Source organism: Phaenicophaeus curvirostris, chromosome 1 (genome assembly GCF_032191515.1).
Source record: "Phaenicophaeus curvirostris isolate KB17595 chromosome 1, BPBGC_Pcur_1.0, whole genome shotgun sequence".
NCBI lineage: Eukaryota > Metazoa > Chordata > Aves > Cuculiformes > Cuculidae > Phaenicophaeus > Phaenicophaeus curvirostris.
Genome location: NC_091392.1, coordinates 38836296 through 38980474, shown reverse-complemented (window position 1 = coordinate 38980474; position 144179 = coordinate 38836296). Strand labels below are relative to the sequence as shown.

Sequence of the window (144179 nt, the reverse complement as noted above, 5' to 3'; positions counted from 1 at the left end):
GTAGGACCCTCCTGGAGGTGGTCCGGTCATATTAATTGACGAGGACACAAACCAACATGGTTTAAATGGGGAAAAAGTGGTAACACAGCAGTTTCCTACTGGTGAGGCATGTTTCGCTGCTCTGAATACGCCTTATGTTTAGGGGAGCCAGCTACACTGCATGTGTTCTAGTTCCATGAAAGGCCCAATAGGATGTTTCCATGTTCGAGTTCAAGGGCCATTACAAGCAAAAGCACTGGAGAACACGCCACTGTGACACTTTAGAGTAGAACAGAGTTTATTTTATCAATGTGTGAGAGCATTAGCTTAGTCTCTTGAAGTCTTCTGCTTGCTAGGAATTGTAGCAGGCCGGGAATATGGGAGTACCTTGGGGTCTGAGCCCCGGGGCATCAATGAGGCAGAATTTGTGCCTCAGTGAGGTACAAGGGATTAACAGTTCTCCCAAGCAAACACCTGGCTGTAGAAGCATTTTAAAACACAGCTACACAGGATTAAGCCCCATTTACAATCTTTATACGTTATAAATTATCATGACACTATGCTATACTGTGTATTACAAATACATCTCAGGAAAGATTTGTTACAATATATCAGTAAGGAAGATATATAAAAAAAAAATGTTCAGCCAGCATGGTTATACTAACATTAAACATGTGAAAGTGTAAACTCAGTACAGGAATTTTAAGAATCGGGCTAATTTAATGTTAAGCGATACTGTTAATACTTATCCTTGGCTTACCAGGTACTGGTGGAAATGGGACAAGACAATGACCTTTACCATGTATCATAATCCTCCCTTTTTTGCTCATGGGACTTGGTACAAATTATTTCTTTTTACATTATTTTTCTTCTGTACAGGTGATTTCTCAGATGACTCAGTTAATTAGTTCAGTGCTCTCAACTTGTAAAACCTTAACAATCTCTTAACAATCTGCGCTTGCAGCCCAGAAAGCCAAATGTATTCTGGGCTTCATTAAAAGAAAGGTGACCAGCACGTCGAGGGAGGTGGTTCTTCCCCTCTACTCTGCTCTGGTGAGACCTCAGTTGGAATACCGAATCCAGCTCTGGAGCCCTGAGCACAGGAAGGATGCGGATGTGTTGTAGCGAGTCCAGAGGAGGACCACAGATCGTCAGAGATGGAGCATCTCCAGTAGGAGGACAGGCTGAGCGAGCTGGGGTTGTTCAGCCTGGAGAAGAGAAGGCTCCAAGGAGACTTTATAGTGACCTTCCAGTACCTGAATCAGGCCTGCAAGAAAGCTAGGGTGGGACTCATTATCAGGGAGTGCAGGGATAAGACAAGGCGTTTTAAGCTGAAAGAGGTGAGTTTTAGATTCAATATTAGGAAGGCATTTTTCTCTGTGAGGAAGGTGAGACACTGGAACAGTGTCCAGAGAAAACATTGAGGCCACGTCCCTGGAGGTTTTCAAGGCCAGGTTGGATGAGGTTTCCAACCCAAACTATTCTATGATTCTATGATTCTATGATTCTATGATTCTATGATTCTAAGTCAAACTGCTTGGGTGAGAACAAGCTGCTTCCACATAGCTGCGTCAGTGTGATAAGGTGACAATCATAGAATCATAGAACAGTTCGGGCTGGAAGGGACCTTAGAGATCATCCCGTTCCAACCCCCCTGCCATGGGCAGGGACACCTCCCACCAGACTAGGCTGCTCGATGCCCCATCCAACCTGGCCTTGAACACCTCCAGGTGTGGGGCATCCACAGCTTCCCTGGGCAACCTGTGCCAGTGCCTCACCACTCTCATGGTGAAGAAATTCTTCATACACAGAGTCTCATAAGCATCGCAGAGGAAGCATTAAAAAATTGGAGACTGAGGGCCAACAGTAGAGCCTTTCTCTGCTTTTGTCAGCATGCGTCTTCTTAGGGAAATAAAACAGAAAATCTTGCTAGAACAAAACAGCCTCTTTCTTGCAGAAAAAGCTGCTGTGGAATGTGTCATAGCATTTAATCACAGGATCACAGCATGGTTCGGGTTGGAAGTGACCTTCAAGAACATCTAGTTCCAACCCCCCTGCAACGTCCCACGAGGTCAGGTTGGTTAAGCGCAGGAGACCAAAAAAGGCCTTTTCAAAGTGAAGGGCAGGGGTCTAGGGACACTTTCACACCTACAATGTCACCTGCCCGCCGCTCCGCGTGCCAGCGGGGACTACAAATCAGCCACCCGACGTGACCGGGGCGCGGGACAGAGGATGACAGCGACGGCGCTGCCACTCAGCCAGGGCCAGGCTGCGGGGGGACAGCTGTGTGGAGGCCTGTCCGCGCCTTCGGACGGACACACGGACAGCCGAATACAGACCCCTCTACGCCCCCATGCCGCGCGTGCGCACCGCTTCCCCTCCTTCCCCTCCCCTCAGTCCTCCAGCCTTCCCGGCGTGCCCCGCGCTCGCCATAGAGCGCAGATCCGCTTGCCCGCCTCTCGCTTCCTCCTTCGCTCGTTCTCTCTCTCTCTCTCTGGTTCCGGCAGGGAAAAGCCGTCTCCTTTCTCTCGCCGAAGTCCTCCAGCCTTCCCGGCGTGCTCCGCGCTCGCCGTAGAGCGCAGGGCTGGCGCTCGGTCTCGCTGGTCCGCCCAGTGCGTGGGAGCGGGCGCGCGCGGCGACATGGCGGCCGTGGGGCGGGCGGGCGGCGGCGCCGCCGAGGAGGAGAAGCAGCAGCAGCACCTGAACGGGGAGCTGCTGCCGGACAACGAGGACAGGGACGGCGAGGGGGGCGACGCGGCCGGGCCCGGCGGCGAGGATGGAGCCAAGAAGAAGCGCAAGAAGAAGAAGAAGGGCAAAGCGGGGCCCCCGGGTAGGGGCCGTGACGGGGCCTGCGCTGACGGTCCCGGGAGAGGGGGGGTGGGAGCGGCCGGCACGAGTCCAGGCCAGGCCCGCCGGGCCTGGTAAGCGGCTGTGGGCGCGGGGTCCTGTCGTGCCGGGGAGGGTGGGCTGGTGAGCAGCTGTCCCGGGCCGTGCGGGCCGAAGGGGAGCGTCCCTGGGGAGGAGGAGAAGGGGACCGATGGGGACCCCCCTGCTAGATGAAGAGGAAAAGGAGGGGGCCGATGGAGACACACCCCCCTAGGTAAGGAGGGGGCCGATGGGGGCTCCCTCTAGGTGAAGAAGAAGAGGAGGGGGCCGAGAGGAAGTCCCCGTGGGTGAGGAGGAGGGGGCTCCTCCTGTGGGTGAGGAGGAGGGGGCTCCTCCTGTGGGTGAGGAGGAGGGGGCCGAGAGGGAGCCCTCCCTTGAGTGAGGAGGAGGACGGGGAGCCCCCCCGAGTGAGGAGGAGAGGGCCGGGGAGAGCCCCCTAGGTGAGGAGGAGGAGGATCCTCCCCTGAGTGAGAAGGAAAAGGGGGCCGAGAGGGAGCCCCCCCTTGGGTGAGGAGGAGGACAGGGAGCTCCCTCCCCGGGGTGAGAGGGAGCGGAGTTGGCTGTGCGGGCTGAGGGGGAGCCCCTGGATGAGGAGGCGGCTGAGGGGGAGCCACAGGCCCGGGAGGCTGCTGGTCGGTGCGGGGAGGACGGATTCTGCTGCCGTTCAGCACCAGAGGAACTGGGGCGGGGGAAGCCTTCCTCTGCTCCGGTGCGCGCTGGAGCAGCCACCCCTTCCCTCCACCCCTCCTATGCCCTGAGGAGGGGAAATGCGTGAAGTTGCTGCTGTAACAGTCATTCCAAATGATGGAGGCTCCTGTACCCCTCCCAAGTTTTGTGAGAGAGCTGGAGCAAGTCTGGGCAAATAGTGCAAAGGATCTGTGGTTTGGGTTTGTTTTAGCTGGCTGGCAGCTAGTGAGGATTGTGCCGTGCGTTTGTAATTATCTACTTCACGCCCATGTTATCTCAGAAGAGCAGGCTGCTGTTATGGCAAAAAAAATTAGTTACCCTGTCAGGAAAAAAAAAAAAGTAATCAGAAGTGTCTGGATAGTGCAGCCTTTACATGCAAGTTTCAATAACAGTATCTGTCACTGTAGCGCTCTACAATCTTAGACCTTGGGTCTGCTTTAAAAAAAAACCCCAAAGCGTCATGTGCTGTAGTATCTGTAGGATAAGTACAGCGTAATATTATAAACTTTTGGGGGCTGTTGTTTACTAATGTGGAGCTATCCTTTTACATTAAGTTCTACTTTAATTTTACAAACAGGACAAGAAACAGATAAAGAAATGGAAGCTACCCTTGGTGATGTAGCAAAACAATTGGATAAGCAAGCACTGGAGGAGAAAGAAAAAGACGATGATGATGAAGGCAAGTGTAACTTATCTTTTCTTTTGATGTTTCTAGTTTCACTTTCTTCCGAGACTCAGATTTTAACAAGACTTTTACAAATGTCTTTTGGGTTTGCGGGGTGGTTTTTGCTTGGGAGAAGTGAGATGCAACTAAATGTACTTCTCACTTTTTTGACAACAGTTGAGCTGTTATGTGTTTGTTTGTATTAAAAAACAGGGATAACAGCTTTGTTAAAGCTTCTCGTTTTCAAGGATCTTATTACTGAAGGGAAATCTTTAGTTTAAGACAAGCTAAGCAATAAATCATTCTCACTTCCACTACTGTGGTCAATATAAACTGATATTTCAAATTATGTCTCTTATTTCTGGCTTAGAACAAAAAAATGCAGACAAAATTTTTAAAAAAACGCTTTCAGTAATAGAAGGTCTTAGAGTCTTTACTAGTGACTTGAAGCCTGTTCATCTCTAATCCTATTTTTTCGTTAAAACTGAGCTGGAGTGAGATTAATAAACAAGCAAGACATACATACACCTTGTGTGTTTCTTTTGCTGTGCAGCTGATGTTCTAAGCAAGTGCCTTGGAATCGTCTGGCATTGAAATCTAGGCTAGATGCATCTTTTTGTAGGAATGTCAGATAAAGATGCTGTGTTTCAGTTGTTTTGATTGGTGGTTCTCAATAGACACGCACATTTAAAAAAAAAAAAAGTTACTACTTTTGTCCTTCTTGGGAATTAGCATTTAAAGTTGCCTCAGCACTCTAAAATGTTTCTTATTGCTGTAGTTAGATATCTTCTTAGTTGACTATTGCTGGAATTCGTTATTCCAGTAGTTAATAAAGTAGATACAGAAGTTGAAATGAAACTTAAAAAATGAAACGTGTTGGGATATATAAAATTATGAAAAACTTATCTTTGAACGTTACTAAATTATAAGTAGCATCCGGTTCTATGTAATTACTTTCTGTAGAAGCATATTCTGATGGTTTATTTGTTTTATGGTGTATTTCAGGTTATGGAGTGGAAAGATAATTATACAATACGTGCTTTGCCATCATTGCAACTAAAGTGAAAAGTATTGAGGTAGATAGTGAAAACTTTATACAACCAGAAGAATTATTTGAAAATTATTAGAGTAGTCATAGTTCTGTCTCAGGAGGAGTAACATTGTTACAGATCAAATCTGATTAGCGGCAGATCAAGTGCTGTGTTGTTTTATGCTTTTTACAGTATTGGCAATTAGTATTTCAGTATTAGCAAAGTATTAAAAAACTATGAAGTGGCCTTATCACTGAAATAATTATCTTCCTTTTCCCCACGTATTAGGACTCAAATGTGTTTTTTAGAAAAACAAAAATATTTTGCAAGAAAAACAAACTGCTGTAAGTTTTTCAAAGATAGCTGTGTATCTTGCCTGTCATGGTTCTCCCCACTTGTCATCTTTATTGTGTGCTTTCAGAGGTGTTGCTTAACATATGGTGCTGCATTAGATTAAAATTGATAAAATACCTACTACCATTTTTTTTTGATTTCTCCTTGATAAATCCAAAAAAGAGTCACCTCAGAAGTGAGGACTGTGTACCTTTTGAAAACTGGGAGAGGTTAGGAAGTGCCCTTCCGATTTCCATTGCACTGTTAAAACATGCTGATAGAAAACATTTTTGCATGACATTAGGTGGAGTTATTAAACAGATTTACCAAAATGGGCTTCGGTTTAGCATAGGCCTTAAATTGCTTTTCTGGTGAAGATTTTTTTCATTACCAGCTAAATAACTTGAAGACAAACAGGTTATTGGTCAGATGCAGTAGTTGTGTTTCTGGCAGCACGTTTAGTCTGCAGCAGTCTTGAAGGACGTGAAAGCACAAGCCAGGTTAGTTTGGCTTGCAGTTGGCAGATTAACATGCAGCGATGTATGAAAAAGGCACAATAAGCAGATAGCTGCAGTGACAATATTTATAAAATGCTGTACTTGTTTTTGCAGTTTAGGCCTAACATTTAAAAAATAATCACTTAGTGAATGAGCTGGAATCATGTCTAATCAATTTCTTTATGAATAGTTTGAGCACAGCTCAAGGTCAAGGGAAATGTGACAAAGCTACCACATTTTAAAGGAATTTATATGTGCTGTTAGGGATTTTTGGCTGTCTATGAGATATGGATTGATGGAGAATCTGGTAGGCTGGATTATGCAGTTGGAACCAAATATTTGTACTTGCAACCTTTTTACAAAAATTTTAAATAGATACTTAATGCCAGAAGCTGGGGAGGAGCAGGGGGTGACACATTACTGAGACTTGCTCCAGCTGCAGGATTAGAGCAGTCACTATAGCATGAAAATGTGGATGACACTGACTGTCATGACAGGCTTGAAATGTAGAGACTGGAACAACTGGTCAGTGGTTTTGTTTGGCTTTAAATAAATGAGTAAATACAAGTTTCTGTATAAATGCATTCAAAATGGGAGTGCTTTGACTTCATTCTAAAAGTTGTTCAGTTTTACTTCTTGCTTTAGATAAAAATAAGTGTTATATGTTAATGATGAGTACTTATCCATTTTGAAATGAACTTGTGGCTAGGTCCGGAAGGTTTACTTAAATGGTATCACATTAGATAAATATTCCCTTTTGTGTGAAGTAACTAAGCATTAGAAGTAGCCAAATGTGGAGTCCATGCACAGGATTATTGTTAATTCCCAAATGTGACTGTAACATGGTGTGGCTGATTCTTGGTGCTTATATGCTGTGCTCTCTGAAAACCTCCCACTGGTATGTCCCACACGGGCTGGTTTTGCTCAGCACTGGTTGTGACTTTTCCCGTTATTTCCAGATTAAACTTATCCTGGCTGATGTGCTGTCATCTTTACTTGTTAGAGCTTTTATCTTTCTGATACATCAGGTTTCTTCAGCTGAAGCATCAGAAGATGGGTTTCAAACAGTAGTTTCAAACTTTTTGTTGGTCGTTGTCTAATACAGTTTTATCTCATGCCCTGCCCCAGCCTAGGCATCTTTTTGGGTGAATAGAGAATAGAGGAATTTGAAGTAGGACTTTTATGGCTTTTTCCCTGAGCTGCATTCTTATTCTGTCTGGCGATATGTTTAAATCATAGACTTTAGAAAGCATCACTGGGTGTATGGACTGATGGTTTGGGGACAGCTCCGTTAAATTCCATTAAGAAGTTTCCAGATAGTCCAGATGGCTTTGTGTCTCACTGAAAATTCTTTGGTTCTTTAAGGTTATTTAATGTTCACCTGATGCCCGCTTTCTTTCTTGTAGATGGAGAGGGTGAAGGAGATGGAGCAACAGGGAAAAAGAAGAAGAAGAAGAAAAAGAAGAAAGGATGTAGGTATCTAACACAAAAATAAAGATAGACTGCATGAATATTTGGTTAAGCACATGCAAGTGCTGTTCTTGGCAGTTGAAATAATATTTGGGTTTGTAGGCTAAGTCTGGCTGAGTTTTCTTCTTTCTGGTATCCCTGAATGCCACTTTGAGCGCTGGCCAAATAAAGTCATATGAGGGCATTGTGATAGGATGCTTTCTTGGTAGAAGCCCAAATTCTAGTAAAAGAATCTCAAATAATTTGTGCTGTTTAACTTTTATGGCTAAAATAAAACAGTATTTCTAGTGTGCCATGTGTAAAGCTTTCTAAAATTATACTCAACAGCTAAGGTGCAGACAGATCCACCTTCTATTCCCATATGTGATCTATTTCCCAACAACGTATTCCCGAAGGGAGAAGAATGTGAATACCCACCAACACAAGATGGGTGAGTATTTTAAGCTTAAAAAATAAATGCTGTCCTCTGGATGTGCTGAACTGCAAATCTGTTAATGTGCAACTGAATGGACAAATGAGTTGTAATGTGCTTTTGTCTTTTTTCTTTTTTTTTTTGTTTTGTTTTTAATTGAATCACCTAAGAACTTAATGAGTAGAAGTTTTCAGGCCAGAAATATTCCTCCTTCCCTACCCTTTTAATTAAGGTATGAGTGGAATTGCCATGTGGCAAGGGACTTTGAGACCCAGGGACCAACAGGATTTCAACAGGCAACTTGTAAGAAAAATAGTCTGAACTGGAACTGAGCGAAGGTTTAAAATTCAGGCAGATGAGACCCTTATACAGCAGTTTGGGAGGCATCTAGATGTTGACTTCTTGTTTTTGTTGGTTTTGGGGTTTTTTTTGGTAGAGACGTGTCGATCTCAGAGTACGAGACAGTGAGGCAGTTTGATTTAAAAGCCTAAGTGGTATATAGTCTGCACTTTGCTTCTTTTTGTTCATATGAATATATAGTTGTTATAACCTAAACTGCTCTTTATAATTCATAATGAGGTGGGAATAATGTGCAATTTTACAAAACAAGTGGTTCTAGTGGTTTACTGGAACAAGAGATCTGCATCTTTGTTTTCCTTATGCTTTCTTAGGCACTGAGATATACCAGCTTGACTGAGTTCCCTGATTTTTCTTGCATGAAGTGCAGTGGAAGGTCGTGTTTCACTCATATGAGGGTGGGGTGGAATTGGCTTGAGCTGCATGAAAATTTGAATGAAAAGACTGTGTATTACTGAAAAGTTCGCAGAAAACTTTGAATAGAAACTTTGAAAAAATAAGTGAATCAAAAGGGGGTGACGGGTAGATAAAAATTGGTATTTCTGAAAGCACTGTTTAGTTTTCAATGACTTTTTTGTCAGAATCAAATTCCTTTGAAATATTTATTGCTTAGTCAATGCCTGTTTCTCATAGAGTGTAAGCAACATAGTTGAAGTCCAACATATCCTATAAATTGTGTTCAGATATTCACAGATAATATGGTTTCATTTTTATGAGATTAGAATCTAGTTTCTAGGAAGACTTCTTTTTAATGATTGATTTGATCACGGGGTGTGCTCATATTTATTTGGAAATGACTGCCTTGTTTGTATGCTCCGTATTAGCATGCTAGAGAAGGACGTTCACACTGGTCTTAATGGGCTGATCCAGGAGCCAGTCTTTCATGCTGTAGAGTTAAGTGCTTATCTGTATATGCATGTGCCACATCCAGAAGTGATTTAAGCAGTCCAGGAAATTAGATGATAAAGATCATAAACATGTTCATAATTAACTACAAAGGACACAATATTTTACTGCTACACATCCAGCTATTGAAGATTAAATATTTAACTCTGGAGTTGCTGCTATTCATTTGAAAGGGTAAAAAACCCAATACAAAACAACAAAAAACACCTTTTCTAACAGAATTTAATTGGGGCCATCTTTTCTCTACCAAGAGTGTTCTGTGATGGAAGAATAATATGTTCTTCTTAGTAAACTGAAATGTTTTTTATATAATTTGCTTTAGCAAATACATGCTTAGTTTTGTGCCTAATTTAGATATGTAACTCTTATCGTGTTACATTAGCATTTCCTGACATAGGCAGCTGCTTGGATTAGTAGCTGACGTGAACTGTAGTGTATTTTTTATTCTGTGTAGTAGTTTAGTTTTATATATTGGTGAAGAATTTTCATGATACTTCTTATTCATGCTGAAGTCAGTAGGGTTTTGTCATTGATATTTTATTTTTTTTTAAAGAGTTGCACTCCTAATCATAACTCATGATGTCACATGCTTTGTAAAGTTACCTTTCATCAGGCTATAATTGTGTATTTTCTGTGGGAAGTTGAGTGAGAAGTGGGTATGATTCAGTTTTTGGAGAGATAAAAATAGCAGAGAATCAATTCTTAAATAAATATGCCTTTGTATCTTAGGTATTTAGTTCTGTTTGAAGGCTTGCATTTTTTGTTGAAGACGCCTGAATATGAAATAGTGCAACAGGAAGGTTGGAAAAGCTATAAGCAATATATCAGGATACACTGATTTTGTTAAAGTAGGGTTAAGGAGTTGCTGTCCCTGCTTACTTGTTTTTGCCTGTGTGCTGTTATCTGAGTTAAAATAATCTGGGGGAATATTTTCTTGAGTTCTTGTCTTCGATCACTACAGTCTGTACAGCACAATCATTTAAATATTTATACTAGTGAAAGCTGGGGGCTGTGAACTGGTGTGAAAAGATGGAAACAAATGGCTTGGAGAAAGAGGGTAGCTTCTGAAGCTGACTTGTGGAGTAGCCAGCACATTAGGAAACTGTCCTCAAAAAGCTTGCTGGCCCAGGTACTTGTCCAAGGACTTTGTTACTTTGTTTGATGTGAGACCTTTATCTGATCAAATGATTTTTTTCATATGTCCTGAAGTGCTTAGGCCCAAGCAGAATTTCTTGTCACCTCTTTTCCTGAGCGCCCACGTGGCAGTGGTGCAGCTATGGCAGCAAAATTCTTTAGGTCTGAGACAGTATTTTTAACTGTAGAGGCTATTATGTTCCCAGTTGTCTTGCATGGAGTGACTGTATGCTGAAATACAGTAGGTTAGAGTGAGGATGGCTTCCTGCCAGGTTGCTGAAGTTTGCACTTAAGTGTCTGACTAATGGCAGAGCAGCTGCCCAGACTCTGTCAGCAGCTCTTGCTACCATGGGGTGTTCCCTGCTGGAATCCAGAGCAGTCTGAAAGGATCCTCGAGTCCCTTTCCCCACTGTTTGTCTGCAGTGCACCTTTTCCATTTTCTTGTGCTGTGACTACTGTGCTGCGAGTAGTCCAATTTCTAAATGCAATCAGGAAGCTCGTGTTGCTTTTCTGGGAGAAGGGGGAGTTTGGGTTAGCTTAGGTGGAATTTACGAGTGTTAAGGCAAATTCTAAGAGTAGTATGTGTGATTTTTTCTGTTGGAGCAAGAAAACTGCTCAGAAAGGTAATCATGGGATTTCTCCTTTGCTCTGTTATTGTTTTATCTGAAAAGAAGCAGGAAGTTAAATGGGAATAAGCAAAAGGGTTTAAATATTTGGATCCTCTGGTTATTCTGAGAAAGATTTTCTAGAATAGCTTGTTATCGTTTCAACTCTGCTTTAGGATTGCAAGCCTAACACTGTATAAATAGTTCAAAATGCAGTGACGTTGCAGGGCATAGTCTCTTGGCTCACTCTTACCTGATTTTTGCCTATGAAGGAAACTCTTAGATTGGAGCCAACAGGTAAGTAGCTACACCTTTGGATTTCAAAAAGTAATCCTGTTTGGTTTTTTGTTTTAAATCAGCTCACTTTATATAAAGGTAGAACATTAACTTCTAAATTTGGAAACTTTGGTGTAGTTCAGCATCTGTGATCCATCGTGTCCGTCATCCATTTTCTTTCATGACCCGCCTACAAGGGCGTCCAGCTATGTATTGGGTTTAAGAGTATTTGTCCTGCAGAGCATGTACGGAATTCTTTGAGTTATCACTAGGGTTTTCTGCATCATTACAGGGCTCCAGCTTCACCATTTGAAGATTGTCTCTACTTAGTAGTCAGAAGAGTAGTCTTTAACTTAAATTCTGACAGTGGCTAGTTTGCTTAAATAGTTTGTTTGGAAGCTTAGTTGTATGTTTTCTCGCATAATAAATAAATACATTCAAAACTTACTTTGTATTTAGTCTTGTATTGAAAATCATGCTTGTATTTGTTCTGTGAACCTACCAAAGAGCCAAATTAGTAGAACGAATATTAATTCATCCAGCAAATTTAGGAAGTTCTTTCTGGCACGTATCACAGTAACTATGCACTGTGCTAGGTGTTATTACCTAAGTGTTCTGGAGATGAGCAAAAGTAATTCTGGAACTGCAAGCTCTTTAACTTTTAAAGGAGCTGATTGTGTTGATAAGAGTTTCCAGGCCAGGTAGCTGCAGTATGGTGCTGAGATTCTCCCTGCTATAAGAGCAGTCTCGCGCTCTCCAAATGAGTAAGATTGTGCAATAAAATAAACTTTTGGTATGAGCAGAGCATGTTGCAGTGATTTGCCCTGCTAAACTCTGGAGTTGCAGGCACTGCAACTATGCCTGTTCTATCTTTTCAGTATTATGCATCCTTCAAGCACACTGCTTGTGAGGAAGTGATACGGTTCATGGTCTAACTGAGTTTAATTTCTGTGTATATGATACCTGTATGTGTTTTTTTTTTCTGCAGTGTTACTGCCTTTCATGGGTGCCAGTCTGCAGTGCTGGTAGATTTTTATAGGCTGCCTTTATTCTGAAAATTTTATAAATCAGCATCTTTTCTCTTGCACAGGGAGATGTAGACCTGACTGGTTAATAAACACTTCACAGGCTTTAGACAGAGGTTGTAATGACTACTGTGATTATAATAACTTTTCATAGAATCATAGAATAACCAGGTTGGAAGAGACCCACCGGATCATCGAGTCCAACCATTCCTATCAAGCACTAAACCATGTCATGTTTTATTTATTTTGAAGGCGAACTGCTGCTTGGAGAACAACTAGTGAAGAAAAGAAAGCGCTAGACCAAGCCAGTGAGGAAATCTGGAATGATTTTCGGGAGGCTGCAGAGGCACATAGACAAGTGAGAAAATACGTTATGAGCTGGATAAAACCTGGAATGACAATGATAGAAATCTGGTGAGGATACAGACCTTCTCAAAGACTTCTGCTGTAGTTTTTTCTTCTTTCTTCAGAGGGGGAGGAATTTATTCTCAATTTTGTGTGCTGAATTCACTGTGTCATGATTGTTGGGGAGATTTCTGTTTGAAGTATGCAACCAGTATCACAGTTCCTTTAAGTTTCCTCTTAAAACATATTCTTAGCTTGTGCAGCTTTTCAGGGCCTGGGTTCATATACTGAATTTCAAGCAAAGCTTTCAGTTATGCGCACTTATTTTGAGCATATGCTTGGTTTGAATGTTCAGTCCCCTGGCTACTCTTGCAGATAAGTTCTGCATCAGTGCTCAGAGAAGCAGCAATAGCGGCAGTAAATATTGTGGCTTTTGCCAGAATTGTCAGTGAAATTGCTACATGGATGAGGGATGCAGGTGCAGCCTGTCGCAGGGAGTAGGCGAAGAGGCGTAAAAATGCCATTACTGTGTGCTCAGTCCAAGGGAGGAAGATTATTGTCAGTATTTAGTCTTCATTGGCTGATGTTTCTGGAGAAACATGATGTTTCTTTGTGTTATTCACTGTTGATAAGAAATAACTGAGGACATGGATTAAAGTTTAAAGAAATAATTAGGTGGACTGATTGTGTTGACTGTCCAACTACTCCTTTTTCTGTCCTTCAGTTTATCTACAGTGAATCACTGCTGTCCACGTATTGCACTGATCTGGGACAGTTTAGCTTCCAAAACTGGGTGCTTTTAGCCTGGTATTACTGAGAACTGTGCTGACAAGAGTAGGCTAGCAAGAAAGCTAATCAGAGCTGATCCCCAAGGTAACTGTGCAAGGATGATGGAAAAATGTAATATACCATCAGGGAAAGTGGAAGAAAGACAGCTGCCTCAATAATCACTAGCCTGGCTGAAACAAATCTGTCATATTGAATTACACAGTTTGACTGTTACGGTTATAAGCAAGAATTTTCCTAAAACATTACTTTTTCTTCCTAAAGTACCTCAGGCTGTGGAGACTTGCCTATTAAAATAAGCTTTCTTCTTTTTCCAGATTGCTTTGAATCCAGCTTTCTTAAATAAAACCAGACTATGGCGCATTGATGTGAGCTGCAGTTGACAGCATTCACTGCCACTGTAGGAGTGTGCACTGGTGGTGGATGTGTAGCTTTCTGGTAGCTAACAGCTTGAGAGTAGACAGAAACCGAGAACAGATGCTAGTCTCATAAGGCTTTATTTTATTACAGTTATCACTTAAGTTGTCTCTCTATAATTAGATATTTTTTTGATAAATGAGAGGACTGTGCTGTTGCCTTTTTTCTTTTAAATGCCAGTAATTGTAAAGAATGCTTTTAATTTGCCTAAGCTTTAATTGTGTAACCTCTGCTGCTCATGAAGAATGGGTTATATATAGCTTGTAAAGGATGGATACTTTAAATTTGTCAATTTTGCTCAAGAAAGGGTAGGTGGTAGGTGGTCTCCTCCCACCTAACATTCAAGTAATTCAAGATTTCACATTAAAGCATCTGTTTGCACATTGTTCTGAGGTTTTGTTCTTGTGTTGATTTTATTTGGAGTAATCATAAGAAATGTTAATGACAATTGCTACGTTGTTCTTTTCTTCTCTGCCTTTTAGTGAAAAACTAGAAGACTGTTCACGTAAGCTGATAAAGGAAAATGGTTTAAATGCAGGCCTTGCATTTCCTACTGGGTGCTCTCTGAATAACTGTGCTGCCCACTACACTCCCAATGCTGGCGATCCAACAGTCCTGCAGTACGATGATATTTGCAAAATAGATTTCGGGACGCATATTAGTGGTTAGTTTTCATTCTTGGATTAAATATTTGAAAACATTCTTCAGTGCAAAGACTGAAGCTAATTTACTTCTGCTGATTTCAGGTCGTATTATTGACTGTGCTTTTACAGTCACATTCAATCCAAAATATGACAGACTATTAGAAGCTGTAAAGGATGCCACAAATACTGGAATAAAGGTATGATTGTTATATATGTCACCAAGTCTTTTACTGTAAACTTTCCCTTATTTTCCATTTAAATTTGCGCTTTATTTTCAGTGTGCTGGAATAGATGTACGCCTCTGTGATGTGGGGGAGGCCATACAAGAAGTTATGGAGTCTTATGAGGTTGAAATTGATGGTAAAACATACCAAGGCAAGTTCTTTTCTTTACATAAGGATAGTTGTTCTTAGAGTGTGTGTATATAGACAAATGTACAAGCATTTATTTTTTTATCATACTGAGAAGACCACTGTACTAGAAGTACAGTATGATTCTTGCATAAATATGTATTTCTGGCTGGCTTGACATTCCTCTGGAGGAATGTTCTTGGCTTATCCTTGCAAGTACTGTATTTTTAACAGATAAGATGAAGACTAAACGACTGTTTCAAAATGTACAAAGGATTTAATACCTGCTGTTTCGCTTTATTAATAAACTTCTGTTACTGTTGGAGTTGCTAGTCTTCGATAACGATGCTTTGATACAGCATACGAAACTAACTCATGTCTTGGCTCAAATTTGTCCAAGATCTGTGTATAGTTTTGTATTCAGTTCCTCTGCTATACAGTGAGTTGCTATTGTACGTTCAATAGGGGCTAACAAACCAAATTGCCTTAAAGGGTTTAACATTTGCTAGGAAAATGCCTGTAATATTAATGTTTTCTTCAAAAGTGAAACCAATTCGCAATTTGAATGGGCACTCGATCGGGCCATATAGGATACATGCGGGAAAAACAGTGCCCATTGTGAAAGGAGGAGAAGCCACAAGAATGGAGGTAAGTGGAGTTCTTAAATCTTTCTATTAAGTTTCCCCAGCTGTCACTGCGAGAGTATATTTCCTGATGTGTAGTGTTTGTGATCCTGGTGGATAATAGCAACAGAGGAAAATCTTTGCTACACTTTGTAGTGTTCCTGTAAGGCAGCAATCACTTGTTTCATCTCAGTAGTTTCTCTTTTTAGCCCTGGAGTGTTCGTGTATCTAGAACTTCCTCAAACTGAAGACTTGGAACCTTACTATTTCGAGAAACAAACCACCAAACACCAAAAAACCCTCTTCTGAGTGCCTTTAGTGATGCTTACAGAAACTCTTGCGTATATTATGCATTATTTAAATGCAGTGAATCCAGTGAAATGCGTGAATTCTGCACTTGGGAGCAGGGAAAAGGACTGAAATTCAGATTTTGGGGTGAACCTGAGAGACCAGAGTTTTCCTGAAAGTTGTTTGGGCTTTTGCCAATCATTCAGACTTTCCTTGTTTGTTCAGTCTGTAATTAAAAAGACCAAATAACAATCTTCTCTTGCTCAGGTAATTCTTGAGAAATATTTTTGTAGCGTTGTAGCCTTGGATGTTTTTTTGCAAATACAGTGCAATTTTTCTTTGCAGATGAAAAATAATTAAGCATGCTTGTAGTTAAAGTGAGAGGCTAGATGAAAGATATTTGAATAGTGTTTTGGAACAGGGAAAGAGAAATTGCTGTATGTGATGTGGCAAACTATACTAATTGGAAAGGTGGTTTTAAAATACATAACCTCAGATTTAGCCTCTGTTTTGATGTAAGCTTGTGTGCTAACAAGATATGAAAGCTTATTTAGAAGATTAATAATGAGATAAAAAGCTTTTCATTTCATTGTAAGCCAGATCACTGATCAGCAGAGTACATAAGACTCCTTAGAGCTGAATAGGGGCAGGTGTGATATGGACAGGATTGTTTTTTCAAGGTAGATTCACTCTCATCACCCAAAACTTGTGCCGTAATTGTTGATCACCTTGTTAATGATATGAGCAAAAAAAGGAGGTTTTAGCTGTCATCTTGTCTACAGAAGTGTCCAAAGGAGTTAAACAGTATTGGAAGAGGAAAGGGGAAAAGCTTCTGTGTCCTTATTTTAGCTTAGTGAGTAGTTAGGTCTGTTAATCATCTATCATCAGTGTCTTATTAGTATAAAACTTAAGTTCTTTAAGAAAAATCTTACTTTAAAAATTCAGAGTTTTGAGATGGTTTTGATTGAATATCCAGACACTGGGGAGAAGTCATTATTTAACTTCTTCACCTTCTGTAGGTTACTTAGGACACAATCCTACATTGTTAAAGAAAGTGAGTTTTGCCAATGAAGAATGTGGAGCAGAGCCAAGCTCTTACTGTATTGTGCTAATTATAGTATGAAACTGCAATTCAATGAGTTTTTTTGTGACAGAGAGAAATGCCTCTGACCTTCCTTATTCTGAAGAACTGAGTGTAAAGTGTTGGGGTTTTTTTTGTTGTTGTATTTTGTGTTGGTTTTTGTGGTTTTATATTTTGCGGTTTATTTTAAATTAAATCAGTCTAATATTCAGGGGTGCCTTTCAGCGTTTGACTTGAAATTGAAGCCAGTGTCACTGTTTTTCATATGACTTCTTATTTTGGGGTTTTGACTTTTAAAGTAGCTTAATGAACTGAAAAACAGAGCTCCTGCTGTCTGTTAATGCTTGATGCCCTATCTTGTAAAGTCCCTTTCAGAGTCCTACTGTTAAGGGTATTGGCAGAAATGAGTTTACGTCATGGCATTTCAGTATGTTCTCGGCTAGAATTTTGATGATGCCCTTGCAGACATGTCACCTTCATTTCTTAAGGAAATCAGTCTTGTGGGGTGGAATGAGCAGGTTAAGGGTTTATACTAGCAGCTGTTATCAGAAAATTCTTGCAGAAATCAGGCAGAAAGTTCTTCAGTGCAGTAAATCTCTGTAACCAGCATCTATCTGCAATGTCTATACATTTCCTCACACTTGTATCTGAAGAACAAAGGAGAGGGATACTTGCAGTTAGCAAACGTTTTGCAGCAGAATGTAGTTTCTTAGCTATGCTAGATGTATGCTTTTATGATGTTTTAACTGCAGTGGAGAAATTGTGATGAGAAACATGCAGATATTTATGGCTTGAAACAAATAAAATGGTACTAACATAAATAGGTTATGATTTGGAGATGCCTGTAACTTCACTGTGTGGAATCTCCCTATCAAATACTTCTCTACTTGCATTTGGTGATTGAAATGATTCACATTTGTATTCACATGTATTCAGAATTTGTTATACTGAGGTTGTTACATCAGTATGGTCCAATGTGACTTATGTTCATATTGTGACATGTTCTCTTTCTGTTTCTCTCCTTAGGAAGGTGAAGTATACGCTATAGAAACCTTTGGTAGCACAGGAAAAGGTGTTGTTCATGATGATATGGAGTGTTCTCATTACATGAAGAACTTTGATGTTGGGCATGTGCCAATAAGGTTGGATTTTGTTGGTGTTTTGTGCTACAGCTGCCACCCTTTCAGGATTCAAATTTGATACAATGCGGGTTCTTCATGAATTACTATGGCTGTCAGAGGACTCAAAGGGTGGTGTTAGAAATGTTCTTGTTACGGAATGTGCTCCGATTGTAAATCTGGAACAATATGAAATTATACCAAAGAATCTGGAAATGGAGAAAATACACAATTATGTACCTTATTAATTTGTAATAACAATATCTACTGTGTTTATTAATCTATATATTAAATGTATAGATTTTTTTTTTTTAAATCAGCATCTGTGTGGTTGCGTGCCACTTTATTTGTCTTAGCACTCTTCCTGGAATATATCGAGCTATTCATGTCATCTATTTTTTGGGTTTAAAATTCTTGTTTCAGCATATTGATATGAATTGAAATAGCTTGCTAATTTTCAGTTTTCACTGAGACTGCGTTTTGGCACTTCTAGGAGTGCAGTGTATTTTCTGAAGTGGAGATTGTTATGCTTGGAAACATTCATGATTTTACAGATATTTCTGGTTTGTTTCCCTAGAACAATCTAATAATATGAAGAAGGCAGGGCAAGGGTGAATTAGCCTAAAGGTTGGAAAGGAACTGCTTATGTTTGGAAATAAGTTTGTTTCTTAGCAGATCTATAAATCTCTAAATTTTGTGCTTACATGTTGTAAAAAGTATGAATAAAAACTTAACTAGTGTTTGACTTCAGAAGTAAAACTTCACTGTTTTAAACCACCAAGCTTATGCCTAAATTAGTTCAGATTATTAACCACTTTGGATCAGGAAGAATTCTGTTTGTCTTTATAAGATGAATCATCCTTTAAGAGAATGATTCCTGTCACTGTTTTGCTTGGATGCAGTTAGATGCAGCTATTTTGACAATCTAACTCTCCCTATTTGAAATGGATGGCCAGCATGTTTGGCAGCATTCAGATTTCTTCGGAAGGATATCTTTTTGAGGAGGAAAATGCACTTTGTTTTGCAAATAGAACACCCAGCTGATCTAGAAAGATATCCCAAGAGCAGGCAGTCTTAAAATACCTTGAAATTTAACCCTTTCTTAATTATTTATTTCTGTAGCGAAGGGTTGCTATTGATAACTCTTCTCAAACACGTTCTTCTTTTTATTTTTTTTCATCAGGCTTCCAAGAGCAAAACACTTGCTAAATGTTATCAACGAAAACTTTGGTACTCTTGCCTTCTGCCGCAGATGGCTGGATCGCCTGGGAGAGAGTAAATACCTAATGGCGTTGAAGAACCTCTGCGACTTGGGGATAGTGGATCCATATCCTCCCTTGTGCGACATCAAAGGCTCATACACGGCACAGTTTGAGCACACTATACTGTTGCGCCCCACGTGCAAGGAAGTTGTCAGCAGAGGAGACGACTACTAAACTCAGAGCCACCTCAGCACCTTGATACTTTAGGCTTTGTCGGAACATACTCTACCAGAATTAATTTGCAACATATTGTCTGTTTTAACAGTGGACGATGTAATAACTTTCCGTATTAGGAAAGGAAGGAATTTAATCAAAGGCAAGTCTTCTAATGTTAACTAACCAAGGGAAAAGCTTCCAGGCCTTTAGAAATATTTCAAAAGTTACTTATTTTTTCCGTTCAGGGACATACGTGCTATAAAGCTCAATTTTTAGTTTGGAATGAGTTATACATTCTGTTTTGAACATTTATGATAAAAGATGCTTTTCAGATATTTATATTACCATATTCCTACTTGAATGCTTTGAATGACTACACCCGATTTCTGCGCCCAAGTCCTCTGATATTGCCTTTTAAACTTCCTGGAATCCATTTTGTAAAAAAAAAAAATAAAGACAGATTTTCAGATCTAAAAATCTATATACTTTTTAGAAGTCTGGTTATGATTCTGGTCAGGAGTCTGCTGGGAAACCGCTCTATTAAATATTTTACAAACATGATTTGCCATTTCTTGTCTTGAAACTGGACCTGCCTTACCCTTAGTATAAAACTTTGCCCTTTAGTGCTTATTTGAGTAGTCCTGTTAGTGCCGGGATACAGGGCAAGAAGTCATCAAGTCTTTGGAGGACTGGGACAGAATGTGACTTCCGTAGAGATGCATGGTGTGATTTTGTTTTTGAGAGTGCCAGTCTTTGGCTTAGATAGACTTCAGCTCTGTTTGGAACCTGTCAGATACCTTTGTCTCTTACTGTTATCAGCAACATGCAACTTCAGAAGTTAACTGTGAATATTATTACATATCCCTGCATATTTTTTGCCATTGCCATGCCCTTTTGCATGGAGTAAAATTTTCCTTTGCGTGCTGCCCTGGTTCCTTTAAGTACATTGGACAAGTTGTGGGGACAATGAAAATATTACTTTATTTTGGAGTGTTGCAGGGTTTTCCACACAGGCAAACAAGTCTGGAGTATTTGAAGTTTCCTTGACATGAGAGGTCAGGATCTGTCTTCACACTGCCACAAATCTGACTGGTGAGTCTCATTTGTAAATGTGAATTAAATCTTGTGGCTCCTCAGGCCTAGATGCCGTATGTCTTGCACGGCTGAGTATTTACCTTATGGCTCAGGTAATAAAATTGTACATAGTTACTAGTAACAAATGACAGGTTCTTTAGTAGGTCAATAACAGTGCCTTAAACTGCTTAGGAAACAGACGCTTCACCTGCTCCTTTACAGTGACAGCATGTGTTTATTTATAGAGGAGTTCATATTAATTTAGAAATACTAGCTCTTTCCCCCTCTTTGTTTAGGTAAAAGCTGCATTTTGCCCTTCAAAGCTCCAGTTTGTGAGCTGCAGTTTAGAGGGGAGCAGTGTCGCTTCCTGCCTGCAATTTAAAAATAGACATAGCTGGGCTTTTCCCTGTTTGTGGATATTACTTAAACTTAGTGCTGCTTGTAGAAATGGATTAAATAGGATACCGAAATGTCTATTCCTGTTGTTGCTGTTCAGGAGTCTTGGCATCCCAGCAATGAATTTTAAGTCACTTACGCAGCTGTGTGGGTGTGTGTCTCAGCTTCCAAAAAAGCCGTAGCTGGTATATGCGCTTGTACATTGCAAAGTAAAAACTGGCTGAAAGGATCTGCGACAAACAAGGTAGAATTAATTGTTCCCAGCTCGCTTACTCTATTTTTCTAATAAGCTTGGTTACTACAAATGCTGCTAGAAGCAACTATGACAAATCCGCTTTAGTTTTCAGCCTCTTTTGCACTAATTCCAGACTCTTCTGTCTCGGAAGGCAGCCTGCTAGTATCTCAGTGATATTTGATACTGGTTTTGATAACACTTAGTATTACAGTACAGTCACTTGTTTTCCTCACTTTCTTTTCTTCTGCTTGAACATAATGGGAAGATCCAGACTGGCAGAGCTACTTTGGACTCTGACCTATTCCTTTAACTTTTTAACCTACTACCTGTTTGCTAGAGGAAATAGCTCAGAAAAATACTTGCAGAACACAATGATTATTTGTTGCTATTAAATTTAACTGGGTTTGTCTGGAGACCTGGTTCCTGTGCTGCTCACCATCCTGCATTTACAGCTGTCGGTATGGAATCAAGCCCTGCTTCTACCTCCACCTTGCAGTTAAAAAGATAAATTCCCCTCCTGCCGTCATGCTCTTTAGGCTGCCTTTTCCTGTTGCTGGAACTGTGGTTATAATAGTCCTGGCCCTGCTCTCTGGTAACTGGACTTGCTTCTCACTTGACAAAATCAAAAGTTTATTGAAGACTTTTGAGAAGGATTCTGAAGTCTGTCTTCCTCCAATGATTTCAGGCTTGAAGAACGTGCTCCTCTTGGATGTGGGATTCGGGGTGGTTTGTGTGGTGTCCCACCCTCTACCCCATTTTTTGATCACTTGCTTGAATAACTCTTCAACCTAAGCATGCCTCATACTATTTTTCTGATTGAAATAGCCAAGTCACTTGGCTGGCAGCACCCTGGTGCAGTGCAAGCACTGCCAGTTTGTGGGAGTCTTTCCCAGGCTGTTTCCCCCTTTACCTTCATGAAAGGAGCAGGGATGAGGCAGAACCTTCTGGGTTCAGTTTTCAGAAGTAGAGTGAACCTAACCTGCCTTTGTCAGGTTTAGAAGTATCTGAGATGAAGAGCTCCGTTGCATTAGAGTTGAGGAGAAAGCCTAAGAAAGCGACTCCTTGCAGCAAACATTGAGCGCTGGAGCTGCCTTGGCTCTTTCCATAGGGCAGCACATCCCTTGCTGGGGCTGGGGGGGACGAGGCAACGCAGGAGGCTCCTGTCTGAGCACATTTTGTAGCACAAAACTGGAGAAACCGATGGATACAAACCCTGCCAGCAGTGGAGTGGAAGTCCTGCATGGAAGGGTGGGTCTGGTTGTCTTTGTTTCTCAGAGTTTCTGCAGTGTGGGTCCTTTGTAAAGACTATATTTTAAGTGCCAAGGGCTTTCCATCTAAAGACCAGATTCCACCACTTTTACCTGAATCAAAGAGGTTCAGTCACTGGTCTCCTTTAAAGCTATTTCTGCTTGTGTGTTGATGGTAGATTTCCTTGGAGTTCTGCACTTTACAGTTTGGCTTTAAAATACCATCTTAACAGAGCAGGATTTTTTCTGTTTGTGGCAGATTTTATTCAGAAAGGGAATAAACTTGGTGCTGAGCAGGAACTGCAAGGAACATCCCTAGCGACATCCTCTTCTTGACTCCAGCTTGTGAAAGAATGAGGCAGGTCTAACACTTTGTGGAAGCTGCTGTGTAGCAACCTGGCTTGCAAGGGAGCCGGTTATTTTAAAGGTGAGTATAACTAACTTTTCAAAGGGGAGGATGAAACAGGGCATGTATGGAGGGAGAGAAAACTGCTGCTGCATCTTCCAACTTCATTGTGACGTCACCTTCTGTGTATCAAAATACCCATATTACATAAAAGTAATAAAGTACATCTTACAGGGTAAGATGGTATCATGGAAACTTAATGTGCTCTGTAAACATGACTGGAATTTGTTAACTGGCTTTTTACAGGTGGTGTTTGGAGGTAGAGGAACTTTGCCAAACCCTACTTATTTCAAATATTTTTCTTAGAGGAAGGGAGTTAGGCTTTTTATAGTTCACCGTTTGCCAGGATTTTGCGCTTGCAGCTGTTGGTTCCCAGCATTCCACAGTACATCCATTGCCTGTCTGTAAACAAAGGCAGGCAGTAAATATTCTTAAGCCATTCACAAAATAACGCTTCTGCCAAACCGTTTTATGAAGGTGTGTTTAGAAATAAAGATGATGTAACTTGAGAAAAGCACAGAATGGTATTTTATATTCACTTTTTTTCTAGAGAGCAGGTTTTTCTACAAGAAATCAAGAGGCACTTCTGGTTTTATAATTTGAAATGGTTGAGTAATTGTAAAGTAAAAGAAAAAATAGACAACAGTGCTGTGACTCTTTCAAGGTTTTTCTGGCAAAAACTGATCTGTGTTTTTGCCACGAGAGCCACCCAACTTCTATAACAAAGGTTAAAAGTCATACAGCTTCTTTGCTTTGCTTTTCTACTCTCCTTTCTTTGGTAAAGCTACAGTACTTTAAAAAAGTCTCAAGAAGCCTGCATAGACTAGTCAGCAGTTAATAAAGCAAGCCTCTTGCCTCCTTCTTTTTGAGTTCCATCTCCTTCCCCAGTTTTTGAAATCAGCATTTTTTCTCAGGCCAATTGGAGAGCACTACACAGAAGCCTTATTTGCCGCTAGATAAAAGTGAAGACGCATAATCCCAGTGCTGTCTGGGTGCACCTATCCCTCACCACCTGGAACTGGAAAATGGTTTTGGTTTTCAGTATGAGAAGGGGTTAATTTAACCTGTGTGCTGTTTCAGTGTAAACTGCTCATCTGCAGACGATACTAAGCGTGGAGAAGTCACTGGTAGACCAGGTGGGGGCAGTGCCACCCCGGGGGAGCTGGACAGGCTGGGGACGAGAGGAGTAAAGATGGAGCGAGGCTCTTCTCAGCGGTGCCCAGTGATGGGACAAAAGGAAACGGGCACAAACGGCAACACAGGAGGTTCCATTGAGACAGAAGAACAAACTGGTTTTACTGCGAGGAGGGTCTGGCACCCGCACGGGCTGCCTGGAGAGGTTGTGGTGTCTGTTAAAAACTCAACTGCACACGGCAACCTGCTCTGGTTGACCTTGTTTCCAGCAGAGTTGGACTCTTCCTTCCATGATCGACAATTTTGTGCACTCTCCTCAAATGTACTTGGTAGGTGAGTGGCTAAGGAACAGTACCGCTTCCCTCAAGCATCTGGGGGAAAAATCCCAGCCTCTCTCCTGAAGAATTGAAGAAGTCAGCAAGTGATGTCAAAAATGCATCTAAAACTGTAATTACTGGAAACGTTTTCTCTCTTCAGTGATAGTTGGTGTGCGTGTTCACTGTGTGGTTGGCTGCCAAGTTAGCATTACCACCTGTCTGAGGGGATCCCCAACCTTTCGTTAACAGTAATTGCTGCACATTTGCTTTACTGAGTTCCTACAAGCAGTGATTGCTTGTGCAGTAAGAGGGGATTGAGCAAGGGCAGAGCATGGAGCTCCAAGTAGTCAGATAGCTATCCCCAGCCCAGGTACCTGCTCTTAACAAGGTAGCAACGGAGCTTAACCTTCAGCCTGAGCCTGTTTGGCTGTAGATTAAAGTGAAGGTGGAGAGTAGAGGAGTGAGGGTCACAGCTCCTTGAAATACTTTCACTTGATTAGTCTTTCCAGCAAGGAACTTTGCTACCAGACCGGCTCCTTCCTGATAAAGGAGGAAGCTCTGAAGCCATCAGGTGGGTTTGCCTGGGCCTCATGTCTTGTAACAGACCACTCCACCTGGCCGTACTCCTGTTGTTGATAAAGCTGCGGGATCCTCAGCTCTACAGCTCTGCACAACTGTGAGAGTTGTGGAACCCTCACCCCGGGAAGAGTCGCTACTAAAATGAGTGGGTGGCCTTTGACTGAATAGCTCCCTGGTTTCTTAGTCGCTACAGCATGATGTAAGCATTATTTCTGCTGGCTTTGTCACTGGTTCTCAACCTTGCCACTTCCTCAGCTCCAGCTCCAGCTGTTTCAAACTAGAGTGCAGCACGGCAGAATACAGGCACGTGGGGTCATGCCGTGCTTACACCTTGTGCTTGATAAAGGGTGCAGAGCCACCTCCATCAACCAGTGTTCTTGTCTGAGCTAAAGCAGGCTATTTCCTAACTTTTCAGCTGAGCCTCATCTAAGCAACTTCATTTTATAATTAACTACATCTTTTCAGACAATATCCATCTCTAAAAAGTCTCTAAAATGCCTAAAATTTATGACGATCACCAAAGTAACAGGGCATGGTATGCAGTAAGTAATGAGAACCAAAGCAGAAGCTGTTGAGAAGAGCCCCACACTTAGCTCATCCTTACGCTGACAGCAGTAAACATTGTCCTTAATTCTGGTTATATTGGGACTAGAACTGTTTGAATGAGTCCTTTCTCCTTCTCTTCTGTTGTTCCACCCAAGAGTGCACCAATGGGAAGAAAGCAGAATTTGCTTTTGTGAAGCTGATGATGTCTTTGAGAGACCTGGAGACTTTTCAGGTGAGAGAAAATACAAGGCAAGAGCCGTGAGCACAGCCTTGGCAATCCTTCTAGAAAAGATGGCAGGATAAAATCCTTCCTAAGGAACTTCAGTATGTGCTTTATACTGATGATTGAGGCTAATGAACTCCCCCACCTCATTGCTCTCTCGGGACCCTACGTATCTGCTTGAGATGTTCTTGGGAGAAGAAAAAGGTACTGGAATTCTGAAAGGCAATTAGTACAACTCCTTCCCCTGCCCTTCTATTCCCCCAAACTATCTAGAGGTAGAAAGAAGTGTCTAAATTACATTAATTCCCTCACCAGAAAGGACAGCAGAGAAAGTGTTTGCAAGACTGCACAGCCATAACAAGTAGATGTGTCAGATTTTCTCACTTCAGCAGGTGGCCCTTGGCTTAAAAAAAAGACCAAACTGCTTTTGCACACGTCATTAGGACGAGCACAAGGCAAAGGAAGTTCAAGATCTGAGGCCATTACATGCTTGCTGTAATATGGCATCCTTCAGAAACACAGAAGTGTGACCAGCAGGTCTAGAGAGGTGGTTCTGCAGCTCTACTCTGCTCTGACGAGACCCCACCTCGAGTGCTGTGTTCAGTTCTGGGGTCCTCGGCACAAGAAGGACATGGAGCTGTTGGAGCACAGAGGAGGCCACAAAGATGATCAGAGGGCTGGAGCACCTCCCTTGAGAGGACAGGCTGAGAGAACTGGGCTTGTTCAGCCTGGAGGAGAAAAGGCTGCAGGGAGACATCATAGTGGCCTTCCAGTATTTGAAGGGGGCCAACAGGAAAGCTGGGAAGGGGCTCTTTATCGTGGTGTTCAGTGACAGGACAATGGGTTATGGCTTTAAGCTGAAAGAGGGGACATTTACATTAGATATTAGGAAGAAATTTTTTACTGTGAGGACGGTGAGGCACTGGCACAGTTTGCCCGGAGAAGCTGTAGATGGTCCATCCGCGGAAGTGTTCAAGGCCAGGATCGTTGGGGCCAGGAACAGCTGGTCTGGTGGGAGGTGTCCCTGCTCATGGCAGGGGTGTTGGAACTGGATCTTTAAGGTTCCTACTGACCCAAACCACTCCATGGCTAGTGAAAGGTAAAGTCATGAATAAAGCCAGCTGTTAAATCAGTGGCAGATAGCCAAAGCAGTCTTATAGTTCTTGCTTTAACTCATGTTAGACAAAGTTCAAAGATAACTTAAAGAAGAAATTGTAACAATCATGTAGGAACCAATTCCAGTACACACATGGTTTTCTGTCCACATCAAGGCATTTTATTGAGGTATAAACTTTGCAGAAGATGAGGTAACAATTTGCATAGGACTTATGCAAAATAACTTCACAATAAAAATTTACTTGGCATTAACTCCTGTATATGGAGAACGACTGATAATTCCTGCTTGTTAGATTCTCCTCAATGCACAGTTCTGTTAATGCTAGGGGTAGGACTGTGGAGAAGGTACAGCAGTTGTAGTTAATGAAACCAGTCAGACTGAAAATGCTTTCATACTAATTTTACAGCTTCATCGTGGTGGTCTGTGTTGGAGGTTACCAAGACAGACGCTTGCTACAATTTAATGTCCAAGGCAAGAAAGGGGGTGCTAATGTTCTCACAGCAATGTCAGTGTTGTGTTGTGATTTTAAGAAAGCTTTTTTATTTTACTGGAATAATAAGTCCCTGGTTTCAAAGTCTGTACTTTGAATTTGGCACTTGAGTTTCAAGTCATCAGACTTGTTAAGGCTTGGCAAAGATACATTCTTGTGTTACTGAATGCTTCTGTTACATGCGTACATGAAAATATGGTACATGCTCTGCTTCCTCCTTTTCAGATTTTAAGAGATTCTATCAACATATCTTTAGCGTGGCTCCCTTGAAGCTTGCAAAATTATCATTTCAGTCATGAAGAATACACAGAAAGTTACCCACAGAAAGTTCAGTTACTATTTTGACGTGAAAAACATTCATTCCTGGTGAATGTTAATATTTTAAGACCTAGTGGCAGTTCCTGCAGACAGTAAGAATCACGATATCATTAGAACTATCCTACAAGATGTATACAAGCATGTATAGAAAATTAACCAGAGAAACATCCGTTGCCCATTGAAATTGATTTTTCTAAGCCAATTCAAAAAGATCATCAAAATACAAAAACAGCTTAAAAAAAGCCACCTGAGGTAAGAGTTTAAATGCAAATAGAAATCTTTTTTTCTTAAAAAAATAGCTGTATTGAAATTCTAGGTACTTACTGTCAATAAAAACCTTTACTAACAATTGTAAAGAGCACTTTAACTAATACAAAAGTATATAAACATTGTACACAGATTCAAAGTAAAAAAATTACAATACCGTACTTCAATTTCATTTAAAAATATATAGCTACAACATTTCAATCTTTTACCATACACACAGTTAACTGGCTTTGGATCAGCTGCTACTGTTGTCCATGGAACAGTCAGCTAATTCTGTGTGCTGCTGACTTGCAGCTGTGCTGGGACATGGTATTTTACCACGTCCATTTGCCTGAGTAAGTCGCTGACTGTAAAACAAAATGTAAGCTTGAGCCTTGCATACTTCTTCCATAGTGCACATGTTGAGTTTTGAATCATTGCAGTGTACCCAAAATCCTGCAGTGAAGAAACACATTAAAAAAAATCATCAGGACACTGATCTGAGGCAACTGCACTGGATTTCATAATTACTTGGTGAGTCTCTTTTAACAAGTTGTGTAGAAACAGTAATCTGTTTCAGTTGAGCTAGTATATTTGCCTCTACATTTTAAAATCCCAGCTTAGCTTCCTCAGATTTGAGAGTTTATAGCCAGAACACATTTAACAAGCCAATACAAGAACTGAGCAGTTTTGGTGTACAGAACTGCAATTCTCATTCCAGGCAGTGCAGCTACAAATGACTCCCTCTGGCCTCTGAGAAAAGCCAGGAACCTTACACCAGTTTAGTACTAGGAACCCCCTGCTCTCCCGCACTCCCTGTTTCACAGCTAGTTCCTACCTCCTTCCGAGTTGTAGCAGTAGGCAGTGTAGTGCCCTGAGCCGAATCCTTTCCCGTGATGCATCACCACAGCAGACAAGTCGTAGATAAAGCACTCGGGTAAGAGGGACTTGAGGGATTCTCTGCAGCAGTAAGGCTCCATGTTCAGCATTTGATCAAAATTAACATGTACACCAATCTTCTCACGATGATTGCGTCCTGACCAGCTGAAAAGTCAAGTCAAATGAAAACTTGCATTTTTTTCAAAGAAAGAATATGGCATTCTGCGTTATGGTTTAACATACCGCTCATGCACAGATTAAATGCTAATTTGCACACCTTTTCTCCTAGCCTTTCTCCTCCACTTTTCCTGCATTTCAAGACTTTTTAAAATGTGTCTGCAGTACCTACAATTCTCATCTTCTGAAATATCCAACTTAAGATCTGTGTAATGGTAAGTGGCAAGTACTTCCCACATATTATCTCTTACAGGTATTTCTCATGTTTTCTATCTCATTTTCAGTTTCCTTTGTATTCGGGACAGACTGTACTAATGCATGGATCAAGAGTTCAAGGAGATGCAGTCTCTACTCCCTCACTCTCAGGCCAATGCATTAATGTATTTGCTAAGATGAAGGGTATGTGAGACTTCCACTGAATGCAATCTTGGTTTGTACGTTAGTGAATATGCGCATTTACTTTATCTGGAGATAACACGAGATTAAATTTACCAACAGAGTTCACAGCAAGGTTAGTAGGTTTTGACTGAAAAGGATTAAATATTTTTGGTATTAAAGTAGCAAGGAGATGGAATCCAAAAGGTCAATTCTCTACTTAGAGTATATCTTATTGATGTTTACATTAAATAAGAAAAAGAAGTTTCCAATAACTATTTCTCATTGTACTGAAATTAAACTGATGCTGAAAAACACTGATCCCAAACAATGAAAAAGCAGGACTGAATTGTTCAGTTTGCAACACTGTTTGTTTTGGTACTACTTACCTAAACCGTTTAAGGTGTAATCTGAGAACCTGAGGTAGTCGACACACCATAAGCTGCTTCTGAGCTTCTGTGAGTATAACTGGTTTAGAAGAAAACTTCCTTCGTTTTGCTGAGGCCAAACACACAGTTACACAATACAAATCTCGATAACAGCCTGTATTTCAGTCTAAGATTTATCCACCAAACTTGTGTGGACCTACATAGCTACTGTCTGTGCCTCCTTACAAAGGATACACTCCGAGAGCCATTTTGCAAGAATCATTTTATTATGCAAGTGCAAAATACTTGCGGTCATCTATGTTAATTACCTTAATTTAAAAAGCTGATCTGTTCTTCAGCTGGGAGTATCAGAATCCCCATTAGTGTGTGATAAGACTTTATCTACAAGAAGCATCACACTTTAAAACATCCTTTGAACAATTCCATCATGTAGATGGTGAGTAATAGCTGTCAAGTGACCACACCAGGACTTTGTTTGCAACATGCTTTTAAGACTTTTAGCATTTTCCTTCCACACTTTCACAGTCAGTTTACTTTACATCGTACACAGAGAATGTATGCGTGAGTACATACTGCCTTTACTCACTGTTGCACTGATCGCATGCATATATCTTTCCTTCCAAAGCTTCCGTTTCTGTAAACTTGGCCAGCATTTCTGTTAGGAGACATGGATACTGAGGCGACACCTCCTTGCCGTTGCAGTGGTACCTCTCAGGAAACTCCAGGGACAGGTCCCAGAAAGGTTCTATGGTATTTGATTTATTGTCGCAGGCAAGACATGTAACCTGTAAAACAATTTTTCACCAGTTGCTTACACTCAAAACCTTACTTTGCTAAAAGTGTTCCATAACATAGCTCTTAAAAAAAAAAAAAAATGACAGATGCAGAGATAACTGATGCAGCCAAAGGCAAGACATAGTTAACTAACAAAACTATACATCCTGTTTCTTTTCTCTGAAGCAGCATGTCCAATACCGTTACCACAATAAGTAAGTGTTCTTATGTTCTACTGAGAAACAAAAGCAGTGTCAAAATGGTCTGTTATGGGACTGTCCAAGAAAAAGCAGCTGGTGGAGTCTCGGGAGGTTTTTCTCCAAAAAGAAACACTCCAAAAAGGAAAATGTATGTGAAAGAGAGAAATCATAGTTTAAGGTAATGTAAAAAAAAAAACCAAAAAACAATAACAAGAACAAAGAAACCAACCAAAACCAAACTCCTGGGGATTTTAAAGTCATATCCTTCTTACTTTTTAAGTCTTCCAGGGAAGCCTGGATTAGGAAGCACACTTCTTCAAAGAAAAATTAACAGGTAAAATTAATTTATTTCTTCTTTCAGTAAGTGGATCCATCGTCACACTAGGGAAAGGACAAGCAGTAAAGACAATGTAAATAAAATGTTGAGAAGTGAGCCAACCTGGAAAATGCAGATAATACAGCTGAGAACAATTAATTTATGATAACATTCAGTATTGAGGAGAGTAAGTTAAAAGCAGTAGCTCTTCTGCACTGGAATGGCAACACATTAGGTGTTGATTTGCAACGTCTTCTAAAAGCTTGTTCAAGTAGAAGGGACCTCATGTGGATGAATTAAATCTATTAGCAGCTGAGCCTATGCAGCAGTGAAACTCCATTCAGACTGTAACAAGTATATTTTACAAAGGCTATAAAGAAATATTAGTAAGTATCAAGTGTGTGTGTGTGAGACTGAAGATATGTTCACCTTGGTATGTTCAATACAACAAAGTACAATACAATCTTGAAGAGTAGCTACTGTTAGTGAATTTATTGGCTTAGAAGTTGCAACTGACCGCTAACTCAAGCAGGTCTCACCTCACTGCTCTAGAAAAGACACAATCTGAAAATAAGTTGAATTTTAATAGGCTCAGATAGATAGATAGCTCTGACAGAACTCCCATAAGTATCCAACACACTCCCACTCCCTTCCTCAACAATTACATTTTCCCACCAAAAAGATAAGTAATGCAAAGTTTTCATAAAGGACTGTCAAGATAATGTAATTAATCAGCTCAGAGTAACAGTCAGGTGATGACAAGACACCACTATTCACGTTTCACAGTAAATGGAATACGAAATACCTCCTTAAGTTTGCACCACAAGGGTAAAAAATTGCCAAATCTCTTTTTAAGCATGCTTCCCATTTAGAAAAATATCACAAGTTGTTTGGAACAACTAATATAAAGACGTAGGAATAAAAGAATGAAAATCTACGAGGGATCCAAGTACTGTTATTTCACAGGCACGCCTTTGTGTTGCTGTTCTACAGAAATTCAGTGTAGATGGCTTCAGAGAAGTTGGTAAGCCTACACAAGTGTAAAGATACATTTGTTTTATTCAAGCGCTCCTTTCTTTTCCTCTGAAAGTTTGCTGTTAGATAATTATTCACCTGCTTTGCCTGGTATTTCATGATCATTTATATAAGGACAGACCTATTATCTTATGGTACCTTCCTCCTACGTATCTGTGAGTAATTATTTAATGCATTCATTACCTACAACAGCTTATACACAATCCACGCGTTAGCTACCTCGTGCCCATGTCTATTGGTGTTACAGCATACATGTTACAGCAGTGGAGTGTGGAAAGCTGCTTTAAGTTCCAAGGAGAAGACAACGCCACTGCCTTGTTCTTAGAAAATAAAACTTCAAACTTACATGGCAGAAAAGAAGAGAATCTTCTGTTTTAATTTACACTGACAGGAGTTTCTTCTGTAAGTGCTAACATCTGGCAACGTTTCAAAGCCACAAACTTTTAGTAATTCAGAGCTGGAATCTAGACTTGGAGACAAAATGATATGTTTGGCCACAGTTCAAGCTCACTCCAGAACAAACACAGAATGACTAATAGGTTTCTGCTGTACAAATAGGTGATTTTGTTGGGCCAAAAGTTTATTTAATTGACGAATTACTTAAGAATTTGTGGCACATGAATACACACTGAAGATTAATGGGCGCAGGATGAAGTATGTAAATTAACTCAGTACAGACAATATTAACAAGTTCTGAGATTTTTAATTCAGTGTGTAATGGTAACAATCTACTTATTTAAGATCCTCTTCCCAACTAGTTAATAAGTACTATTCCAAAATAGAAAATAATCGATCCAGATTCTAATTTTTGCCTCTCAAAAACCTAAAAGATAAACTAATGCTGTAGTGCTGCTTATGAACTCATCACATAACTGTGAAGCTGATTTGTGTTATCAAAACCCCATACTGGCATAAAGCTGTACTCATTTCCCCAAATGCAGGACACTCCTCACCATGAGGCTGCAGGAGAGTTAAACTCTTGAAGAGTTATCTGGCATTTGCATACTTTCCTACAGGTGAGTAACATGATTTATTTGGATAAGCATACACCCAACCCTATCGGCCACTGTACACTAACTGCGCCTGTACACACTCTCACTCAGTGGTAAATCACGGCAGGAACAAAGGTTGGAAGTATTTTTCTTAGCCAGGCCTGAGCTTACAGATTTGATTACTCAACAAGTAGGAGGATCCCTGCCCTTCTGTGGAATCCATCTGCACCGGCCTGTCCATGAGCACAGGTTTGACAACACTCACATCATATCTTCCTGCCCTAAACAGGACTCCTTTATCTCAGATTCCCCAAGCATTCACGCAGTACAACCCAGATTCTCTTTTCTCAAGAAAAGCAGTGAAATCATATAAACTGCTCAGAAGTTGGTTGAACACAATGTGAAGTTCTTAATTAAAAAAAAAAAACAAAACAAAACAAAGCAAAACAAAGAACCCTCAAACATTAGTTCAAAGGAGCGACAAAAACTTCGTGCACCTACCCAGTGTAACTTTTTTGGTATGAATATATGCGACAGTAACAGGGAAGTGAGTCTGCTCTAGTAATCTGGTTACTGATATATATCTGTGTATAACTATATTTTACAAATTCAGAGTTTGATTTCACCTCCCCATTATTTTCCACAATTGCTATTTTAGGAAGTCTTAATGCTATAATTTATAACAAAGCTACACAAGAAGTTTACATTAAAGCAAAGAAAGTAAATTACTGGGTTTTAGCTAGTCTGAAAACTCTGCCTTATGTTCTGCCCTGGCCACCTTCTTGTGCCTTGGAACATGGGCAATATACAGAATTGTTTGGTTAAAGCTCAGTATTCAATCATGGGCCAAAGGTGACTGAAAAGAGCTGGATCAAATCACTTGATTCAAGCTAAGCATGGAGGCCTCTCAGACAAGCATCATTGTGCCCACAATAATTTGATGGACAGCACTGCCCCAGATGGCATTCCGCCTAAATGCAGCCAAAGAAAACAGTTAACATACTGCTGCAGAAGCAGCCAGCTCCATCATCAACTGTTGTGCCTGTTTCCTGCAACAGCATGGAAGAAAGACAACTGTTACCAACTCTACTCTAATTCTTCCTTGGTACTTAACAACAGTTATTTGGCCAGTCTCGTTTTTGTGCTTTCACTACTAAAGTTTCCACCATACAAGACACATATAGAAAGAGTAGCAATTGAAATTTTCCACAGCAAACTAATCAAAAGTAGAAAGGGATCTCTCGGATGCTGCTATAATATGGAATTCCACATGACAGTCCACACTGTATTTCTTCAGTTATAAAAATAACTTAGCTTTGCAGTGACGAGTATACACCATCATCAAAATAATCTGTAGCTATGCGACAGAGTAAAACAAGCATAACAGCAAGCTGTGGTCTGCGTTTCAATGGCCTCCTATAGATTAACTTAAAATGTCACCTTCATCTGTTTGGAAGGTAACTCAACAACCATTCTGTGATTCAGGCAACACATAAAAGCCCACAGACCAACACCAGAAGACAGAAATCAGCATACAGGTCTAAGTGCAAATCTTCCTATGACCTACCTGGAGTTCTCATAGTTTTTAATAAAGTCTGTTCAGTGTGAGCTTTAATATGCAGTACTGCACGACAGTCACGCTCAGCATTCTCCCTCAATCCTGAACTAACAGCATGCTATCCAAAACTGAAGGGCTTCAGATGACTTAAAGATTGCACATTGCTGCTTCCATCGGCCAAACTGTCCTGAAATGCACGGATTGAGCAAATAAATGGAGCAAGACTTGTAAGGAGAGGCACTGCCTTTTAAAACTTTAAACATAATGTACGTATTATGTTGGTTAGAACCTAAGTCACTTGTCTGGCTCTTGGCACGTTTATTTCCCTGAGCAGTGCACATTATTCTGCCATGCTGAGGAGGGCTGGGGGGAAGCACTTCTCTCAGAGTCCACCTTAAACATGATCAGTAAGTAATGAAACCATTTGGGTTTTTTTTTTTCCAAGTATGCCTACAGATACCAAAAGCTAGTTCTTAGTAGGCATTACTATAATAAAATGTGAATTATTGGGAAAAAAAACTCATAGCCCAAGATAGGTTTGTCCTAAGAAGAAACAGTAACTCATCACGACTTTGCTGTAGAGGAAACTCGTTATTAAATCATCACAGCCACTGCTCACTTTCACTGCTGTTTGCTGCTGCTGTAGCAGAAATCTAGGCAAAGAGCTTTATGTAAGGCACCGGATTAAAAAGCAGTGGAACCCTCAAGAGACTTTCAAAAACTACCCCAAGCAAAACAGTTTCTAAAGGGCTCCTCACCACTCCAAAAAGACGTTAAAACTACACTGGCTTACCATTTCTTTGATCATTTATGTGAAATTCCAATTTAAGCAACAGCACTATATAAAGAAATCATCAACTACTTACTGCATTAGTTTGGTAAAACACCATATTCATAGTAAAAACATTAAATTTTCTTTCTTGAATTATCTAAACTATGTAGCCAAGCAGCTTTCACATAAATCAGCACAAACCTTATTTTTTATTTCTCCCTCAGTGGGTCTTTTTTAACCACAGAAAATACTGATTGTTCTGCTTGCCTAGAATTACAAACTAAAAGAAACTGAAAGAGCAGAATGAGCTAGCTGATGGCATTGCAAGGCCATCTTTGAAAGGTCCTGGCAAGGTCATGGCAATGAGGGGAGGTTCCTGAGGACAGGAATAAATCAAGTGTCACTCCTGTATTCATGAAAGAGCGTATGGGGACCTACAAGCCTATCAGCATCACCTTGATCTGTGGGAAGACTCATGGAACAAATAATCCTGGAAACCATTTCCAAAGATATTAAGGGTAAGATGATGATTGGGACCAGACACCATGGATTTATAATGGGAAAATCATGCTTGACCAACGTGACAGCTTTCTTCCTACAAAGAGATAACTTGTACAGATAAGCAGTGGATGAGGGGAAAACAGTGGATGTTCTTTATCTTTACTTCAGTGAAGCTTTCAACACTGCATCCCAGAATATGCCCACGGATAAAATTATCACATGCAGGCTAGAAAAAACGTGAGGCAGACTGAAAATGGAATGAACTTCCAGGCTCAATGCACTGTGGTCAGCAGCGTGAAATGCACCTGGAGCCCAGCCACTAGTGGTGTTTCCCAGCAGTCCACACTCAGGCTGATTCTATTCAAATCTCAGCAAGTCTGCAAAGGACACAAACCTGGAGGGAGTGGCTGGTAGACCAGAGGGTCATGGTGCCTTTCAGAGGAAGCAGGACAGGCTGGGGACACGGGCCAACAGGAACCTCGTGGTCCAACAAAGGGAAATGACAAGTCCTGTGCCTGGGCAGGAATAACTCCAGGCACCAGGACAGGCTCAGAAGCAGCTCCCGGGATCCTGGGGACAAGCTGACCAGGAGCCAGAAAGCTGCCCTTATAGCAAAGCAGGCCAACAGTCTCCAGGGCTGCTGTGCAGAGCATTGCAAAAAGGGTGAGGGAGGTGATAGGATCCTTCCCCTCTCCTCAGCTTGGTGAGATGTAGCTCGAGCTCTAAATCATAGAACCATAGAATCTTAGAATCACCAGGTTGGAAAAGACCCACCAGATCATCGAGTCCTACCATTCCTATCAAACACTAAACCATGCCCCCTCAGTGCCTCATCCACCCGTCCCTTAAACACCTCCAGGGAAGGGGACTCAACCACCTCACTGGTAAGCCTGTTCCAGTGCCCAATGACCCTTTCCATGAAAATTTTTTCCTAATGTCCAGCCTAAACCTTCCCTGGCGGAGCTTGAGGTCATTTCCTGTCGTCTTGTCACTTGGGAGAAGAGGCCAGCTCCCTCCTCTCCACAACTTCCTTTCAGGTAGTTGTAAAGAGCAATGAGGTCTCCCCTCAGCCTCCTCTTCTCAAAGCTAAACAACCCCAGCTCTCTCAGCCGTCCCTCATAAGGCCTGTTCTCCAGCCCCCTCACCAGCTTCGTCACATCCAGTTCTGCCTTTCCCAGCAGAAGAGACGGACTTACTGGAGATAGTCCAGCAAAGGGCCACAAGGACTATGAAAGGGCTTGGAGCTTCTGACACACAAAGAGAGGCTGAGGGAGCTGGGAGTGTTCAACCTGGAGAAGGGAAGCTCAGGGGGATCCTATCCATTGGTGTTGATAAATACTCTTGTCTGGCTTACAGAAATCATTTATTTCCACCAATAATTCTCATGACATGAGGCTTATTTTGAACTTTAAGAAGTTTTTAAGGTATTACCAAAATAGTGGCCAAACTGCACAAGGTACACAAAACATCCAGTATCTTTTTTCTTCAGGAAATACGACTTCTTAGTTCTTGAAAGATTCGGACTACATGGGTTAAACTAGGGGACAGTTATTCTGGGCAATTCATCTGGGACCTATGTGCGCTATACTCTAATGTCAAGAGTGCCTCCAAATCAGCTGTATCAGAAACACATTTCTATTTTTTCACCATTTGTGATGTCTTGAAAGTCTAGACTCAAGACTTTTTGTCTGAGCCTATATTAAACTATTAATTGAATATTAAAATCTTAAAAAATACAGTCTAAAATGGCCCTCTAGTTATCGAAAAATAACCTGATAAGATTCTCACACACCTCTCATTTCTTAATCTTATATCCTAAATTCAGTCACAGTGCTGCACCAGGCAGCCATCTCAATAGCAACAGAATGATGCCAAACTGAGGATTTTGACTTCCCTTCAAGTTTAAACAGAACAGAGAGAAGAGGGAAAAATGTTTTCTTGCACATGCTAAAGTAATGTGAAACCTAAGTAAACATACAGCTTATCTGCACTGTAAATGATCCTCTGTGTACTGTATCGAGTAGTTCATAGGATTCCTGAAGTTTGAAGGTCAAGATTGACTTCATTGCACTTCAGTATCTCACAGATTCAAATATTTTAACTAAGATTTTCAGTACAAAGGGATAGTCAGTATAGTAACCTCTTCAGTGATCCTAAAATGGAAGGCAACTATCGCACCAAAACAAGCTTCTCAATTCCCCTTATTCACTGAATTAAGATGTACCTTATTAAATACTCCAGACTAAAATACCTATTTTTAAGAAACACAGCAGGCTACGGGTCTAAATATCTTCTAGAGATAAACTCTGTTACAGCCTTTAGGTAGGTAAAGTTAAGACTACAAGGACAACAGGTATACTCCTTGTTTTTAAAAGCTAACATTGTCAAAGATGTGATGGCACAGCAAGAAATCTTCCACGTTTTTCTTCACCCCTGCGTGGATGTTTTCTTGTGTTTTTTGTTAACTGCATTACAGCAGTTTGTGCCAGTTCTGACAAAGTCTAGCAAAATCATGATGCAGGAATCCTCTACCAAGGAGAGGAAAGGAGTTGCCCAGCAGTTTTTAAAGCTCATTCTTCCATGTGCAAAGTAAGGTCTGAATCATTACGATAACGTGAATAAATGTTACCGAGGACACTTAAATCTTCAGGGGTTACCTTTTGCTTTTTTCATGTTCAAAAGCGCTAGTGAAGACTAAATTGGAATAAATGAGCAGCAGAAGACAAAAAGAACATCAAGAGCTACAGTGCTGGACACTGGGGGACTGCCAGATGAGCCAAGGAGAAATTACTACAGCCTCAATTTTCTTTTCCTTGTCTCTTTCACTTTAGGCGTTCTGAAGTTCATCAAGGCTGTATTTTCCTTGCCCAGCTGCAGTAAAATAGCTGTGTGTTGTAGTCAGAGAAGTCACAGCACAGCTAAAACCTGTTCAATTCCCTTTCAGTCTTACTCAATGACACTTTAGTGAATTCTCGCTATTCTCCTCCCTGGTTTCAGGAAGGTGAGAAGGTTCCTTGTCACAAACCTCTTCACGTAATAAAGCTAAAAACACGTGAAAGAAGTGAAACAACTGAAATAACGCTTGTGTCTGCAGAGCCTTTAAAGATTTTTTCCAAGAAATTAGTCCAGCAAGAAGGCTTGGAATGCAACCAAGCCTTGCCAGTGTACTTGTTAAGAAAGTTACCATTTTGGAGAGGAATAGGACTATCAAATGCAAAGCTTTAATGATGTAATATGCTAAACACTCACATAGTATAGGTTAACTACCCCGAGGTGAGGAAGCATACCAGCAGACATGCTCTTACACTGGGCCAAGATGGCTTGGTTTTATTAGTAGAAGTAACAGTTTCTGGTGGTTACACAAAACCTAAGATGACTTAAAAGTTAACATGCTGCAAACAACCCTCATTTTAAAGGTCCTATTGTATTATTTAGAAGTCTTATTTTAAAGTTTCTAGATATCACAGCAGTAAACAACTCTACCTTAGCCAAAACTTGGATTTCTAGCTTCACATACCAAAACATTAAACCATCAGTCAAATAGCAGAATAATGGGAACATCCACATTCTTCTTAATTTGTGTTAAACCTCTACATCCACTAAATCCTTCTGCACTCCCTCAGTAACATGTGCATGCATACTTAAAGACCAGTTCCAGGAGGCCAAGACTTTCTCATCCCCTGTTCTTGCTGCGATACTGTTACGTTTTCAGAGTAATTTGCCAGACACCAGCATTTGTTTGTTAAGTTTTCAGACATCTGTACACACACACACAGAGAAGGGACATGCAGAAAAGTGGAGACATTGAAGTACTTAACAGGAAGCAGAGAAGAATTAAAAAGGAGAGTAGTCAGGCAGAAAAAAAAGGAAGCAACTGCTGCCTCCACCCCACAGATTTGGTTCCTGTGTTGACAGAGCTTTCTACATCTTTGTGTTGCAACAGAAAAGTAGTATTCCTGCATATAGCATCAGGATAGGCAATTACTCAGTACTAATGAATCTCAGATTCAAGTAATTTACTGGAATAACTCCCTGCTTGGCATCCATTACCTAATCGGTTTCCACTGGGATGAGATTAACATCTTCTGTAACACTTTTTATCTAGTATCACTATAGTGATAACCTAGATACTTAGAATTGTAAATTCTTTATTCCTGCAAATTAGTTGGTGCTTAATAGCAAAGTCAGATATTTCTCAGTAGTTGCAAAATACCATATTTAACAATTTTTTGTTTATCAGGCAACTCTTCTATTTAAAGTCTAAGGAGTGCCCAGACGACCTTTCTTCTGAAATTATGTGTATTATATCCTCCCTCCTCCGCAGTTATAAATGTATTAACCTTTGAAGTGTGCCCATCACTGACCAGTGTACATCCATAACTGCAAATCATTACGCACCTTAAAAAAATAAATAAAGCATACCTGACTTAATAGCTGTCCATGAAAAATGTTGTTCACCACATTCAAGACCTGTTTTATAAGTTTTCTTTGAGAAGCAGGAATGAGAGCTGCGTATCTGGTCCCTGTAGTCTCCAGTTCCTGCTGTACTTTATCCAAAAGTTCACAGAGAAATTCCTGAGCATCTTGCTGGGCATATCCTCTGAAGGCTGGAATTAGCCTCCACACAGAATGGAGCATGGCAAAAGGAGACACCAGTGCCCATTTACCAGACCACATAACTTGAAACAAAGTATGCAACTCATGGCAGAGAGAAATATGCTTTGAACTGGGTTCCCTGGGCTGAATAAGTTCCATATTTCTACTTTCTGATGCTCCTCCACTTAATCCAGAGGATAAACTGGGCCGCCTCACAGAACACGATCTCCTTACTTTCTCTTGGTTTTCATTCACTTGTAATATTGAGGCAGCTGACAGGTGTTTAGATGAAGATCTGGTTTTACCATTGGTTGCTGTTGCCAGCAGTTCCTGAGTTTCATTGAGATCAAGCTTTAAAAAGCATTCTCGAAAAATAAGTAAGTGACTTAATACCTGCAGGATAGAATTCATATAGCATGTATTCCCCAGGTTTCTCAGTCCTGTTACTCCAGGAGTCACTGTGGGCCTTCGTTTAATTGGAGAGTCACTTATTTTTTTCAATCTTACTTCATCTGAGGTACATGGTTTTTTAAACTCTGCCACAGGTTCTGTGTTTTGTGACGTCTTTTGCAGGCAGGGTGCTGTTCCTGAGGACATTCTAAGCTGATTTTGTAAACGACTGCTCTTTCTCGGAGGCATCTTTTCCATCTCTGCTTTTAACTCACGCTTTCGCTCTTGTCTCCTCTTCCTAGCTTTGTCCCTTCTTTCTTCTTCTTCTTCCCGACGCCTTTCTTCTTCCAACATCCTTTGGCCAGTAGGTGTCAATTCAAGCCATGATCTGAATATTTTGCCCAGCAATGCACACCGTCGGTGCCAGAGAGCTGTGAACACGCGATCTTTCCGAAGCAAGGCTTGGGCACCACCACCATGTGAAAGGTAAGAATCATCACTTGTACCCATAGAACGCAAAGTCCTCCCGCTTCGAGTAGTGCACTCATAGTTTTGGCTCTTGATTGCGCTTAATGTACTTCGCAACAGTTTTAAATCACCAGTTGCATTATCATTAAGAACATAATCGTCGCAGAGATAACAGAAAACATACAGCTCATTTACTTCCAATGCCACTGGGTGACTGCTCTCCTGAAAGTGCTTTAATGCATGTTCTTCAATGTATCTTCCACAGGCCACATGGGAGCAGCTGAGGCACGCCCACACGGACTCGGTGGTATTGCAGTCCACGCAATGCCATTTCTGAGGGTTCAGAATGGAGTGATCTTGGGCCAGCCGCAGACGTCCTATGTGCTTGCACTTATCCATTGTTACAACTGGAACCACAGATATATGCTGGCAAAACACATCATCCAAACTATTTTCTCTCCATGGTATTTCAATCTCCAACTGAAAAAAAAAACCCACAAACCAAAACAGTTACAGTTCATAAGTACCCAACTGTATCGGTTTCACAGGTGTCAATATACCAAACTCATGCTTGAGGTCAAGACCATGATCGCCATCCAACCAAGTCCCACCAAACAGGTGGAAGAGGAGCCTTCATGGGGAGCCACAATCAACATCACCAACAGCAGTTTGTCATTCAGGCTGAATGATTTGAACACCACTACTTATACACCCAGCACCTTCTGTCTCAAGATTGAAGCATACTAGCTACAGTTTAGATTGGGTCTGTTTTTTTTCAAAGAAGCACTGATTTAGCTAAAATACACTTTTAAAAGTTTGGGTATAAAGACAACCTAAAATGCAACAGGTTGCCCAGAGCATCTGTGGATGCCCCATCCCTGGAAGAGTTCAAGGTCAGGCTGGATGGAGGTTTGATCAACCTGATCTAGTGGAAGATGTCGCTGCTCACAGCAGGGCCTTGGATGAGATGATCTCAGAAGGTCCTTTCCAACCCACATTATGTGATTCTAAAATGCTCCTTAATTCTGTCCCTAAGAACACAGGTGCAGAAGTGCAATGTTTGCTTAAAAGTTATTATGTTTACACAGTGCCAACAGTTCAGACAAATGAGACTTTATACAACTCAAACCCTTAATTAAACCACACCTTTAATTAAATCACTGCACCTTTGTGCTCAGGCAAGCATATTATACCAGTGCTTTTTACACTAATGTATCTTCAACTAGTACACTTTAATATGTCAGTCTAACACCTCTGAAAAAAATGACTGACCTGGAAAAATAGAATTTACTATCTTCCTAGGACAGAAATACTATCTGATATCTACCTCAATTGCTTTAAACTTTATAAAAAAAACTGCATTTAACAGTTTCAATCCATGTCTTAAAAAAATCATCTAAAACTTTGCCTAGAACTGGCTTACATTCTTTAATAAAGTTTACGTGACAACATGTATTTGTCCAAAGCTGCTCCATTTGCTTTCTTCAGCAAGTGCATTTATTCAAAAGAAACAGGCAGGTTCTAACTAAAAAAAAATTGGAAACAGCGACTCATTCTTTCTTTATGTTTTTACCATCTTTCAAATATCTCTAGTTGAGAGATATGATCTAGAGACAAACAATGCATCAGGAAGTGATTATATTTGATCTGCAGTGTTTGTGTCCCATGATGTCACTGACTAGAAGGGCTAAATAGCACACAGCACCAGTATCATTACACACAGTGCTTGCCAGATGAAATGGTTCATTTATCAGGAGAACGAAGGGGCTATAACAAGCAAGGCAATTTATGCCATTACAAATGCATGCATACTGTGAACCTGTCCTAGACTTCACTGTATCAAGGTCCACAGCTCTATGTTTTACAGGTAAGTAAACCATGCTACAAAAATTGAGTGTTTTAGACAACCCTGGACAGAACTCTGAAGACTACATTCCAGCTATTGGCCTGGAACATGCTACTATTTTTCCTTTTTTACAGTCCTGAAATTAGCAAGAATAGGTGACACAAATTAGTACAGATGTCAAGGTTAGAACAAGCATTAGATTGAGGGAACACTAACATACAATTAAATGACACAACTGAGGAAGGGAAACAGGTAAAATGTTGCAGCTGGATAGCAAAGGAGCTTTACTTTTCATCTGGTACTGAGACAAAAACTGTAGTTAAAACATTTAACAAAAAAATGGCTTTATTTGGTTCACTGGCCCACAGCTAGTGCCTTTTAAAATGATACAATACATACGGGCTACAATAATAAATCTCTTAAGTGAACAGCCAACATCCAGCATTGCATGTGTTGCGTAGGTCTTATCCTGCAGCTCAAAAAAACATTGAGCCAGTTGTGGTGAAAAAGTGTGTACAGTATGAAATGCCTATATTAATAATTCTCTTTCTATTTATTTAAGAGTCATCTCCAGTCCATATTACCTACACTGAAGAATTTCAGGCGCCATGACCTCTAGGTATCCATTCAGTAATTCCAGGATTAAGTACCAGCCACAGTGCATTACAGGAGGTCGAGATCCCTTGTGCAATATGGTAAACAGATCACAAAAATAATGGCTTCCTGAACGTTTTCAGCTTGCTACCATCCATAACATTCATTCCTTCTAAAAGCCAGTCTATCCATAGGCTGCTAATGATATTCTTTCACAGACAGTTTGCTTTTTGTACTGTCTTTATAAATAAGACCATTAGTACCATCCCGTGTCTCTTCCTAATCTGATAACCTGTTTTCCCAACAAAGCTAAACTTTTCTAACACTGATAACATTCACATAAATTTCAGAGTTGGACCATGTATCTTAACTCTTCCTGAAATATTAAAAAAATACCTATGAAAGTGTGCTGGAAGAATTAAATATGGCAGGCAGGATTTTAAGAGGCAAGACTCATCTTTGTATTTTAGGCTAAGAGAAAAATGATTCTCCTGCATAGCATCTTAGTAACAGTCTTTTCCAGCAGGCCAGAAAACAACACTAAGCCCTCCCTTCCCATGAGGCTGTCACACACAGCAATGCTGTCAGTCAGGAGTCTAACAAGTCAACTCTTTCTGGTTTTTTTTTAAGTCACTGCGTAAACACTGTGCCTTATTTTTATCTCTTTTTTTAATATTACATGGTCAGAAAAGTTGTTCTCCATTTAAAAAATATTATTGACAGTGAAACTACTTCCACGCCTCCATGTAAACCGATGTTGGAATGTGGACAAAAGTAGTCCACTGATTTCAGGACAACCACTGTGTAAACCAGGGTTGCACAATCAAGCTCTTCATGCAAAAGCAACATGATTCTACGAAAGCGCAAGATCAGTGCCTTGAAGAGAAAAACCTAAAGCCCCAGCTCCCCCACCGGCAACCAAGCCAGCATGACATTTTCCCACCTACGTTGTCAATGTGTGTAGAAAGGGAAGGGGGGAGGGGGAGGAAACATCCTGGTGTGGGAGAAGTCTTTCTTTGTAGAAAACGTGAAGAAATCAAAATGCAGGGTTTGGTCAAAAAGACAGAAATATCTGAAAAGACTGCGAAAATCTAGAAGTACAAAACTGAGACGAAGAAAACTTCAGCTAAACATGAAGCAGTAAAGTGACAGTACAGAGGTTTTAAGTGGCACAGCACAGAAAGTACTGAGATTACAAGTCACAAAATTTTAAAACTTTAGCTTAGAACCCAGACTTGGCAAGACAGAATAGCTCGGGGAAGAAAAAAACAGGAGCGAAGTGACACATACTGGTGAAGAAACCTAAAAAATATTTCATACTCATTCCCATGCCTACTAGAAAGCTGCAGCTGGAATAAAATAGTATAACCAAATGCTCAATCGTGAAAATTCCCTAAAGAAAGTTATTCAGTGCTGGTTTCTGCATTCTTCTCTCCCTGTTCAGTCCTGTGGTTCAGGAGGTTCAGTCCTGTGCACACACACAAAGAAACTGTGAATTAGTTGACCAGCACTTCAGAGATCAAGCACCCGTGTGTTCTTAGCACAGACCTAAGCTGAAGTATCCAAAATAACAAGTACTAACATACAGAATAGCACTACTGAAAGCATTATCTGCAAAACCAAGAGATATACAGAAGACTTTTCTTGCACGAAAGTATCACAAGCTAAAAATAAAGATGTAGGGAACAGAATTTTTTTCATCGAAACACATTTCAACTTTGCTGACATTCTCGGTTCTTTAGTTTCACTAAGAATGGCTGGCAAAACGTACATTTTGGGGTAACTCATGAGCTGAAAAGTACTCGATGCCAAAACAGAACAACTTGTAAGTCAAGAAAATACGCTCTTCCATTTGTGTTCTACGTAAACAAGAAATTTAAATAATTATCACAGCTAACAAATTTAAAATTGTAACTTAAAAAATAAACTAAAGGAAATATTTTCCCGTAGTCACCACTTTTGCAATTAATTGTTTGGCACATTAATTAAAAAATAGTCTATCTCAAGAGTTACATTAGAAAGCAGTACGGAGTTTTACTAATATAGATACAGGCGCGTGTGTGTGCTCGAGTGTGCCATTAATACCTTGGCTTTTAAATCGGATCACAGCTTACCAACCGCTTTTTTTCAGGTTCAGAGTATCTAATACCTGAAAAAACAGGAATCATGGATACCCGAGCAACCAAAAGTTTCAGTTAACAAGCATGCTGTCTAGAAAGAAAACGTTCCGCTTTACTGCTTTCTTAAAGCTATTTATTTTTCGAAGAAAACAACCCAACAAAACATCGATACGCACAACTTCAAGCTGCTGTGCAGTCCTGCAGGGTAACAGTACGACTTAGAAAGCCAAAACAGCACTTCAGAAAGAAATTTTGTAAGCTGCTTCCCAATTTTAACCGCACAGCCTTTGACAAGAAACCCCCCTCTCTCCATTCTTTGGAGCCACGCGGATCGCCTTTAGCTTTTTCTGCCTTTTTTCGCTGTCTGTGCCTTGGGAGCACTTCCAGGCACCGGTGCAACGTTCCATACAACGTTCCATACAACGTTCCATACAACGTTCCATACAACGTCTCCTATTGCAAACAACCCCGCGTTTCCTGCAGCTGAGGGCTCCAGGTAAACAAAGAGCTCGGATTTAAGCGCTTAAGCATGAAAACCACAGCCTTTCTAATGAGCCTGGATTGACGCCTGGCAGTTCTCCCCACCGAGGAAAACAACCACCTCTGCCTGCCCTGACAGCTCCTGGGACAACGCCTGGGCTCCCGCTGCGACAGCGGCAGGACGAGCCTGCCTGGGGGGAAGGTCCCTGCGACACCAAGGGGACTCTCCTCCCCCTGGAATCACAGAATGGTTCGCGTAGGAAGGGACCTTAAAGCTCACCCGGTTCCACCCCCCGTGCCATAGGCAAGAACATCTTCAACCCACCAGGCTGCGCACAGCCCCGTCCAGCCTGACCACGAATATCTTTAAGGATGGGGTTGGAAGGGACCTTAAACCTCATCCAGATCCACCACTGTGCCACAAGGAGGAACACCTTCACAACCCCACCAGGCTGCTCCAAGCCCCTTCCAGCCTGACTACGAACGTCTCCAACGACGGGGTTGGAAGGGACCTCAAAGCTCACCGAGCTCCACCCCCGCCATAAGCAACAACATCTTCGACCCACCAGGCTGCTCCAAGCTCCTTCCAGCCTGACCGTGAATGTCTTTAAGGATGGGGTAGGAAAGGACCTTAAACCTCATCCACTTCCACCGCTGTGCCATAAGGAGGAACACCTTCACAACCCCACCAGGCTGCTCCAAGCCCCTTCCAGCCTGACCACGAATGTCTCCAAGGATGGGGTTGGAATGGACCTTAAAAGCCCATCTAGTTCCATAAACAGGGACACCTCCCACCAAGCTGCTCACAGCCCCATCCAACCCGACCACGAATGTCTCCAAGGATGCGGTTGGAAGGGACCTCAAAGCTCACCCGGTTCCAGCCCCCTGCCATAAGCAAGAACATCTTCAACCCCCCAGGCTGCTCACAGCCCCGTCCAGCCTGACCACGAACGTCTCCAAAGACGGGGCAGGACCTCAAAGCTCATCCAGTTCCACCTCCCCGCTCTAAGCAAGAACACCCTTCAACCCACCAGGCACCCTGAAGCCCCCCCCTCAGCCCCGTCCCGCCCGACCTCTCGCACCGCCGAGGCAGGCGCCTCTCCCTCCCTCCCCGCTCCGATCCCGGGCACCTGCGCCGCGCGCGCCCCCGTCACCCGCCGCCGCCATCTTGGGCGCCCCGAGCCGCGGCCCCGAGGCGACGTCAGCGCGCGCGGCGGCCGCGCCCCCCCCCCCCCCCCCCCCCAGCCGCCCCCGCCCCACCCCAGCAGTGACCGACGCGCTGAGGGGAGATAAAGCGGCGTCCTCAGAGCCACCGAGGAGGGGCGGTTAGGCAGGATGGCCCCCGATAGCAGGGGCTTATAAGCATGGTTTTTTTCTAACAGTGCTTCTCCGCACACGCTTACATCTTTTCAGTGTGATCCGTGCTGAACTGATGTGTCTTCTCCTGTAATCACCTCTGTTTCAGCCTCTCCCTGTCTCAAACGCGAGGTCAGGCAGAGCTGGAGCCAGCTCAGAATCGGCAAGAGGTTTCACCCTTGTGAAGTTCATAACAACATTAAAATGAGTCTCTGGAAAGTAATAGAATATGCGTAAGATTTCTGGGGAAATTTATCTGTATGCATGTAAAGTGGGAAACATCTTCTGTCCCAGCTCCTGTCCCGCTGCAGGATTTGGGGGAGATCACTCCCTCCCTCGTGTTGCCCAGGCCTGATGAAGGATGCTTGCTTTCTAAAGCTCTAAAAGTGGGATATATTCATTTAAGCTGAAGTAGAATTAAGTCCATCCAAGTAACTGTGGTTTTTGTAAGTTAAACAGAATGTCCCTCCCATAGCATGGTTTTTATAGCACGTTTTTTTCCAATAGTGCTTTCCTAGACACTTTCATCTTGTGTTCAGCGTGGTCTGTGCTGAACAGAAGCACCTTCTCCTGTAATCACCTCTGTTTGCAGCCTTTCCCCATCTCAACTGCAAGGTCAGGCAGACAACACGAGGCAGCTCCAACTCAGCAAGAGGTTTGATCGTTGTGAAGTTCAGAATGATGTTAAATGTAATGTAAAATTAGTTCTTGGGAAGTAACAGAATATGCATGAGATTTCTGGGAAAAATTATCCATACGCATGTAATTGGGAAATATATTTTGTAACCAGCTCTTGTCTCATTGCACATGATTGATAGAGATCATTCCCTCATGTTTCCCAGGCCTGGTAAAGGATGCTTGCTTTATAAAACTCCAAAGCGAGACTTAAAAGAGTTTTATTTGCCAGCATTCTGGGTACCAAGCCCGCCTGCCGCGGGGATCCCCGCTCCCTCCCCTGAGCCGTCAGGGCAATACCGAAAATGCCGGTAAATAAACTCTGTAAGATTCGTTTTGGAGTTTTAGGAAGCAAGCATCCTCTATCAGGCCTGGGCAACACGAGAGAGCGATCTCCATCAGTCCTGTGCAGCGAGACAAGAAGTGGGCATTTCCCACTTACACACGTGTGTGTAATTCTTCCCGAAAAAAACTTATGCATATTCTGTTACTTTCTAAAGATTAATTTTAATGTTATTCTGAACTTCACAACAGTCTAAACCTCTTGCTGAGTTGGCTAGTTCCAGCTCTGCCTAACCTTGCATTTGAGATGGGGAAAGGCTGCAAACAGAGGTGATTACAGGAGAAGGTGCTTCTGTTCAGCACAGACCACGCTGAACACAAGATGAAAGTGTCTAGGAAAGCACTATTGGAAAAAAAACGTGCTATAAAAACCATGCTATGGGAGGGACATTCTGTTTAACTTTCAAAAACCACAGTTACTTGGGTGGACTTAATTCTACTTTTGCTTAAATGAATATATCCCACTTTTAGAGCTTTAGAAAGCAAGCATCCTTCATCAGGCCTGGGCAACACGAGGGAGGGAGGGAGCGACCTCCCACAAATCCTGCAGTGGGACAGGAGCTGGGACAGAAGATGTTTCCCACTTTACATGCATACGGATAAATTTCCCCAGAAATCTTACGCATATTCTATTACTTTCCAGAGACTCATTTTAATGTTGTTATGAACTTCACAAGGGTGAAACCTCTTGCCGATTCTGAGCTGGCTCCAGCTCTGCCTGACCTCGCGTTTGAGACAGGGAGAGGCTGAAACAGAGGTGATTACAGGAGAAGACACATCAGTTCAGCACGGATCACACTGACCACAAGACGTAACAGCGTCTGGAAAAACACTCTCAAAAAAAAATCCTAAAAAAAAACAAGCTACCGGAGGGACATTCTGTCTTAACTTTCAAAAAATACAGTGACTTGGATGGACTTTACAGGAGCTTAAATCAAAATATTCTACGTTTTGTAAAACTAACTTTTTTTTTTTTTTGTATTAAGGAAGGGGAGGGGGGGAAACAATCGGCGCCAGGCACCCCGCAGCCCCCCAATAAACACACACACCCCGTGCTGCCCCCAATATACATACACACACAAATACATACACACACAAATACACACACACAAATATACACACACCACCCCCCGTGCTGCCCACGCACCTGCCGGGCCGGTCGCCACGTGCGGGCGGCGGGGCTGTCACCGCATTTGTAGCGGCAACCCAAGCCCTTCCCACGTCTCCTCCCACCTCCCCGCCCGCCCCGTGAATCGGGTTGCTTCACCCAGCCTGGGCTCGAGCAGCTCCAGAGCTCTGTTTTCCTTTCTCCTGCCAAGGCACGATGGTCAAAGCTTCACAGGGCATCCCAAACACCCCCACGTTTCTCCACTCGTGTTGTTTGTGGAAACCTCTGCGAGGAGGCTCACACAAAAACCCCATTTCTTATCAAGCCTCCGTTACCCGTCTATCGAATACTTTTCCTGACTCGCTGCAGAAACTTAAATACACAAAAACTTGTAAACTCACATCCTGCAGATGTCCTGTTTTGTAAACCTGAAGCATCTTTACAGCAGTCCTTCTAAAACTAAGGTTTCTGAAATGCGGCCAGCCCTTTTTTTTGAGTTGATTTCTAGTTCTGCCTGTCCTGAGCTGAATTGACTTACACCTGCACAAAGAATCATAGAATCACCAGGTCAGAAAAAACCTCTTCGGTCATCGAGTCCAAACCATTCCAATCTGCCACTAAACCATGTCCCTGAGCACCTCTTCTACCCATCTTTTAAATACCTACAGGGATGGTGACTCAACCACCTCCCTGGGCAGCCTCAGCTAGTGCGCAATGACCCTTTCTGTGAAAAATATTTTCCTGATATCAAGCCTGAAGCTCCCCTGATGCAGCTTGAGGCCATTCACATGCCTTCTGCCCTCGCCTGGGATGTACCAGGCAGCCGTGCACAGGATGCCTGACTTTGGGGCAAGAGAAACCTGGTGGAAAATCCCTCCTGACTGGGCTGAAGGTTTTTTCCTTCCATGCTGAAACATGTTGGCTTTTGGTTTATACGAACCTGCCCATCAACATGGTGCATGGTGCTGCTAGAGACTGCAAAACGCAGTCGTGATCTGTGTGTGCTGCTTAGCCACAAGCGGTGGTTTAGTGCACAGAGAGGGCACTTGAGATCCCCCATCTCGTTTTGGATCCATTATGCATCAGGATGTTTTCACGATGGCATAAAAATCTCGCACATCTGTTTCTGTGTTTCTAATTGTGTCATCACAGAAAATGTGTTTCAGTTTAAAACTTGAATTGAAATCTTTAGGCCCCAGTTATCTCAGTTCTCCTCTAGTACTGCTTTCCAGTTCTTGCTGTTTCTAATGAGGTCACTGAGACCGTGTTAGCAGGATGTGGCCAAGAGAGACACAATTCATTTTTTCTGCAGGGTCATGTTATTAAGGTGCTTCCAGAAGCTCACTAAAAGACTTATACAGGTAAAGTAAACTCCCCAGGATTTTCTCATGATTCCAATGTGGTTCCAACTTGTAACTTTAAAGTGAAGAATACCATTGCCTAATCAAAATTTTTATGAAAACTGTTCGTTCACAGTCATTCTACGTATTTGCACATGCCTCTTAAGTGCTTTTAAGATGACTTTCAAACATTAAGGAAGAATTTCTTCATCATGAGAGTGGTGAGGCACTGGCACAAGTTGTCCAGGGAAGTTGTGGATGCCCAGTCCCTGGAGATGTTCAAGGCCAGGTTGGATGGGGCCTTGGGCAGCCTGGGCTGGTGGGAGGTGTCCCTGCCCATGGCAGGGGGGCTGGAACTGGCTGATCTTTAAGGTCCCTTCCAACTCTGACGATTCTATGATTAACTATATTTATCTTTGTCAAGCTACTACCTCCATCTTTAACAGTAGCAGTTTTTTCCTCAGTCAGTGGGGAAACTAATTCTCCCGTAGTGATGCATCACTGGAATCCTCTTACAAAATTGATATCTAAATCCCGTTCCACGTGGATGTCTGTCCATTCGTTAAGTGGATGTTGGATCTGCTCTCAAGACCAGACTGACCCACCATCCCTGCTGTAACCTCTTCAGCTGCAGTCGCAGGCTGCTCTGCCTGAGCTCCTCAGCCCCTCTAAGTGAAGGGGCTGGAGAACAGGCCTTATGAGGGACAGCTGAGAGAGCTGGGGTTGTTTAGCCTGGAGAAGAGGAGGCTGAGGGGAGACCTCATTGCTCTCTACAACTACCTGAAAGGAGGTTGGAGAGAGGAGGGTGCTGGCCTCTTCTCCCAAGTGACAGGGGACAGGACAAGAGGGAATGGCCTCAAGCTCCGCCAGGGGAGATTTAGGCTGGACATTAGGAAAAAATTCTTCACAGAAAGGGTCGTTGGGCACTGGAACAGGCTGCCCAGGGAGGTGGTTGAGTCACCTTCCCTAGAGGTGTTTAAGGCACGGGTGGATGAGGCACTGAGGGGGCATGGTTTAGTGTTTGATAGGAATGGTTGGACTCGATGATCCGGTGGGTCTTTTCCAACCTGGTTATTCTATGATTCTATGATTCTATGTCTCTAGAAGGGGAGAGCCGAAACTTCTGTTGCCTCTGGACACACTGGAGGTCATAGATTCATAGAACAGTTTGAGTTGGAAGGGACCTTAATGATCACCTAGTTCCAACCCCCTAGGGTCACATCCATATGCCCCGCTATGGTCATATCCACGAAGTATAGGTGAGGCTCAGTGTATTACCATTCAGGGCATTGAGAAATAATCCCAAATCGTGGTTTTCCTGAGCACCCAGGAGAGACTTTGATCCTGGGCTGCTCACAGGAAGGCTGGGGGCAGCATTGTAAATGGGAAATGGTGGCTCTCATGCATATGTTTAACCCTACTCCAGAGCCGATTGCTCATTCAGATACAGCCTGAGGCCTTGTCACCAACCCCCTTTATGCCCTAAATTGCCACTTTTGGCAGCTATTCCCAAAGTTAGTTTGATCCTCAAAAATCTTATTTATTTGTGTTATTTCTATAGCTTGGTAAGCTCTCACCTCTCTACCCACAGGGCTGCTACCCCTTTCTCCTTCACCAAATACCACCTATATTTCCAAACCCTGTTCTAGTGATAACAAGAGGTTTGGCATGTCTCTACTGTCTCTGCAGTATCTGATTTAACACAGGACAAAGTTCCTCTACCCCCTCTCCTTTTGTGTGTGTGTATGTGTCTGCTCTCTGTGTTAACTAACAACATTTCAGCCAATATTCACTAAGCACACGTCATACATACTCTTAATGTGTTAGAGCAGCCTTCAATCTCTATTCCTGCACATTGACTAATCCATTGCAAAATATTGATTTTGAATTGGGATTTGGCTCTGGCATTGTGAGTAAATCACCAGATTGCTATGTGCTGCTCCTCCCATATCTGTCCTGCTTCATGTGTGCCTTCAGTGACACCTTTAACCTTTCTCACAGTCATGTACTTTTGCTCCTAAATAACGGCCACATTAAAAACATTCAAGGCTGGTGTGAGAATTCCTGAGCCTTAGGGACACATATAAGACCCAGATCCTTTCCACCATCCAGACATTACAGCTAGAATGTTTGTGATTTATTGAGACAGCCGGAAATCGATTTCCCAAATGTAATTTAATTTTAAATTCATTGGGCATTTATGATAATGGATGCCAGATATACAAAATGTTGTCAAGAAGCAAGCAAATGTAATAAATCCCTGAAAGTAATGTAACCTCATATCTTCCTATTACGTGTAAAAACATTCTGCGGAGGGGAAAACACTGCTTCTGACTCAATTTTAAAACCTTTCCAATATGGCAAACAGTTTTACTGTAATTTTTTAGTTGTGCTTACCATTATATTCACTGCGTGAACTTTCTGCATTAATAAAATTGAAAAAAATATTTACTTAGTCCATTTGATGGATGGAGGTAAGCTCTTATGTCAAATGAGGCATCTAAAGTTCTACAAACTTCTGAAATTTTAAATTTCTGTCAAGCAAAACCAGAATTTAAAAATAGTAATAAGGTTTGATAGTCCAGAAAAAAAAGGGGTAGGTGAAACTTTCTGAGTCTTTCTGGAACAAGAGAAGTAGTGGATTCCCCACGCTTGGAAATATTCAAGGTCAAGTTTGATGGGGCTTTGAGCAGTTTGATGGAGTTGAAGATATCCCTGCTAATGGCAGGGTGGTTGAATGTCCCTTCCAATCCAAACCAGTCTATGATTCTGAGATCTGAAAAGAGAATTGACATAACACAGCATATCAGTAAAGACTGAATACACTTGCACCTGTGTTTCCAGTAGGTTTGTGTTGCCTTGGGTCTGGTTTTGTGGCCTGAATGTTCAGAACTGTCAAAAACCGAAAGGCAAAAAGAAAGCCTTGCATAAATTAAAGGAATTAAGAGGGGGCTTTAAACAAATATTGAGCTGCTTTTTGCTCTTGCTGATGTGAACGCTGCTACTTGTTTGCAGCACCCCAGTTAGTGTTCCCCCTGCATGCCCACAGTGCTTGCAGGATCTGATGCCACCCTGCTAGCCACACTACTGGGATATGAGGTTGTGTTTGTCACCGCTCAGGTCGCAAGATGCTGCACCAGGAACTGTTCTGAGTTCAAGCTGCTTCTATATGAAATGTCTCCTTTAAGCCAGCTTCCTCAAAGTGTGATGCAACATTGGTGATGGGGAAATTTGTTCTCTTGCTTTTATGATTGTATAGACATGTCCTGCGTAGACATAAGCAGATCAGGCTGACAATATGGAGTTAATTGCACTTCTGAGGCACAGAAAATAGATGGGTTGAGAGGAGTGATAATAAATCACAAAGTTGCACTGATTAATGTGAGCGGCTTGATGGTTTCAGTCCTGCCTTAGATGATAAAGAGAAACTTTTTTTCTTTCCTAAAACAGTGGGAACATTTTGAAACAACACATAAAAAAGCGAATCTTGGAGAGTTCATCTAAAACCTTGGTACAAATACGCACCAACTTTTGCGTGTTTGGGGAATATTTGCATACACACCTTCATGCAACATCTGCACTAGGAATTTGTTGTGTTGCCGTGTTCCTTAATACAAACAAAATACTTCCATTTAGCTATAAAGAGGTTGAGGATTCAAAGAGAAATTGTGTGTGTGTGACCCTGAAAATAATACAGAATTTTTCTGCAGTGCCTGTGAAACTCTTGGGCTGCAGTTCAGTTCAAGATGAAGACACATACTTTTTTGTTTCTACATACAAACTAGGTGTTTTAATTCCCAATAGAGCTGAGGTGGAGGAATGACTTGGATCAGTAATATGTACTTCTTATTTGTGAGACATTCAGACAGTGCTAGCCAACCTGATACACAGTCTACAGGACTGTAGTGCCCTTCTGGAGCAGCAGCTGGAGAAAAGATGGCCTGTAGCCTCTGAAATGGCATTTCATACCAAGACACCTGGACTGAACACTGGAGATCTCCTTAGGCTGACCCTAAGAAGATAGCTGATGGCTGGCTAAATGAATCGATCTCTAGGCTCCTTTGAATACATTGCCCAAGAGCTCAATCAATTCTGTGAACACCTAATACCACTTGAGAGTCTGTGGGATGTTCTGCCAGGTCTCAGGCTACCCTTCTGGAAAGGCATTGGTTCCCCTATGTCCTGTGCCATATCTCCTAGCTCCAGGGAGACATCACAGATACCTTGAGGGTTCTTAAATTTCTTTAGATGCCAGTGTGCAGGCAACTGAATCAAGCCTTGTAGCTCCATTGGTTACAAAAGGAATGCAGACACCTTTGATTGCCTAAGCTGCCTAGAGATGACCACGGGCACCAAAGGCATCCTTGGAGGCAATGGACATGATGGGCCTTCTGCAGAAAACCAAATCCTTCCTGGAGCTGCCTATGGGGCTTGGCACCTCTCCACAACCCAGGTCCCTCAGTGATAACAGAAACCTGTCTAGGCAGTTGAATCTTGCACTTAACCTGTGTGCAGATATTTAGGTTTGGATGTCTGTCTGGTGCACAGGATCCCACTCAGCCTCGCTACTTTGAACTTCAACTGGGTCTGAACATAGAAGATATATTTTGCAAATGTTTATTTTTCACAAATAGAATGAATATTTGTTAGGACTCTTGAGCCTTTTAATGATCTACAGGTTTAGAAACAAAATATGTAAATTGTGTAAATAAAGCAAATAAAGCATTATGAATCGAATCACTAGATATTTTTCCAAGATCTTCCTTAGTTTTCTGCATAAGAATTAAGAAAACAGAAAATACTAATTTTAATGCTGATTTGAGGGGAAATTGTAATTGTCATGGTTAATGACACCTTTTTTTTCCACTTATGTTCCTCCCATTTGAATTCCTTTCACCTCTTCACATTTTTTTTTCCCCAGGAAAATGTAGACAAACCCATCCCTGTGGCTAAAGAGGTTGAAAAGTAAGGAAGTATTTGTGCCCAGGGCTTTGAAGGCCTATTGACAATGTTAATTAAATCAAAATGCTTAAACGAAAAACACTCTGGGTCGTTTGGGGGTTTTTTTGCTTGTTATTTCTAATTTTTAAATAGCTCGAAATAGAATGAAAATTTATCAAATAATTGTTTAGGCAGGTGCTGTTGAACTTAACTGAAAGTTCTGAGGTTCCTTTTCATTATCAGGCTTGCTCTTCTTGTGCTGCTGGTGAGATCCTGAGTCCCAGCTCTAAAACAAATATTGTTACAAAAAATGCTCTGATAGGTCTTCTTCCTGACAGTCTTTCATATAAACTGACTAAACATGCATCGGAAGTGTCAAGAGACAGAATTTAATGCAACGAAAATGTGTTAATCAAACCTTGCTGACACTATTTGTGAGGTTAACACACTTTGTGAGGACAAGTCTACAGTGGAAAATGTTTTCCAGTTAAAAATGTTTTTCATTTTCAGACTCTGCGACTCGGAATCCAACACCTGCAGGTGAAAACATGCTTGTTGGTATTTTCTGCTGCTGCTCTACTGGGACCTGCTTTATCACTATACACAAGGAGTGCTGCAAAAGAGTGTGTGATGGGATGGACATGGGGTTTTGTGATACTTGCCTTAGATCTGACTTTAGAGTCTAAACACCGGAACGCAGATTTCTTAGTGATGTTAGGGTTAACAAACAAAGGCATTCTGCTGTGAAGAAGTCTTTATTTAAGGGCAGTTTTACACTCCTGCTCTATGGACCAGAAGGAAAGACAAGGGTCCTCTTCTACCAGCCACTGCCCATACGCACCTTCATATTCTGGATGCGGCTGCCTGATGAGCGAGTGCTCGGAATCTCTCGCTTTTCCCCTTTCCCTAAACCGTAAATTCATTTTCTCTTTCCCTCAGCCCTATATTCCTCTGCCTTTACTCTGTATAAGCCTGGAGAGCCATCGTCCCACGTCCTCCCCAGAATACAAAGCACCCTCAGTGCGTGACCCCACTCCTTGGCCAAATGCTGAGTCCTTTTCTTCTGCTCTAAGAGCTTGTTCTGCATGACAGTGCTTGTGTCTTTTACACTTCTTTTGTGTGGCAAGTTCTGCCCTAAGATTTGCTATGGATCTCACATCGAGGTCAATGGATGTGGTAAGTATGTCTGCATAGCTCAACCCTGCTTTACTGTAATGGCAAAGAAAGGCAAAGCGCTCTGATGTGATAAATGTGTCGTTCTTTACTCCGGGTGCTGGATATCACAGCTACTGTAGCTTACTGGCTTCTCAGAAAGAAGAATGACTGCACAGCTTGCTTTGCCCCCAGCTCCTCTCCTACTCTGATCCTCAGGAGCCTCCGATGGAACATAGAGGGTCACACAGGGTGTGACTCCATCACAGAGATGTCCTTATTCCTCCTTTCTTATCACAAGGGAACAGATCAAACCAGATCCGTTGATGTGTGTGCAGTCTAAGAAATGATTTGACGTCACAGAGTTTCCTTCAGCCAAGCTAAAGTTTCAGTTTATTTCAGCTTCCAGTGCCTGTGTCCATGGATTTCAGTGGGAGCAGTGCCTGTAAATAGCCCTGAATATGCAAATGGTCCAGCTTGCAAAATAAACTGGGCTTGTTTTGGCACCTAATACAATTTATGATTCCACTAAAGGGGCAGAAGACATGCTTATCCCATTTGGTTTTGTTAGCTTTATAGCCACACATGATGGCACTTTTTTCTCCTTGATATTATCTGACCCCTCTCTTCATTGTAGAGCTTATCCTTTAATAGTTGTTTGTTTGTTTTTAATTTAACAAGCTTTTAAAATAAAAGCTTTTGTTACTGAGTATCACAAACTTCCCTTGGTTGCCTCAGTTGAGAACCGGGCCATTAAAATACCTCGGCAACTGGAAAAATAATACCTGCAAAAAAAAATTATCTGCATTTTGAGGAACTCTTGCTGCAATGAGGCCAACGACACAATCCCAGCATTTCTGCCTAGAGATGTAAATGCCTGTGCAAATGCTGCTTTTCAATTAAAGTGTAGTACAATTCGCTGAAGTTTAGCCAAAGAAAGCCGGTGAATGGAAACACTTAAACGATACATTAGGATTTAGTTACAGACTTTGCATTTGTTTTCTCAACCAAATGTAAAACAATTGTGTAGCGCCCATAGGAGGGAAGCTTGTACTTGGGTTTTGTTTGAGCGTCAGTGTTAACGATCGGTGCTCAAGCGTTTTAGATTTCAATCTTAAATTAGCAATTTAAAGACAACAAAGAATGATTTTCATGCTTGTCAGTTCTGGTTAATGTAACATTAACCCCTAGAGAACACTATATTGCTCCAGTACTTTATTTCAAGTTGCAAAAGACCAGCCCTGGGAAACAATGAAAGGCTGTTTGGGGTTTTTTTAGCTCTTTTCCCCCCGTTTTCTTTTGAACTTGAGTTGTAATATACCACTATCTACTGGTGCTACCACTTTTAGTTAGTGTGAAGTCTCGTGGTTGTTATTTTCCAAAGTATGTGACAACGAGAGATTTCCTAAGTTACACCCCCACCAAGTTAATGCCATTTCATTGCTTCCTACAGATCCCGGCGCTGATTCTGCTGCTCCTGTGTTGATCCCGAGGAGCTCCAGCTGGCTGCAGGCTGCTCTGAACTTTCAAGGGCAAAACCTCCTAGGAGCATGCACAGGAAATTTATACGCTTTTCTCCTGCTGAGTAAATTACAGAGAGAGGAAACAAAACCAGAATGTGAAAGTGGCCCATAAAATAAGAGCAGTTTTGCTGTAAAAGCGTTGCCTTTTGGTAACTGCTTGTAAACCCCAAAATTGCTGTAATATCCTTGACTGTAGAACATTAATTTTAATGGTTGCTGTTCATTATCCCCAGTTTGGATTTGGGGGTGCTGAGATAGTCTTATAAGGAGAATAGTAGAGATTAAGAGGGACCAGACAATGGTGTATTTGTGATGTCAGGTAGACCAGAGCGTGCATGGGGTCTCTCTGGTTCCCCTGGTCGCTTTCCAGAGAAGGGTCAGACAGAGGGTCTGTTCATAGGAACCAGTGAGAGCTCTTCTGCTGGCATAGGTACTGTGCCCTAGAGTGAACTGCTGGAAACCTGGTGCTACTTTTGCAGTGTGCTCAGTCAACTCTGCAGAAAATGCTCCTCATACGTGTTTAAATGAGGGCTTTGGGTCAGGAAAAAGAAGTTAGGAAGTTAGCAAGCAAGGAAGGAACGAACAAACGAACGAAGGAACGAATGAAAGTGTGTGTTGGAAAGGTTCAGCTTTTCAAATTACAGCAATTAGATGAACAGTATTGTATATAAACTTCGCAAGACATCCGAATACTTCAAATACATCCTCTGCTGGTAAACCCTTTGTTGGAGAAGCAAAGACCATAAAACGTCAGCAGAGGCGCACACACACAAAAAATCAGCTTCTTCCATCCCAGCTGTTTATATCTACTTGTGTGTTTCCAGGGGTTTAGGCCACCTTTTGTTTTGCTTCCCTTCTGTTACTGCCTAAACACTGGGAGCGGAGAGCCACCAGCTGCCTCACTCAAGCCCTTCATGCAGCAATGAAGGCAAAGAAACAAATATCTGCTAGACAAAGTGCACTTCTTGTGCCTGGTGAACTTCCCTTGGCTCCAGTGGGAGCTTGAGGATTTGCAAGAATTACAGATCTGGTCTTGAAGGATGATTTATGCTTCATATACTTACTTTTCCATGGTATTTGTGTATGTGGAAGCATTCAGATCTGAATGGAAGATCAGTGCATGCCCACATACATCTATGTGTACCTGTACACATGTGGCAGTAAGATGTTATTCATGCAAAAGATAATCACGGCGTTTCACTTGTACCACTAAGTGTATCAGAACATCTGTACCAGAGCCTCTGGCACAGACGCTGGCATGACCTGGCTCCTGGGTCTCCGCACGAGCTGTATGCAGAAGAGTGTGAGGAAGTAGCCATGAAAGTCCATCTCCCACAAGATACGACAGACTGACAGCGGCATCCTGCTCATTCAGGCATGATACAAATACAAGAGGAAGCTCCTACAGTGAAGAGGCCACATTTTAATATTATGATATAGACACAGGGGATAAGAGAGGAAGCGTATGGTAATTTATTGTAGTTGTCATGCTTCTTGGGCTGCTTCACTTGCATGGGGCTAAGTACCAGTAAGTTCTCCTAGGTGACAGCTGGCTTCCCAAAACTCGAGGTGCCTTTCAGAAAACCCTTACAAAAAGAAAAAAGAAAAAGAAAAATAATGAATATCTGCAAGCATACTGGAAAACTAATGACGATTTCTCCAGGGGGGGAAGTTCCCTCCCCAGATGACAGGGAGGGTCGGGGAAGTGGAGTGAAGGCTGGATTCCCCAGCGGAAGGAGCTCAGGAGTCAGCCTCTGCTCACTGTAGCCTTGGCTGTGAAAAAGAGGTAGGAAGAGGAAGGAAAGCCAGATCCAGGAGCAAGGGTGCTCCCTCAGCCCCTGAAGGCAGCTCCTAGAGGAGGGGAATATAGTGCCTGCTCCCCACTGTTTTATACATGCTTGAAGGCACAGCCCTTCCTCCCTGTAGCAACTCTTTTTAAAATCTGCCTGACACTATTTTAGTGACTTTGATGCTAGAATATTTCGCATTCATGTTTCACTTTTTGTAAACTTTTTGGAGGCTTCTCTTTCCTCCACTCTTGGTTGCTCACAGGGAAAAATGTAAAAGTCAAGTGTTGACTTTTGAGCCTGACTTAGGAGTTCGACAACTTCCAGTTATCCAATGCTGACATTTAGCACAGTTTAATGTGCAGTCACTCAGTCCTATTGTGATTAAGTTTCATAAAGGCTGCAATTACAAAACAGATGAGACACTGGTTTACACAGAGGAGGTGGTGTGTGATTTTTGTGGTTCTGCTGCTAAGAGACTCTATAACCAGACTCGGGGACTCCTTGCAGACATCCACGCGCTCTTCGCAGGCAGCAAGAGGTTCAAGAAATCACTTTAAGAAACACCTGTTGAATAATCCAGTTCTGGGAATATTTCACCTAAAATGGGTTCCTTGGTGTACTGGAACATGAAGCAATTCAAGGAAATGTTTTCCCTGTTTGTTTACTTCAAACCGTCAACAACATTGTGGGTTTAATGAGGTTCACTGCTTGTTTCCTTTCTCTAGCTGTTCTTGGTTCGTTTTGTGCTCCACCGCATGGGTGAGTCTCATACAACAGAGGTGAGAAAATACTGCAATAAAATGGGAGGACAAGATTGTGAAACCACTGATGGTGGCAAAGTGCGTTTGGCAGGCGTGACCTTTGAAACCACTTTGATTTTTTTTAATTTACTGGATTTCAAAGCAATGATATCTTTCTGACTTCCCAGGCTTTTCACCAAAATTAATCTTTTTGATAGGCTTCTCCTTGAAGCACATGCTGACCTGAGAATATAACACTGAACTAGGCCCTCCTACACACCTCATAAGCTCTGTTTCAAACATCTTTCTGTTTTAGATTTAAACATATATTCTCTATGAGGAGTGGCTTATACAACACATGTATCTGGTTTTGTCATGTGGTAGATTCTAGAATCACAAAACCATGGTTTACTTCATGTTGGAAGGGACGTGAGGAGGTGTCTGGTCCAACCTCCTTCTCAGAGCAGGAGCAGCTATGAGATCACACCAGGTTCCTGAGGATTTTATCTAGCTCAGTCTTGGAAACCTCCAGGGACAGTGAGTGGACAGCCTCTCTGGGCAGCCCATCCCATAGTTTGAGTGTCCTCATGAGGAAAGTATGTCTTTATATTCTGTCTGAAACTCACAGTCCCACCCTATGGCTATTGGCTGTTGTCTTCCCAGCAGGCTGAGCAGCCTGGCTCCCTCTTCTCTATAACCCGCTCTTTAGGGGCTGCTATTAAGTCCCTCTAAAGCTGCCTCAGGTCCAGGCTGAGGTAGCCCCTGTCCCTTAACTTCTCCTCACCAGTCAGACACGTGAGACCTGTGCCTTTCCCCAGGATGGCCTGACCAGAAGAAGCTGAGGAGGTGAGATGTGGTGCCTGTTCCAAGCTCCCTGCTGCCAGCAAGGGTCTTGCCTGGCTACTGCATCCAGTTGTGTATTTAAGAAACATGATGAGCAGGTGTAGAGAGCAACAAAAAAGACAAAGCCTGATCTGTTAGGAAAGGCTAAAGGAAAAGAATTTACTTAAGCTGGAAAAGAATGGAGTATGTGTAGAGCAGGACTGAGGGGAAATGGTAACAAAGGTCTTCTGATGGGTAGAAGTTTGTTACATTGCAGATGTGTTAATTTGTCCTTCATATGCATTGGGAGTAAGACAATAGAAATTACATGCAATTTTCAACACAGATGGTGTAGGATATATATAGAGAAGATCATTAAAGTGAAATAAAAGTAGAAGACACTGCTACTCTCACACTGCCTTAATCTTTATGAAAATTTGAGATATTTTTTAAAATCCACTTTTTCCAGATGTTAAACTAGGAAATAGAGGGATAACCCTTACATTATGAGGTTGTGCTCCTATATAACCTATTTTTTCCATATATTTACAACATGCTATGGGCCAACCAACATGCACTGAAGACCTCTACAGAAGTCACTTTTAATCTGAGTAACTGGCCGAGCAGTTCTTTTCCCACTGTATCCATCAGAAACTGGAGCCTCATGGACACTGTATCATAAGATGGAAAGATGGTCCCTCCACTGAGACACTTAAGCTAAATGAGAAACAAGGGTAAAACTATCAGTACAAGCAGGGAAGTATGAAGAAAGACAGAGAAAATCATAGAATAATCAGGTTGGAAGAGACCCACCGGATCATCGAGTCCAAATAACACTGCTTTTGCAACTCAGCTAGGCTTATAATTCCTTGGCTATGTCAGCAGCCAGCTCTTGCGAGCAGCAGTAGGAAGGAAATTGTTGGTAGCGTTCACCACGATGCCACAGGCATTTCCTGCTCTAATTATAGATGTTGTGGTATCTTGAACATGACACGAGGGGCATCACAAGGACTTGCCAGCCTGCTGTTGTGCAGTGAATTGCGTTGGGCAGGCCTTAAATGGTGTGGTCAAGGGCGATAACACTGGGGATTTCCAGTGGTGACCCCTGTAAGTGTTTTGTGGTTGGAAGGATGTCAACCACAGCAAAGAGCTTTCAAGCTGTCATTTACAGTGAAAGGTAAAACCAGCAGAAGTCTGTAGGCATTTGCAAAAGCGTCCAGGCTGTTGCATGGGAGACAAAATAGTCACTGCAGCTGCAGAAAGTGCCCTTTTTTTGCCAGCATCCTCAGTTATTAGAACTATTTTTGAAACTAAAAATATTCGTCACCATTGCTTGTTTGGAATTTTGTTAAACACCAACATCCTTTATGAAATCCTGTCTTTGCCTTTTTATTGGGGTATAAACTGACCCCTATGAGTCCACAGCCGTAGCTATCACTGCGGCTCCCTGTATGTGCCCAAGGGCCAGGTCCATGCAGGTTCCCTCCAGGACAGCTGAAGCAGAGATTTCACTCTTACCTCGTGGGTAAAGGACAGGGACACCTCCCACCAGCCCAGGCTGCCCAAGGCCCCATCCAACCTGGCCTTGAACACCTCCAGGGATGGAGCAGCCACAGCTTCCCTGGGCAACCTGTGCCAGTGCCTCAACGCTCTCACAGTGAAGAAATTCTTCCTGATGTCTAGTTTAAATCTGCCCCATGGAGATTTACAAATAGTGAGGTAGGTGGAGAAGGCGAAAACATAGATGACTCATCAACATTTTTTCTGTGCCCTTTGGCTCCCAACTATGGAGATGAAGAAATTACGGAGACAAAGGAATTGTGTCACATATTTTATCTGTTTAATTATTTAAACCCCATTTTTGGAAAACTTTCTTTATCTAGGGCCCCTCTGGCACAGTTTTCCCTCCCTTCCCAGAGAAGCAGGTGGGCATGGGATACTGCCTGCCCTCCACTGAGGTCTGCTGGAGGCACCAAGCTGCACTGTCAAGGGTGAGGGATGAGAGTCACCATGCTACTTACCTGCAGCAATACATGGAAGAAAATAGCTTCGAAAATCCAAAACACAGTGCCTGCAACTCTGGCTCCAGCATCCCCAAGGCGGTATTGAACCTTTTGAAAGGTTCACCAGGGCTGTCATGGTCTGGAAAGGGATGCCTGGCTTAGGGACTCAGGCAAAGCTGTGGGTCCTGTGTGCAAACTGTCACGGTTTGCTGCATGTCAGGGCACCTGAGGGCAAGAGCCAGGAAATAAAGTCCATTCCCAGTGGCTCTGGAAGATACAGTTGGAAGGGGAGCTGCAGGGGACCCTGCAGAGCCTCCTTCAGCACAGGCAGAGCCATGCTTTAATGTCTCATGTTCAAAACTACTCCTGTTTGGGCTAGAGGCTGGAGCATGGGCTCCATGTGCAAGCTGACAGCCTTGACAATACAGTCTCAAATGTTACACTTCCTGCACAGGCAGAACAGAGCCTATAAAAGTCCTCGTGCTTGTGTAATCCACCATCCAAGATGAATAAGGCAGTAAAGACGATCGTCTCCACTTTATACACAGGAAATGAGATGGTTCAGGGAGATAAATGATTTCTTCTAAGTCCCTGCAGGGAGTTCAGCCCCGTTTTCCAAACTGAGGATTTAGCAGGTAAGTGGGTGTCTCCTGGGGGTGAGCATTTTCACAGCAGGGACACCTGCTGATTTGAAAAGAACCAGACTTTTGCTTATTTTGCTTCCTCATTGGTTTCATGCTTTGAATTTTGATCTTCTGGCAACTCAATGCTTTTTTTTGTTTATATCCTAATTTCAGAGGAAGCTGTTCCATTGACATTTATACAATAGAGCCATTTCTTATGCCAATTCCTTAGCAAAATATTGAAGTTGCTGTGTGGGGAATATAAATGGGCTCACTCCTGCTCTCCACGAAGGACTGTAATGTATAACCCAGGTGTGACTTCTGGTTTAGAAATTGAAAGCCTAGGGTATTGCTTTTCCAGACTGAATATCTAAATAAAATAGGTCACGTTGAGACTTCATGACTCAGGCGAGGAAACATACTCTAAGAGTTGGGAGCCAAAGGGCACTGAAAAAATGTTGATGAGTCAATTATATTTTTACCTTCTCCACCTACTTCACTATTTATAAATCAGCTATAAGGGGAAATAACTCCTTCCAGAGGGTCATACTGTCATGCAGGCGATGTATGTCCCTTCAGTGGCCTGGAATTTGTTGCAGTCAGGAGAGGGCTATATCTCAGACAGGCTGGTGCTGGCTGGGAGGATGTAAATATATGTGAATTAAATTATCTCTGGTTCTGCGTTTTCTTTGGAAATGAAAGACCAAGTTTTTCTCCAAACCACTGCTAGTACAAGTTTCCTTTATCTGCCTGGGCATTTGTACGATTTGCAAAGGTCTGTATGCCGCAGGTAATGTTCTTGACCCTTTTCTTGACCCAGGTACAAAAGACCCAGGAGGCTGTCCTGAAAGAAATCAGTGGTGGCTTGAGCTGACCCCACTTTAGGGCAGAGGCTTTTTCTGTTGCTTCCTTCCCGAGCCAGAGCTTACTATCAAAATGTCACTCCAGCTGCCAGTTCCTCACAGTCGTGTCTACAAACGACTTTCTGCTATTTTTGATGCGTTTGTACACAGGTGAATGCATTTGCCGTGCCCACGTAGCTGTGTGGAACAGCTGGCTATGTGATACCCTCCTGCTGTCCTCTAGCGGGTGGATTTGGAAGAACTCAGGCATGTTCCAAGGCTCCATCTCTGGTGGAAACGTTTTAAGTCAAGAGTTTCCAGTCTTGGTAGCTGAAAGACATGAGAAATCAGAAGTGCCACCACTGCAAGGCTCCAGATGTCCAGGCAGCAGACAGTAAAAGCTTAGGCTCTCCTAATTTTTCTCCATTTGTGTAGACTGCGTGTCTGAAGTAAGGGACTGCTGTTTCTTTAAAAGCGTTTCCATGTTGAATGGACATCTGGAATCCCCAGCATAAGAAGGATATGGAGCTGTTGGAGTGCATCCAGAGGAGGCTACAACGATGACCAGACAGCTGGAGCCCCTCCCGTACAAGGACAGACTGAGAGTTGGGCTTGTTCAGCCTGGAGAAGAAACGGCCCAAGGAGACCTTATAGCGACCTTCCAGTACCTGAAGGGGCTACAGAAAAGCTGGGGAGGGACTGTTCACAAAGGCTTGTGGAGACAAGATGAGGCGCAATGGGTATAAACTGGAGAGGGGCAGATTTAGACTAGACATAAAGAAGAATTTCTTCACCATGAGAGTTGTGAGGCCCTGGCACAGGTTGCCCAGGGAAGCTGTGGCTGCCCCATCCCTGGAGGTGTCCAAGGCCAGGTTGGATGGGGCCTTGGGCAGCCTGGGTTGGTGGGAGGTGTCCCTGCCCATCAAAGAGGGGTTGGAACTGAATGATCTTTAAGGTCCCTTCCAATCCAAGCTATTCTACTATTCTGTGATTGCGAATTCACAGATTAGATTGACCCCCTGCCCACCTTGTTTTGAAATGGTAAGAAAATCCTTTGCACTTGATCTTCTTCACTCAAAGCCCCATGCTGGCCACCGTGAGTTCCCTGATGGGGGAGCAACCAGGACCCAAAAGGGCAGAGCAGTTTTGAAGGGTTGGGGAGGAGGCTGCAGATTGCCCTGCCTGTGGGCACTTTCTCTGCTTGGTCATTTCCACCTACAGCTGATGTTGCTGACCTGTGCTGAGCTCTCCCACCTCTTCAGCTTCTCTGCAGCCAGCTGAGATGGCCTCTAGGATCATTTTAGTGGCCAGCAATTTTGTTGCCCTGGTTTTCTGAAGCTTTATGCAGCAGGGGAGAACTCACCTGTGGCTTCAGCAAAGACTTACTGGCAGCTGGCCTCTAGGGTCGAGAAATTCTTCCATGATTTGGAGACCATTGGCAGCCTTCATCCTACACTTCTGCAGTCAGTCCTTCTCTAACGTAGACAAAGAGCAGCATGTGTATGTGTGTACGTGCGTAAGCATGTTAGAAGACTTTCCAAACACATACAAGCCGGGCATGCTTCTGCTGGAGGAGGAGGGACAGGTGAGCACAAGGATACTAGGTGATGGCCAAGCTGCTGACCAGAAGGCTGATAGTGCTTGGGCAAAGCAGGACAAATTCATCACAGGACCTGTATGCAGCAGAAATTAATTGGGCAAACTTGACTTCTGTCTCATTGTTTAGTAATTTTCAGGACTGGAGTTTTCAGTAACTGAACTTGCAAAACCTTTGAAAAACCAAAAATCCAAGAAAACCTACAGTTTAAAATTTTACCATAAGAGGGCAGTCTGAGATAACCACGTAAGTAAGATACCCTACACAGACCCGAGTTTTGCTTATTAAAAAAACCCCAAGCCCTGACAGGAATGAAATGATTTGGCTCAAACTGAAGTCTTACATTTAACTTTAGAAGAGTATTTTGCAACTGGTGACACAGAGTGAGTATAAAAAGGAAGCACTGATAGTATAGAATCATAGAATAACCAGGTTGGAAGAGACCCAATACATTTAAATTCCTGCTTTCCAGTAACAGACATAAAATGATGTCAGAGTCCTGAATTCAGGAGGGAGAGGGATGAGATTCGACTTTGTACAGCTCTATTCTCCTGCTAGGAATGCGGGTTTTGAATTTTCCCTTCAAAGGAAAAACGATGTGGCCTAATGTGTGAAGTGAACCGCGGCAGCACATGCTCATGGAGAAAGAGCAGAGCTACTGCGAGGCAGGGATACGGCATTACAGCATTTATAAGGAGCTCTCAGGTCTTGCTCCCTGTTGAGGACACTAAGTCCTGCTAAAAGGGGACTGGCAACCACAACCCTCCTAGCTCCTGCTGAGCTTTTGCCCATGCATGTAATCTCTAATGTTGAAAAGGCCAGCCTGGCACAAGTCTTTGAAAGGTTACCTGCTGCTAGTCTGATTGCTGGATCTAGAAGAGAAAATCTCTTTCAGCCCTAACTTGTCTTCCTGTGATGCTGGTGAAGGCACTTTTGTGCCCCTAAGCATAAGCCACTGAGTAACGGATGCAGGATACTTCCCACAGTGTCATTCAATGACTACATCTTGCAGAGTGCCTTAAAATGCCTCTGCCACCACTCTTCCATGTCAGATATACAATGCACTGAAACTCCAGCCCCTGGCTGCTGTTCTTGGCCATCCCTTGGTGCAAAGCGCAGGTCCATGGAAAAAGAGAATTAGAGCTGTGGAGAATGCTGCCTCCCAAAGTTCTGCTGAGGGACTGGTGGGGCAGTGGCAGAAGAAAACCCCAAAGCTGGTTGTGAGCTTTGGTTCCAGAGCTGAGAGAGCTGCTGAGATGCCACCTCTTCTTCCCTCCTTTGCTTGGGCATCACAGGGGCTCAAGGCAAGCCCAAAACATTTTTATTTGTGAAAACATCATTTTGCTACGCTCTTTGTCCAATACAGGATACGTTTCATGCTTTTGTTAGCTCATTTGTTTCATGCTTAAGGGCATTTTTGCGTCAGCTTAGGGGCAGCTGTTCAGTCAATAAAAAACTGAAGAGACAGCAAATATTGTTTATGTCCCAGTATCACCCTGGAGGGCAAAAATAATCAATCTCAGCCTCTCCTGCAAGAAGAGCCATGAAGGAAGACAAACACCTGAGGTGACTGGTGACAGTGTGATGCTGGAGCACAGAAGCAGGCTCATGTTAAAACCACGGCAGCGCTCAAGAGGAGGAGACAGAACCCCTGGCAGCCAGCCATAGGGTGTGAATTGCTTTTATAGAAATCAAAGAGCTCTCCGGCCTGTGGCATAACAGACCATCAAACTAGGAAAGCTTTTTCTGATATTATTGAAGCTACTGAACAAAGAGGTTTGAGAGTGCTCTGGGAAGATTTGTCCCCAGTGTTGGAGAAAAGTATCTGTGCACCTGATGTCCTGCAGAATCTCTTTGGGTATGGTTTAGTTTTTAAGAAAATAAAGCTCTTGTGAACTTCCCACAATCACTAAGGGGTTTCTAGATAAATGTCTCTTCATAAATGAGATGTGCTTCAGCTGGGGCAGCAAAATCTGGCTTCACGCCTTATGAAATCAGAAGGAAGCTTTGAGACAGGGCCAATTCTAATTTGTCCTATTTTAACAATATTTGGTGGTGAACATCTGGGCTGTGTTAGTCCCCCCTCTGCTCTGTCATGGGGAGAGCGTGAAGCCCCATTGTTCTTCTCACACAGGGCATGCATGCTTGGGTGAGCACACTGCTCCCCATGCTCGCTGACCCTGCACTCTGGCATCCTCAGCAGAGCCCTGCTGTCCCTCTCCTGCAGCGACGAGGTGACAAAACTTGTCTTCTGGTAATATGCCCTTAGCTTCTCCTTGTCTTGGACTCAGTCTCTCTGGTACAGGTCAACCTCGAGCTAATTTGTTCTGAGATGAGCTACTGATTTGTGCAGGAATGGACAGAGTTATCACAAGCTACAACCAGTCTCTGCCATAGCTTTTGGATCAAAATTAGCTCTGACTTGAATTTAGTAGATCTCCTTAAAGGCTGTTTGCTGTGCCTTTTACAGTGTTGTTTTTCAAGAATGGAAACCACAAATACATAAAATATTTGCTATTATCTCCTCAAGCCTGGTTTTACTATCATGTATAATGCAATAAAACAAATAGTTAAAGGTAAAACACCAGATACTAAAAAATAGCGTCCTGTGGGAAGAAGGAACTGAAAAATTCCCAATATGTTCTAGCCTAAATAATCTGAAAAAGTCCCACAGTGATTTCAAGGTTTTTCTGGGGGAGAAGGCAATAGGAGCAGGAATGGAATATTTGACACCCATGCTATCAGCATGGGTTTATTGTCTGTCTTGGAAAATAACAGAAGAACAATCCTTTTGCATTGAACTCAATTTCCTAACATGTAATAGTTAATAAAATTATTCTCTGGAAAATCTGAGGGCAATCAAATACACACACAGTCTTACTGTAGTTATTGTGTTAAATACTACTAGGTGTATAACCAGCAGTTAGAAACAGAGATGATCTTCACAGAATCACAGAATGGTTTGGGTTGGAAGGGACCTTAAAGATCATCCAGTTCCAACCCCACTGCCATGGGCAGGGACATTTTCCACTGGATCAGGTTGCTCAAAACCTCATCTAGCCTAGCCTTGAACACCTCCAGGTTTGGGGCATCCATGACTTCTCTGGACAACCTTTTCTACTGCCTCACCATGCTCACAGTAAAAAATGTCTTCCTAATATCTAATCTACATCTCCCTTCTTTCAGCTTAACACTGTTACCCCTCATCCTATCCCTGAACTCTGTGAGGATAAAGAGTCCCTCCTCATCTTTCCTGCAGGCCCTCTTTAAGTGCTGGAAGGCTGCTATAAGGTCTCCCCAGAGCCTTCTCTTGCTTTTGATGTGCAAGAGGCAGATTTTTAATAATAGTGATCATTTGTCATCTCTGCCTACCATTTTACCTTTAAAACTGAGAGAGCAGGCAAACAGCTTCATGGCCCAAAAGGAATTTGCAGTTTGCTATAAATGCACACAGAGGCTTCATAAGAGCAAACTGAATTCCTCAGCTGTTTTCCGCCAGATTCCTTAAATCAGTGCAATCATGCTCGCAGAAGTAAAAAAATGGACCTGTCATCTCTGAGGAGTGGTTAGTCCGCTGCTACACTCCCATGGGAAAGGGAAAGGCAATTTTCCCAACCGAAGGAATTGCTCCATAATGTGAGAGATCATTGAAATGCAAGTAACAAACCAAAACAGATGAAATATGCATAAAGTAAATAGATCAAAGACACTGAGATAATTAATTACCAGCGGTCCAGTTCTCAGAGAAAGACCGTTCCCTCACAAAGAAGCCACTGTACCCGACACTTCTCAATATTGGTGTCTACAGCACGGATTTGCTGGTGTTTGTTAATGAGTAAAGACAGAATTATTATGTCAGGCAACCGGCTGCCCTAAGAGTTTATGTTCTGTAATGATAATGCCTTGTCCTACAAAGAAACTTCACTACATTCATAACATTTTAGTTTAAGAAAAATTGCCAAGTCCAGTTTTGTACTTACTATTGTGGTAGTCTTGATCTCTAACTGCTAAGAATTTGTGTGTTTACACAGCTATTTCAAAAGAAAACTCGATGGCATTTTGAAACCAAATTCTCTTAATTCTTAATGCCTGGATACCCACAATTTTATCCCATTAGCACAGTGGGAATATTTCTGTTGTAAGTACAGTGAGCGTGGAAAGGATGAAGCCCTGCATTAATGCTGGCTCTTTATCTGCCCGCACACTGAGATGGTCTCATCCCCTAAGGAATTACTGGAATGATATTAAAAAAAATGGACTGAACTTATTTTGTGCTGCGTGCTCCAGTATGATGGGGAGCTGAGCCCCCTGAAGGTACAGTAAGGCTTGAGGGCACAGGATTATTTCTGCAAGGAGTGTGATATGAGCCAGGAATGAACAGTAACTTTCAGTTGCTCTGGGTCTGCAAACCCAGAGGTTTGCCAAGTGGGAAGATTGGCTGGGAGGAGGCACTAAGCTGAACGGCACCAGGAGGAGTGAGCAGAGGAAGATGCTGATTGCTACCTGGGGATGGCACTGGACACATACCATCTGCCAAACCCAACAAGGGTTAGATTGAGCCATTAGGTATCTAAATCTCTTTGAAAAGTGATGCTTAGAATCATAGAATAACCAGGTTGGAAGAGACCCACTGGATCATCGAGTCCAACCATTCCTATCAAACACTAAACCATGCCCCTTAGCACCTCGTCCACCCATGCCTTAAACACCTCCAGGGAAGGTGAATCAACCACCTCCCTGGGCAGCCTGTTCCAGTGCCCAATGACCCTTTCTGTGAAGATTTTTTTCCTAATGTCCAGCCTGAACCTCCCCTGGCGGAGCTTGAGGCCATTCCCTCTTGTCCTGTCCCCTGTCACTTGGGAGAGAAATGTCAGGATGCTTGAAGCATCCTGACAAAGTTGGATGTTTCTCAGAGAGATTCCGAGGGATGCTGAGGGTGTCCATCCCACCCATCCCCAGTGCCTTCCCTCCTTGCCCTTTTCACTCCTAAACACTTTACAGGTGGCTGAGGTCACAGGGCTGGAAGTCCAGGCCTCGCTGTTTCTCCCACTCCTTAAATGAAAGCAAATGGCTCTCCTGGGGAGAGGACCAGTATAGCACAAGGGAGTCCAAACTGTGGCAGGGAGATGGGGACAAGCGAGAGGCAAGGTCTCTCACATCAGCAGATGTTAAGGATTTGGAACTTCTGATGTCCCAGCTCTAGCTTTGTGTCCCCTGAAAACTCTGACTCCGCTTAGGTGAGACCATGATCTTGTGGAACTGCCTAAAGGATGTATGGTGCCATATACTGGAAATTCACCCACTGACACAAGATCTGTGAGCCCACCAAGAGCTCTTTCCTCTCACTCTACTCTTTTTTTTTCTCTCCAAAAAACACGACAGCCCTCGCCTGGATGTAAGGTTGTATGGATGGACAGGGAATTGGCAGGGGGTGACTGGTTCTCACTCTTTGAGGATTATCCTTCAAACAAATATATCCCAACCAACCATGTTCAAACCAGACTGTCTTCCAAGTGTTTTCCTATGAAAATTTGTCACAGATTCTCTCTCCCTTCTAACAACATCTCAGCAACTATAAACTCCCCTCCCCAGATAAAGCGTTTTCTGTCTATTTATATGAACAAGGGGACTGCAGCACATCAGCTGTGAGATTTTGGGCTTCATCTCTGGCAAAAACCCTGCTGTTGTTGGTAAGCAGCAGCAACCCCAGCTTAACACTCTCTCAGAATAGTGCTCTCCCACCAGGTTATAGAGCCTAAGCCAAGGGATTTAAGGAACAGCAAATGATAGGGGACAAGTGTGAAGGCTTAGTTTACTTGGTTTAGCACAGACCTTTAATTTCAGCCACTGCAAATATAATAAGGCCTTTTCTTTATTTATCTATGCAGCCATAGGGCAAAAAGGGCAGAGGAGCTTAAAAGACTTATTCATGCAAGCAGGGCTGCTGTGCTAAGTCCACTATTTACACACCGCAAAAGTATTTCATTCATATTAATGCAATGTGGAGGAAAATGGATGCAAATGGATGGTGTCTCCATCTCCACGGCAGTACAGAGGCTGAAAGTGCAACCAGAGGCCAGCAATCTTTGTATTTTTCCTTCTGCAAAATGGAAAGTTCACCTGCGCACAATGGCTAAATGGGTTTTCTAAGCCCCAAAACTAAATAGAATTTTTGCATATCCCGTGGCTTAGGGACTGCTAAAAAAATTCTCATTCATCTCTCTGCCTGTTCTATTTTAATCAGAATGATTTCCCAGCTAAGGGAGAAATAGTTCAGGTTTGAGACATTATTAGCATTTTTCAAGAATCCCTCTTTCCAGGCTCTTGCTTGTGCCACATAAATTGGTTTTGCTGAACTTCAGCACAGTTAGGTAGAACAGTTCAAGGTGTTACAGGCTGACCTTTGGGCTGCAGGCTGGTGAAATCTTGGTTCAAGCACTGAAAAAGACAAAAATATAAGTCGTCTTAGCAAGTTGCATCTCTGAGGTGGTTTAACTGTACCAATGCACCTTTCTCCTATAGACATGTGTAAGTCAGAAATGAATTGTGATTTTAAAACAATATAAATCTAAAAATCAAGGCCAAAGCAGCTGTTTTGTTTCCACAGTCTTGTGGCTGGGTTAGGGGATGAGAGGAGTGCTGCATGAGAGGATCCTGCTTTTTTCTCCAGGGAGGTCCAGCAGCCAGAAGGTCCATGGGGACCATGCCTGGTGGATGTGCCCAGTTGTGACCAGTCCCCTCAGCACCTGGGGACACCCAGCAAATACTGTTGAAGCTGTGACAGCCATCCAGCTGCTTTGGCAGGTGCATTTGATACTCCATACCACCAGCGTCAGTTCATGTGAGGTCCCAGAGCAACGCCTCCCAGCCGTGCTTGGTTGCTGGCGCTGGGGACACTGGAGCCAGGGCTCACATTGGGTACCATCAGCTTTCCTACTCCTACACCCTCTCCAGCACTGGCACCCCTTTCCCTCTGGCTCTGTCGCAGGTGGACACACACTGTTAACAGCCTGCTAGTCCTACTGGATGAGGATTCCTGGAAAAAAACACATTTTCCCACCCCCCTCTGCCCAGAGCAGGGTTATTTACAAGCTCTAGTCAAGGCAAGGACTAACCTGTATCATGGGAACATCTATTTAAAGAGATACTTTTTTAGCTACTCTTCTTAGCCAAAGGTCCTGGAGAGAAGCCAGGAATGACTCCCGGGCATCTCGGAACTGCTGGGTAATTTGGCCGTAGCAGAAGGTCAGGGTGGCAGAGGGCAGGTTTTATCTGGCTTACAGATTCATAGTCACACTTTCCAGGAATGTGCATGGAACTAGTCTGATTCAAAAGCTGCATTTCTTTGCTCAGCTATCCTAACTTTCCAGGCGATTTTCTGATTTTGGTCCTACCTCTAACATTTCAAAAAAGGTCGCATGCCATGAAGTCACTGATGGAAAGGCACAGCCTTCCTTCTTGTCTCTAATGAGACCAGAACACGTGTTATTCCAACTGCATTAAACGTTTTGAATGTATGCTAAAAATGTTAAGACGTTATTAAAGGGGCTGGAATTTTCCTTCAGGTGCGATGCCTTTAGGCCACTTGTGCTTCACACACCATTGCGGGTAAGGGCTTGTTACACTGGCAGAAACATGCACTTAATGAAATGTTATTCTCTTTCTTATTATAGTCAATAGGAAAGTTCAACAGTCACTGAGCTTTAGTGTATCCTACTTTTTCCTCAAAAGCTTTGGCCTGGAGTCAGAGGAGCATCTGTCCTCCAAGGAAGGTCCTACATTGGTGCAAACATGCCAGGACCATGTGGCTGCTGTGGGAAAACAGCCAGGATGTGTGCACTGAGCAGGAGGGGACAGCAGCACTGGGAAGGAGCCCAGGAAGAGGAGGAGAGGGCACCAAAGAGTGGCAGGAATAAAACCTCCAAAAAATAGGAAGGGACAGTGAAGGCAAGGTGCCAGACTTCACTCTCTCTCTCGTGGTGTACCAGTGTGATTTCACTGATGGCTTCGTCCTTGCTAAAGCTGCATGGGTCTGGTGCCACAATTCAAAGCAGCAAGGAGGCTCCGTGGGAGGTCCGGGGTATCCCTAGGTGAAGCCCAGCAGCAAAACATGCATGGGAGGGCAGACACACTGTGGATGCCAGGGCTGTACGTGGCACCTTTTGCCTTGGAGCCTGGTAGCCCAGCGTTGAGGCTTTCCTCATAAACAGCCTCACGACAGATCCCATCCATCTCTGTGGCCCAGGAAGGTCATGGGCCTGCTTCACAGTGGGAAAGGTTAGTGGTACAAGCCCTTGCAATTGGAGAAGCCTCTTACTCCTCTTGATGGCTTTGCAGTAGTTGGCTATAAGCTGGCTCTTCTCCTCTGCTTAGGAAACAGTCCAATGGGATGTCCATCCCAGTTATCCCAGGGCAACTTTGGAGGCTTTAGCTTTCCTTTCTGACTAGCTTCATCATCAGCTTTGGTGTGACTATTCCATTCTCATTGCATATTATTGGTTAAAATAGTCCCATGCTGGCTCACCTTTATTTTCAATTCTCAGAGAGACAGATGGATGAGTTCTCCTGGAGGTATTGATCAATACACGTGGATAAGAGCTGGGATTTTACAGTATAACTTGAACCAACATCAGGTTTCTTAATTCAGATTTAACTTCAGGCAACATGAAGATGTTAAGGCAGCAAAGGGCACATTCCCAGGTATCTGCGCTCAACTCGTAGGCACAGGTTTTCTTGCTGAGTGTTGGCAGAGTCTTATTGCACAGCCACAGGCAGTGTTTCAGGGGATAGAGCACGTACAAGGAGAAGGATCCAATATGGCTGTGGAGAAGGGAATGATTTGGAGGGGGTGATTGCTGGGCTGTGCAGGACCCTGTGTGCCAAGTGTCCTCAAACCACACTGTGTGTCACAAAGCTCACTGGCTTGGCCGGGAGGTGAGTGTCCTCTATTCCCACCACCATCCTCACCACCTTGCAGGACTGTGCCCGTATGCTGACTCCTAAACGTGCGGCCTCAGCATGGCTGGGCGCTGGTCCCAGCCTCTCCAGCAAGCAGAGCGTGGTGTTCCGCCTGTCTGCTTGCAGCTTTTGCCTTTCTTCTGTCCTCCTGCTATTCTATCGCTACCATAAATGCAGTTCTGACCTTTTTGTCCTCAGCAAGCTATTCATTTAAAATACAAATGCTGTCCTCAAACAGCAGTCATTAATATGAGGCAGCAAATTCTTTTCTTTGCTCTTTATTGTTGATCTCCCCCATTGGGAAACCGGGTGGCAGGAGAACCGCATAGCTACAGGAGCGGCTTGCTAATTGCATACTTTCAAATACTAATTTGTATGGGTTTGTTTGGTTATAAAGGGAAAAAGAAACAAGCCAGGGGGTGATAAAAAAATGTCAAGGTTATAAACCCCACAAAAGCTCTCTGGCCTGGAATTTTTATGAATTCTTTATATGTAAATGGCTGGCCCGTGGCTGCACATCCATGCCTCCTGCCGAGCACCAGGTAGCGTGGTGTAATTTGCCCTGCAGACCTTCAGCATGGCACTCAATCTCAGGAGCCGGGCTCTGCCCTTGGCTACCCCGGGGCAAGGCCACTGTTCCCACCGTGGGCATCGCTCACAGCTGGTGCCCGGCTGGCTGTGGGCAGGAGTCAGCCCCGACTCCAGCAGAGTCACATCCTGGAGAGGGATGAAACCATTTCTGTGGCTGGGGAGCTGTGGTTTGCAGTTCTATCATGATAATCATGGAATCATAGAATCACCAGGTTGGAAAAGACCCACTGGATCATCAAGTCCAACCATTCCTATCAAACACTAAACCATGCCCCTTAGCACCTCGTCCACCCATCCCTTAAACACCTCCAGGGAAGGTGAATCAACCACCTCCCTGGGCAGCCAGTTCCAGTGCCCAATGACCCTTTCCATGAAAAATTTTTTCCTAATGTTCAGCTTGAACCTCCCCTGGCGGAGCTTGAGGCCATTCCCTCTTGTCCTGTCCCCCACCACTTGGGAGAAGACGCCAGCACCCTCCTCTCCACAACCTCCTTTCAGGTAGTTGTAGAGAGCAATGAGGTCTCCCCTCAGCCTCCTCTTCTCCAGGCTAAACAACCCCAGCTCTCTCAGCCGCTCCTCATAAGGCCTGTTCTCCAGCCCCCTCACCAGCTTTGTTGCTCTTCTCTGGACTCGCTCCAGAGCCTCAAAATCCGTGTGGTGAGGGGCCCAGAACTGAACACAGGATTCAAGGAGTGGTCTCACCAGTGCCAAGGAAAGAGGTAAAAGTAGATGCACATCAAGGGGGAACAATTTTTACTAGACCCGGAGAAGCAGCTGCAAAAGACAAGTCGTTGGGCACCTGTGCCGAGATCACTGTTCAGTTTCTCCCACCTGCGTGAAACTCTCAGCCCTGCTAAGGAAAATGCCTGTTAAACGTGAACTGCCACTTTTCACTGTTTTGTAATGCGACTGGAAGATTTAGAATGGAAAGCAAAGCAAAATTTAGAGATTTTCAGCTCTTTCAAGTGTTCAAGCCCTCAGGTACCAGCTCATGTTAGGTTATTAGAGAGTTTTTTTAAAAGTTGTCCTTTTTGCCTGCTTCTGTTTTTGGGTTTTGGTTTTTTGTTTTTTTTTTTTTTGCTATACTTGAAGTCTTTCTATAGGTTCTTCCTTACCACCAACCACTGTCTGCTATTTTTCTTCTCTTTTCAAAGGGATACTTTTATACGCTCTCTTCTAAGAAGCTCACAATGCCCATGCATGGTATTCATGCAGAGCAGGAGCATTTCTGCTTACAGGAATCAGATCTATCTCACTTGGACCTTATTATCCCTTTATTTCCGTCCCTGCCTCTGTTGCTTGTATCACAGGTTTGGAGAAGTGCCCCGGCACCCTGACACCCAGCAAGAGAAGCGCATCCCGTGCTCAGCTCCCGCACCAGCACTGCCCTTGCGCCCAAGGACTATGACAGCCAGTGGCCCCAGCTCCCTGCAGGAATGTCCCACAGGCTACTGCCTATGCAAGAACGCCTTGAAACGTGCGCTGACCTGCTGCAAAGGTGGCAGAGAACCACCGTGAAGGACCTGCAGTGGTGGTCCTGCAGGAAGGATGTCACAACAGCCAGTGCCAGGAGGGACTTTCCCAGGAGACCGAGCGCTGAGGGATGGACATGGCATGGGAACCCCGATTCTCTGCCAGCCCAGTCAGAGCTGCCGCTTTATCAGCAGCTAAAGATACCAGAGGCCTCCAAGGCTGTGAATGTGAGGGAGGCAAAGTCAAGGAAAATATGTATTTATGATGTTATTTTGTGTCTGTTTGCATGGGAAGTCTGTTTTCTCACTCTCTTGTCACATTGTGTGAGACAGAGTCAAAATGGATTTTATTGTTCACCACTTGCATAAAACCCCCAAAATTATTTTGCGGTATATGCTACAAAAAGCCACTGTTGTTTCTTCCCCTCTGCTTAGTGAGTCATGACTGCATGACAGCATCAATGAAAAAAAAAACATGCAGCAGCTCCAGCTGTCTCAGAAGTATCTTATATCATTGATGAGAAAAGGTCAGTCACTGTCTAAGTCACAAAGCTTGAGTGGGTTTACAGTGGAAAGCACCATAACCACAGGTCTGTGCAGGAACAAACCCAATATCTAACACATGCAAATGTTGTATTGGCTGGGAACTAAGACCTGAAGATGGTTTCCCAGTTTATAAGGGGCAACACAGCATATCCCTTGACAGGAATCTTTGTTTCTTTGAGTTATGCGATGCTTAAGATAATTGAGCAATTCATTTGGAAGAGAAAGGATGAGCCAGTAACCTTTATGACTCATTGTTATTAAACCAGTGTTTATGGAAGGAGGGGTGAGAAGAATATTGGAGTGGAGGTCGGTGCTCAGCCGCTTGCATAGCAACTCTGGTTTGCAATAGGTGACCCTTGCTGGCTCTCAAACCTCCACGATATCCAAGTGAGGGATGCTCCTGCCACAAGCCTAGAAGAAGGGGGCTGTGGTGGGCTCCAAATTCCCACATCATGTTTTGTCACAGCTTTCACGTGCTCTGGGAAACAGAGTGATTTAAAAACCACAGAGTCTGAAATCTTATGACAACATATTGCTGGCTCTTAGCAGGCCTGTTTCATGGCAGCAGGCTGGGACCTGGGTTCCTGCAGCCACACCACAAGCTCTGCCTCTGGCCCATCTCTTGTAATATGTGACGGTGGAGGGCTCAGGCTCTCCAACCTTCTGCAAAATCTGTGTTGGGGTGGTAAAAAGTGAGACTTGTGCTGGTCTCAACATGAGAGTGCTGCTGGTCATGAAAACCCAGCCCTGCTCCACTCCTGAGTAACGACACAGAAGGAAAACAAAATCCTCCGAGAAGGACAAGCAGAACAATGTTTCTCCCCCAAGCCCTGGTCGCCCTGGAGCTGTCAGACCCTGCAGTCTTTGGGGAAAAAGCTCTGTGGACAACACCTAGCACAACCCAGCCTCAGCCTCCACCAACAAGCTGGGTCCAATTGCTGTAAAAACTGAGAAGATGGAATTGGGAAGACTACAGCCCTGTTATTCCCCAGCCTATTTTCCATGGACGTATCTCCATGGACTACAGATAATTAAAATAAGGATGTTTCTTCAGTATAATTAAGAAACATTTAGAAGATTTGATATATGAAAGCCATGCTAACACTTTACCAGCAGAACAACAGACTTTCTTCATTGCAACTCGCTCAGAAAAATAATCCTTAACATAACATGAAAGCAAAATCCTCACTTCCCCAGGTAAGGGAAACTTGGGGATTAGCCGTGTAGGTTTGTTTCTCAGGATGCCTTGGAGCAAGGTGTCCCCCAGAATAAACTGTGCTGCTAACTCACACGACACAAAAAACAACAGTGCAGAAATTGTAGCATGAAGGAAGAAATTATCTCAATTGTGGATTTGAGCTTGAAGCTGGCATCCAGCTGGCAAAGACTGGATGGCTATTAAATATGTCAACAGCTGCAGATAAAGGCCAGGATAGCCTTGTGAACGGCAACTCCTGATGGTATTTTCTCTTGAACTGTTGCTATTTTAGCTCTATTTGTTTTCTCTCTATTTTCGATGTTACATAGAGAAAAAAAAAAGACTGTTCAGCTAGAGAAAACAGAGTCCTGGAAGGAGAAGAATGGGTGCCAGCTGGTCACTCCCCTTTTGCTCCTGGCTAATATCACTGCTGCATGTTTGATTTTTTTCAAATCACAGAGGGTTTAAATGAAAGGTATGGTACGTCAGTGTATGTCATCATCTGCCGAGTATTCAAGGATTTCTAAGGATTTAAGCTTGTCTGCTGTTTGAATACAGGATGAGCAGCACCCCCTGTTCTCTGGCATGCATAGGGCTTCCCTGAGGGTGGAAAGGGAGACTGGAATTTAGAGTGATTCTCCTTTATTTAGTATTTCCCTGTACAAAAGCTGGGAGTTTTCCAAAGCTGACTGGAGTGCAGTCATTTGTGGAGAACAACCCGTGGCTGCTACCTGGGTTATGTCGGCATGTAACAATACCTGTCTGCTTCATGAATGTCAGACAAAGCTGTCATAAATCTTCAAGCCCAGCAGTAAAATTAATGGGAATTGCAGAGAGCAGGACCTTGTCAGCTTCATAATAGGTTTGTGGGTGGAAAAAAAATTCTTGTGCTTTCCTTCAGGCATTAGACAACCCAGCTACTGATACTCAGTGGCCATTATCCAATTAAAAGCACTTTTTTTCTCAGAAGAATTCATTTGTTATTGCTTTTAATGTGTCGAAGTTAAATAGTCACCAGCACAAAGCATGGACAAGGGAGCAGAACCCGCTACAGTCTACAGCCGAAGTCCCCGGGGCCATCTCTTCCTCTTGTCCTTCGATCTCAAAGTTCTTTGCAATGTCACTTGTATTTTGGCATTTGCAATACTGCTTTGTCATTTCAGAGGTGACTGGGTCGCAGCGGCAGTCTGGCCTCTCCCCAGTTCTGCACCGTCCAGCTGATCGGTATCAGCCCGGGTGGGGTGTCCTGTTTACGTCCGGAGCAGGACTGGGAGTTCTGGCTCATCCCACCGGCACCGTCCCTAGTCCCTGGAGCTCAGCTGCAGGGTGTTGAGCTTCTTGGAGCACCAAGGCCAGGCTGTTTGTGCTGTGCTGAATTGTATTTACAACGCCTTCTGGGGTTTCTGTAGGTCACCCACTACGACCAAGGAAACATCCTTCCCCGCTTCCTGCGCACCGCGGCATAACTTGGCTTCTGCTTACTTGTTGTTGTTTTTTCCCTTCTGCTTTTGTACCTGTTGGCTGTGGCTGAGGCCGAGTCATGGGGCAGGATGTACTGCTTCTTGGGAGGTACAGACATGCAAATAAATGACAGAGTTTTCAGGAACTTCTCCAGGCACTGCAAGGTAATCGTCTGCACCACCGAGTTGTCAGCACGACTCCTGGCACAGCTCTGGCCGGTGCCACTTCATCCCCTCCCGACTCCCTGGCACAGGGGCTGCTGAGGGACATGGTCCCTCCTAAAATATCTGTTTCAGTGGTGTTTGACAGCACAGATGGGGGCTGTTTGCACTGCAGAGCAACTCTGAACACATTTACTTGGCACACACAGCTCCGTGTGAGCATTTTCAGGCTCCTTAGGTGGCTGCCAGCTGAGTGTGTTGCGGTGACCAGGTTTGGGCTCACTTGAATCAACCTCTCTGTTCCAGTCCCCCAGTAGCTCTGGTGGCATTTCTGAGGACCTTTGCAGCTCTCTGGGGGAAGGGGCTGGCAGCTATGCCAAGCGAGGGGCAATGGCAGCAATGGCTGAAGCTTCCTCATCTCCCACCGCTGGTCTCCCTTGTCCTTGTATTTGTCCACAGCTGCAGAGGCAGCACAGGATGCTGCCAATGCTCCTGCTTCACCCTCTGCTCTGTTTAACTTCCCCGTCCCTGTGGAGAGTGGGTTTAATCCCCTGCTCTTCTGGCAAGAGCATCCTAGTGATGCTCTTCGAGCTATAGAATCATAGAATCATAGAATAACCAGGTTGGAAGAGACCCACTGGATCATCGACTCCAACCATTCCTATCAAACACTAAACCATTCCCCTCAGCACCTCGTCCACCCGTGCCTTAAACACCTCTAGGGAAGGTGAATCAACCACCTCCCTGGGCAGCCTGTTCCAGTGCCCAATGACCCTTTCTGTGAAAATTTTTTCCTAATGTTCAGCCTAAATCTCCCCTGGTGGAGCTTGAGGCCATTCCCTCTTGTCCTGTCCCCCACCACTTGGGAGAAGAGGCCAGCTCCCTCCTCTCCACAACCTCCTTTCAGGTAGTTGTAGAGAGCAATGAGGTCTCCTCTCAGCCTCCTCTTCTCCAGGCTAAACACCCCCAGCTCTCTCAGCCACTCCTCGTAAGACCTGTTCTCCAGCCTCCTCACCAGCTTTGTTGCTTTTCTCTGGACTCGCTCCAGAGCCTCAACATCCTTCTTGTGGTGAGGGGCCCAGAACTATAAAAGTACCTGTGCATCTTCCTGCCCTCTGACCTGCCCCTGTGGGGAGGAAGTTAAACCTGCCCCCTGTGGGGCAGGTGGGCAGCTGTAATGGCCCCCTTGGGGGTCTCCTAGGTCTCTTCTGCAACACTGGGGAGATTGGGGAACCCTTAAATGACTGCCACCTGCCACCAACATTTCATGTTAGGTGGAGTGAATCTCTGGTCTTTGTTCATGTACCTAAAATGACGTTTTGCTGTCTCCTACAGGTGTTATTCAAATAAAGCCCAAGTAGAGAAGACACAGCAGATTTGACCACTCAGAGGCTGCATAAATGCTCAAGGTCCAGATGCAAGCTGCGCTAGATGCAAACAAAGCAGAGGAGAACCAGATCCTACAAAGAACTGAGACAGAGAGCAACCACATTTTTTTACAGCTATACATCTTAAGGTTATAATGTTAGAAAGATCTTCTACTGCACTCGGTAGGGATGATGTGAATCAGGCATGGAAAATATAGTGATGAATATTCTTTACTCCAGGTTAACACCAGCCTAATGAATGATTGATTGGTTTTGATCTTTTTTCCTGTGTTTCTGTATTTCAGCGTGTGTCCTGAGCCTGGAGCACGACTGCATTGTGCACCTGCTGGCAGGGGCATGTATCCACGTCCACAGCAAGTTCAGGAAACTAATGTTGGATTTAGGAACAATTTTATTCTTCTCAGCAGTTTTTGTACAGATCCAGGAGCCTTTTGCCAGCCCTGTTTTCCAGATGACTTAAAATTCAGGTTGTGCGCTCAATAAATATATGTGACTTCTATGTATGAGCCTGATAGAAGAGGCCAAAGAAAGATATATCGACAGTGTGACCAACCTGCCTGGTCAGGGAGGGTCTCAAAGACCTAAGCAGAGAAAACATCATCTGGGAAATGAAGCAGTGAGTAGTTGTAGGGGTGCACACACATGCACCCACACCTACACCACCGCCACCCGCCAGCAACCTCTCAGCAGCCTGATAATCCTCTGATATACATCACCATTGATGTTTCTGTGCTCAGCTGTGGGAAAAGAGAGGCAAGAAGCTGTGACCCCTGGGCAGAGGCGTGCTTTAGAAACACCATCATTGAAAAATCAACACATCAGCCCAGAAGGCTCACAATCAGCTTATCTCTTCCTGCCTTATCGAAGAGAGGGCTCCTCTGGATGCTAAGACAGCAGCCAGTGGACATTTTTGAGATGTTTATTCTATCCAGTGTTGATACTGAAGTCAATACCATAACTAAAAATAAAGATTAAAAGAAAAAATACACTACAGCTATTTGTTCCCGAGTTGTTATGTTTACCCATACCAGCCCCGATTTCCATTTAGGCAGCCTGGTAGTACCAGATGTTCAGCCATTTTCAGCAACGCGGTCATATCCCAGAAGATTTCGCCCACTGGAGCAACTATATTAAACACGTCTGTAATTTTCCACTGTGACTGGAAGATCGCATTCCTCTGGGGCAAGTGATGGTTGGGTGGACGGGCCCCGTGCACGTGTAGCCAGCAGAGCCCTGAGCCCTTTTCCCAGGAGGGGACACAATTTCTGTAGCCCACCAGGGTTAGGTCTAGGTGGTGTCAAGGATGGAGGAGACATCTATCAGTAGCACCTCCTGGGAGACAGGCAACATACTGCTGGGGTTCATGTGCTGCTCAGTCATCCTACAGCCAAATGCTGCTGTGGGGAAGGATGTGGCTAGGGCTGCAGGTGGCTTCTCCCCCATCTCTCCTTGCAGTCCTAGCCTGTAGGCATGGCTGGTGTCTGTTGAGGTGGTTTGAAGAGAAAAATGTCCTCTTAAGAGAACAAAAGTAGGTATTGCGGTACTTGAAGAGGGCACACAAGAAAGCTGCGGAGGGACTTCTTACAAAAGCATGTAGTGATAGGACGAGGGGCAACGGGTATAAACTGGAGAGGGGCAGATTTAGACTAGACATAAGGAGGAATTTCTTCACAATGAGGTTGGTATGGCACTGGCCCAGGTTGCCCAGGGAAGCTGTGTCTGCCCCATCCCTGGAGGTGTTCAGGGCAGGGTTGGATGGGGCCTTGGGCAGCCTGGGCTGGTGGGAGGTGTCCCTGCCCATGGCAGGCAGGTTGGAATTAGAATCAGAATAGTTTTGGTTGGAAGGGACCTTAGAGGTCATCTAGTGAGATGGGCTTGACTGGCCATCTTGTCACACAGGGATGCAGGGACATCCAGCTTGCCCCACTCTTGGTACAGGAACATTTCTCCTTCCAGCCAAAATTCCCTCACAGAAATGTCTCATGGGCAGATTTGCCCTATGGAATCTAATCCCCTTCCTTCATCAAACCATCAGTGCCCAGACCCAAGGTTAGGACAGGGATCAGACCCTGGGCCATAAGGAGTGTGCACCTCTCTGCTCACACCCTCCAGCTTTCATGATGCCACATGAACCATCTAGGCATTACAAATGTAGTTTTAATGGCATTAAATTTAAGCTAAAATTACATCAAGCAGGTAAACCTGCAAAATTTTAAATTGAGATGGAGATATTGGAGACTCTTAGTGTCCAAGTGTTGCCACAGGACATGTCTTTCAATGCCCTCTCCTCCTGTACTGGGGAGATGGGACTGTCACTGATAAACCGCCTGCCTGGGGAGCTGATGCTTAACGCTTCCGGTTATGTCTTGATCCCCTGGCTGCTCATTTCTGATGCTTGACTTCATTCTCTGGTGTATTTATAGACCTTTTGCAACAGTGCTCATTTCCCATAGCCCTTTTCTTTTCCCTTTACCATTTCTAATGTTTCAAATGTAGGGAGTGAGCCTGACTTCTGCCATCCTTGTCTTGCTTTTTATGAGTAACTGCTCTGCAGCTCAACCGCCAGGCCTGCGTGGATGCAAGGACCTGGACAACTTTGAAAATATTCCCCTTCTTCTGAGAAAAGCTGATGATTAAACCTCCCAAAATAGAGGTGAAATCGGATTTCTGTGGACCATTTACCATGCTGCTTGGCTTTTGACCATATGGTGAATATTACCTCCCCAAGAGGAAAATATTCCCATGGCAGCTTCTCACCATCCATCTTCACTGTGCTCTCTAGTGCAGGCATAACCACTTCATTGCCAGTGGCATAAGCAATAACAGGAGATGAAGATGTTGAAATCATATTATATTTATTACATACATGAGATACAAAAACAAATTACCAAAATAGTATAATTTTTTTTTTTGTGAGCCCACAGGACCTTGAAAGACAAATACATACATAATGCAGATTGGTAGACTCGTGACTTTTCAGGTGTTGTATGTCTTCCTTTTCCTTCCCCTCACGCTCATGAACAAAATGCTCTCTATGCAATATGGTTTAAAGATATCTTATAGAAAAGATCTATTTTAGTGCTGAAAACTGCAGTAAACTGTGCTATATTCCATACTGGTGTTAATGAGGAAGTATAATGGCTGTATATATTGCAAACAATAACACAGAAGAAAACAAATAAAATGTTCAGTTTTAAATACTAACAGAAAATAAACTCCAGGCCCACCATGAATCACAGGGTTGTGATAAGCGAACGTGAGTCCTTTCTGTTCTCCTCATCCACTCCTTTTCCTGCAGGCAGAGTTTTTCTCCTCTGGCAATTGCATTTTTTGTCTCAAAGTCTCTTCTTCTTCTCACGCTGCTTGTGAAGTCTCGCTGGAGTCCTGCCCATGGGGTCCACGTGCTGGTCTGAAGCTGGGACTTCAGTGCAAATACTTTATCTCTCAGATTGCATCCTCAGATACTCTGAGTGGCCAGTGCCAGGCTGGCCGTTCCCTTTATACCGTTAATGCCGTCCAACTGGGGGAGCCTTCAGGAGTGCTTCTGTTTCAGGGAGCTTTTTTCACCTGCCACCTTCAACCTCTTCTTTCCCCAAAACAATTAGACTTCCTGCACAATGAAGTGGCAGGTACTAAAGTGCTTTATACAATGAAATATTTACACTAGGGATAGGTTTGTTTTTTAACACTTCAAGGACAAAAGCTCAGAGATGCTGCACCCTCTTGAGCTGCCTCTTCTCTGCGGCTGTATGGTGGCTGGAGAGCCAGTCTCTGCCTCGTGCCACGCTTGTGCCAAGGCAGAGATTCAATTCACTCGGGCGGCTCCATCCTCACCAGCACTGGCAGAGAGTGCAGCCCTTGAAACCTTCAGCGGGGCAACTTTATTAAAAGCACACAGTGCTCGTTTTGACAGGTGCTGTGTCCTAACCCGAGGGGGTGTTTCTAAAGAGCAGTCATCACTGCCACTCTGCTGCCAGTGCCTGCCCACCGCTGCGGCTGCCACCTTCCCCACAACATTCTCCAGGAGCCTGTGGAAGTCACTCAGGATCCACACTGGTGGCAATGGCAATCCTTTTTTTCTTCTCAGATGTAGCTCGTGGGCATGCTTTCTCTCTCTAGAGAGGCAATTTAGTCTGGGATGATCAGTGGCTTCATAAGAGTTGCTCCAACATCTCAATGGAGCGAGACAAGCGTCCGCCCTTCCTTTTCTTTCTCTCCACATAACGATGAGCTGGGCTCAGGTAAGACCCCGGCAAGGAAGCTACAGGCAAGTGAATGAATGTTGGCCAGGAAGGATTAAATTAGACAGTGCCTACAACTCTGAATGACTTGCTACACATTTTGGCACTATTTTCTTACATTCCAGTTTCCATCCTAGAGGTCTTCTCTCTGTGAAGGCTGTTGCATTTTGTGCATAAAAAAAAATGCCCTAAGCAGTTACACAGCTCTAGATGCAGTCTCTTTTCAACATCTCTAGGACCTTTCTTCCGAGAGCCGACTTCCACTGATGGACAAAACTTTTCATGTTGACGATAAGTCTGCCTGTTCGGATGTCCTCATGTCCTGCCACAAGGTACTCCAAGCCTGCAAAGCAGCAAAGCTGTCAAGGACTGCACAGCACTGCACTTAAGAGACGTATTGATGCTGCAAACTCAGCCTGGATATCTAGTTCCATGTAAAAACTCACTAAATGAAGAAATATTTATGCATATTGATTCTCTCATGTATCTGTACATCCATACCTCTATCTATATCTACGGAAAAATGACCCATGGCACACCTGTCAGTGAGATGCAGGATGTGAACTTTGATTTTGTTAGCTTCTAAATATACGTGGAAGCTGAATTCTGGAGGCTGCACTACAAGTTTTAATAACCCATTTGGGAACTGCTATTGCCTTCACTTGGCAGCCACCTGACTCACTCCTCCCTGAATACACCTGTGCCTGGAAATCAGATGGGTCAGCACGTCCCAGTTATGACAGTGCAGGATGGCCCAGGGCTGCTGTGTTGCTCAAAATAGTCAGTGCCCCCTTGCAGGCAAAGGCACACCAGACCCTGATCAGAGGCAATATTAGATTTGCTGGTACGAGCAACCTAGAAGAGCCTGAGTGGGTGGCAGGCACAATGAAAAAAGCTGCATTAATATCTGCCTCTGCCAGATGTTTTAGAGACAGGAAACCTCACCTCGTGTCCAGAAGCTGCCAGAAAGTGCCCCACTGCAGGACTCACCCCAGGCATACAGGGCTGCACTTGGCTCTCAAGGCACGAGTCAAAGAGAGGTCGGAGCCAGGCAGTAACTGCTAAGCAGGAGGATGGAACAAAGTCCTTGGCTTGAATTAGCTAAAGAAACATTGCCATAGACACCAACAACCTAAATGGGCAAAGAACATGCCAGAAGTTGGGATAACACGGAGGATAATCCCTCCCACGGCAGGAAGAGCTCCCTGCCAGGGCCAGCATCCCCCTGCACCACGTTTGGGGTGCGGCAAGCATCCCCAAATCCCCTTCATAGCCCCTCATCCTCACACTCATCTGGGGGGTCATCAAGTGGTGGTATGAATTAGCCTGTGCTTTCAGTTGTCCTGCTCCACCCTGGCCGCAGCAAGGAGTCTGCTCGTGTTTACTTAGGTTTTTATTTTGTAGTTCAGAATAAAGGGAGAGTGTCTCCTAGTTAAAGGTCAAGCATGTTTTTCTTTAATTCAGTACAATTTGTTATCTACTTCATCTGAGGTCTTGGGCACACACGTCCAAGTAAACACAGGATATGTGTATGGCAGTAGCACCCTTTGCAAGACATTCACTTTGGTCATGCAGTTATAAACACACTTTTCAAGGGCTCCAAAATCTATCTCCCTTGAGAGAGAAATGTGTCATGCACCCTCAGAGAGCGAGCAAATATTGCTGTGGTGGCTGATTCGACAGGGCTTGCCAGATTTTCAACCTGATGTTACAGAACTATGAAATTAAGTCTGACATGCTGCGAGCCAATACCTTGAGGCTTTTCATTTTACCCTGCACTGTGGGCAGGCAGCTCTCTGCTTACTTGTGTCTGTGCTTGGCAAAGCTGAGGAAGGGAAGGGGCTGTTTGAATGGCTGAGGCCTTTAAACCTGTTGGCTCAGTGTTCCCCCAGAAGTTCACCCTGCCTCTGTGGAGGGGAAGGTGTGCAAGGGTAGGAACTATCCCCTCATAGGAACTTAAAACACATTTATAACCTGAAAACAGCCCATGGTGACTTGATAAATGCTTGGAGGTTTTATTTCTTGCCAGAGCCTTTAAAAGCCTACTCTCCTTTCGGTATCCCTTTAGCAGGAAAAAACAGAATAAAAATATGCATGTCTTTCTTTTATTTTTATCTTTGATCTCCTCTGTAGTTTTGGGAGATGTGATTTCCGTTATAGATATGTGTCAGGAAATGTTTTTATGTCACCTTGGCTTTTTATCCGGCTGTTGGTTTATTCATCTGGAGGTCATAAGCTCATTCTCTAAGAGAGGGTTAAATCTGCTAATATATTATTGCCAACCATTCAGAAAGGAATGTGGTAGCTACAGAAAATCGTGACATTTAAAAAATTCCTGCAATCTTCTCTTTTCCTTTTGAAATTATTGAATCTGTAAGGTGCACTCAGTTGATGCTTTCAAGTTTCCCATTAGGACCGAACTTCACTACTTCTTTCCAACATGAAAGCTGAGAGTAATTTATACTCATGGGCCTCCAGCAGCTGCATTTCAAAACACCACCAAGCTTTGCAGTGTAAATCATGAGCGTTGGCAAGGGAGCAATGCCTGATGTGTCAGATGCCTGGACTGTCCCTAAAGACAATTGAACCTCCACCCTTCCACTGATGTCAAAGCAATTTTTATCAATTCTCTAATTATTGCTGTCTTTTTCTCTGCTGGGAAAAATCAGTGAAGTTCTTCTGAAGTTACTGGAATCGCAGAGCTGGCTGTCCTGCACACTTGGTGTCTGACAGCTTTCACAGTGTTCCACCAGGTTCTTATTAAGGCGGCCACATCTGGACTTTCTCCCTTGCATTTGCATTGCATATGTCAAAATAAAAGAGCTGTATCTATTTAATTATAATTTATGGTGTTTTACCAATATTCAAAGTCTTACTTACTTAAACAGTAAAGTCCTGCCTAATGCTGCTGATTCAACCAACCCTTGCACCTGACAAGGCTTCCTGACTACAGCTGTGCTATCACGGAAACTTGCCTTCAAAGCCAGATGGTCACTCCATTGGAGATGAAAGAATACTGCAAACCCCTTATCAATGAATAACCTTTCTGTGTGATCCAGCCTCCCAGACAGCCTTTTGCCCTGAATGAAGTTCCTAGTGCTGTAGATGTAAAGGATGTCTCAGCACTGAAGTTGATGTTTTGATCAGTGACTTCCAAGTGATGTGTGCCCCTCATGGAAAGAAAAACCTTTATCTGAATTAGTTGGTAACCGTTGGTTTATCTTGGAGTTGTAAAGAAAGGTGTGTCAGCTGGAGCTTAGTTTTGCTCCGCTGAAGAAAACCCTGAATCTGCATCTCCTCGTCTGTGCCAGAGACTGCTTGCACTGTTTAGCCACCACTGGTTATACTCCATTTCAGCGAAAAAAGATGAGAACAAAATGTGAAGCCAAACCTACACTCTCACTGCATAAGAGAATCTCTTCCAAATCTTGTAGATGCAAATTAGTGTTACTTTCAAAGAAGCATTTTCCCTTCAGTTTAGATTAGAACTTCAGTACAATATGATGACTTGAATTAGATTTAAATGCAGTTTTATGGATTCTAATTAGCATCAGTTTTGAAAAATACACCATGTAGTCGTGGCGTAATATGAACCTCTCTCCCTCTGGGAACAGACTGAGACTGGTAAAGCTGTAAGACTGTTATAATGCTTCATAAAAGGAATCATAGAATCATAGAATGGTCCAGACTGGAATGGATCATAAAGCAGTTCCAATATCCCTGCCATGGGCAGGGACACTTTCCACTAGATCAGGCTGCTCAAAGCCTTATCCAACCTGGTTTTGAACACCTCCAGGGATGGGGCATCCACGACCAGCTAGGAATAGTTGGACTCGTTGATCCTGGTGGTCTTTTCCAACCTAGTGATTCTGTGGTTCTGTGAGCTCTCCGGAAAACCTGTTCCAGTGCTTCATCACCCTCACAGTAAAAACCATCTTCCTAATATCTAATCCAAAACTCACTTCTTTCATCTTAAAACCATTACCCTTCATGACAACAGTGCACTTGTTGACAAAGAGCCCCTCTTTAGCTTTCCTGTTGGCCGCCTTTAAGTACTGAAAGGCTACTGTAAGATCTTCCCCGAGACTTCTCTTCTCCAGGTTGAAAAACCCCAAATCTCTCCTCACAGGAGAGGCACTCCAGCCCTCAGATCATCTTTGTAGCTCTCCTTGTATGTTTGGAAGTCTATAGAATAAACCAATCTTTTCTCTATGAAATCTGAATTTGATGGAGATTGCTGCTAGAGTCCAAATGATGTAACAGCTGATAACCTAATCAATGGTGGGCTGCAATCTCAGCTCAATGGCATGAGGGGACAGAGAGGTGGGAAGGAAATTTGTGTAAATGTGTTGGGGATGAATTGTTCAGGGAGTTAAACCTACCGGGATTGAGGATGGGACAAGTGCAGCCTCTGTTAGTCCAAGATTCAGGGTAGAGTGTCCTCTTGCCCCGGAGGATCTTCAGCTTTGTAGATTTCAAGACTTTCTTGATCTTTGCAATGACTTCTGCATGGGAGCCTTTGTCATGAGCTGACAAGATCTTCGTCTTGATCACTGGGAAGACATGAATTAAAGCCCAGGAATACATCAGTTATTTACAATTGCCTTTTTGTTTGTTTTCTTAGTTTTTTGTTTGTTTGTTTTTGTCTGATGCAGGTGTCTGGGCAAATCAGCGAGGACAATTCATTGCAGTGGAGTCAGCCCGATGCTCCTTGCTGGAGAACCTGAGGTCAGCACAGCCCTGGGGTAGCATATACATCCCCTTACCCATGGGCAGGAACGCTGCTGTTTCATCTGCCATGGCCCCTGGATCTGCCATGTGGGCAGTGGGAGAGGTCCAATGAGCTGACTTTCAAAACCTGTGAGGACCCTATTTTCCCCAAGAGCTCAGCAAAGGCTTTGGCTTCCCTAGCCCTTCTGGAAATCAAACAGGAAGCCTTTCTTCTAGGGATGGGCCTGGACGATTTTTTTGAGGCAGCAGGCAGGGTTGTGAGGGGCTGCCTTCATCCCACCCTGGTGAGCACTCCTGCTGTTGGTTCTCCCACTTTGCAGAACTGCCAAATCCAAAAGCAGCAGTGGAGATTGAGACATTGGTGGGGACTGAGGCAAATTGTGGGGAATTTTGAACTCACAGATACCCACAGGCACACCTGGGCCACTTGGTATCCCACCTGCTGAGCTCCTGTGTGGTGGAAGCTCAAGGCTCTGCACTCATGCATGAGCCCCCCCTCAACCTTGCTGATACCTGCACTGGTTGGTATCACCGTATGGTGGTGCTTTATTCCCTGAGCTGCCTGTTAGGAAGCTCAGGGAAATGTTTCCTCCTACCATATGGCCTCCTGAAGCTCATGATGAGCCCCATAATTCATCTGTCTCCAGTTTAGCTGACACCTTTGCATGTTAAGTGATGAAAGGGTGGGAAACCTGAGTGCACTTCAGATAAGATTTATGAACTTGGGTTTTTTGTGACCTTTTTATTTTAATTTCTTATCTTTTGCAAGATTAAACACAGTCACTATCACAGTCAGGGAGAAAAGCAAAGCAGAATTAGATTTTTTCCTAATACCACTAAGCTAGGGCTATATTTCAACAGCTGGCGGCCCCTTGAACTTCCCTTTGTAGGTTGCTCTGCAGCCTGCAGAGTTATGGGTTATCTCTGTGTGCATTTTCAACTTCAGTGCGAGATGAAACAGGTGCAAGAGACCCCTGGAAGACTGTGAAGGGAGGGAGTGCTACACAGTGCATTCCTTACTCTGCTGTGGCACGAAGGAGGTGATTCACTGGCACACACACACACCAGTGAGATCTTGAGAACAGAAGCACCTCCGCTCACTCATTTAAATCCAATAGACACAGACAATATACAGCACCCTATCACAACAGCTGAAAATTGCTGACAGGGGGAAGTTTCCAGCAGCTGCTGGAGCAGTTTTCTTTGTGTGTGGCTTGCATGGTGATCACTGTCGCTTCATACATTCAGTGTAATTCTAGACCATTCTTGGGGCACCTGGTCTACAGACAAGGTTTTGGTGGCCTGTTTTTGGCAAGAGTGCTTTCCAGTCTGTCTTGGACCTAGACAACTCCTTAGGGATGCTTTCACATCTTGTTCTTCCACGATTCTGGCACAAGAGCATTTTCGTAGCAAGAGAGGTGGGTAACAGAGCAAGACAATTCATCCACCTTGACTTGGCACCATGATATCTATACCTTTTGGAACGGTCAAAGATACGCCCTCAGACTATGCCCATGGGTTTGCTGGGATGGAGTGATGCACAGAGCAGCACCTCCCACACTTTACAGGCTTGCACTGCCTCGCCGCACCTCCCTTTATGCCACCTCATGCGAAACTCACCATAGGTGTACTTCATCCCGCAGAAGACCTTGGGACTCCCTAGAACTTGCTCTTTACATTCGCATTTACCTGGGAAAAGAGAAGGAAGCAAACAGCTGTGGATTGGACTTAGAAGATGGGAGTCTTTGCAGGCAAAGCCTGGGACTCACCAGAGGTTTTCACGTGGTCCACAAGCCCTGTGCAAAAAAACCTCCTATTTTCAGACCCAGGCTGAATATACTTAGTCCAAGGGCAATTGTTTCTTGTTTACAATTGGAAGAGAAGGGAAACAAAGGCCTTATTATTTTGCCTTGAGATGCAAATAACACACACGTCTTTCTCTGTGGTATTAACCACACCGTAATGTACCAGACAAATTTTAAAAGGAAATGTTGCAGAGGTTAAGGCAGATTAATGACTTCCGTGATCTCAGAACAAAGGATAACGTGATACACTTATTTACCTTTAAAATGAAGTTGCCCAGACAAATGATGGAGCTTTCCCCTCAATTAACTCAATTATTGTATCTTCAAGATTTTATCATGCGGCTTTCTGAAAAAAGCAGGAAATGACGCTTGCCTGCTTGCATGCGGCCGTTGCAAGGGAGGACGGCTTGATGATGTGCTGCAAGGACAAACTGCCTCGTAACCGCACGCAGCACCTGCCTCTGCCCAGCTGAAACGGTAGCTGAAAGGCTTGGCAATCTCCAAATGCATTGTAAGCTGCGATTGATGCCAAAATTGTTGTGGAGAAGCATGGAAATAAGGTTTTATTTGGAAATCTCCAATTCCCTGCCCATGAAGTGGCAAAACCCACCCTCTAAATAATATTGCTGGTTTGTCCAACGTGTAGTAGTTCTAGTGAATATAAAGACACATTTAAAACATGATGGACAAAAAAAAAAAAAAAGAGAGTGCGCAACTTTAAAATTTAAAATTCAGAGCTGAGGCTGCAAATTCAGGCAGGCAACTCTCACCTTACCAATGGCTAAATACCAGGTGCAGGCTTTAGCATGTAGCATCTGCCTAAAGGATATGCACATCCTCACATTGATGGGATGAGCCATAAGGCTCTTTCGGCTCCTTGGTCACACAGGACATTAATGGGGAATGTCCATCCCCTGCTGCAAATGTCAGGGTATTAATTCTAAGCCTATACAGAGACTCTATCTGTGCTGCCTGCTGGCAGGAGGGATGGGGCAGGAAAAGATGCCTAAAGCTGCCATCCTACCAGAGTGCCGGAGTGCTGAGAAGCCTTGCTCATCCTCCCAGCCCCAGGTGGGCTCGCTCTCGTTGAGCACCGCCTGGAAAGGAGGCGCTTCATGGTGCCAGGTCACGTCCGAGCTGTTGGGGGAAAGGGAGATGGTCAGCCTTCCTCCTGGAGCCAGCGGAAAGCAGGGATACTACCAACCTGTCTTCTGGGTGCAACGTGACTGCGCATCCTGGTGGTGTTAAATGCAAGAGGCAGTTTTGGAGAGCAAACAGGTTGAGTGCTGTCAGAGTGGGCCCTGAATACATCAAAATGTGTTATAGGGAATTATATGCTATAAATATCCCCTGCGTGGTAAAATACAGCAGCGTATAAGATCTGGAGAGTGAGATGTTTTTAAAACGTGCTGTATTCTAAAAGTCAGAGCCTGTCTCCAAGTACAGCCCAGTCAATGCAGCTGAACTGCAACAGAACAGTATTAATCGTTTGGTCATAGAATCATAGAATCACCAGGTTGGAAAAGACCCACCGGATCATCGAGTCCAACCATTCCTATCAGACATTAAACCATGCCCCTCAGCACCTCGTCCACCCGTGCCTTAAACACCTCCAGGGAAGGTGACTCAACCACCTCCCTGGGCAGCCTGTTCCAGTGCCCAATGACCCTTTCCATGAAAACTTTTTTCCTAATGTCCAGCCTGAACCTCCCTTGGTGGAGCTTGAGGTCATTCCCTCTCATCCTGTCCCCTGTCACTTGGTCTCCTCTTGCTCAGATCTCCCTGAGACTCACAGTTTGCTCATGGAGAGGAAGTGTAATGGTGAAGGTTACGGAAAACACCCCATGCATTAACACCAGCACTGAAACCCAATAATCCAACCGTGCTGGTGCCCTGCCACAGTGTGCCAGGTACTCAGGTGGACCGCAGCCTCAGCTCCCGCTCTACCCCCAATTCCTGGCCACCACAAGTCCCAAATATTTTGCACAACGGACATTTTTCAGACCAGGTGCCATGTATGAATCAGGTCAGAGAAGTGTCCTCCCTGGAATGGAGATGGCAGGGGGTTTACTGAGGTTGGGGGAAGGTCCTGGGACCCCCCAACTCACCTGCTGCTGTGGCAGTCCCCGGTGCGGGGGTCGCAGCTGCGGGCGCAGTCGCAGGGGCGGCAGCCGTAGGCACCGAAGCCCCAGTAGCCGGGGAGGCAGCGGTCGCAGTGGGGCCCGGCCACGCCAGGCTTGCAAGGGCAGTCACCAGTATTGGGGTCACAGAAGGTGCGGGGGCCCAGGGGGAGCGTGGCTGATCCCAGCGGGTGGCAGGAACAGGCTGCGGGAGACACCACGGAGGGAGAGATCATCTGTGAGTGCAAAAGGTCTGTGGGATGTAGGTGTAGGAGGTGCCTGTGAAGCTGACACTGCGCAGGGACACTGATGAGGTTTCTGGACTTTTTTTCATCCTCAGGCATAGAAAACTGAGCAGACCTTCCCTTCGGAATCTGTATGATTTTAACTTTTGTGAATTATCTAAGTAGTCAACCTACCCTGGTGTCATGTCATGTTTGCCAAATAGCTCTTTATTACTTTCCTTATAGCATCTGGACTTCAGTCCAGCCACATACCCAGGGATGTGCCTGGCTCACAATGATGTTTAAGCAGCCGTGGGTGCTTCACTGCAAAAATGAATCAAAGTATAATTGCTTTCTAAAGTAATAACAACTCTCTTTCATCCAGGAGGTTAAAAAACTCCCTCAGAACGGTCATTTTAATTAAAGTGGAGGCTGAGAGAAAAGTACCCTCTGTCTCTGTCTGATTTTCTTTTAAAGCCATAATTTCAAAATATTAGAAGAAAAAGAATGAGGACACTGACGGCTCGGAGATATGCTTTGCATATGCTCTGGGACACAGGTTTGTAGCGTGCGTATCAGAAATGCCGGCTGCTCTTTTTATCTCCTTCACAGCCCCTTGCAGCAGAATCATGGAATCATAGAATCATAGAATCACCAGGTTGGAAAAGACCCACCGGATGATGCACTGTAAGTGCACTGGGACATAAAAATGGCCATTTGTACAGGTCAGAAAAGATGCCCTAAAATAGGTGAAGTCTTCCTCGCCTGCCTCTTAGGATTTTTCTTTTCCATAAATGTAATTTCTGTCTGTTGCAAGACTACAATCTTTACCCCCCCAAAGATGGTAATCTTTTCAAAGATCAGAAATACAGTCATCAGAAGTGTGAGCCAAACCTCTGACCATCTGGCCTGGCCAGCAGGCAACACAGTGTCCCACAGGACAAGTAGCTGAGTGATTCATGCAGGGTTTGGTTCTCTGACCAGCACGTGTTACAGTCAGCCTTGTGCATAATCACAAAAAAAATCCCTTGCTGAAAGACTTTTGACTAAAACTCAATTTACATAAAAATCAGATTTCCTGAGAAAATTTCATTTGGAGGGAAAATATTCACCAAATTCTAATTTTTTTTTTTTTATTATTTGGCAGCTATGAAGGCAATAAAGCAGAAAAGCCACTGCATGTAACACAGTCCTTCTTTCTCTTAAAATACTTACTGCTGTGTGCATATATTTAATTTTACTCTGACAACATTTTTGTGGTTTTGGGGATTTGACATACCTGGAGTGTCATTTCAAAATATTAAAGGATAGATTAATATTGGCAGTTAACTTACAGGCGACTATGATTCCAAAACCTTTGCCAAAGTAATCCCCAGATTTTCTCCACCCTTGCCATTTCCCCCAAAATATAATTACATAAAATTAAAAGATTAGAAAGCCTCTCCGCAAACTGCAGAACTAGCTGCAGGCAGTGAACTCCAGTACTTTTAATAGCATAGTTTTCAACAGCACTCACCAAGACTCGCATACCTTTCTCCTGAAGTCTGTGAAGTGTTTTACACCTGACACATGTAGCCAAATGCTCTCTTTTCCTACTAGATGTGGTGGGTATTTCTGGCATTCCTCAGCCCCTTCAGGGGAAATTTTGAGCACTTAAAAGTTCTATTTTCCTGCAGTCAGTGAGATAACTTCACTGCTTATACAGACATTTGGTCCTGTGTCTGTTGGGTTTCAGCTGAGTTTTTACACCCTACCCTATTAGAGTTGGGAGATTTTTATGTTTTAGACGATGCTTTCACACAATTTTTTCCTAAGGGAAAATTTAGTGACAGTGGCAACACCACAGCGAGGCAAGAATATTAATTTTACAAAAGCTATTATGAAAACTTTAGCAGCAAGCACACAGGCAATTAGAATGGCAGTTAAAACCGAGAATATAGTTGGTTATACTTTTTAATAAAAGCTGCAAAGAGATGTATTTTAAATGTTATTAATTCTTACAAGGGCTGTGTATCCACCTCCGTGGGTCCTGTCCTTCCTGGCTGCTCCCCTATGAGCTACCAAGGCAGCAACCTGATTTCTAACCGTGGCCAGCGAATTGAAGCTTTATGGTCTTGCATCTCCAGTGCAGGCCCAAGATGACACTAAGCGGCATTGATGTGATTGCTTTGGGTGGCAAACTTACATCATGGAAAACGTGATGTGCAGAGGGAACATGCAGAGAAACGCAGAGGCATAAAGTGCAGCCTATCACTACGCACTGAGCACAGAAATGAGACTCTAGAGCTCAAATGCGAGTGAACTGCACCGGCTCTGAAAGAAATGCACGAAAACAGGACCAAGTGCTTCCATACTATGGCAACGGCAGGAAGAAAAGGACTGCAGGATTGACCCCACAACATTTGGCAGCTGCGGCTACAGCTCTCTCAAAGGCTGCTGAGCTGAGTGTTGGGTTGAGACCCTGTTCTCCTCTTTCAACCAATCCACACCTCACTGGTAGTACAGGACCCATCTCCACAAAGGTTTGGGGAGCAGCTTAACATCAGACAGAGCAACTACAGGCAGTGTTGTACGGTATTTCATGGTGGATGCATGGGCGCTGCGTGCAAGACTTTCAGTGTGAGGCTTCAGGATGGTGCCTGTCTCATGAGCCATGGCCTTTCCACCAGGGAGGGTGGGGGTTTCCATGGCCAAGGGAGCTCCAGTGAGAGAAGGGTTGGCTGGGCACCACCAGCCTGAGGCCAAGAGAAACCTTCCCCAAGCTTGACCTTTTAGTTTTCTTTTCAATTTGTAAGCAAATGGTTCAAATACCAATTTATCACCCTGTACGACACAGCAATATTTCACACGTGACTTCCACACATATGGGATCAAAATCCAGTGAGCAGGCCTCCAGCGGAGCTGGATTTTCCCAAGATACTGTTGTGGGTTTTTCAGCTGCCAGCTAACCTTTGGAAATAACAAATATTTACCCTGAAAAATCTACAGTTGAAAAGCAAAAATAAACTTGACAATTATATAACCTGAGTTATTGTCTGCAATGATACCATAGCCGAGGCTTAAAAATTCATGAGGGATGTAAAGAGAAAGACTGATGGGGGGAAAGAGTAATCAGATTGCTGTTTTAAATAGCAGAACATCTCATTTTATCAGTACACACCTACTCCTGAGCAAATATTGTATACACTCTTCACCTACAAGAATCTTTACAGTATCCTTAAAGATTATAGCTTAACAAATCCTTTATTTACTTTGATCTCGGTATTTTTAATTTTTCAGTGCTATTGCACGGTTAAGCAATAATGGTACCTTGTGTTAGAAGTAAGCAGGCAATGCCATAGCCTTCCCAGAAAGAATAACAGGGCACCACACACGTCCCTTGCTATGGCATGGTCCTTGGAAGTGTGCCAGGCATAGGCTGTAATTGGTCTTATATAATTTAATTTAACAGTCACTAGTCATTTGCTACAGCCTTGCAAGCTGCCGCGCTTCCCCGTGAGATGCTGGGTCCCCAGGTGCAGGGAGCAGCCCTGGCAGCAGGAGACCAGGAGGGAAACAGTGAAGGGATCTTAGGGAGAACAGCATTCCTGAGAGTTTGAAAAGCCCAGAAAGAAATAATCTGTGTGTTTGTAGCAATAGGGTACCTGAAAGGAAAGCATTCAGATGATCCCTATATTTTTGTTCAATCCAGTTTATGCCTGGGAAAGTTGGCTCCTCAAGTTACTTGAGTACTTCATGCTCTGTAATTCATAAATACCAAAGAAAAGAAAGAGCAACGAAGTAAATGCATTTAATGCAGAGGGTAAATAAATGTGGACTTTTTCTCACTGTACTCAAGGTTATCTTACAGGTTTTGTCAAATATATTCCCTTTGGCCTTTAAACACCAGAGTTCATGACTCCACAGTGGTCCATAAACAGATCGGATCCTTGCATTAAGGAGTAATGGGAACAAACTTACAGTCTATATGTCAGACAGTTTTTCTGGGGGAAAAAATTGTGGAAAGTGGAATGCCACGGGGCAGTGATTTAGAGATGAACACAGAAAGCTGAGAGGACCAAGCACTGGCATACGTCAACAAAAACACCCATTAATCATCTCATCTACACAGCTTTCTCCTGCCCAGAATGGCTGCGAGAAATGTTTTAATCGAGTTTCCTGGTATATAGCTAATGACATGATGTAATGCCTGACTTCATTAGCCCCGGTTTAACTTGCATACAGGCATACGCACACTGTCGGCATCCTTCTCTTTGAGCTGTGGCTGCTTTGCAGCAATATGTCCTGACATCTCTGTTTCCATTTGTTTTTCCAAGGAAGAAGGCTCCACGCTGGCCAGCCCAGGACGTGCCATTTTGACTCCCTCTCACACCCTCTAAAGAGGCACAAGATTTGGACTGGGTGTTTTGGCACCAGGAAAACCCTACGATGTGTCCCTTGTGAAACTCCATCTCCTCAATGGGCTGCATGAGACATCACAGGAGATAGTAGCCACTCCTACCACCTCTGAGGTGAAGGGTGTTATTTTCAGGTGTCCAGAAGACCGCATTCAAGTCAGTGACAAAGCATGACTTGGCTTCATCGGTCTCGGAAAAGTGCATGCCCTTCCCTGATGGAAGCTGACACATACAGAGCATTGGGAATTACAATCCTACGGAAGGCACCACAACTTGGTATTTTTAATGTAATGTAAAAGCACATTTAGGGGTTTGAACATGCCATACAGACTTTCAGTCTTTTGTCCTGTGTTATCTACCAGGAATCAATTAATTAGTTTTTTGTTTTTAATCAGGAAGGCTGAATCCACAAGTTAGGAAAAAACCTGCAAGCCCCTACATTGTGTCTAAGTGCAAGATTTAAGCCTGTTTTGTTTTTTTGTTTTTTTGGTTTTTTTTTACTACAGAGACTCCAAACCAAATGTTCATTGTCTAAGTTCTGGCAAAAACTACAGCAGGAAAGTATCTGATGTTTCAGGGAAGGAGGTTTGGAAATTTGATGTACACAATTTAAAAAAATTTATTAAATACACTATTTAAAACCATAAATTTGTGTACATACTACAGCAGTGAAATAATTATTTACACATGGAATGAACTGTGGTAAATTCTGTTATCATAAAGATAATTAGGGTTGTAAAACAGGTGGTTCAGCTGTTGCTGCTTCTCCTTACAAGGAGTGAAAAGTGAAGAGGAAGAGGACCTCTGCGATAGGCTGGTGGGGCCACCAGGAGTCTCATGAGAATGATACATAGCAAGGGAGTGGGACGAAAACAGTTGTTGCCCACCTGACCTCACCAATGGAAGTGAAAACACATGCGACTTCCCAGCCTGGGGTACAGCTCCCCACCCTAGAAGAGTTTCTCTTCCTTTAAATGCAGATACTTCTCCTTTGAAGGAGAGAGATGTCCTCAATGTTTCTTCAAATGACACAAGTAGGGTGTCAGTTGGATTTTTTTGCTGTCACCCATGAAGGTCCTTCTCCAGACTGGGGTTAGTGGGGAGAAGCCTGTTGAAGCCAGTGGGTGGCTGTAGTCGTAGAGCAGAGAGCTGCCTGCAGTCTATATTTAGCTCATCAGTGAACGTGCTCAGAGCAGTTTGGGGATCCGGAGTCCCCCACACTGAGTCACCATCCTCTCAGGAGTCCCTGGGGAGCGTGGCTCTCGGGTAGCTGCTTTTGCTTGGGAAATATTTAATTTCACATGTGGCTGAGTCATTGCCTTCGGTCTGGCCTTCTCAGTGTCACGCCTTCCGGGACAGAACTTAACTCGTGTTCCCATCTCTCCCTCTCTACCCACCTGCTGCTGCTGTGAACACGCACTGGTGGGCGATGCTATTTATCAGCTGCACCCCTGATGGTTGAGGCACCCTGCTTCTGGGGTTGCAGCAATCACCAAACAAGGAGAACATGCAAACACGATGCAGCTTTTGCTCTCCAAAGATAGCAGGAGAAAGTCAATGAATCTCTGCTCCTGCCCTGCCTCCAAGCTACAAGGGTCCTTGGGACAGATTTGTTGACAGCATTTACAGGCTTTCACTCTGCAAACTGCACCTTGCTTTTCACAAACAGCATCAAAAAGGGGATACAAAGAACTCCCTGTCCTTATTGCTCCTAAGCAAGAAGATCACTCCAAGGAAGGACAGAAGGATCTCACCTTTCCCTTGACACCCTCCCACTTAAGCATTTTACTAGTAAAAAGTTGCTGACTTACGTTTGCAGGCATCTGGGGCAGAGAAGGGCTTCCTGAGGTCCCGGTAGAAGCCTGGCTTGCAGCGCTGGCAGTGCTGCCCTTCTGTGTTGTGCTGACAGTTGTCACAGATGCCGCCGCTGCGATTGCCTGATGCCAGCCACGCATCCATGTCAAAATGACAAGTGTCGGCATGCCCATTACACTTGCAGGCTGAGAGGAAGCCAAAGGAAGCAGAGAGACTCATGAAGGATCATCATGAGAGATATTGATTTATAGAAAAGAGGCACAAAACCCCAAACCATGCTTTGGAATGGGAGACCTGACCTATGAACCCAGTATTCACTCAAATTTATTTAGTGTCATCACAATTTCATCCACGCTTCCCAATCTTTAGAGGTGACATTTAAGAAAAAAATAATTTTTTTATCTCCTTTATTTCTAGTATGAGTTTCCCAGTACAAGGCAGCAATGTGGTCAGGCCACATGGAGACCTCCCACATTCACTGGTCCTGCTGGGGCTGAATCCTTCCCTCCCTGCTTTAGAAATTAGCAGTGCCTCATGCAGCATCTGCCACGTGAGTGCTGTCAGGATGCTCCTCGCAGGTGATGGAAGGAAAAGGCAGATGGAGAGGAGGTGTGAGAGAGAGGGTGAACATCCCCCTTGCCCTATGCTGGCAGTGGAGGGAGTCTGGATGTCCACACAGTTGAAGTTAGGGGCCACAGGAGATATGTTTTAACCCCTGCTCATCAAATACTGCTGGTGGAAACAGAGACTCACTGTCACTCCCTTGGGGAACATCTATACTGCAGTGAGGTGTGACCACAGCCCACACGGGCAGGCTGACACTAGCTTAAGTGTTGACAGTATGGTATTCACAGCAGGACGGTGCTTAGCATGTGTGCAAACCTCCCCGGGGTGGTGTGGTTAATCCTCAGCACCCTTCTGGCTAAGCTGCTGCTGCTACTGAAGCAAATCACCTCGAGACCTCTGCAGTCTCCTGCAGCATGTGCTAACCCCAAGCATCCCTCCCCAGCACCACAGAAGTCGTCCTTAAACCTCCCCAGAGCCTGCAGCTCCTCCTGCCTTCAGTGCCCAGGGAGTGAGCAGAGCCCACGTCCAGCAGCAGAAGACCATACCTCCTGCAAGTGTGTTTGTCAGCCCATGGAGGGGACAGTGCTGGCCCCTGTTAACCTCCAAGGCACCCTGGTGGGCTGCAGTCTGCCTGTGACAGAAGACCACATCTCAAGGAGATGCACTTCAGTACCAAAACAAGGCCACACCAACAGACAACATGGTCTCATGAGGATTCCCAAGCAAGGAGCTTTGCTAACAGTGCTGTCCCCACCATACAAACATGCAGCGGGCACTGGGCAGGAGCAAATACTTGCTCATTGCCCCAGTACCTGCTGCCTCTTGGAAACACAGAGGACAGATGTGCAAGGAAGAAACATTTTGCTCTGGCAGAGGCTCTGGAGACACTGTTCCCAGCTGGTTACTTACACTGACATTCTCTGGGGGCTCCAGTTTTGCCGTCGGCAGCCTGCCAAGGCTGGTCATTGTAGAGCGGGGCGCAGTGCTGGCAGTGGGAGCCTGCTGTGTTGTGCTTGCACATGCATTTCCCATGGACCTACCAAGGGAAAGAGAGCAAGGATCATCCTGAAGTGTCCCCAGGTCTCCGGAGGGGCACAAGCAATGTCCAGGTACAAGAGATACTGCACCAGCTAGATGCTATTATGCAGACTAGAAACAGGGCTAGCATGATGACAAATATTCTGCTGTTATATTTTCAAACAGATTAGTATTTGTGGATCTGCATGTCATGGTCCTGTATGATCACAACTTCTATTGAGATCTAAAAAAATCCTTAGCAGAGAATTTCCAGGAGAGATTAAAAAAAAGCCAAGATCCAAAGCATCCTTGGGTCACACTGTAAAACATTTTGCTTTTTCTCCCTCCCAAACACAAATTGCAGGACCAGTACTCACAACCTCAGTACCCAGCTTTGTGTGCCCAGCCATCACTAACAGAAATGAGTAGGAAAAATAAAGAAATCCAGCCCCCCTCCCCGAAACACAGATATCTGCTCATCCTAGGCAGAGTTTTTGCTCAACAAAGGAAAAACCAGGGAGAGCACAAAGACCATAAGGGGCTATACTTGGATATCTTCATGACAGATAGGTAATTTAACAGCTACGCAGCCTAGCGCAAGGGGGTAATTAGAGATGAAAAGCCAGCGTAGCACGCTCGGTGCCAGCTGCCCCGTCAGCTGCTGGCATTACTCACACTGTTGGCAAAGGCAAAGAAAACAGGACATAGCCAGAGGGCAAGAGCAGCCCGGCAGCCCCTAGATGCAATGAAATCAAGCTCTGAAGCAGCATGGCTCTGCTGGCAAGGCTGAAGGCCCTGCCTTTTCCTGTGAAGTGTGGTGGGCAGCTGCATTCCATTGCTATTTCGATAGCTGCTTGTGCTTGTAGCTTTACCCTGCTCAACATTTTGCTTTTAAATACCAGTTTACTGCCCAGGTGCCTGCTGCATGGTCAGGACCGAGACAGGACCAGCGTCCTGCATTTGCTGGAACACGAGCTGAGTCCCTGGTGCCCCTTCCTTCATCAGTTGTGGGGAAAGTGAGAGAGAAAGGAGAGCAATAAACTGAGCATCATTTGGCTTCTCCTGCTGCTCAGTGATGAGCTGGAGACTTTAGCCCACCCTGTCAGAGTGGCCCTGTGCTCATAGAATCATAGAATCATAGAATAACCAGGTTGGAAGAGACCCACCGGATCATCGAGTCCAATCATTCCTATCAAACACTAAACCATGCCCCTCAGCACCTCGTCCACCCGTGCCTTAAACACCTCCAGGGAAGGTGACTCAACCACCTCCCTGGGCAGCCTGTGCCAGTGCCCAATGACCCTTTCTGTGAAGAATTTTTTCCTAATGTCCAGCCTAAACCTCCCCTGGCGGAGCTTGAGGCCATTCCCTCTTGTCCTGTCCCCTGTCACTTGGGAGAAGAGGCCAGCTCCCTCCTCTCTACAACCTCCTTTCAGGTAGTTGTAGAGAGCAATGAGGTCTCCCCTCAGCCTCCTCTTCTCCAGGCTAAACAACCCCAGCTCTCTCAGCCGCTCCTCATAAGACCTGCTCTCCAGCCCCCTCACCAGCTTTGTTGCTCTTCTCTGGACTCGCTGCCACAGGCTGGCCATAAAACCCAAAGAGCTAGGGAGCTGCACTGCCTGCTTTCGGCACTGGGATCGACACAGGGGTGCCTGGTGACCTGGCCTGGAGCTGGGGCACGGCATTAACTGCTACTGGAAAATGCTGCCTTCTGCTCTGTTTAATTTGTGGTTTTACAAGCGTGCTGCACCTAACTGCGTGGCTTGCTGCCGAGACCTGCCACAAAAAGGGTTCCTGTGAAACCTGGATGGTAAACAAAACAGAAGAGGACCTTGAACGTGGTGTAAACAGCTCCTGCTTGTTACGTAGACACACCCACACCCACGCCACACACTCCTGGCAGATGATGACTTTCTGATTTATTTATTTTTAATGAATAGATTTCAGCTACTACCTAACAGGGGTCAGGTGGAACCAGTACAGAGAAAACCTCAAAACTGACCTTGAAAATTCTTAAAACTTTCCAGCAGCAACGCGAACAGCAACATCTTTCAAAAACTTTTCAAGTGATCCTTTCCTGCCTTATTAAAATGTCTAAATTATCAATGCAGGAATAAGCAAAATACAGTACAGCAACGTGACTGCATAAACAATGGACAGACACAGATGGAGTCAGAACGTGCAAGCATCTAAGCTAAAGCACTAATACTAAGATAATATCAGTTTCTATGCTATTTTGGCCACATCATGGATTGGTTTCACCGCAGATACTAGTTGGTCTGCCTAGCTCATCACTTTGATATATGCTTAAATGTGTGCTAGTGTTTGAAAAGAATGTGAAGCAAATACATACAAGAAACAAAGCAAATTTGCAGAGGGAATATTTGGTCCTCAGAGTGTGTCCTGTGCTTCCATATTTTCATTTTTCCTACCACCTACAAAACATTCTTCAGGCCCTCTGATGCCTTGGTTTCCTAAATCTACACTGCAATAAAATTTCTCTCTCTTCTGTAGTTTTTAGGCAAAGACCACACACAAACCAATGTTAGAAAACAACTTTACATACTTTTAAAAGCATCTACCCACATGGAAGCCGAAATTGGTTAACTTTGTATTAGTTGTGTGGTCATCTTTTAGTGATTTTGATGGAGACCAAACTCTGATGCCATTTTTGATAAGGGTTTCTCGTAAGTCCTTTGACCATCGAGTGGTTATAGATAAACAGGTTGTAGTAGCCTGAACCACATCTTACGCCAGAGAAATCCTTCAGCTTCTTCCTCTCAGGACTGTCTCAGCTGTCAGAAGAGAGGGACCCACTAGACCTGTGACATCCATGATCAGAAAGGGAAGGTGACCTGAGGGAGTTAGAGGCTGCCATGGTCAAAACCAGGGGGTCTCTTGGCGCTTTAGGTGATCATGATGCCAAAGGAAGAAGGATATGGGAGAAGATTTGCAAACAGGGGTATGTCTCAGACACGGAGGGCTCTTGGGATTACTGTGGGAACATCTAGTTCCCCTGCCAGTGCCCGCAGCCTGTAGCCTAACCCTTCATAGTCAGCTCTCCCCTCGCCAAAATCGCACAAAGAATCAGTGGGGACTCAATAAATCAGCCAACGTCTGCTCGGCATTTATAATGTATGACTCAGAAATTCAGAAGCACCTAAGAAACCTTCAAAGGATTAAGTATCCCAAAACACCAGCAGAGAGCGAGGCAAAGCTCCCCGCTGAGGAGCATTCATGGTCCCAAGACATAAGAGCCTGCATTTTCCGAAAGCCCAAGTACTGTATAATAGAGCATGCAACGTTGCCAGAACAGGGGGAGTTGGGTAAAAATCAAACTGAAGAGGATGGGTAATCCAAGAACCTGATGTGTAACTGTTCATTTGGCATGCAGAGCTAATAGGCAAACCACTGAATAGCTGCGCACCAACTTGTTAATATTAATCTCCATGTAAACTCTAAAGAAACTAATCTCATAAACTTAAAATACTTCTGCAGCAATAGTAGGCCTGTGGGCTCTCAGATACTGTGGCAAGAAGCATTGCAAAAGAGCCTCGTTTGGATATGGTGGAAATCAAGCCAGGTGGTGTTTAGACAGACACTGAGGCAGAGCAGGGCATAAGGCTCCTGGTACTGATCACTTGTAAAGGCATGATGCACCTGGGGAGAAGGATACAAACAGTCTGGCTGAACAGCTTAAAAAATAAGAGAATAGCACGATTTGACTCTGACTTCTGCATAAGGGCAAGCACAGGATGAGCACAGAGTTCTGTTCCTCCATACATCTGGGCTCCCCACCTGACTCAGTGGGTGCTGTCACAGACTGAGTCAGGAGGAACCATATGTTCCCAGTACTTCTCATAATGGCTGCTTTGCCGTCTTCTTTCCTCCACAAGCGTATGCATTAGCATCTTCATCAGATGCTCCCTCCCAAGCTCAGATCCCACCACACCCCCTCTGTTCTCCTCAGCAGGGGCTGGACAGGGCGCTCAGTATCCCAGATGCTTTGCAACCCTGTGCACCCCTGCTTGCTGCGAGGTCAGTGACTTGTAATCCCAGCAGGATTCACAGCCAGGTGAGTGCCTGCAGAGGCATGGAGTGCAACGGCTTGGTTGGCCCCTCATCTGCCTTGGATGCAGCCACCCTGGCTCCAGTCTTCAGGAGCAAGCTTTGGAAAAAAACAGCAGTAGTGCCGAGCCTTTAGAGTGGTGCTACTCAAACGGGCTGGATCCCAACAAAACTCTGCCTCTGTGAGGTTCCCCCCAGGTCCCACGGTGGCCCCAACCCCTCTTGGTCAGACAGAACAAGGCTCAGACCCACTGACAAACAAGCTAAACAAGCCAGTCTCAGCCAAGCAAGGGAGAAAAATGGGCTCTTTAATAACTTGTTTCTCAGTGCAGCTGTTTGTAATCATAGAATAGGTTTAATCATGGAACAGTTTAATTAACACCTTTATTTTCCTATTCCTTTTTTCATAGAAAGTTGGATCTAAATGCTTGCCTCAGGCTGATGTATTTATTCTCTTTCAATAGCATCATAACGATTACCATCCAGACCAGCTCTGCTTTAAACATTTCTCCATCCTAGCTTTATCCCATTGAAGAAAATCTCTTTTTTCTTCTATATAATTCCAGCATGACAGAAAAGATTTTTATGCATTGGCAACAACAAAAGAAGTGAATATGAGTAAGCCTTTTCTTGCAGCCCATAGAGAGACAGGTATTTTTATTAGTTAAAAGAAACAACTTAAATTAGGAGAAAGACAGGACAAGAAGAAGGGATAACAGAAGGAAAAGAGAAGTGGCAGCATGTGAAAATCAGCCAACAGACTGTCTACACTGGGCAAAATTAATGCCTGTAAGAGCTGTAGGAGGGCCAGATGCAAGACTGTGATGCTCTGTAAATCCCTTGTGCCAGAAAGCAGCCAGGAGTCAGGGCTGAGAAATCAGCCTGGCAGCTCTGCTGGAACCCAAAGTAAAGCAGGGAAATTATGTACCCAGCCTCAGGGATTTTGCCAGCATCTTGACACCTTTCTGAAGGCAGAATGTGACCCCCGTGCATCGGCAAGGGAAAAGGCATCCTCCCTTTTCATTCACCTCGATTTACATTTAACTATGAGGCATACCCACTCGGGTCACTCCGGAGCATCACTAAGTACACAAACACAATTCCCAGCATGTCTCACCACTTTGAACACTCACACAGCTCTTGACTCATTTAAGGAGCAAATCTTACTCATACCATTTTTCATTTTGTCATGGGGTCTTTACATCCCAGTTCACTTTCACACTGTAGGAGGTCCTTCTTAGCTCTACAGCCCAATCGCAAAGTCACTCATTAGAGGCCACAATGCCAACAGCATTACAAAAGTTGACTTCTGTAAGATAAACGAGTGACTGATTTCCCTATACAAAGACAGTTGCTAGGGCATGCTTCCTTCCAGAGCCTTTTGTTGCTGAATTATAACCTTCCAATGCTTCCTTTCAGATTGCAAATGCATGTTTTTTCTTTTTCTTTAGTCAAATCCTATAAAATCCTTTTGCCTCTGTGTATCACGTTCCAAAAAGTTGGACAGTGAGAAAGAAATACTGCGTTGAGGGAAAAATGCTTTCAGTCACCTGTTATGAACTGATTTATACTGCAAGAACTCACCCACTATATAGAGTGCAATACAAATGCACACTAAAAGAAAATCAATGTCCCAAAGACCTGATAGCATAAGTAGGCTGAAAATCTGGGAGGGGCAAGTGCTTTTAATAGAGTTTCTTTCTCGGACCTGCTAAAATAGTATTTTCTCTATTTTTTTAATTTGAATGGAAAATGGGCATGATATCAGCCTAAAGGAGAATCACAGCATTCATGCTGAGTCTCTAACGATAGCTTTTAAACTGTGTTGTGCTCCAGCCACTGTGCCAATTTTAGAACCCATGCCTACTGGCTGCTGTCAGCATGCAGGGAGGTATTCTTTCCCAAAGCACCAGACAACCAAATTTATGCATGAGAAAACTCTCATATCCTATCCTGTTCTTGTGAAAGAATACAAAGCTTGTTGTCCAGGGTGTGGGGGCCGTCTGATGGTTTTTTTTAATTCCTTGTACAATAGGCTTCTGTCAGTGCTGCTGGAGAAGACCTTCACCATCTTTTGATGTCAGTAGCATGATAACAATTTATAGCAGCTACTGGGTTTGCCACATGAGAAGGGGGAGGAACGTTCACCCTGTCTGACTACACAAAGTGCTTTAGCACGGTAGCTCAGTCTAGCCAGGATCCCAACCATACTGTATCCCTGTACTCCTTCATAAATATAGAAAGAGCCTGGGGAGATCAGCTGGCTGACTTGGGTGCATCAAACAAATACCTAAAATCTGGGGTTTGGTACCTAATTGTCAGGCAGCTGCCAGAAATCAAGTTCAGATGCATTCATTGATCAGGTTCCTTAACTGGTTTGTCTGTTCAGCCTAGAAAATATAGTGCAGTGCCTGGAAAAGTCCTTGACTTAAACTGACAGAGCACCTTGGGCTACTAAAGATGTATGTAAGTGTAATTGCAGTAGTGACATTTCGGTACGGCAGCAGCACCACATCAAACCGCTTTGGGCACATGTCTTAAGTCCATTGAAGCTTCTTCATCCCTAAGTTCTAGTTTCCCAATTCCTTTCTTCAGAGCAAAGATAGCTGTCACGTTACTAAAACTGTCACTGAGGGAAAAAGAGAACAAAAGGATGAACAAAATTAGACAGCTCCGTTTGCTCTCACTGTTTGATGCAAGTGATAGATGTGTGGACAGGGATTGCAAAGAAGGTTAACCCACACCAGTGAATGGAGCCAGAGCTGCTTCTGCTGGGGTGTAAGGAGCTGCTCTTTGTCCACTAGGCCACCTTGTTTGCATCCATCCTTCATCACCCAAGTGTGTTCTGGACCAGTACTATCTCATGGCCAAGCTGGACTTATAGCCTCCCTTCAGCCACTCAGAATTTTTACCTTTAAAACTGTCAGCTTCTCAGCACATGATGGCCTAGCCCTTGAGAAAAATGCATCCGATGGAAGGAATCCCACGGCAGCGAGCTGGGCTGATGTCCCAAGCTGAGAGGAGCATCCTGGTCCCCCAGGTCAGGTCCCCGAACCAAAGCTGCCTGAGCAGCAGCCATCAGTATCCTTGTGTGGCTTCATTAGATCCACCTCTGGGTGCGGTGGCTGAAATGCTTCTGGTTGCTTTGTGAGATCTGCCTGAGACCTGGTGGCTATGCCCAGTGCTGCCAGGACACCCCAGCATACTGACCAGAGCAGCCCAAGGGAAAAACAAATATATGACATCCAGGTCTTCCACTGGCTAAGCAGGGACTGAAACTAAGCCGGATGTTGCCTATGGGCTGAGACCAAGCAGGAGGTTAAGAAAACTTGCACATACTTCCTTTGGAAAAGTTGTTTTTTCAAAAAAGCATATTAAACTTGCCTAAATTTTTATATTTACTCTTTAACTTAGAGGATATTCTACTGGAGCGTTCAGGTCTAAACAAGCATAAAAACAGAGCCAGTTTTTATAATCATACTGTGAAATGGTGATGTGCTTCTCCGCTTTTGCTGTCCTTGGTTTTATGATGAAGCTTCTGCTAAGACCTCATGTAGATACAGTTCCATAAAGACAAGGCTGAAGTCCCCATTTCACACTTGAATGATAGACTGCAATTGTTCAGAACTATCTTTTATGTGGCTTTTGCAGTTGAAATGTACAAAAAATGCTTCCTTTTTGAAATCCTACCCTCTTTTCAGAAGTTTCTCTGATTTTTCCCAGCTTAGAAGCCACAGACCCTGCAACCATGTGTCCTTTTTCTGTCATTCACATGTGTCTTGCTGTCACCTTGGAAATAATCCTCTCTTCCCATTCTAAAGCAACACACTGGCAACCTCCAGCCTGTTATGCATAGGTTGCGTGCCACCGCAGCCCCTGAATCACAGCAGCCTTGCCCCAGGCAGGAGCTTGGCATGGACCAGGCTCAGCCCCAGCTGCCCTGGTTCTAATAATGGATAAAATGGTATTGGGAGAGGAAACACCTCCCTGATCCTCCCTGCAAACTATGCAGTTATGTCACCTCTACATGGGCATATCCCTTATAGGAAATGCAGAATAAGTGGTAAGGAACAGTAAAATGAGCCAGTCTCACTGCCGAAATGACACCTTTGGGACTCCTGCCACGTACATATTTACAACCAGAGTTTAATTTCCAGTCCCCTCAGGGTTACAGCAGGGGCTCGTTGCTATTTCTTGCTTTGGTTTTCAGCACAGTTTTGGCACTTGATTCCTTCCCACAGCATCGCCTGTTACCTGAGCACTGTGGTTTCCAGAGGCTACAGCTGTACCGGAAGCATATTTGGCTGCAGGCTCTGTTAACAACTCCCAGCAGTGCTCCCAGGCACACTCCTGTGCAATTGTATCCCACCAAAATAATCCTGAGCAAATAGCTCTTTTCAAAGACTTTCACTCAGGGAACATCTATGGCAAGCAGAGCAGTGCTACTTGAAACAGCCTTATCAATCATAGCGTTGTACGCTTTCAAATCGGTATATTTTCAAGATGTTACAAGATGTGCTCTATTAGAAGAGAAACATGCTGTCTGCTTCGTGTCTGAGACCATAATTTAAGTGAAATGAGAGTTCCCTGAAGAGCTGGACAAATGCCAGACCTCTTTACCTCAAGTAACTGCCTTATGTTTTTTTACGATCTTTCTTTTCTAACATCATTCAGTACAAAGTTTGACTGCCCTGGCCTTTCCTACTGCTCCTGTGCCAGCAAAGCCAGGATTTTCAGAGCCAGTCAAGAGGGGCAGAAAGGACAACGTGGGCTGAGGGCAATGAGTGTCACTGGGCTGTCAGGGTGCAGGCACCCAGTGCATCGGCAGCTGCTGTGCTATCACCTCCCAACAAGTTAGCGGCTCTCACTTCTTTAGGACATGGGAGGATCGGGGTTTACGTCTTGGTGGGTCCCAAGAGATTTGTGCTCAGAGCTCTTGTGATGGGAATCCCCTCAAAACCACAGTACAGGATTTTTAACTGGAGAAAGGTATTCAAAGTGCAACGGAAGGCCTTGGAGCGAGAGCCAAAATACAGATCTCTGGCCCCTTGGTTCAGAATCCAACCCAATAGCTGAGGTTCTTCCAGAAGAAATGGCAATCAAAAGATATCTAGTACCACTGTTCTGTTTTCTTGTAAGTTTGTCACTATCTCAGATTTTCTTATTCCCAAACTGTCATTAGTAGCCTATATGGCTCCAACAAGGAGGAGCTCTCCTCCATCTTCATCATCAAAATGCCCTTCATTTATTATCTTTTAGATACCATTTTATCACAAGGTAGTGTTTGGGTGAAAAAGGGAGCTAGCAATTCAATTTTTTTTAAAGATTCACCTGAAATAAATTACTGTGGAGCATCCTTGAAGGATGAGAGTCCTGGTGGACCTCATACCAAGGCAGAAGAGAAGCCCAGTGCTTCAGCTTGATGTGAGGACCACCTCCTTTGTAAAGACTGCTTTTGCTCCCCATGCTTGGAATTCAGGGCTTCACATGTCAAATATTGCACACTTGGACCTACACCATTACTCTAAATCGTCCCTATTATTTTGAAAGTCTGCTTTCCTGTAGTGCAGACATTGTTGGGCGCATGTACATACCACGTGGAAGACGCCAGCCGTCCTGACAGGCTTGAATCCGGTGACAGGGACGCAGTGGTCAGCGTGGCCATTACAGAAGCAGCTGCCCTTCACAATGAAGTCGTAGATGGCGTAGTGCAGGTGTGGCGAGGGTCGAGGGCCTGGGTCCGCTGGGAGGCAGGGACAGCCCTGCCGCTCCAGCAGCCGCACTCGCAAGTTGGTGATCTTCAGCTGTGCCTGCGCTTCGGCGCTGTACGGGTCCTCAGCAGCATAAGGCGGCGACAGGGCTCGGTATATCACCTGGGCAGAGAAACGGAGCAAGGGAGAGGGGTGGGATGGCAGTAGGAGTATTCCCCAGGAGCACACACCAGGATCTCCCAATGCTCTTCCCCCTCCACAAGTGGTGGGAACAGTAAATCCACCTCCACCCTGGTGATCCTCACCCCTGTGATCCCCTGTGTCCATTTCCACACCAAGTCCAGACCCTATGGGTGTCAAATAAAATTTTGCCATCACTTGAGGCAGAGGTGGGTGCCACTGGCATGCGGTCTGGCAGCCCAGTGCAGGGACTGTCCATGCTGAAGGCAACGCTCAGGTGGGTGACTCTTCATTAACATTCCGTCTCCCAGAATGGGTGTACTTTTAAAGAAACACAGCTCGGATTTCCAAATATTTGGCTTCTATCAGTCCCAGGCTGTTTCCTAGTGGAAAAGTGATTAGGTATGGCAATTAGTGACAGCAAGCTCATAGTGGAGAAAACCGAGATAAGGAAGAAAGAAGGCGGGGTGTGTGTGTGTGTGTGTGTGTATGTGTTGTGGAATTTAAACAAATACTTATCATTCAGTCTTTATTTTAACTTTCCTCTGATTGAATAGTTAAATATTAGCTCAAGGTGAAAACTGAGAGCACTGGATGAAAACAACCAATTTTCTTGAACTGGTTTATTTTAAAGTTGTTGGTCTAGCTGCCTGCAGTGAGACACCAGAAACAGCACAGACCTTGTATAACTAGTATTGGCATAAAATCATAGAATCATAGAATCACAGAATAACCAGGTTGGAAGAGACCCACCGGATCATCGAGTCCAACCATTCCTATCAAACACTAAATCATGCCCCTTAGCACCTCAAACACACTTATGACACACTTATGACATTAATTAGTGGTACATTTAACTTACTGTGACACTTTCTAAATAGTTCAATAGCTCTTCACTGAACAGGCACTGAAAGCTTGAGGAACTACAGTATTTATAAGCAACATTCAATCAGTCACTTGATAAGTGTTTGAGGGTGTGACATAGACTAACGGCTTGATGCACTGCTCCCAGCAATAGCTTCAAACCTCCTCAAACTGCCCCTCTGCCTTGCTGACAACTACTCAATGCCACCAGAAATGCCAGTCAGCAAACCATGGATGGTGAGATGGTGTGCGATAGTGATAGTTAAGCACCGTTTCTTGCCAGGAGGTGCTGCAGGGTGCCCAGAGAGAGGCAGAGCACGAGACTGCTGGCACTGCTGGATCACAGCCTCCCCTCCCTAAATCTGCTCCTCCTCAAGCATGTGGCTGATACACTTCAGACAGTGAAGGTTTACCTTTTATTTAACCAGGATTTACGTATCCTGGAAATAATGATCCCAGTGCTGCCAGCTTGTCTGGCTGTGGGCTTCGCCTGCTGGCTGTCACCTCCACCAGCCCTGCCGCTGCTGGCACTGCTCCTGACCGGGACCTGGCTTTTCTCCAGAGCTGCCAGCATCCAGCCAGTGGAAGCTTTGTCCCAGCCTGGAAGGAGATTTAGAGCACATTTTGGAGCTGAATGGTGGCAGTGTGCTTTTGCACATCCCGTCAGTCTGCCAAGCGCGGTTGCTACCAGCGTGCCGGTGGCAGCGGGGTTGAAGTGTGCTGGTGCTGGATGCCGAGCACTGGCAAGCACGTCGCAGCTGCAGCCCCACTCTTCCATCCTGCAGATGCCCCCTCCCAAAGGTATTCCAGCATCTTCCGCTGGAAAGATGTTGAAAAAGGAGAAGGCTAATTAGAAAAGTGGTCAGAGGGCAAGGTTGCTGAGCAGTATGCCCCTCTGGCAAAAATGTTGAGTCTGATGATGGCTATTAATAAATAGTAACACATTTCAAAAGGGTTTTTATCCCTTCTCTTTCAGAGAAAATGTCACTGCAGAGATTTTTCTGCTTTCCTCAAATAAAAATATCAAGCACATATGAACAGAAACCCAGGCAAACCCTCAGGCCCCGCAGCCTTCCCCAAGACTTGTTATTTACCCAAATTTAAATCAATGTCATTCTGATCACATTGACTCATTAGCGGCTTTGTGAATACCAGATGCTTTCAGATATGGGAATAAAATTCCCTGGAAAACATCCAAACTGGAGACATCGATTTTCTTTTAGTGGAGACGATGGAGAATTACCAGGCTAAGATTTTTCTGTAAAAACTAGCAGTTTGGGTTCCTTGCAATTACATATATTGCATTTCAGACAATTCTTTGTTCATCCAGATTGGGATAAGAGCAGTGTAGGAAATATATCAAAGTGAATAATTCATGCTAGTTGCAGCAGCTGCTCTCCTCATAATTTTCAGTTTTTCGTGTTTATCTATCCCAATGTAATGCATGTGATTGACGCCGGTAGCTCTAGTAAAGAATATCGCAACAAGGAATCAATAACCCTGAGTGCCTTCATGCTGAAAGAGCTAAATCTTGTCTGTGTGGAATTCAGGGGGAGTTCTGATTCTGATTTCAATGGAGCCAGTATTCCCGCTCAGGCCCTAAAATGTTACAAACATTTCTTTTTATGGCTACTTGAAAACAGTGATGCTAAACATGAGCTCTATCTGTAATTCCCAAGGGCTGCAGGCTCTCAGCTGCTCCCCCCTCAGCTGCCTTCTATGTTTCTGGATGTGCCCAGCAGCCCTGGCCCGGGTTTCAGAGCCACGCTCTCCCCTGCAGCAGCACAATGTGATGGGGTGAGCCTGGTCTCAGCGCTGCCAAGGCAGTAAACATCCTCATCTCTGTGTCCCAGACACTAGTAGCTCTGCCTTAATAAAATACAAACCAGTCATTATAATGTGTAGGACACCATACAAATAGCAATTCTCTGCTTTGCCCTAGCAGACTGAGCTGGAGCCCCAAGAGGTTCCATAATAAGGTCAAGGATGTGTTTCCCAGCAGGATTTCCCTGTTCAGTTGTTAACGTTGATGATTTATTCCAGCCTGTCTTGGGAGTCAACAGATCACTGAGGGGATGTCATCCTCATACAGCTGTTACGGGTCTTTACCTCTGAGCTGCCAGCACCTCAGGTCCACGTACACTCATGGGTGTGTAACAGCTTTCCTGCTTTTACTTGTCTTTGGACTCCTCCACGTAATTGTCCCACTCACGGCACCAGCCCCAGTCTGCAGCATCCCATCTATGAACGAACCGCGGTTTGCATAGCAAACCTGACTGGGTTTTCATACCTACATTTCTGCCGGCAGCCCCTGGTCACTGCAGTCAGAGGTCTCCTCAACCAAAGTCTTGTCTAATTTTAAGAAAGCAGGGAAAGCATGTAGGCAGGATTTGAGAAGAATGTGCTGCCAACATATATGTGTATGTGATGATGTGGTTTTGCAAGCCCATCATCTCCCTGCTGCCACCGGGCAGAATTTCCTCTGATCGACTCTGTTGGGTTAGCGCTCCCCAGCCATCCTGTGATGCTTGTGATGATGTGCCTAGTCCACAGCCATCTTTCCTCTTCCCAACAACTCCCTGAAGCCCTCTGGGTTTATCTTGTTAAAACCATACAGAAAACACGCACACTTACTTCAGCCTAGAGGGACACAAATTCTATCCAGTGGCTCCGACACTGCAGTCTCAGTCTTGGCACACATCATGTCAGCTTTTTAGGTGTTGGGGCAGCCCTTCTGCCTGACATGATGGGGGTGATAGCAGTTCCCACCTGCCCCAAGAGAAGTCACTGCCTGCAGAGCCATCAAGTTCATTACTCTTCCTATCCCAAAAGCACTGGAAGAAGTTATGCCCAAGGTTTCTGCCAAAGACAGCTCTGCTGTCATTACACAAGGGAGACAAATAGCTTGATGAGGTCCAGGAGAACATCCTTTTAGATAGGTGATGCCATTCCTATTTTCACACAGCAAGGTCTCTGCCAGGAGAATGCTCCACCACGAGCACAGGAATGCACCTACCCTCTTGGCAAAGGAGCAACAGCAGCAAAATCTGGCCATTCACCCGCAGCAAGCCTCACTAGAAAACATTTTACAGGGATCAGACCTACGGCTTTCCCACTCAAGTCAGTCTGCATGCAGGCATCTTACCAACAATACGGCACAGCCCAGCACTACAATGTTGGGTAGACAATGTGACTTCTCCGAGTAGTCAGCCTGCATCTTTACATCAGCAGCTCTACAGTGCATGCACTAATCGAAATTTTCTAATTTGTGAAACAAGTTACAAGTAATCGGTTGAAAACAGCCCCCCCAAAACCTTCAGTGCTAGATGCACCATGATATATCCTATCAGAAAGATATTTTCATTCCTACTGTTGCTAGCTCGCTATAAATCTTATGGCATTTGGGAGTCTTAAACATAATCCCAGTAACTGAATCTATATCGTCTCAGTTTCCATTTAAAACTATCTAGCAATAGCTCATACCTGAGGAGCAAATGTCACAAATAGGGAGGTAAATAAAAAGAACCTCTGCCTTTGAAAGAAAATATCAGTATTTGGCATAACGCTACTTCCACGTCCTGTGGAATCATGCTGTGGGATCCCATGTCCTATAAATGTGACGTCTGCATGAAGCAACATCAATAGAGAAGGGATTTAAAACTTGCAGGAGGATTTTTTGGTGGAGATGAAGTCTCTCTGCACAGCCAAATAGGATCTGGAGACTTCAATCCTTGAGCGAGGAACGCCTCTGCTATGTCTCGAGAGGGTCAGGTTCACCTCCTGCCAGTGGTGGCAGGAAAAAGCCCACTCCTTTCTCAGGGGAGTGAGAGCAGAGGTGCTGCCCTGCGGCACTTCGCACATGCCATGGAGTAAAAATATTCTGCTCTTCTGGCAGACCAGTCCAGCTGTCTGCGGTTTGGGCACTTCACGGCACAGACAGACTCTAATAAACACCCACAGCATTTCAATTTCCTTATGGGCTGTCACGAGCAACTCTTGCTCTGTTGATTATTTCACTTTATTTTGTCTTAGTGGGGCAAGAAGCCTTAGCTACTTGCCATTCCACAGACGCAATAATGTAGCCCTGTATATAAATAAATCAGCAGTCATGAACGCGGTGCACTGAAGTAACCGCCTGCACCACAATGACCTCAATTTATAAATACATAAAAGTGCCTTTGCAAGAAGTACCCTAGTATGTTTACACTCGAGAGGCAATGAAAGGACATCTTTATATATATCCACAGTGGGAAGGAAAATGCTAATGAATGATGCTGAGAGCAACAAAATAGGCTCTGAAGTCAAAGTTGCCTGAGGAAATCAACAAAACCAATGAAAGATTTGCCACTAGCAAAGCCTTCTTGACAAGTCATAGGCGCATCTTGGACCACTGGAGCCTCCACCTGCTGCAGCTGCCAGGGCTCAGGCCTTTCTCAAGATACAAATAACCACAGCAATAAAACGATGCAGCCCTTTGGGTCACAAATACCTATGACATTGAAGAGATGTGATCAACAAGAAGGTTTTTCCTTACAGACCTTAAGAAATAGGCACAGCCACAGAAGCTGTGGACAGAGACCCCCAGCCCCTGTGTGTGTGTCCCTTCCCCATGTCTCAGCTCGCAGCTAGAGGCACCAGTCTCCAGCCAGAAGCTTGGCTTTGATCAGAGTTTCTCCCTCCAGTAAATTACAGACATAGGGAATAAACTGATGGGAGACTCAAGAAGGTTATACACATGGGAACAAACCAACAAACAGGAAAATGGCAGAAATAAAAGCACTTTACAAATATTAAAAAAATAAGCAGATTTTTGTTTGGTTATAAATGAAAACCAAGGTGGTAACACTGCATAAAGTCTGTGACCCATTTGGGGACCCGTTCGTTAGAGCGACAATGCTGGTACACTCTATTGACAAAACAGACTGATGTATCACCATACCAGGTAGAAGAGCTTTTAAGGGTGAAACCCATGCACATCTCTCTGCTGTGTTCATTGCAATGACCTTAGGTTAAAAAAAGACTTTCTGGCAGATGCTGTGAATAATTCACAGTATGGGAAGTTCATCAGACTAAACTGGGCAGGTATCACCCCTGTAACACACTTTGTTTTTCTGCCCGTCAGAAGAAATGGACTGCAGGGAATAAAAGCCTCTCTTTTATTTACACAGACATGTCTGACCATGCTCTGCATTCACAGTGTGCACTTCAGCATCACCTGGGTGAGATGAAACTGCAAGAGAAATTGGGAAATCTGCCTTGCCACTGCAGAGAGGGGACCACCAGAGACATTAGATATTAGGAAGAAATTTTTTACTGTGAGGGTAGTGAGGCATTGGAACATGTGTCCCAGAGAAGTTTTGGAAGCTCCATCCCTGAAACTGTTCAAGGCCAGTCTGGATGAGGCTTTGAGCAACCTGACCTAGTACAAGGTGTCCCTGCCCATGGCAGGAGGGGTGGGAACTGGATGATCTTGAAGGTCCCTTTAAACTCAAGCTATCCTATGATTCTGTGATTAAGACCACAGTGAGCAGTGGAGCCTGTCTTTCAGGCCACAGAGTCAAGCACTCTGTCCACATCCCCAAGCAATGCTGACAGAAACTTACTGTAAACCACCATCAGCAGCCTCCGAGCTCCTCGAGACACTGGAGAAATGGCATTCCTGCAGCTGTTATGGCTGCTTCATATATTTTGACAAAGGACAGCGTTTGGCCCATGCCTAAAGTCCTTCTGTAGTCTTTCACAGCGGATAAAATGAGGCAAATAATCCCTTGTCTCACCATCCAAAGATCAGGCAATCTTGCAAAGACTTCAGGAGGAAAATCCAACTGTATCAAATATCCAGTTCTTGTGAGGACATCCACAATGTGATTAACATCCAGCCCTTAGGATGTTAATTTATACCAAGGCAACTTTTATCTTTTGGGAAACAAGGGATTCTTACGCCATTCTCAAAAGCAAGAAGCTCTATGGGATGAGCTCCTACTTATGCAGCTGGTGGGGGGCAGGAAAAGGCATGAGGAGAGCTACGCAAGAGCCTCAGGACTTCTCCAGGATCCTTGACATCTCTGGAACAATCAGTCAGACAACAGCCATGTTCTCAGCTCCCCTTCAATATTTCATTAGATGAAAATGAAACACTGCTAGGTCATGCCTGTCTTCATGCAGATGATGATCACAGAAGTAATATTTTTAGCAGAAAAATCTCTCTCCAGTTCAAAACAGCCCAAAACATTTGTATTTCTTCACCTCCACTTAACAGTGCTCCTCCAAGAATTGGTAGTTTATAGTTTTATTTTGCCTAATCACTACATTAACTCATCAAACAGGTCAAAACACTCAGTTTAGATGTATGATATCATCAGCTATGCACTACCAAGGAAAATAATTATCGCTTTTTTCTCACCTCCGGAATCACCGTTTCCTAGGTTGCACTATCCTGCATAGGAAAATGAACTAGCACATTTCAGCTGATGATATGAAGAAGTCCTTTGACCCATCAGCTAGAAAGATGGTATTTGAATACTCCTCCCTCCAGCAATTCCCATCCTCTTCCTATCCCCACAAAGATTTATGTTCTTACCCTTGGCCTGCTGGCAGTACCTGTTGTGCATATAGAAGATCACGAAAACCTGGAGCTACCTCCAAAGAGCCAGACAGAGAACTGGACTTACTTGTTTGTAGGCAGGACTGTAGGAAAAGCTGGCTCACTCCCCAGAGCCGCAGAATAACCCTTTTAACAGCTTTTGAGCATGATGCACCACTGCAAAAGCCTGCAAGGCAGCAGGGTAGCATTTCAGTACCTGCGACAGGACTAAGGATGAGGGGGACTTCTTTCAACCGAAGAGTAACTAGATTTCATCAACATTTTTCAGTTGCTCTTCTCTATAATGAAAAGGCTTTGTGTCTACAGAACTCTCTGCTTAAACCATCCAGTTACTACACTTAATTTTTGGAAAAAGAACACCTGTCAATTATATGCAAATACACACCGTGAAAAAGGTCATGAGAGCCAGCAGCCCCCTTTCAAGCCCATGGCTGTAGATTTTGACCACAGCAGTGAGGGATGCCGTGGACAGAGGGTCATGGCATATATGTCTAGTAAGTTTGGTTTTTACATTAACTTCTTTTCTTCCCAGAATGTTGCCCAGGGAAAATTTGAGGACTTCACCAGTTGTGTAGGACTTTGAACATCAGTAGACTGGATATCTCATGCTGACACTCATTGTGCATGTTGATTAACCACAGATTAAGTCTCCATGAGCTTTTGATCCAAAACTTCTGAGATGTGTCTATTCACTGCTTTAGGTTACACGCTTTCCGTGTAACCGTTTGAATCCAGGAATCCCAAAGAGGAACATGACAGCTCCACTTCCCAGCTAGTGAAATGGGAGCTGAATAAATAAGCCAGTCCTCCCTTCATGCCAAAAATGAACTGTGAAACGAAGCAGTGGGGTGCAGTGCCTGAAGAGAGGCTCTGGCTGCACCGCTAAAATTGGAGGCACTTTTCTCAAGAGAAGCAATAGTCCTGCTAACATGGCTAGATGCCAAGTTAGAGAATTAAACTCTGCCTACCCAAATTTCTCTTGTTTCATGTGGGTACAGTCCTCTTCACTTCCTACATAAGAAGTTTGGAAAGGGTCTCCTGGAGCCCTGGGACCTATTCCCTCCTGATGCTGGCAGCTTACAATATACCTCCTTTCACAGACTGGTCAAGCTCCCTCTGAAGAATAATTTGTTTTAGCCATAATTGGAGGCTGAACCAGAAGCCCTGATCTGCAATTGTTAGAAACTTGCTGTTCTAAACAGAGGACTGCTGATACGCACTGTTAAACACTGGCTATGCTCCATCCCAGAAGCCGCTGCATTTCAAGAGCTGGCCAAGCAGAGGGCCAGCCTCCAAGTGCCAGAAGCCCTGGGAAAGCCAAGGAGAAAAGGAGATGATGAGACCTTCCTGTGGGCTAGTTGCAATCAGAGGAATCATGTGGAGGATCACTGGGCAGGTTAGAAAAGTGTCTTGCCCCTGAGATACCCTGGTCCACCAGAGATGCTGACTACCTCGGAGGCTCAACAAAGGGACATATCCCTGACCTAGGGCTCCCAGCAGTGGAAGGGCAAGGATTTGTCACAGGCTGGCACAGAGACCTGGCAGCATCATCCCAAACATACAAAAAACTGAAAAAGCAGGTGCTAGTGTCCAGAAAACAGCAGCTGCATCCTTCAGCCCTAATGGTGACTGAACTCCAGAGGGTGAGTACCTTTCATGGCAAAATTCCCTGGAGACCAAAGGTTCATCTCCACAGGTGCCCGGAACCTCCCAGGTACAGATAAAAACTAAACCCAGTTTTCCCTTTTTTTTTTTTCCCCCCTGAATCTTCATTTTGCTACCCCATTGCTTAAAGACAGAAGCTCCTCCCAGCCCCAGTGTGTTAAAGTCAGTGGAAACCCTGTTCAGCGCTTAGGAAGAGGGGCTCTGATTCTGGGAGGGAAAGCCGGGTGCTGGAGGGCTGAGCCAAGAGGCATGGGCCAGGTGGACAATACGAGAACAGCATCCCACTTGGCATCCATGCATCCTGCTCAGCTCTCACACCCCACCACCAGCCAAACCACGCTGGATGGTCAGCTGCTGCAGCCCTCAATGTCTAGCTTCCTGCATCATTTCATTGACTTGAGCCTGACTTTGTTTATGTTGTCTCATTACCTATTCCCCTAGAAACCATTATTCTTGTGCTTATGAAATAACAGCCCCTGTGTCTTGCTAAATTCACTGCTACAATGCAAAGAGTTGGGCTGGGTCTGGCCATCACCCCTGGCCTCCAGCTGAACTGACTCTCCTTTGCACATGGCATTTCTGTACAATTCATGCTTTCCCAAAGACAGAATTAAGAAAGAATGAAGACGCTGTTAAAGAGGGTTTTTTTTCCTACAAAATGCACATCTACAAAGTGTAGAGATGGGACTTGAAAACATACTTCCCTAGCCATGTCCTCACGTGTCCTGAGCACTGCTGAACACCAGCCAGGATTCCTCTTTCCTTCTCATCAGTTTGAGCCTCTCATCTATTTTCCCCCTGTGCAGACAACAGTGGCCCAGGATGATTTAAAAAGCTTTTTGCAGCCCTCTAACGGGCTGACATGCCAGACCATTTTGAGGTTATTCTTGCTTATTTGCCCAGAGTCTTTGTGGAGTCTCGGGTCCCATAAGTGACTGAACTCAAATGCCCCATGACCCACAAGATCCCCGGACGATCTCAGAGCAATGGAGATGCAGCTTCAGCTAAAGACAGCAAAGATAAGCTTCAAACCAAGCTTATTCAGGCCTAAAGGCAGGCAAAAAAAACCAGGCAAAAGCTTCTAGGCTTCAACTGTGTTGCTACAGCCCCAATTTAGGGCTCCAAAATAAAAATCATTGAGCATCTTTAACTCCTGTTTGTGTTGGTGAGTGTTACAGCTTCTCACTGCCTATCAGGGCCAACCTTGTGAGTAGCAGGACACAATTTACTTCTCTACAGAGCTAATTTCAGCTAAAACCAGTAGGACAGTTGTGGAAATCCTTAAGGAACAGAGGCAGGCTGCATGCAGTAACGGTGCCAGGCAAAACATGTGAAGGTTTTTCTTCTAGACAAGGCACATGAGATCAATAAAATACTCAGGAAGACATCCCCACCCCCAGTAAAACAGCATTATGTGATGTTTCAGGAGTTAAAAGCACATTAAAACTTGTTGCTGGAATACAGTCAAGCTGCAAATATGCCTCTCCTATTAATAGCAAACAGCAACAATAGCTAAGGTCTCCAAGTGATTTATTAGCAATATTCTGAACAGATGAACACTCAAATAAGTTACTAATTTACTAAAATCTTGTCAAGGAGACTCTGCTTCAGTAAGTCCTTTTATGCTGGAGCTTGTCTAAAATGGGGACACTCAGGCGAGCTAATCTGAATTGACCACAGATGGGAGTGTAAAGCGGATGAGATAATTGCATTGCAGAGTGGACGGTCACTCTCGCTCACAGCTAAAGAATTAACATCTGCTAAGGGCCCCTTGTCAATGAGCTCTTAACAGCGATCAAATTGGGCTGCAAAGGAAGAGATATTAATACGATCTGAACTATGGGAAGGAAGTTAGCCTTTTATGCATGCTAATAAAATTGGCATTCCTGTCTGAGCATGAAGCTGAAAGAGTTTATTTCTGCATCTTGTTTACTTAGATCAGATTATGCTTGGCTGGTGAATCCAGTTCTGAGTTCTCTTGCAACAACGTGACTGAAGGGTTACACCCTGGAAAACAGTGGAAATACTCTGGATTTGTAGCACACTTGTATGATCCAGGCTAAAACTTGGCCTTAGCCTCTCTCTTAAAACACTGATGTGCTCAGATGCTTTGTCTGGCTTCGTGGATAAAAGTCATTGCTTTCCTGGCTGCTGAAAGGGTGATTCTTCTTTGCATGAGGCCAAACTACAGTCAGGCTGCTCTGGCACGGGGCTCAGCTCAGCAAAGTCTCTGAGCATGTGCTGACCTGTGAGCTCATGCTTCCTTCCACTGACAAAGCTAGTAAGACCAACACCACAGCATCAACACAGTGTTCTTGACGTTGGTACCGTGCCATGCAGCCTTCAAACTCTTTCCTTTACATTTCTACTCAGTTCTGTCCTCTCCTTCCTAATCTCAATGTTGGGCTGCTCATGCTCCAGCTCACGCCTGCTTCAGGGTAGAGGACTCAGATACATCCAAAGCAGTGGACAACCATGCCTGGTGTCTTTGTAGTGTTAGGGACCAGTAGTGAGGAAGGTCAGAGACCTGCTAAGTCCCTGCTGAGGTAATTCTACCCACCAGTAGATCTGCCAAGCACCACATATGGCATATGGCATTACCACCGCTGACTCCCAAGGCTGTGGTGGCCTTCAGCTCAGCTGACTGCAGCATGGTGACGCCCTGCAGCTGACCCACACAGACCAGTCTCCCAGTACTCTCCACAGCCCTGGTCCCACTACCACAAAGGGAAGCCCAGAGTTGCTCTACTACAGAAGAAAAATTAAATATGTCTCCCAGAGCCAGATCAGCCAGTCTCATTTCTCCACAAGCTCTAAGCCCTAGGTCTTTGAAATGAACCCAGAGGCTTGGCAGTTTGTTGCTTTCTCTGGTATCATAAATCTCCTTAAAATAAATATCACAGCAAAGTTGTGATGAGGGAGGATTTTTGTTGTAAGAGTTGAAATAGGCATCTAAGGAATGACTCATGATGTTGAGGGCAGAAGAAATGCAAAAGCCCTGATCTTTCTTTTCAAAAAAACCTGAAACAGCTACACTTTTGCTCCAGATTAACACAGGTGATTTACTAAAAAGAGGCTGTAACCCCCCGAGTACTACAAGCTTCTGCTGTCTTGAAGTGGGGCACTGCCTGCTCTCTGCAGAGGTCTAAAGCCAGAAAACACCAACCCATCCAGCCACAGGTCTGTGCCAACCTCTGGTGCTGTTTTTGGTAAGTCACCATCTCCTGAGCACTTACCCCCGAGGCAAATTGCTCCTCCAAGGGGATGAGGTGGCAGTGACTAAGCTGCCAGCAGTGTGCAGACACCCCACTGTCCCGCAGAATTCTGCAAGCCCCGACTCTCTGCCTGGAAATTCACATGTGGTGTTGAAATGTTTGAAGTGGGAGAAAGTAGTATGCAGATGGTGCGATAACACAGTTCGGATCACAGGTTACAGTTGTTACATTGCAATTAAAAAACTCTAAAAAGTTAAAAAAGAAATCCAGTAGCATTTGCAGAATTTATGTTTGTGCTTTAAAGAAAACTGGGGTGACTGAGCTACAATTAAATAATACCCTTCAGACTTGAACATTTCAGATGACTGCATATTTGAAACCACTGTTTCAAGCGAAATTACTGTTCCCATATGTCTGAAATTAGGTGCTACCAGAAGTGGGAGTAAAGCACAACATAACTCCAAACAGAACACAGAATTCTGATGTTTCTTTAGGTGAGATACATGTTACTATTGGCAGTTACAAGTAATTGCTGGAATGTAGCACACTGTAATAAATTAAATGTGATATTTGCTAAGCATGCAGGCTCGCCATCTGGTCACCAGAGAGCTGCTGTTATTACTTTGCAGGTAAAAAGTGGTGTTTAAGTGAAGGGAACTGAAGTGTGTCATATAAATAAAATCTTATAAGCTCCAGCCCCTTGGACTCAACATTTGTTTAAAACGTGGGATAGTTAAATGATCTTGACTGTTATAGCTTCTTTACAATAACACAGACTAAAGCGATGCCAAAAAGAAGAGTTCTTGCAGAAGCAAGCCCAGTAAGTAGCCTGTATTTGCAGCACGCTACTGCAGATGCATCAAACTCCACCAAATTCTTTTTTCTTCTTGAGACATAGTTTGGTTTCTACATATATAGATCCCGCTGTCCCCATGCATTAGACCAAAGCGCAGAGGAGCTGACCTGTGATCAGGATTTGTACAGGTTCTCACCAGGCACAGCCCCCATCCTGGTGTGCTTGTCCATCACCAGGGTAACTGCAGTGAAAACGGCACCGGGGTGCCAGATACGCAGGACCCAGCACAGACGAGGCAAATACTGTCCCAAATGATGCCCCGAGTTTCTTATCCCTGAGAATGATCTTTGTGAAAACTCAAAAAGGAGCACACAAGTCAGAGTACCCCAGACATGTCTTGCTGGCCTGAGCTTTCAGTCCCTGCCTTCTAACACAGGCTGGCACAGCCTTATGATTCATGCGGTGGGACAGGAGGCTGGCTGAAGTGCTGGGGGCCTGGAAAATTCCCAGTGGAGTGTGTCCATTTTCTCTCTTTTGCATGTCCCACTTTGGTGTTAGCCCCTGTTCAGAACCACAGAATTGTTTGGATTAGAAGGGACCTTCAAAGACCATTGAGCCGAACACCCCTGCCATGGGCAGGGACACCTTCCACTAGACCAGGTTACTTGAAGCCTCATCCAACCTGGTTTTGAACACCTCCAGCGACGGGGGCATCCACAGCTTCCGTGGGCAACCTGTGCCAGTGCCTCATCACACTTGTCATAAACAATGTCTTCCTTATATCCACTCTAAATAAATTTAAGTTTAGAAGCATTGCCCTTTGTCCCGTTAATTCTGGCATATTTCCTACGAGCCCCTTTCTACACTTCACTGTGAAAGGTAGTTGAGGCAGCTTTTTAAGGACAAGAACAAAGGGAGGCAGGAGAAGAGAGTAAGGTAGCACTTTGTCTTGCCAGCCATCTGATTTAAACCCTTTGCTGGGCTAATGAAATAACCATCCGAGTCCGCCTAGCAGGTCTGGAGATCCAAGTTTCTGAGCTGATAAGAGCACACGGCAGCTTTTCCTTGAGCAAGACATCAGCTGCTCCCTGAGACACAGCCAAGAGATGCACTTTGGCAAACAAACAGCTCTCGGTATTCCTGCAGAAAGTGGCTTCCTAGCCAGAGCACGGCTAGAGGTGACCCCAAATGACAGCAAAGGGGTCTGAACAGGTGACTTTTCTCAGACATGAACGCTGGTCTCCAAGGACTGGGTTTTCACCTCAAAGCCAATTCTCAGGAGAAACTACAATGATGTAACTGACCTCCTGATTCACTAATCAGATTTGCTTCTCTCTCTCTATTAGGTCAGAGGGGAATTTTAACTAAACTTTCAGACAAGCTCATTAAATTAGACCACTAGAGGGAGCAGCCTTTGAAGTCCGGAGCTGGTCACTGGGGACACTGGAGGGCAGCCCCACGGCTGTGACTCCTAGGAGAAGCGGGACAGGCTTTTCCTTGGGTGGAAAAGTAGTATTAGTAGCTCTTTCAAGTGCATGATTTATTATCTGCTGTTTCTGATACCAAAAATAATATTTTTCACATCTATTTTCAACATGTGTGTTTCCTCTTAAGAAATGTGACGGTTTTCTTCTTTTTTTCGTGCTCATTTCACGTGAGAATAAGTGGACGCAGAAAAAAAAAGACAAGGTGTAAACTTTCTTAATTACCTGGCTAATATGGTTTATGGGAAGAATAATTCAGTGTGGCCAGTAACTATTTTGAATAGTTACAGGCTCACTTCTTAGTGAAGGTGGTAACTATTAAAAGTCAATCTGGTGACTGTGAATTTTAATGAAACCACACAACTGCAAGGACTGGAGAAGACTGTCAAGAACAGCATTCCCTTTGGCTTTCCCAAGGAATCGGCAGCATCTGCCTTGTTTGCAGTTCCATAGGGGGTCACCAGGTGTGGGGAGAAGAGTTTTCCAGAAAAGAGAGGGGATTATGAGCTCAGCAAAGTGAGGACCAGAGTGGTGCCTACATCACCAAGGAATGAATTACATCATTTCGCCCTGTGAAATAAATTCCATGACAAAGGAAGCCGGTGCAGTTAAACAAGAAGCGTAAATACTGGAGAGGAGATTGCAGAGGGAAAGGGGGATGGAGTGAGCGAGGGCTTTCTCTTCCCAAACCTGCCAGACCTACCTCTCCTCCAGTGCAGGGGAAGGGACTCGAATATCTGGAAGTGCAAATGGCTCCTCTCTGCTCCACATCATCCTCTAGCCCAAAGGTGGCCGAGCAGTTAGCAGCAAAGTATTTGTAAGGCTTCCACGTCTCACCGAAGTCCTGGGAGCGCTCCAGCACCATGGCAGCCGGCCTGGGCGATTTGAAGACCAAAATCAAGTGAGTGAAGTAGAAGGTGGCTTCCAGGTCCAGCTGGATGGTCTCGCGAACGGCATCCTGGGCTGCCTGCCACCAGGTACGGGGCAGGCGGAACGGGGAATCGGCCATGGCAGCAGCAGGGTGAGCCAGCCCTGCGTGCGCCCCGCTGCACCGGCCACACGTGGGGCGCTTACAGCGGCGCTGGGCGTCCTCGGTATAGGCGCAGAAGGGCTCGGTGGTGCGGTGCCCGCAGGTCGTCTCTGTCTGCAGCGCCCGCCCATGCGCCAGGTTGCCCATCCGCGGGTTGCAGGCTTTTTCGCAGGGGCTGCCTGCTCTGGCCACGCTGCCCAGACCTGCAAGGCAGAGAGCGGGGGACTGAAGCTGGCTCCAAGGTCCGTCAGGAGCAGATACACCTCGTGGCACGCGTTTTGGGGACACTGGCCCCGCTGAGACCCCCACGAGGGGCCAAGGGAGAGCATGGCATTGCTGCTTAGCTCTCCCCTCTGCGGAGCTCAGCGTGTCTAAAACAGCAAAACAAACAAAAAACCCTCAGGGCTTCCCTGCACTTGGGATAACCCCCACCAAGAGTTGTGGAGGAGTTCAGGTAGCACAGGGGGAGAGATGCCTTCACCTTCTCCTCCCATCCCAAGGGAGCCAGAGCAGGGCTGGGGCTTCAGGGGCAGCGACCACGGCCGTGCCCCAAGGCCTCCAAGGGGACCCAGGTGGTGCTGGGGAAGGGGAGAAAAGCACAAGAAAGAAGGGCTGCCAGTGACATCGAGGTGGCCAAGGTGGCACGCAGGCAGGAAGCCAGGGGACAGCATTGCTGTTCCACAGCTCACTGTGTGGCAGATCAAGTGTTGGGGGCATGAGAGTTGGCAGGAAAATCTCCTTCCACCAATGATGTCAAATCTTCACCCCTCTTTCCCACTCCCCCATCCCTACCCCAAATCTTCCCACAGTCCCAAAGTGCTGCCGAAGTCAGGGTTGAATAGAAGTTAAGCTTGGGAAGGCTGTCACTGATGTGTGGAAAGGGGGTAAAAAAAATAAATCCTTGGTTGAAATCATGCTGGCAAGGTGCCTTACAGCTGAGGCTCTCTGGTTTTTGTTCAAGTTTCACTGGAAGCCTCATCAATTTAAAAATCCACACTTATTGTCAAAGAAAAATAAAATCTCCATGGGGTTTGGTGTGAAACCATCTGCAACATAACCTTCCTGGTGCAGGAATGCTTGATTAGGAGCTCTCCACCTCTTTATTAATAAATTGCAACAGTAGGTCAAAGCTGTATTTGATGAACCATAAGTGTTTAACATGAAAAAAAAGAAGAGCTGTAATGACTTGGATGTGGGTAGGTAAAACCACCCCAGGTGCATAATGTCTTCTTTATCACCAGCCCAGTCATACATAGACAGTGTTGTGCACTATTATGGCTTCTTCTCGGCATTTTTGTTATGTCCAAAGGTCATTTCAGTTTAATATCTGTTAAATCCTTTATCTGGGGTTTATTCAGCTTTTGCCTAGTGTCACAGTTGCAATTAAGCTATATTACACACTAGCAGAGGCTAAGCCCTCAGAGCCTGACAGCATTTCTCACTCCTGCTCCCCAAGAAGAAAACATGCCTACCACCAAAGGTCTATACAGGTTTTCTATGCAGATTATTCAGAACAGATGTGGACTGCTGCTTGTTGTGCACCCATTAACAAGCACTTCTGAATCCAGCCTCTGGATTTCACTGGGTAAGCAGTCTTGAGAAATTTAAAGTGAACCAGAAATGCCCAGTCAAGATAGCTTCCTACAGGGACCTGGTAAAACTGTCTCTGATGATCTATACTAACTGCGTAGAATATGTTTACTCAAGAAGAGCATACAAATGTAACTGTAAAATTAATGTAATCTCACTTACATCTCCTGAAAATTCTTTTCAAAGTGTTGTATAAACTTTAACTAACCTACACAGCTCTCCTGAGGAGTAGGTAATGAAGAGCTATCATCATATTATCAGTTAGGCTTGCCACAAATTGGCCTAATTTATGTCTTTGGCTGCTTTCCTTGATTCTTTGGGTACATGTATCACAGTGCAGTTAGCCGCTAAACAAATAGATGAGCATTTAATGTAGTTCCCTCAGTTGTGGGTTAGCAAAGCAGATTTGGGAAGAGGTAAAAAGCACAGTCGGCACCCTGAGACAAGTTGCAATTATTGCGTTCATGAAGTCCTTTTGCTTTGAGCACACCACTGATTACAGCCCGTGGGGGGACAGTGGTGGAGAACATGGTCAGTGGGAGGCTTCCCCGATGACTGCAGTGGTGACAGGGCTCGGCGTAGCTGTCCCAGGGATGGGGACAAGGTTCTGCCTGAGCCCAGCCAGGAGGGTTGGCTACCAAATTCCCACGTGAGACCCTGGGAGCTGAGAGTGTTCCATTATACCCAGCTCCTGCTATGCTTCAGTCCCGGTCACGGACAGTTACTGACTGCAGTTGCCTTCTGGCCAGGCATGAAGGGTCCTCACCTGGGGCCAGATTTGGGGCCAGGGACCTTGGCTTCTGTGGCGTTTGAGAAATGCTGCTGGGCACATGGATCCCAATTCCCGTCCCAGGAGTGGAAAGCGGGTAGAGGACCCACCCTTTGAAAGGGTGTTTCTTTTCACTTGAATTGGAAAGAGTTTCATGACAGATGCAGCGCACCACATGTTATGAAAAGTGACAGCTTTCTAGTTTAACGCTGGCTGCCCCAGGAATTCCGTAACAGCGAAAACGAGAGCATAAGGATTTCCATGGCATCAGCCAGAAGCTCACAACTGCTCTGCCACAGCTCTGGGAAAGGTGTTTTTCCTCCGTTACACTTAACAAATTTGCCCAACTAAATTCTCTCATTCTATATCCCGTGCATGCCACCAGTCTGGGATCTTCAGGAATGAGTAAGCCCGTGCATGACTCACCTGTAAAACATCCATGGAAAATCATATGCTTCCTGCTTAAGCATTTTAGCAACACTTGCCTTGTGATGTTTCATTTATATCTTGTGCCTGATTAAATGTTTGTTTCCCATCTGGGTTTCGTCTTCTTTTTAAAGAAGAAAATTGGCACTCGGCTTGCGACCGTCCGAGGAAGCGTTATGCAAAATGTTTATGCCCAATTGTCTCTGCGGTGGCGCGACGGGACCCCGCTGCGGGCTGAGATGGGGGTTTATCCAGCGGGAAGGGGCTTGGATATCCAGCAGGGTGCACATGTGTATATGCAGACATATGCGTGTGTGCGTATGGCACGCACCCGCGCTGTATAGAATCATAGAATGGTTTGGGTTGGAAGGGACCTTGGAGATCATCCAGTTCCAACCCCCCTGCCAAGAGCAGGGACACCTCCCACAGGACCAGGCTGCGCAATATACGTGTCACAAACCTCACACACGCTGTGAGACACTCTGTGCATGCGCACACCTCTGTACACACGCACATGTGTGTGTGGACACGCAGATACACATACACACAGGTCTGCATATGGACATGCAGATATACATATATACATACACACACACGTGTGTGCACACAGGCATATATACGCATACACACACATATACACACACACGTGTGTACACACACATATACACATACACATCCACACATGTGCATATAGACACAATATATACATGCATATGCACATACACACATGTACATGTGTACATACATACACGTGTGTGCACACAAGCATACACATGTACACATATACATGCACACAGACATACGTGCACTCAGTGTGCACACATATATGCATGCACACACATATACATGCACGCACACTGTGTACACGTGCATATATATATACCTGCACATATGCACACACATGTGTGTTCACACACATATATTCATACACATGCACATATACATGCACACATGTGTACACACACATATACATACACACATATATATGCACACACGTGTGTACACATGCATATATACATACACATGCACATATGCACACACACGGTGTGTATACACACACATCTGCATATACACGTACATATACATGCACATACATGTGTGTACACATGCATATATACATAGACAGGCATACGCACACACATGATGCATATATACACAGACATACATATACACGCAGACGTGTGTGTACACGCACATATATACATACACAGGCACATATACACACACAAGTGTGTGTACACATGCATATATACATATACACACACATATACATGCACACACGTGTGTGTACACACGCATATACACATATACACACACATATACATGGACACACATGTCTGTACACACGCATATATACATACACAGGCACATATACACACAGGCACGTGTCTGTACACGCACATGCACACACATACACACATATATACCCACACACACGCACATATACACGCACACACGTCTGTACACACGCATATACACCCATACACACATATACAACCATACACACGCACATATACATGCACACATGTGAGCGTACACACACATACACACATACAGACATATACATGCACACAAGTGCTGTATACACACATATAGACACACGCAGGCACATACACACAAACACACGTGTCTGTACACACGCATATACACAAACACACATATACACACACGTGTGTACAGATGCATATATACACATACGTGCACACATACATGCACACAAGTGTCTGTATACACACATATAGACACACACAGGCACATACACACAAACACACGTGTCTGTACACACGCATATACACATACACACACATATACACACACACAAATAGACATATACACGTGCATACACAAGCACACACGTGTGTGTATACATGCATATACATATATACATGCACATATACACACACGAGTGCACACACATATACACATATACACATATACACATATACACACATACACACATACACACCTACACACATACACATATACACATATACATGCACATATACACACACGCACATGTGAGTGCACACACACATATACACATATACACATACACACATATACACATATACATGCACATATACACACACGAGTGCACACACATATACACATACACACATATATACATATACACATATACACACACACATGTGAGTGCACACACATATACACATATACACACATACACACATACACACATATACACATATACACATACACACATATACATGCACATATACACACACGAGTGCACACACATATACACATACACACATACACACATACACACATATATACATATACACATACACACATACACACATATACATGCACATATACACACACGAGTGCACGCACATATACACGTATACACACATACACACATATATACATATACACACACACATATACACATATACATGCACATAGACACACACACATGTGAGTGCACACACACATATACACATATACACATACACACACACATATACACATATACGCATACACACACACATACACACATACACACATACACACGCACACGTGTGCGTACACCCGCACACACACACACCGCCGCGCCCCCCCGCCGTGCGCCCCCCGCACACGCCGACACGCGCTCCCCGCGCGCAGAGCCGCCCATCCCCTGCCCGGCACCCACCTGCCCCGGCGAGCAGCGGCAGCGGCGGCACCAGCAGCAGCAGCAGCAGTAGCAGCGGCGGCGGCAGCAGCAGCGGCAGCGGCGACGGCGGCAGCGCCGCCGGCCCCATCCCGCGCCCCGTGGCCCGGCCCCGCGCGGCCCCGCCGGGAGGGCGCGCGCCGCCGCCCCGCCCGCGCCTCGCGCCCCGCGCCCCGCCCCGCCCCGCGCGGGGGGGAGCGAGTCCCGGGAACCCCCGGGGACGGCGGGCAGGGCCGGGCTCCCTCCGCCGCCGCCGGGGGGGAGGGCGCGGGCAGGTGGGTGTTGGGTCTGCTCCGCCGTGTGGCGGGGGACAGGGGGAGAGGGAGCGGCCTCAGGTTGTGCCAAGGGAGGTTCCGAGTAGAGATCAGAAGAAATGTCTCCGCTGAAAGGCTTGTCACAGAGTAGAGTCATGGAATCACCGGGCTGGAAAAGACCCACCGATCATCGAGTCCAACCATTCCTATCAAACACTAAACCATGTCCCTCAGCACCTCGTCTGCCTGTCTTTTAAACACCTCCAGGGATGGTGCCTCAACCACCTCCCTGGGCAGCCTCTGCCAGGGTCAATGACCCATTCTATGAACAATTTTTTCAGGATATCCAGTCTGACCCTCCCCTGGTGCAGCTTGAGGCCATTCCCCCTTGTCCTGTCCCGGGTCACTTGGGAGAAGAGGCCAGCACCCTCCTCTCTACAATCTCCTTTCAGGTCTCCCCTCAGCCTCCTCTTCTGAAGGCTAAACACCCCAGCTTCCTCAGCTGTACCTCATAAGAGGACTTTGGGTTGGAAGGGACCTTAAAGACCATCTGGTTACAACCCCCCTGCAGTGGGCAGGGACACCTCCCACCAGCCCAGGCTGCCCAAGGCCCCATCCAACCTGGCCCTGAACACCTCCAGGGATGGGGCAGCCACAGCTTCCCTGGGCAGCCTGTGCCGGTGCCTCACCGCCCTCATAGTGAAGAAATTCTTCCTTATGTCTAGTCTAAATCTGCTTCTCTCCAGTTTACACCCATTATCCCTCATCCTATCACCTCAAGCCTTTGTGAAGAGTCCCTCCCCAGCTTTCTTGTAGCCCCTTCAGGTACTGCAAGGTGTCTATAAGGTCTCCTGGGAGCCTGCTCTTCTCCAGGCTGAACAAACCCAACTGTCTCAGCCTGTCCTTGTATGGGTGGTGCTCCAGCACTCAGATCACCTTTGTAGCCTCCTCTGGATCTGTTCCAACAGCTCCATATCCTTCTTATGTTGAGAATTCCACAATCAGGCACTGGAAGAGGTTGAGCCCCCATCCCTGGAGGTGTTTAAAATGCAGGTAGATTAAGCCTTCAGGGATGTGGTTTAGTAGCGGACAGCTACAGTTGGGCTGGATGGTCTCAAAGGTCCTTTCCAACCTAGTGATTCTATGATTCTATGACCCCTGGTTCTGGCTTCCAAGCCCAGGAATGCTGTTGGGGCAGAGGGGGTGGAACTGGAGCCTTGAAATGCAGCCTTCCTCCAGCCTCGCTCAGTTTTAACAGAGCAACCTAACTCACTGCTAACCGAATCCCAGGTGCTTAGAACCTGGAAGGTGTTTCTTATTTTATTAGCTCTTTTCTGGCAACTGAAGAACTGAGCAATGAAGCCCTGTAAACGTTAGAGGTTTTCCCTTCTTTCCCAGGACCTGGCAATTTGTGGCTTAGGTCACATTTTTTTAAGAGCCATAGAGTCCCATATAGTCTGATCAATTCCATAGCACTGGTCATCATACCTCAACAGCAGTTTTGGGCTCAGAAAACAGGAAAAGACACAGTTACATCTATTTTTTGCTGCCAGACCATAACCTTTTTAGGTCTGTCTCAGCAGGTGGACAATAGGAAGGCAGGGGCAGAGTGCTTCCAAGTAGTCACTTTTTTGACTTAACTGAATTTAACCCGAGAGGTGAACATGTTGCAAGCGTTACAAAATGTCTTGTACTTCTTTCTCTGCACTTTGAACTGGGATAGCTTAATCGTAGAATCAGAATCATAGAATAGTTAGGGTTAGAAGGCACTGTAAGGATCATCTAGTTCCAACCCCCAGATGGAACAGGTCTGATTTAAAGGCCATTCCTAAGAACAGGTCTGTTTTAAACCTCAGCATGATGGTATCTTAAGGCCACCATGCTGCCTTCTGAAGTGTAATGCTGTACATTCAGGGTTATAGATGGTCACCAAAATGCTCCCTGAGAGGTATTTAGTCTATAATCTACTGATAGCAGGCAAACATCTGATTCACGGGGCGGTATTATCTCTGTACCTTAAAAAGTACAGGTAGACTGATCTTTGTCATCTTTCTAGTTTTTCAGTGCTAACTTGCATACCACAGCATTTTGCTGGCATTGCTGCTGTCATTTTCTCTGCCTTCCAGGTGAGCGTGTCTAGACAGGGACTTCCAGCCTGTGGGCAGCTCTCGAGCCCCCACGGCTGCTTGCGGTCTACTCAGGGGCTTGTCCTGCAGCCTGCCCGTCACAATGAGGGCTGCACCCACCCTTCAGAGCCTCTTCATGGCAGTAGCCATGGAGAAAAGTGATGTTCTGGAGGATTTCTGCCTCCCGTCTCGCAAAAGACTGATGTGTAGCTGAGGGATCACCCAGAGGTTCATGCAGTTGCCACTGGGTTGCAGCAGTCACGTCACGCTGGGCTAGGAAAGGGAAAGCGCAAGCCACAGGCAAGGAATTTATCTGCATAGTAATGCATCACTCATAGTTCCTCCTGCATCAAAATTGCCTGGTGATAAGACTGCCACAGGATGATAAATCTGGGCAGTCGTAAGCAAAAGCTCACGGCTATGTCAACCCCATTTCATGTCAGGAGCATAGGGCAGATTGCAGTCCATGAGCAGGAGTAATTGTCTGGCAAGGAGAAGAAAAGGCTGAAAATCACAAGGGAAAATCACATAGTTATGAGGAAGAGATTGTACACCTCTCCCCAAACTTTCTTGAGGATCATAGGCTTTTGGGTTCATACTGTACAGCTGGTTAAGGAAGAGCAAGAGATGTTTCCAGTTGTCAACTCTGCAGCGCGGTTGTAGGTAGCCAAGTAGATGGAGAGGCTCAGAAATGTGATGACCACTTGTCTTTGACTGGTGTTTGCATTTCTCGATTACACTTAGGAAGCCTTTAAAGAGTGATGATCCCTGAATATACATCTCCCAGTAAGCTAGAAGGGAATAAGCAGGGATAACTGACTTGAGGGATTGTCCCTGCCTCCTCAGAAATGCTGAGGAGGTAACCTGCAGGAAGGAGCAGAGCACACTGCTTTGACAGAGGTCCGCAAGGGCATGATGCCATTCCTGGGGAGAGGTGGCAGAAGCCCTTCGGCCTTTTCTGTCAGGGTGAAATCATGGCCCCTGGTTTGGGCGATGAGAGAGGATCCTCTGCGAATTTCTTCACCCAAGCCCCCTGCCATGGGTAGGGATGGGCTGGGATTAACATTTTCAAGTCAGTGGGTGAAGCTGATTTTAGAAGCAAACTATGGGAGGAAAATCTCACCTACCACTCAGAGCTGTCTGGCTTAGACTTTTGTCATAAAAATCTCAAAAATTCAAAAGGTCAGATTTACTTTTTAACTACAGACTTGTTCAAAGATCACCATTTTGGCATCCATGTAAGTATGCAGAACTCCTGTTACAGTTTAACAGGAGACCCTTGGTGCTGACACAGTCCTTCAGAAACACCTGACTATTTTAAGTGATGTCACATGTGTCATCTTGCACCTGCCCATGCAGTCACTGCTCCTCCAAGGGCTGGGCATGAGCCACTCGGTTCTGTGGTGGTACCCAAACAGAGCATTGACCTTCAGTGAGAAGATGAGGGGCTGGATCAGACCACTCTCCACTGAGGAGTGTAGTTAGAGGGCAGCACTTCCAGCAGAACAGTTACCTACATGCTTTAGCTCTAGAGATGCTTATTTTTAGTTCGTTAGTTATTTTTCATTGAGACATCCATTCAGCTGTCTTCTGGGCTGAACTGGATGTATCTTATGCATTGCTCAGCAGTAGGTTGCTAGTGGGAGAAACGAGGCCAAAAGGATCCTCACACACTGGTGAAGCGTGTTGTGCAAGAGTCACCACACTCCTGTATGGAGTCCTTTCCCATAGCAGCTACTTCTTGCTCCATATTGTTTTCATTGGCCTGTTTTGCCTTTTCCCAATTTTGTTTTGGGTGACCAACATAACATATCGAGTGATATGGTATTGGCCCTCTACTCTGTCACGCGGGAGATGGCAATGCTAGTGTTATCTATGAAGGATCTACTGGATTAGCAGTCCTTTTGACTTTAGAGAAAATTTGGCTCATCCACATCTGGTGGCTGTTGCTGTTTTGAAGAGATGACTCACTCCTCCAGCCATGAACAGAGGTTAATGTACTACACAGACATTTAAACATATTAAAAGAGCTTTGTTGAAAGGAATAGAAATTTGTTTGTCTGAAGAAAAAATATGATCTTGATTCCAAGTCCACTGAAGTCAACGGAAGTTGACATCTGATCAGTGGATTTCGGATGGGGTCTGTGGCCACCTCCCTCTTGTCTGTTTTGGTCCCACATGTTTAATCCTCTCTATTAAAACCTGTTGTTAAGTCTTGCTCTTTTCCGTTTTTTTGCATCACTGCAAATCTCCCAACCATCATCAAATGAGCAATGAAAACATTTCACTGACTCATCGTATTTTGAATTAGCTTGATGCCTAAGTTTTCTGTATGAAACCAAACCAAAGGATAATCCAGAGCAACAATTACTGATTAAAGCTTCATATTTCCTTGTTTAAGTTTCTGTTAAAGCTGAATTCTGATGTAAGGCATCACCCTACAGACAGCTAGAGAAAACAAGGGAACCAAAGTGCCCTTACTTTTCCCTGTAGCCTGTGATCTTTCTGGAGCCAAGTATTTTGCATGCCAGACCAATGTGCATACAAGAATGAGAGCATTTTCATAGACTTAGTAATTGGAAGTCAAGTCACAAAAAATGGCACTGCTCTTCAGAAGTCTGTAATGAGGATGGGGAAGACCCTATTTCTGCCCACCACAGGGAAAAATGCAAAACGTTGATAGGGAACATGAAAAAGAGAGGAAAAAGAAACCCTGGATTTACTCACTGTGGTTTTATATGGTGGCAGAGCTGAGATTGTCACAATCTTTAAGTAGACTTCTGCACGTTACACGTAATGATGAATCCCGTTATTGAGCACAGACAAACCCATTTGCTATGTAGTCTGGTAAAGATTTGAATCCTTTTCCCTCTGGTTATAGCATTGGTCCTTTTAGTGCACAAAAAGGTCTCCCTGCACCACTCAAAGGGACCCCTGCACTCCAGCAAGGGTTCATCACCTGGTCACGAAATCATGTATTGTTTCCACTTACAGTTCTCTCATTCAAGGGACGAGAGGATTAAGGCTTGTTCTGGTGTCCAGGAGGTCTGATAGCTGCTGCACTTCTCTGACTAACAGCACCAAAATGCCTTCTGACAGGGGTTTGTTTTAGGAAGGAAGGTCACCCCCGGGCCCAGGACAGCAGGGTATTGTCTGGCAGCACTCAGGGCTGGATCCAGGTGCGTTAGATTCTGTGCATCCACTGCAGAAAAAAGCCCAAACCAAATCCCTATTTTCAACAACGCTTCTTAAAAGTTCTGCTGTCTTTCTGGAAGCAAGGGGTGAGTTGGGGTTTTATTCCCCAAACTGTAGCAGCTAAAAAAGTGTCAATTTTCTTTTTTTCACGTGCAGCTGTTTTTTATCCGCAAGCCATGGCTCTAGGCATTTTGAGGTTTTTTTCCTCTCTCTCTCTCCCTCTCTCTTCTTACTGTCCATTTTGGACAAGTAGGAATGAAGGGGAACCAGATAATCTGCCCATGTTCCATTTACAGGGGATTCGAGAGGGAAAAAACCAAAAGAGAGAAAGACAGGGAGGACTTGCTAAAGAAAGAAAAGTTTTGGTAGGCAATTGGCATATGTTTTCTCAATAGGACCTACACTTGCTGGATTATTGCCGTCACTGTTTTCTTAGCTCCCACACAACCTCTGCCCTTCCTCCTTCCCTCCTTTCCTGGGTAATTGATATGCAGATATGAAGACAATGATGAAATTTAAGTGCCACAGAAACCCACAGCTCTGAAGCTTCCTACGTCAGTTCTCACTCCATCCTGCATGCTACCAATTATTAGAAGGATTAACCTGCTGGCTGTTTCCTGAATACCACCTCTGCCAACTTCAGCATCTAGCCAGCAGAAAGCCTCCAAAATGCTCCCTGCAGCCAGGGAGGCGAGGAGTGCCTGGGGTGGTGAGGCAGCTGCCCATGGCCAGCAGTGTTGGGGCTGGCAGCGAGACGAGGTCAGGCACAGCCCTCCCGGGCACTGGCTGACTCTTGTTTCAGTCCTGGCACCGAACCTAAAAGCTGGGGTTGGGGTGCTGGAGGGCTGCCCAGCAGTGGCCACAGGATGGCTGAGAGGAGTGAGCTGGGCAGCAGAGGGAGAGGGCAGCAGAGGCGAGAATACCTGCTGTATAGGGAGCTGGTCCAGACACTGCCTTATGCTGGAAAACTACCAGGTTCAGCAGGGTCAGCACATCTTTTGTCTCTGAGAAACGCCTGGCCGGCCAGGGCATACTGCAGCTTGTTTCTCAATTCCTGAAGAGGGAATAGCGCTCAGCATTGCTCTGCCTCACCACTAATGTAAGGTGAGCCAAGTCTCCATAGCTGGGTTTCAAGGCGACCAAGGGAGGTGTCTTCTGCCAGCCGGTGTTAATATATGTGTGGAGACAGAACTACTGTGCCATATTCCCCTCTGTGCCTTCTCCAGAAGGAAGGGAGGCCAGGGCAGCTGTATTTGCTCCCACCTCTTAACCCAGGGCATCAACCAGTAGGACCCATTTGGAATACCTTGGATGCATGGAGACACAGATGTTGGTGGGGCTGTGCCACCTCCTTTGGCATCTGCTCTTTGCCTTTTGATTTAGTCCCTGAGCATCATCCTTCCATAATCCTCCTCACCTCTGGGCTGCCAAGCTGGCTGGGCACTCCAGCAACTGTCATGGCATCCAGTTTGTCCATGGTGACCTGATCAGTAGGAATTTGGTGCTAAAGTGCATGCACAAGACTATTGCAGCATGCCTTACAGAAAGGTAATTAAGCAGAGACAGCTGCAAGGACTCTGGGATGCAAGCACAGAGTGTACTTAGAAAATGGGCTTCAAATGTAACTTCGCAAGTCAGGGCTTCCCCCAAAACAGTGACTTGCTGCTGAACCTGCCTCCCCAGCAGGACCGTTTGAGAACTACATCACATTTGAATTAAATGAGGTTTAATAGCCTTCACTTACAATCACTGCTCATGCAGAGGAAGGATGGTATTAGTAGAAATCAAGACCAGAAAAGTGCGTCTCTGTCTGCCTGATCAACATGATGAGCAATGAAAATTTGACAGACTGAGTTTAGAATAGAAACAATGGTTTCATGGCAGACTTGGTGAGGAGAAGGATTAGGTGATTGTAAGTCATCCCCTTGAGATGTTATGTGTCAATTTAAGTAATAAAATTCTATAAAACATAGCAATAAAGGCAGCATTTAGAGGAACATGACCCAGGCATGACAGTAAGAGCAGTTATTGCAAATAAATTGCTGATTTCAGCATGCCAGCAGAAAATTTGATGGTGATTGATAGTGCCACCTTGCCACCAAGCCTTCCAGGCACGCTACTATGTCCCTGTTTTCAGGCATCCAAAATGAGTGCATGCAGTGTGAATACCTACAATCTGCGTGCACCCTCCTGTGGTCTCTGCTGGGACATCAAAAACCAGGCACTGAAATCCAAGCAGAGCTGGAAAACCTTGGCCTTTCTCCTCACCAACTCCTTGCCTACTTTGCTTTTTTTACTAGCAAGAAATGTGTGATGATTTCTTTGCTTTTGAATCACTCTTTGGGACATCAGTTCAGTCACACAGTCACTTTTGCCAGTCCTAGTCTTGTTACCTGTGCAGCTGGATAAGTGCTAGCATGGTGGAAGGTGCCCGTTGCTAGATGGTTTCCTGCTAATGCTGCTCCTTCCCATGGGAGTCTGAGAAAAAGCCCTGCGTTATCCCCAGATGCACAAATTCAGTGTTGTGTAGCTTGGTCCTTTTATCCACTTGCAAGTTGTCACATAGAGACACCTCCTGCTAAGAGAAAGGGAATGTGGCAGCATTGATATTGTTGGGAATGGTTGGACTTGATGGGAATGGTTGGACTTGATGATCCAGTGGGTCCTTTCCAACCTAGTGATTCTATGGTTCTATGATATGGTGGAGCACCAAGCACTGGATCTGATGGTAGGCTCAGGCTATGCCTTCTGTGCTGCTGGAAGATGCAAAAAGGTGTAATTGGTCCTGTTGGCTCAACATCATCTTTTGTTCTGTTAGGTCAGGGTTCCAAACACTGCTTTTACAGCCAGTATTTATGGATTTGCAAGGCAGAGTGGGTATACTGGGAATGAGAAAAATGCAGCTTGGAGATACGCTGGAACTTCTCAGGCACAGAAGATTCCCATGCAGGCACACAGGCACAGAGAAACCTTGGTATGCTGGTCATGCTTCTTTTTGGGTTCATGTAAGTCATGATATGTATTTGGAGAGAGAGTTCTTATGGCACAGACTGGGACTGAATTTGGTTACATTTTTATTTCTCCCTATGCAAACTTATTAACATCTGTGCAGGTAAGTTTAAAAAAGTAATGCATGGGTTACAATAACATCATTAGTGCTTACCATGAGCTTTATGTCTGAGGGGAATTAAGCATCCCTTCCAAAAAATGAAACATCTGAGATAGTTTATATGTACTCAGGAGAGGGTGAATAATATTCAGGGTAATGAGATGACACTCTTGATCAAACCACAAGGCTGTCTTTAAAATCTTAACCTCCAGCATGTTAATCTGTCTGCCCCCATGCCCCTTTGCCTAGTATCAAAATCTCAGCTTAGATGTTGCTTTTGCTATCATGTCTTGGCAGCCCTTCCACCCATTCTAGACTTTGTCTTGCTTTCTGCTGGATGTATACACAGATGACATTATGTCTATTTCTGGTCTCTGACAACAACCTCCTCTCTTTTGATAAGCAGAGGACAAAGCCATTTCATATTTACGATTCCTGGACCCGTATGAGACTGGTATGTAGGAAAATGTGTACACTAAGACTCATCACATTGGGATGCAGTAGAAAGACTTGGTGCCAGAAAGACCTCGTGCTAGTCTAGGTGCACTCGTTACCGCCAGACTTCATGCTGTAGGTTACTGGGACTGAGTACTGCTGAATGCTGGCATAATTTATAGTGGAAAACACACCTTAAAAAGGTAATTTCTTCTGTACATCTAACACGCATGCAGCAAATTAACTGGACACTATAATGTCATCAAATTAATTAGCTTCTTGTAATTGTAAATGGAAGACCACTTTGCTCTTT

General features: G+C 44.5%; 3 protein-coding genes across 3 annotated transcripts; 1 reads left to right on the top strand and 2 right to left on the bottom strand.

The window, feature by feature from the left end:
* The first annotated feature begins 2449 nt into the window (after positions 1-2449).
* On the top strand, positions 2450-19893 carry METAP2 (methionyl aminopeptidase 2). The gene is made up of 11 exons (XM_069853227.1): positions 2450-2809; positions 4130-4231; positions 7484-7549; positions 7875-7977; positions 12515-12676; positions 14293-14474; positions 14557-14651; positions 14733-14829; positions 15349-15452; positions 17823-17938; positions 19098-19893. The coding sequence occupies exons 1-11, from the start codon at positions 2620-2622 to the stop codon at positions 19348-19350; spliced, it is 1470 nt and encodes a 489-aa protein (XP_069709328.1). The 5' UTR covers positions 2450-2619; the 3' UTR covers positions 19351-19893.
* Positions 19894-26742: 6849 nt separating this feature from the next.
* Positions 26743-47303, bottom strand: USP44 (ubiquitin specific peptidase 44). Its single transcript, XM_069853323.1, has 6 exons — positions 47253-47303; positions 40051-41562; positions 30067-30265; positions 29481-29589; positions 28499-28704; positions 26743-28116 (listed from the first exon to the last, which is right to left on the bottom strand). Exons 2-6 carry the CDS (start codon positions 41479-41481, stop codon positions 27917-27919), a joined length of 2145 nt encoding a protein of 714 aa, XP_069709424.1. The 5' UTR covers positions 41482-41562; positions 47253-47303; the 3' UTR covers positions 26743-27916.
* A 38286-nt stretch (positions 47304-85589) lies between these two features.
* On the bottom strand, positions 85590-134779 carry NTN4 (netrin 4). Its single transcript, XM_069853439.1, has 10 exons — positions 134730-134779; positions 128959-129488; positions 113331-113609; positions 103561-103687; positions 102081-102269; positions 95637-95853; positions 94553-94665; positions 93344-93412; positions 91375-91545; positions 85590-87335 (listed from the first exon to the last, which is right to left on the bottom strand). The coding sequence occupies exons 2-10, from the start codon at positions 129430-129432 to the stop codon at positions 87199-87201; spliced, it is 1776 nt and encodes a 591-aa protein (XP_069709540.1). The 5' UTR covers positions 129433-129488; positions 134730-134779; the 3' UTR covers positions 85590-87198.
* Positions 134780-144179: the final 9400 nt, after the last annotated feature.

Excerpts from the sequence above, each read along its gene's own strand:
- METAP2 (XM_069853227.1), top strand. The coding sequence starts at position 2,620 with ATGGCGGCCGTGGGGCGGGCGGGCGGCGGCGCCGCCGAGGAGGAGAAG. Across the intron at positions 4,232-7,483 it reads AAAAGACGATGATGATGAAG|ATGGAGAGGGTGAAGGAGAT; the intron begins GCAAGTGTAACT and ends TCTTTCTTGTAG. Across the intron at positions 7,978-12,514 it reads TACCCACCAACACAAGATGG|GCGAACTGCTGCTTGGAGAA; the intron begins GTGAGTATTTTA and ends TTTATTTTGAAG.
- USP44 (XM_069853323.1), bottom strand. The coding sequence starts at position 41,481 with ATGGATAAGTGCAAGCACATAGGACGTCTGCGGCTGGCCCAAGATCAC. Across the intron at positions 29,590-30,066 it reads TGCATGCGATCAGTGCAACA|CAAAACGAAGGAAGTTTTCT; the intron begins GTGAGTAAAGGC and ends GTTTGGCCTCAG. Across the intron at positions 28,705-29,480 it reads TTACACCTTAAACGGTTTAG|CTGGTCAGGACGCAATCATC; the intron begins GTAAGTAGTACC and ends TTGACTTTTCAG.
- NTN4 (XM_069853439.1), bottom strand. The coding sequence starts at position 129,432 with ATGGGCAACCTGGCGCATGGGCGGGCGCTGCAGACAGAGACGACCTGC. Across the intron at positions 95,854-102,080 it reads TGCCCCAGATGCCTGCAAAC|CCTGTTCCTGCCACCCGCTG; the intron begins GTAAGTCAGCAA and ends TGTCTCCCGCAG. Across the intron at positions 91,546-93,343 it reads CGGGATGAAGTACACCTATG|TGATCAAGACGAAGATCTTG; the intron begins GTGAGTTTCGCA and ends ATGTCTTCCCAG.